General features: G+C 36.0%; 8 protein-coding genes, 1 long non-coding RNA gene and 1 pseudogene across 14 annotated transcripts; 3 read left to right on the forward strand and 7 right to left on the reverse strand.

The window, feature by feature from the left end:
• Positions 1-9,189: 9,189 nt before the first annotated feature.
• Positions 9,190-13,287, reverse strand: LOC132599379 (protein HIGH CHLOROPHYLL FLUORESCENCE PHENOTYPE 244, chloroplastic). The gene is made up of 8 exons (XM_060312720.1): positions 13,077-13,287; positions 12,499-12,737; positions 12,175-12,273; positions 11,816-12,010; positions 11,119-11,211; positions 10,948-11,043; positions 10,395-10,535; positions 9,190-9,558 (listed from the first exon to the last, which is right to left on the reverse strand). Exons 1-8 carry the CDS (start codon positions 13,189-13,191, stop codon positions 9,382-9,384), a joined length of 1,155 nt encoding a protein of 384 aa, XP_060168703.1. The 5' UTR covers positions 13,192-13,287; the 3' UTR covers positions 9,190-9,381.
• A 2,707-nt stretch (positions 13,288-15,994) lies between these two features.
• On the reverse strand, positions 15,995-19,032 carry LOC132600288 (uncharacterized). Its single transcript, XR_009567178.1, has 3 exons — positions 18,568-19,032; positions 17,420-17,467; positions 15,995-16,337 (listed from the first exon to the last, which is right to left on the reverse strand). It is a non-coding gene; the product is annotated as an uncharacterized LOC132600288 (long non-coding RNA).
• A 2,389-nt stretch (positions 19,033-21,421) lies between these two features.
• LOC132599380 (O-fucosyltransferase 6-like) lies at positions 21,422-26,292 on the reverse strand. Its single transcript, XM_060312721.1, has 10 exons — positions 25,649-26,292; positions 25,344-25,403; positions 25,181-25,271; positions 24,977-25,053; positions 24,304-24,392; positions 24,014-24,197; positions 23,249-23,430; positions 22,889-22,991; positions 22,466-22,797; positions 21,422-22,301 (listed from the first exon to the last, which is right to left on the reverse strand). The coding sequence occupies exons 1-10, from the start codon at positions 25,853-25,855 to the stop codon at positions 21,962-21,964; spliced, it is 1,665 nt and encodes a 554-aa protein (XP_060168704.1). The 5' UTR covers positions 25,856-26,292; the 3' UTR covers positions 21,422-21,961.
• Positions 26,293-33,402: 7,110 nt separating this feature from the next.
• Positions 33,403-40,330, forward strand: LOC132599382 (glycerol-3-phosphate acyltransferase 9). Its single transcript, XM_060312722.1, has 12 exons — positions 33,403-33,729; positions 33,819-33,876; positions 34,227-34,345; positions 34,606-34,705; positions 36,387-36,482; positions 36,576-36,672; positions 38,487-38,574; positions 38,647-38,743; positions 39,003-39,088; positions 39,315-39,434; positions 39,563-39,661; positions 39,908-40,330. The coding sequence occupies exons 1-12, from the start codon at positions 33,623-33,625 to the stop codon at positions 39,954-39,956; spliced, it is 1,116 nt and encodes a 371-aa protein (XP_060168705.1). The 5' UTR covers positions 33,403-33,622; the 3' UTR covers positions 39,957-40,330.
• Positions 40,331-43,169: 2,839 nt separating this feature from the next.
• Positions 43,170-46,385, forward strand: LOC132599383 (lysM domain-containing GPI-anchored protein 2). The gene is made up of 4 exons (XM_060312723.1): positions 43,170-44,015; positions 45,527-45,647; positions 45,756-45,943; positions 46,034-46,385. Exons 1-4 carry the CDS (start codon positions 43,367-43,369, stop codon positions 46,135-46,137), a joined length of 1,062 nt encoding a protein of 353 aa, XP_060168706.1. The 5' UTR covers positions 43,170-43,366; the 3' UTR covers positions 46,138-46,385.
• An 897-nt stretch (positions 46,386-47,282) lies between these two features.
• LOC132599384 (protein DETOXIFICATION 45, chloroplastic-like) lies at positions 47,283-61,791 on the forward strand. Of its 5 annotated transcripts, XM_060312726.1 has the most exons (16): positions 47,283-47,457; positions 47,692-47,872; positions 48,509-48,883; positions 49,722-49,906; positions 50,614-50,757; positions 50,900-51,066; positions 51,923-52,058; positions 52,502-52,598; positions 52,733-52,833; positions 53,003-53,166; positions 53,494-53,565; positions 53,659-53,775; positions 53,914-54,009; positions 54,098-54,219; positions 57,232-57,289; positions 61,451-61,791. In XM_060312726.1, exons 2-16 carry the CDS (start codon positions 47,715-47,717, stop codon positions 61,475-61,477), a joined length of 2,019 nt encoding a protein of 672 aa, XP_060168709.1. In that variant the 5' UTR covers positions 47,283-47,457; positions 47,692-47,714; the 3' UTR covers positions 61,478-61,791. The 5 variants fall into 5 exon arrangements, with proteins under 5 accessions (XP_060168709.1, XP_060168707.1, XP_060168710.1 ...); XM_060312724.1 differs by having other exon boundaries at positions 47,283-47,872; XM_060312727.1 differs by lacking the exon at positions 61,451-61,791 and adding an exon at positions 58,092-58,541 and having other exon boundaries at positions 47,284-47,872.
• Positions 61,792-62,217: 426 nt separating this feature from the next.
• LOC132599385 (probable flavin-containing monooxygenase 1) lies at positions 62,218-65,032 on the reverse strand. Its single transcript, XM_060312730.1, has 5 exons — positions 64,224-65,032; positions 63,609-63,846; positions 63,334-63,509; positions 62,867-63,228; positions 62,218-62,790 (listed from the first exon to the last, which is right to left on the reverse strand). Exons 1-5 carry the CDS (start codon positions 64,683-64,685, stop codon positions 62,448-62,450), a joined length of 1,581 nt encoding a protein of 526 aa, XP_060168713.1. The 5' UTR covers positions 64,686-65,032; the 3' UTR covers positions 62,218-62,447.
• Positions 65,033-71,049: 6,017 nt separating this feature from the next.
• Positions 71,050-74,230, reverse strand: LOC132599386 (probable flavin-containing monooxygenase 1). Its single transcript, XM_060312731.1, has 5 exons — positions 73,544-74,230; positions 72,641-72,878; positions 72,353-72,528; positions 71,640-72,001; positions 71,050-71,563 (listed from the first exon to the last, which is right to left on the reverse strand). The coding sequence occupies exons 1-5, from the start codon at positions 74,003-74,005 to the stop codon at positions 71,221-71,223; spliced, it is 1,581 nt and encodes a 526-aa protein (XP_060168714.1). The 5' UTR covers positions 74,006-74,230; the 3' UTR covers positions 71,050-71,220.
• Positions 74,231-76,975: 2,745 nt separating this feature from the next.
• On the reverse strand, positions 76,976-95,443 carry LOC132599387 (probable flavin-containing monooxygenase 1). Of its 2 annotated transcripts, XM_060312733.1 has the most exons (6): positions 95,069-95,443; positions 94,835-94,981; positions 78,604-78,841; positions 78,318-78,493; positions 77,597-77,958; positions 76,976-77,517 (listed from the first exon to the last, which is right to left on the reverse strand). In XM_060312733.1, exons 1-6 carry the CDS (start codon positions 95,297-95,299, stop codon positions 77,175-77,177), a joined length of 1,497 nt encoding a protein of 498 aa, XP_060168716.1. In that variant the 5' UTR covers positions 95,300-95,443; the 3' UTR covers positions 76,976-77,174. The 2 variants fall into 2 exon arrangements, with proteins under 2 accessions (XP_060168716.1, XP_060168715.1); XM_060312732.1 differs by having other exon boundaries at positions 94,835-95,443.
• A 174-nt stretch (positions 95,444-95,617) lies between these two features.
• Positions 95,618-99,576, reverse strand: LOC132599389 (probable flavin-containing monooxygenase 1; annotated as a pseudogene).
• Positions 99,577-119,589: the final 20,013 nt, after the last annotated feature.

A 119,589-nucleotide genomic window follows, 5' to 3' on the forward strand; every position in this document is an offset into this window, starting at 1 on the left:
GCTCAACCTTGCGACGGTCGGTTCATGGGTTCGAGTCTAGCCTATGTTACAATTTTGTTTTATAACTATTTCAAATTTTATTAAAGAATAATATAACGGGTTAAATTAAATTTTATAATTGAAGTTTTAAATATATTTAATTTTAAAATCAGGTAAATTCGTCAGAAAATGTGAAACTAGTTTTTTTGTTATATTTTTTTCTCACGTTTCATTAACTAATTGTATTAAATGTTGGTTCTTCCTTAGAAAATAGAATAAATACATTTTGGTCTACTACCTATACACTATAAAAAGAGTTATACATGTAGAAAATAATTTTGTGCTATGAATATAGCCTAAGATAGTATATTTGAATACTTGTATAATTCCATTATTTTGTTGAATGCTAACCAACGATTTAACTTGACCTTATCTTATGTAGAGTGATTTTTTTCCTTCTTGTAAAGTGAATTTTTCACATTTGAATTTCAATATTTAATAAAAATCTCATAAATATTGTATTTTTAATTAATTTAATATGAATTAAAATAAAACTAACATAATTAAATAAAAAAGATGATGTAATAATAAGTTAATTTGGTAACGTAAAAGAATATACTAATAAAATTGCATATATATCAATTTATTATATTATTAAAAGGTAGATAATATAATGTAGAATACAAAAGAGAATTAATATTGATCATAGATGTAATATAAGGTTAAGAATAATGAAATTCGAATATATTATTTCTTAATTAAATTAATATTTATTTAAGTCAATTGACATATTGAAGAGAATATATCACATCGATGATGGACGAGAACCCTGAGCCCCTTATAAGGCTTGAACTAGCTTTTGGGATTTGAGTTAGGCCCAATGCCTAATTTGACATTGAAGAGAATATACCACATCGGTAACGGACGAGAACCCTGGGGTCCGTATAAGGCTTGGACAATCCTGTTCCCTTTGAGCTAGGTGTTGGGGTGTGAGTTAGGCCCAATGCCTAATTTGACGTGATATCAGAGTCAATCCCAGGCCCGATCTACTGTGGGCCCCTCGAAAAAAGGGGGCAGATGCCCCTGGACCAGTGGGTCCCAAACCGATGGGGGTGAAAATGCCCCCAGTTCATGAAAGTGCACTCTCTAGACCGAACAGTGAAATCCCAAGAATGTCCGGATCTGGGCGTGAGGGGGGTGAAGAGAATATATCCCACCGGTGACACGAGAACCCTGGGCTCCTTGTAAGGCCTGAACAATCCTCCTCCCTTTGAGTTAGCTTTTGAGGTGTGAGTTAGACCCAATGTCTAATTTGACAATGTAAGAGAGCCAATTGCTTAAATTTAAAATATATAGGAACGTATATGCAAAAATGCGAGTTATAAGTTAAGTATATACTAGTAAAATGGATAGATGATGAGTATGTAAAATGCAGAAGAGTTAGTTTAACATATATATGATGTATATTATAATACTTCATAGTGTAATAAATTAATTATCATAATTCGAATTAGTAAATAAATTTTAAAAAAATAAATTTTGATAGTAGTTAAATTCTAATACATCAATTTTTTTAATTAGATTAACTAAAAGTTTTTTTTTTTAAAAACATTTAATTAGACATTCTTGCAAGTAAGAATTTTAATCCTAAGTATTTGCAATTATAAATTTAAATTAGATATAATGTATTCTAAAGAAATGTAAAGAAAAATGAACTTGAAAAATTTGAACTGCTGATTTTAGGAAGTATTGCTTCCATGGTTGAGGTTTGAAGCTTGAACCAATTTCCGTTGATATAGCTTGCCGAAGCTCGACACTGTGGGAGCGAATTCTCAAAAGTTGTCATTCCTTGTTGATCAAAATCTAGTGAAAACGTGAATATCCATTAATTGGAAGCTTGAAATCATGACGAATCAACTGAGAAAATTCAATGAAAGCCATTAAAGAAGCTTCAAAACTTGGTACAAGAAAAAGGGTTTCCGCAAATGAGATTTGTTTCAAGCGGAATTGTTGCAATAGATTGGCTATATTTAGTGGAGTTTGCACATTGTTTTTGGGTCTGATTGGTTAAGATTTGAGATGATTTTGGGCAAAATTTTGAATAAAAAAACATGAAGGAGATGAAGAACACAACTTTGAATTGAAGCTTTAGTGGCAGGTTAGAGCCGGGACTTCCGGTGAAATGGTGGTGGTGAAATTAGTGACGATGGTGGTGGCGGATATAGTGGTGCTGGTGAGATGGGGGTGGTGCTGATGAAAAAGACATAATTATTGGAGGATTTTAATTGTTAATTAGGGATTAATTAGTGTAAATATAATTAATAAAGAAAATCAAATGAATAAAGAAACGGAAAAGAATATAAAATTAAAATATAGAAAATTAGCAACGTGGCGTTGATGTGGAGCGAGAGTGTGTGACACTTCCCTTTGTGCAACTGGTTATATGTGAATCAGGGAAAACTTTTATGCTAGATGAGGCACAAGTATGCCTTGGCATGTGAGGGGATTGGTTTTTGAAATAGTAGTGTGTGGGTCCCATTCTCTATTACCCCTTTCATCCTTACTCCTTGGTGCTATTTGTTTTTTTCTTTTTCTTTTGGTTATGAAAGATTATTGGTCTATTTGTGGGCCCCTTGTCTACTTTTGCAAATGAAAAAAGTAAAAACAAAAAGAAAACATTGCATAGGACATACAATAGAAATGGAGGGAACAAGATACCATTTTTCCTCCTTTTATTTGGGATCTTTGCGGATCATGTCTAAATCAAGTAAAGTAAATTTCACCCAAAGAAAAATACACCATTGCTGATCAATTCCCTCTCAAAGAGATACCCAAAAGTAAATTACAGTTACAAGAAACTCTCTTCTAAATGTATAAATCTATGAACTTATTTCTTCTCTTTTTTTCTCTTCAAATAAATTGTATTTGTACAATCACATTCTCTTGCAAAAGTTTCAAATAAGAAAATGAAGAGCTGAATCTTCAAAGAAATTGCATGTTTGATTTACCATGGCTGGACATGTAATTTAATTTTTGAAAAAATTGGTTAGAACGGAATTTGCCATTGTTTAGTTGAGAAAGAAGAAGATGGAACATTGAGCTGAAGAAGAAAAGTCATTTACTTTTCTTTTTGGAATGAACGAGCATTAAAGAGTCTGTGATATGATTCTCATTGGCTCAAGTGCATTTATAGAGCTTATGATTTGTGGTGGAACTCAACTTAGAGTTTATGATCTTTATTGGAGCTTATTCACCACATTTAGAGCATTTCAAAGGGCCTCAAGTGTGTATTTCCACACTACACACTTGAGGATGATCGATGATGAGAGCCAAGTCTCTACAAGCTTCATAGAGGTGGAATCCTACAAGGTTTAGGAGATTGCTTGGTCGGGAGATTTAGAGCTCGAGGTCATTTCCCGCAAGACTTGGAAGATAGCTTGGAGGGCTATTTGCGTAAAGGGCTATTTGTGGAAGGAGGGTTATGCTTGTAAGAAGGCCATGCATGCAAGGTCGATTAAAAGGCCATCTATGCAAGGAGGGACGTGTTTGGCCATTGAAGGTCAATCCTTGAATTGAAGACTACACTAAGAAGACTAGCCAAACAAGGCCCTTACTTCATTAAGGGTAGCATTGTAATTGCATATTAGTTTTCTTTTCTTAACTTGTATATATAGCTTGTCTTTCATTTGATTAGGAAGACTTAGGATGAATTATTTATTGAATACTCTAAATGAGTGATTGTTTGTTTGGCTTAATAGCCTTTAGGATTTAGAATAGTTAATGGTGGATTCCATTGTTGGTTTTGAACGTTATTTCCATTGATTTCATAAAGAGTTGTTCATTTGGGGATTTTATTTGAATATCTCTTGCCTTGATTTCAAATGACTTAGGTTTTATTGATTGAATCCAATTGTAAGGGTCTAGGTTTCATATACTTAGGTTTGTTCACAGATTCATTATCATTAGGTCTAGCTTTTATCCTCTATTTCTCATCCTCTTTTTTTTTCAATTCTCATCCCAATTTCTTGTTATCCTTTAATTTCGCATTTTTGTGATTGATTTGGTCTTTCCCCCAAATCGATTCCTTATCATTTGGTATCAGAGCACGCTAAAGGGATCATTCCATTCATTCTTCAATCCTTGGTTGTTGAAAAAAAAAAAAAAGGAAAAAAATTCGAAAATAAAAAAATCCAAAATTTATTTTTTTATTTTTTTATTTTGATGTTAGATATGAGTTTGTTGGTGTGAAAAACCCTTAGAAACGAAATTTGAAGGTGTTTGGAAGAGATTTGAGGTTTCCACCATTGAAGGATCTTCAAAGCTTGAAAAAATTCAAAGTGGGTTTATTGATTGGGAGCTTAATTGGGTCTAATTACTATTGGGATTTGTTCTCCTACTCATTAGGAGTCTAGATCTACAATTTGGAGAAAAAACGAGTTGATTCGAAGTTGATTTGAAAATTGGGTGTTCTTCATGTTCTTGAAGATATTCAAATTTTCATAAGGATGAAGATGACCAAAAAGGAAGTTTGATCCACAAAACTTTCACCCAAGTTTTGGAAATTGTTTCTCTACCCCAAAAAGGAAAGATCCTAGATTGGGTGGACCCAATACATCAGCCAAATTCTGAAAATCCAGCCCAAAGTTTGAGAAAATCGTCACAGAAAACCTCGCATCGGGTTCGCTAAGCGGAAGGAAAGCGGTCCGCTTTCTCCATGCATCGCGGACCAATCGCGTGGGAAATTTTTTGGAAAATTTTCAGACCTATTGCCAATACTAAGTAGCAGTAAAAAATTTGTATCCATTTTTCCTGATATTATGCATGGATCAGGTATATCATGGCGAATTCTTCAGAAATAATTGTGTCTTCCATAATGGAATCTGATAAGTGAGATAAGTGAGATCTCGAGTAAGTGTTTACATAATCTTCTTCTGTCCAAAGAAATGATTCATCGAAATAATGAGTCACCATTGATATCGACACATCTGTTGATTTTTGCAAGGCGCGTGTTGCACAACTTCAGAGGGGTGATTATTGTGCGATCCTTCCGTGAAGTATGAGAAAAGCCTAAGTTCCTGAAAGTTCTAAAAATTTGTATAAGTGTCAAAAACGGTTTGATTCTTTCTTAACTTCTTTTCCTTGATTCTTACAACTATTTAACAACTAGTAATCGATCTTATTAGTTGCTAATTAGTTCTTGCGTCCGAATTTCATTTCGTGCCAATTTCTTTCTAGCTTTTCTCTTTTAACTTCATTGACCATTTCTTGATTCAAGTACGTTTGTTTTTGAGTCGTCCTTCTTTCATCTAAACAAGAATCTATTCTTTCACAAAGCTTGGTAACCTTGTGAAATTGATTGGATAAGCGGTTCGTGACCAACTTTGGAAGAAACTTTAGGTTGAGAGGTAAACTTGAGTGCAAATACGAGTGACGTGAGGAACTTTACTACTATTCTTATTTGTTCATTTTGTAGGTACAAGAAGACGAGTCATAAGGAGAAGGAGAGATAATGATGTCATCCATAGCTTCGGGATCTTGTGGTGACGAATTGGAGAGTTGAGAGATAAGGATGTCATCCATAGCTTCAGGATCTTGTGGTGATGAATTGGAGAGTTATGCTTCTAGCAATGAAGGGTATGACTACGATAGCGACGAAGGCTATGAGGGAGATGAAATGACTTATGGCGATAATGGCGAGCACCACTATGCTTACAATGATAGTGAAGATAATAGTGTTCATGGGTCGTATGATGGTCCATATGATCATAACCAAGATGAAGATGAACCTTCCTACTCAGGGGCTGATTATGAGCCGAGTGATTTTCATGGGTCTTATGAAGACGATGAAGGAGTAGAGGAGTTTGATAACGAGTCCTATAGTGAAGACAAGAGTTATGAAGAGTCTCATGCTACACACCATGGACATGGAGGCGACTTGAGGTACATCCCTTCCTCATACTTACATTATGAGGCAGTTGATGGAAACTTGCATGAAATGGGAAGTTGTGATGAATATGAACCTTATGGTTTTGCGCTTTGTAGTGACTATGTCTATGGAGATTATGTGGAACATGATAATTGTGAAGAATCTTCTAGAGGCTATTCACGTACATTGAATTGTGATACTTCCTATTCCAAGCGAAGTGGTGTAAATGTATGGGTTGGACCAAGTACGAGTCGCCCTAGAGAAAGTAGAGGGTATACATTTCCTACTTCAAGGAATATGATGAATCAGGCTTCTTATCCTATTACGAAGATACCATGTTCTCAATATGGTTATGATGTTGAAGGTAGGAGGAGCGAAGTATTGAAAGGTGATGGAAGTGGAAGAAATGCAAGGTCTTAAGTGAGAAATGACCTGAAGTGGCGAATTCTTGAGACAAAGGTGAATTTACTTGGTAGTGTGGGGTATGTCCTTATGTTGGATGATAGTATCTATGGAAACTACCTTGCGCCTCAAGTGGTTGAGACATTGGGTATTAAATGTGTGATGAGACGAGATCCTTACTATCAAGGAGGGAACTTTGTTGATAAGAGTGCAAGAGTGTTCTTTATCCATGACAAATACCAAGAGGAGGTTTGGTGTGATGTACTTCCACTAGACAATTGTCACTTATGTTTGGGAAACCCTTGGTTCCAAGAACATAAGGTTTCATTTGAGCAAGAATGGTGCAAGTACATAGTGAACAAACAATGGAGACCTCTCTTTCCACCCGTACTTCCTAAAGATGAAACAATTGCATGTAAATTTCGTCCTGTAGAGAGTGGTCCCGAAATCCCACAATGGGCGAAGAAGAATTTTGAAGAGATTCACCTAATGATGGAATGCTTATGCAAGGCACAACAAATGAAGGTGGAGAAGTCTAAGCCTTGTGAAGCGAAAGAGGAGAGTAAAGTGGAGGGTTCCCTTAACCCTTCCAAAAAAGTACTTGGCACTTGTCCTAACTCCTATGAAATTGAGAGAGAAAAGATTGAGAGGAGTAAGGGAGTGAAAAGTGACAACTCTAGAGAAAAGGAGAGGTTGTGAGGAGTGATGTGAGGGAGTTGTCACAACCCCGTTCTAACCCTTGTAACTTTTCTTTCTTTTCTAGTTATTTTGAGAATAGTGCAGGTATTCTTGGAAACAAGCCGAATGTTGAGCTTCAAACTTTTAAAGTTCATGAGGTAGTTGAGAGCCTCCCGAAAGAGCAAATGGACTCCCGAGTTGAAATCCGAGGTAAAGGAGATGTTGTGTGCGAACTTCAAGGTAAAATAGCTAATCTTAACACCCTAAATGATGTGACTGACCATGTTGTTGAAGTGAGTGTAAATGATAGGTTGTCCCTAATTGAGCTTAATGATTCTTTACCTTGTGTTGAGCTTAGTACTTCAATGGTTGTTGACAATGATGTTGATGTGAGTGTTCCAACACTAGTTGATCAGTTGATCCTTTTGATGACCAGGTTGATTCTTCTTGTGAGATCAATTTGTGTCCACCTAGTATTAACAGTTGTGGTTTGCATGTTAGTACATTGTCTTGTGATATGATTGCTCACACACAAGTTGATCCTATTGATGACCGGATTGACTCTTCTAGCAAGATCAATTTGAGTCCAGCTAGTGTGGGTGATTGTGTTGGTCAACTTGCTTGTATTGATAGTCCACTAATTGAGGAATCTTGTCATGTGTTTTATGAGCCTCAATTTAGTGATGAATTTATCCAAGTTGATAGTATGGAAGAAAGTGAATATGACACACCACCCTTATTTGATACATATGGAGATGAGTCCCATGGTCTTACTTTGTTGACATTTGATGAGACTCAAGATTTTGATAGTGTTGTGTCATGTGGATAGTCATGAAAATGAAAATGCTTTGAAAGGTGACATTTGTCTTTTTGAGAGTGAGATGGTATGCTTTGATTCACCATTGTTCATAGAATGTTCTCTCTTAATCTATGTCTTATTCAATGAAAACATGACTAGTGAGGATAATGTGCATAGTGGATTGAATTGTAACGATGAACTTGTAGCCACCTTTGGAGGCTATGATGGGTCTTGTGGTTAACTATGGAATGATAACACTCTTCCCTACGATGAAGATCTTCCCTTGAGGAGTTGTAATCCACTTATAGGGAGGGGAAGTGTTGAAAATGAAGGTGATGCTTGCCTACAAATTGCTAATTCCTCCTTGTATGCTCAAAATCCCAGTAGCCTAATGCATGATCTTGTTCTTGAACCTAGTAGTGAGGCTACATTTGAGGATGACATATATGAGGAAGTTGTTTTGCGTGACACCTTTTTTTACTACTTATTTTCATATAATGATGCTCATGTTTGTGTTGGGGATGCATCTTATGTTGAAAGAGGTACTTACGGAGTGGATAGTTGTGTTCTTGACCATGCTATGTGGATGTTTTTCCCTTTTGACCCCGGTGAGGCTTTATGTGACTTAGTCATGGCACTACCTACGTAATAAAAAAGGAACAAACGGATGAAATTCATGTAAGCTAAAAGAAGCAGAATTTAAAAAAAAAAAAAAAAAAACTGACTCATATTAATTGTATAGTGAATACTCGCTGATGTGGCTGTCTTTGATGTAACAAATCTTTGGCTAATTTTTGAGACAAATTTCATAAATTGTTTTTTCCATACATTACAAATGAAGGAATAATTTAGTGGAGGGTAAATGGGTCAATAATTAACTTAAAAGGGTATTTTCATAATTTAACTTTAGATATAGGAGCTTCCCACTTTTAATATTATATGATAATTAACTTTCGGTCACAAGCATATGTTGGTTTAAATCAGGCAGATGTCTCAACCGCAAATATGTAAATTTTCTTCATGATATCTTTAATAGCCTTTGAGCGTCATTTATATTGTTTACGTCCAGCAGCTAGATTTGGTGCAATAGGTTCATTGGCAATATGCACCGTTGCTTTTGACTTTCTGTGGAGATGAAAATGATGGAATGCTTGTTCACTTATTTCTATATGTTATTCTACTTTTGGTGCAGGACGAACTAACTGGAAATGACATTGTGCATGAAAAAGTTGTGGTTGAACACTGTAATATACTTGAGACGAGTTTTTAGAAAGAACACCCAAGAATACTTGATGAGCAGAAGGCGCCCATCCCACTGCAGTAAATTGCTTCGATTGTCTTGAGGTTGTTGGTAGAGGAGCTGTTCTCATAGTTATTAATCATACCCAGTTCTCAATATTCAGTAGATCGGAGAAGTAGTTCCAAAATTTCATTTGAATCAAAGTCAAGTCATTTTCTTTCTTTATCTTCTTTACAATACATGAGGAACAAACTAGGGGAAAAAAGAAGATTGGGAGTTCCAAAGGAGCAAACCTCTGCCGATGTATCCTTGTCACAGTGTATATTACTTGTACAACAACATAAACAAGTATTCCTCTCAAAAGAAAATATCTGTTTGCTTCGATTGAGCCTTAAGGTCTTTCAACTTCTTGAGTATGTTGGTGAAATAATCCTGGAGATATTTCTCCAGTGAACTGACGTCTTTTGCATCCACACCCAGAAGGTTATATGTCTCAGCCATAGGAACTGAGAAGACAGTATCACTTGTCAAAACCTGGAAATTGCCACACAGACCAATAACATTAACTTTGTCTTTTGCCATCTAACCCTCCAGCATGGGAGACATGCACTGTTTTATACACGGGTTTATCCCGTATTATTCTTTTCTATTGCTTGGTCACAGATCAGAAAGCTGTTGCAGATGAAAAAATAAAAAGAACGATATGGTCTTCACTAATAAAAAGAGAGAGTGAGGCAGTGCCTCAAGTAAATATGAGTAACTTCTCATGCAAACGAGAAAGGGAAAATATGGTCAAGGAAAATCAATCAAAACAAGCACTATACCTCAATTGTGAATGACTTTGGTATTTAAAAAAGATCAAAAGTTGTTCTTGAACATCTTATTCTGAGGATATCCACCGTTAAATATCAGCTAAAATGTCACCAAAATCTGACTGATACACCAGGCAACATTGATTCTTTTACTTGTTCCAATGGAGATTTGTCATGGAAACAAACTAACAAGCAAAACATTTCATGGCAGCTAATTTCTAAGGAATGATGCAGCAAAGGAATACAATCTGTATATATAGTTATCTATTCAAAGGGCACTGAGAATAGCACATTCTAAAATTTCATCCTCGTACATTCTCTCAACTCCTCATTTATTAAAAGGGTTACCTTTTCCCTTACCTTAAGAATAGGTTTATTTTTTGGAAAGAACATTGAAACAACTAGAAGAAAGGAAATGATGTAGTAGATATAATGAACAGCCAGAACAATAAGACAGGATTGATATTCTAGTGGCATCAGACTGCATTTGATAATGAAGAAATACTCATTAAACAAAGAAGAAAAAACACAAAATGTAAGGCTAGAAGAAATTTCAACCTCTGAAAATGCCAATCTATCAGCAACATCACTCGTCCACTCAAACAACCGAGTCAGCTGGCGTGTAAATCGCAAAACTGAGACAGGCACTGTAGTCACATTGGCATCTTGGCCAGCAAGTCTCTCGCACAATGTTATCACCTGATTCAATGAGTACTTACTTGACAAGAGGGTAATAGACATCATCCAAACAGGAGAAAAGGGAGAGAATAATAGACAGAAAAAGCAACAAAAAAAGGTATATGATCTAAGTTCAGAATAATTAGTAATGGTTTGACTATGGGAAATGGTTTTGTGATTTCGAAGATGTGGATTGACCTTTTTTTCTTATTGTCTAGTATATAGAAAAGATCTAGAGTATATTTAGCAGAAATTTGATGGCCTAACTCCTACAGAAATTTCAAAATGAACTTGGCTTTGAGGTAAGATTTTGATATTAACAGTATCTGGTGTTGCTTACCCCAATACCAGAAACAAAAAGTACCACAAATGGCTACATTGTAAGGTGCCGAAGAAACTTAATCATAATGCTTAAAATGGAGGTCTTTCTTACCTCTTGTGTTGTCCATGCCCGAGGCCCAGCAAAAGTGAGAAGCTTCCCATTAATGTTCTCATTGCGCAAAGCTATGAATGTCAAGCGAGCAATATCCTGGAAGAAATGTAGCATAGAATTATTTACTGATTACATTAAATGGACTCAAATGAAATTAAGTGGAAAAATTACTTGGGTGTCCATGTATGCTATTCGAGTGGGAGCATCAGTTCCCCATACAGACTTTTCTTCTAATATAGGCACTGCATATTGACCAATAAGGCCCTGGAGAAAATGAATTTTAAAGTAATAAGACAATAGACAAGGCAAAACGAAACATGAGAATAACACCTTATCAATTGGTTTAAAAACTATTTGTATGGGCACCTTTGTATTTTTTCCAACCGCTATGAGTTAATCAATAAGATCAAAGAGGCACTCCGTTTTAAAGTGCACAGAGGGCACACATGTGGTCATAGTGCCCTAGGTTCCCCTTCTAAGATATGTAGAGCTTGTTTGTAACTCAAACAAAGCTCTAAATTTTGTCAATAATAACAGCATAATGTGACAAGCTTCTCTGCTTCTGCATTACAAATTTCAAGTAGCAACATCTTGGTGTTTCAACTAGTATGTTGATAGGCTTTTGACACTCTAAGGTGTCCATTTACAATGCTGTAATATATAAAACCGTGATTTACACATCTTTTGAGCTTAAGAAATGCTTCCCTATTTTCATTAGGTTTACCAAAAAAATTTCATGAATCTAACTTATTGAAATACCTTTCAAGAGTTTTCAAATTCAATGATCTTTGTTTCAGCATTGTGGTTAAAATGTTCATATTTAAGGCATACTTTCACCATACCAAATAAAATAATTAGAGGATGATACCTGCATGAAGCCACATAACCGAATTACAACATGGTTCAAGCCTGAATCTCGGAGATACTTCTCTGTACAGTGTTTGATCTCCATCAGAGGAACTTCAGGATGCTTGTCGCAGTTGTGAATCGAGAAAAATATAAATTTTTGAATTCCCATGGCTTTAGCACATTGTATTAGAGCAACTTTTCCTTCCCAATCTACCTAAAATGAACGGCTAAAGCAAATAAGTTTGACAAGCCACCACAACAACAACGTAAATAAGAGAATCGAGACAGTTAAATAATCAGAGCATTTTCATTCCCATGAGAACCCTAAGTATAGTATGAATCAATTATTCACCCCTTTTCGTCATTATGGATGCTTACAGTTTTTATAGGCTCTTCCGGGCGTCCAGTAGCACAATCAATAATTGTATGGACTCCAACCAATGTTGCTGGAAGTGTTTCAGGTTTGCTTAAATCCCCCTGTCCAGAAATCAGTTTAACTAGATAATTTTCACAACATAAAAGAAAAATAAGAATGGATGTTACAAATACAGTAAGACCTCTCTATAACAACATTTCAATATAACGGCCAAGTTCTGTTTGGAACTGATTTTCATGTTATATTATATTAAATGTCCTATATAACAACTAAAATATATCGGGGACGCTGTTATAGAGAGGTTTGAGTATAGTTCACTGGCTTACATTGACAACAGTGGCGCCCCAATCACGAAGAAAATCAGCAGGAGCAGGCCTAGGCCTGACAAGACATCTAACGTCGTACCCCTCGTCCAGTGCTCTCCTAACTACTTGCCGTCCCAATGTGCCTGTGGCACCCACAACAAGAATGCTAGTCGGCCTCACTGGCGTTCCCGGAGCTAAATTCACCGCCGCTGGTGCACTCTGAGCGTTGCACACCACCTTAGGTAACGAACAATGTTTGCCTACGGGACCAGAATTCAAAATTTAAAAATAAAAATAAAAAAAAATAGTGGGTATTGTTGGAATCAATACTTTTCTAGTACCCCAAAGACTCCACTTACCTTTACTAATGGCATAATGGATAAGGGAAAGAGATCAAAATTTACCCAAAAAAAGAAAAAAGCCAACAAAATTAGTGGGTAATGATGGAATCATGTTTTGTCAAAACCCCAAAAGACTGTAAATACCTTTACTAGTGTTAATGGCATAATAATGGGTAGGGGAAAGAGAAGAAAAATACTCCAAAGAAAATGGAAAATTAGAATCAAATTTTGTTAACACCTGAAGAGACTTGTAATTACCTTTAGTAGTGGTGATGGGAGAATAGAGAGTGGTGCGCCATGAGAAGGAAGAAGAGAGCTTGCGAGAGGGAAGAGAAGGGAGATTAGTAACCTGGGCGTAGAGGGTGGACGCCATTAGAGACTCAGAGAATGGTGATTGATGCCAACTGTATAATTATAACTGATACAAGTATAGATTGGGAAAGAAGAGGCCACGTCGTCATCTTATTCTTCTTATGGATTGCAAAGAGGTATGGTTCCCTGCTTTCCACCTCAGCTTTCCCGGCTTTAAACTTTTAAAGGTCGGGACCATCTCCATCCTCAAACATTCTCTTTTTTTTTAACATGTGTCACTCTCCGTTCTTCAAAAATGTTACCACATTCGTGTTGAATTTTCTAAAGACGCAATATGCTTAGAGAATTCGGTACATACTCGTCGACGTTTTTAAAAAGTCCGAGCAACGTAGCTTTATACTACCTTCACTTTCCCTAAAGTAATACTTATCGTTCATTTTACAATTATATTTGATATTCAAAATTTATTATCCGATTAATCTAAATTTATGGTAATATTTCATTTTCTACTATGTTCATCCTAAACGTAATACTCCTCCTTATAATCACGGGTTGTGATGAGATGGTTGACATTTTAGATTGACTGCATAATTGGACATTAAAAATGATTTCCTTTTTTTCCCCTGTTATTTCAACGGAACATAACATTTGAAATGCTTTGAGATTTGGATCCATTTTTTATCGGTATCATTAGGGGTATTTATGGATCGGGTTGGTTCGGATTTTTAAATACCAAAACAAACCAAATGTGTCGGGTTTTTAAATTTATAAATCAAACCAAACCAATAAAATTCGGGTTTTTCAACTTCGGTTTTCTCAGATTATTCGGTTTTTCGGATTTTTTTCCGAAAAAATCTTCATAAAAACATATGACTTTTACTTCAACTATTTATTTAGTCTTAGTAAGATACAACTATATAACTAAGGAGTTTCTTAAGAAAATAACACAAAATGTGAGATGGGTGATGACATGGTATTAAAATATTCAACAAAAAAGATAATAAAATCGCTTAAAATAAGTATTGCTAATTAATAAGCCATAAAGAAAATGACTTTAATCTAAATACTAGGTTATGCTAAAATAAATACGGCTAATAAGTATTAATTACATGACAAAGAAAAAAATTAAGCTATGTATTTTTATGCTCTAAATCAATTATGCAAAATTAAAAAATAGATATCCAACATTACTGTCATTCCTAGTGTTAGCATTGAATTTCTTCTGTTAGCATTAGTGTTGAGTTGGTTTTGATTTGAACTTTATTTGAGTTACTAACATCCATGGCATATAAAACTTATTGATATTCAAAATTCTAAGTTCAAGCTTAAAATCTATATATAATATAAAGCTAGGCATAGACAATCCTATGTGGCACCTTTCTATAGCCTCCATTGGCATTTATCTTTTTTCTCCTTTTTTTGAATTTTTTTCATCAACTTCTCCCTTCAAATTTTATTTAAATTAAAGGCTTATTAATTCAAAATTAACTGAAATCATAGGATAAGGCTTATAAACCATCGTTATTACTACTATTGGTTAGCCTCTTCAACTATCTACAATCAGTTACAAGACAATAAGTACTCCATAATTATAATAATACCAATAAAGTCTAATTTGGAGAAAAAAAAGTAAAGGCTTATTAATATTTAATCTATATATAGTGCTAGGCAAAAGAAATATGAGGTGCACCACTCATAGGATTTTTTAAAAGACTTTATGTATTTTTAAAAATATTTTACCTTAAAATTTGTTGAATATTAAAGATGGTCTTATTTATTTATATTATACTACTTAACACTATTAATCTCTTTTCCTGAAACCTTTCCAATCTTTCCAATCCCTTCGTTGGTATACCCTTTTCCCTCCCATTAACCTCATCATTAATGCTATTCATACCATTTCCTTAAATCACTCTTTTCCTTCTTCGTTTTTTTTATATGTACTTTCTTTTACGTATTGCATCCAGTCCAGGCAAGTAACAAGCCTGCATTTTCTCTTCTTTTTCGATTATTTTATCTTACAAGTTCAGAGTGTAAATCAAACACCATCACCTTGAAGAAACGTCTGTTAATTAGAAGTTCCTCTTCCGTTGTAGAAGGAGAAGAAGATAGCATTATTAAGGTTTGCAAATGATGACAATTTTCCCTATATTCGTGGACATGTTTATTATGAAACACAAATATAATACTCGATGTAGAGGTGAAGTAACACTAACAATCTGTTTTTTTATTTTATCAGATTTTGCAAAGGGTCGGTTCCGTCAGACTTGTCCAAATAAGTAATTTTGACCTCTCTGATTTATTGGTTTCAATTTATTTTTTAAAAATTTATGTGGTTTAAATTTCCAAATTTGAGTTAGAGATTCTCGATTCATAACTTTCTTTTTATTTTTTTGCAGGACAAAATTATCATAAAGCATAAAAGCAAAGCATAGAATAGATCCTAAAAGAAAATTAAATCCTTGAAGAGGTACCTTTTTATTGATTTCTTCAAAAAACTTCCTCAACATATTCTACATAGATATGTAACTAAATAAAAAATCTTCTTTAATAAAGACAATCAGGAATCAATTATCTCTCATAGATTTACTGTAAATTTCATTACCAGTGGCTTATTAAGTGCAAAAATTATGTTCTAAGACTAAACAGGTCGGTCAAGGAGATTGACTGATCAATGGTGTCACGACCCAACCCCGTAAGCCGTGACTAGTGCCCGATCTGGGCACCCAGACACATCTATCAAATGCTATCTCAGATTTTATTAACCGCATTCCCGTATATAGCAGAAGCCGACAAGACTATATTTTAAATTTAGATAATTTCCAGAAAAATTTCGGCAGAGTTTCCTTTGTTTAACAGACTATCCAATATACCCTGCGCACAGAAAATACCAACAAAGGCCACACAGGGCCAACAAAGCAACATTTAAACATATGCGGACCGGCCGCCGCGGCGAATGGGATCGCCCAAACACAACATATACACGCATTCATACAGGAAGACCCCCAACCCACAAACATGCCCACAGACCTCTAAACAGACCGACAGAATCATATGACGGGACAGGGCCCCGTCGTACCCCTGAGTGACGTACATTTATACAATAGCAGGAGACTGTACCAAAAATATAGGCTCCGGATAAGAGAGCGCCTCAGAATAGCAGAATAAGATCCTAAGCGGGCGGATCAGCGAACCTGTCGTATGTACCTGCGCGGCATGAAAACGCAGCCCCCGAAGAAAGGGGGTCAGTACGAAATATGTACTGAATATATAAAGCCTGAAGTAGAGAAACCAAAATCATAACCGGAAACAGAACGAACAGAAAGGAATGCAAAAATCCAGAATACCAAATGCATATTTCAAAACATAAGGAATGTGTACAGAAACATATGCCATATCATGTCCGGCCCCCGCCAAGGGACTCGGTAGACAGAACGTGGTCACCCTCCCGACGCTGGTGCCACAACACATAAGGATCAGAATAGGGGGTAACCCCATAACATAGCATGTCATGTCAAATGGCCATATCGGATCATATCATATCATATCAAAATAGTGTACATGACACAGCATACTCCACAACCCATGTACACGTATACCTGCCCCCTCACCATCGAGGCACGGCGAACAATGCAGAGGAATACGCTTGACAACATATCCTGGCCCGGGCTCAGTGAAGGAAACATTGAGACATCCACGAGTGGAGTAGTGAGAAACTAATGCAATATGAGACATAATACATTTTACAAGGACTCGATGGAGTATTCCGAACAACAACCGTATTAATGAAACCGCACGATAGTCACGGTGCGTATATTTCGGATAACAAAAATAGATTATGTGATAATAGTCTTCTTGGGATCATTTCCATATTCCAAAATAATTTATAAGACTCAATAGAATAACTTAAACAAGTGTCATTTAGTAGTCAGAAGAGTAGTTAAGACGTTTCCTTTAAAACTTCTCAAAATAGGTTAAAATGCAATAAGAGTGACATCGAGCATAGTGGGCCCACCTCGGGTCAACTAAAGTGATAGGCTCAATTTACGTACATTAAGTCTATAGAGTCATCCCTGGAGATCTTCGAACAATCTCCTAACTTTCCAAGCAATTTGTGTAAACTTACCAAATTCTTTCAACAAAACGTACTTATAGGATTCAATTCTATTGAATGAAAAATGGACATTTTCAGATTGAGTTTGCTATAAACAGAATATCCCCTGAGGTTCAATTTCAAACCTAGTACATCTAGGACATGCCAAGAGAAAGAAAAGGATAGCTTTACATACCTGTCGACGACTATCCGTGAATCCCTTTTGCCTCGTTGCTCTTTTCGCCTATTTATATAAAAGTGATGTTATCGTTAGTAACTATATTTCCTAGTTCGCCACTCTATAGTTCATTCTTCTATAGGACCTACATTCCAGTCTATATATATGTTCTCACTTAAGTATTCTATTATATAGCATTTGGCAAAAATTCGGCAGCACTTCCCCTTATAGGTTCACCTATCCAAATTTCCAATTGTGTTCCTGTAGACACAGAAATACCAGCAACAATACATGGGCACACTTATACTTTCAATTCCTTCAATCCAATAAAAAAGCGACAATATGATCGTATCAACACAATTCCAACTTTAACTTTCCAATCTTTTCGCCATATAGTTCGGGACAACAACAACTATAATTCTACTTAAAATTAACTATCATGCTTGATCAAAAATAACTCCTGCTCACGGCCCAAAACAGCAACATAACATTACCATTTACAATTTCTTGTGATCAACACTTATCTATCAAGTTTACAAAAATCGCAATAACTTGCAATTGTCCAACTCCAACCAAACAACAATAACACGTTTAGCAACATTGTCTATATAACCGCAAGAGACTATATTAATAGCATACTAACTCCTACAACAGTCCATAACGACTTCAACTCCACTTTTTAACCATCGATGTCTTCATTCTTATTTTAGAACCCATGACAACAACAATCAACATTCAAACTAAATTAGCCCATCCATTTACATAAAACAGTCCACGGTTGGACTGTTTTTCCCACTTCCACATATATCATTTCTTTTACATCTTAACTCACATATTTAAAATGCAAACAATACACCACAATGTCCATAACAATCAACAACTAAAGTATCACATAAAACAGTCCATTAACTCCTTAAATCAACTCCTACACGGCTTCAACACAACCACATACAAAATTTCATAATTTTCATTCCTTTCAAACACACTACATCATTCAAACCATCCTTAATACATGTACAAGAAATTCAAACATTACTTCACATAAGCCCTTCACACGGCTAACTTTAAATTTCAACAACAACATTCAATACCAACATGCACCATTTTATACATATTCACAATGCATCCAACTCATTCTAAATGTAAAAGAAATAACCAATTCTTACTTTGGATACTTGGCTCCAATTTGTGTCTTAAATCTTTATACTTATTCTTGCTTCTCCACCTCTATCTCCTTGTCTTCTCCTTAGAATTTTTACTAAGCAACAAAACTGATTTTTTTTTTTTAAACCCCAATCTAGCCGTGAGCAGCCATGGGCACTTTTTTTTTCTTGCTCTTGCTTTGTCTACCAACAAATGACTTGAAAATGGTCATTTGCACTACATCCAATTAAATATATATATTTCCCATATTGCTACACGTATTCCCCCTTTTGATGACTCACTTTTGCACCTTGTTTTGTTAATTTCCAGATTTTGATTCCTTTTTTTTTTTTTTTTTTTATTCGGGTGGGGCCCACATGGCCCCTTAAGCTTAATTAATTAATGAAGTGATTTAAATTTTAATCCCACTTAATAATCTAATCATAGTTAATTTACCCCTAATCTCCAATAATATCTTTATACCAATAAAATTTATACACAATTTATGTTTTAATTAAAATTGAAAATTAACGATTTCTATTTCGTATCCGAAAATAATTCCGCCTTTAACTTGAGTCGATTTGCTTGCGGATAATTCGTCGTATAAATGTACGGGGTATAACAAATGGATTATGAGGAACGATCTCAGGTGGCTTTTGTTAGATGCATTTAAGTTGATGTAATGTTTGTAATTCTTTTAATTTACTTTCGTTGTTGTTCTTAAATCTTATTATGTGTTGTGGCATGTATCATGCAGTTATATATATGTAGATCGTTTTTTTTTTTTTTTGCGCCTACCTTCCGAATTTTAAATATTTGTAGTGACAATATATAAAGAATGACTATGTATTGTTTACCTCGAACGGTGGAATAATATATTGCGACACATTTAATTGAGCAAAAAAAGATAAAAAGAAGTACGGGTAAAGTTTCTTTTATCCAAATTTTAAGTCGGATAATGTATAACATAATATTGAATAGAACTTTGGTTGAGAAAGTTGATTCATGTTACTTATTATTGGTAAAAAAAGGGTCTATATTTTCTTTTGTTTTTTTGCATGTTCATTGATAGCTTTACTACATCCAGTTATTGTTATTGTATGTAACTATTTGCATAGAGTTACATATAAAAAGATATTCTTAACACTACTTCTATTTTAAGGCATTTGAGAAAGCTATCTTTATAGACGACGAGTCAGTAATTTGTGCACTTTCCATAACATATCATCAATATATTTAGTGTACTTGAAATGTAGATAGCTAATTTATGATCTTCTTATGAGATTCCACAAAGAATTATAATGAACATATTGGTATTTGTGACTTAATTCAATTATAGAGAATTCAGTTTTATGTGTGTAACAAGATTTTTTTTTTTTTACCTTTTCTATAAATTTATAACATTATTATTTCGTTAGTTTACTCATATCTTTTATACCGCGCGAAGCGCGGTTAAATTCACTAGTAATATGATAAAAGACAAAAAACTATGAAAAAATTTAGGAAATATTTACAAATTACATTACGAATAAATATTTTTATGTGTTAAATATTTTTAAAATCGAATACACGTAATGTCGGGTCGGCTTGGTTCGGTTTGACTTTTTTTAGTTAAACCAAACCAATTACGGTCGGTTTTTTTTTCAACACCAAATCAAGTCAAACCAAACCACTGGTCGAATTTTTTCTCGATTTGACTCGGTTTATCAGTTTGGTGCGGTTTGCTTTGTACACCCCTAGGTATCGGTCTGTCGGGGTCGCTGGTGGATCTTCGCATGTTGAGTTGATATACTTAAAACTGGATAACTAGACTCGTCTTTTGTGTATTTATAATTTGTCTAGGTCTTGACCTACATGGTATGGAACATAAGCAACTAATATGACATGTCAACCAGAAATCAGGTGAGAGAAAGAGGTTTTTCCTATGAGTATTACATTCTAAGGGTAGATGACTCTATAGGTAAGAGAAATTCAAAAATGACTTAGTGAGTTATTTTCATAACTTAGATGACAATCAAGGAATCAATTGTGGTGAAGAGAGCAATATTAGAAAAAGAAAAGAAAAAAAAAAGAGCAAGAAAAATGGCTTTTCTAGGAATATTGTACTAGTAGTTTTTCTCTGTTTTAATTGAGGCCTTTGCATGAATGGGAGTTGATTTGTGACTTGTGAGCACGTTAATATCGTCAAAACTCTACCAATTGAACAGTGGGAAAATGATTGGTATATTAAGCAGTTGATATACATTTATAGTATGTTTGGCCAAGCTTATTTTTCCCCCAAAAGTACTTATTTTTTCAATAAGTGCTTATTTGAAAAAAAGTGAAGTGTTTGGCCAAGCTTTTGGGAGAAAATAAGTACTTCTGGAGAGTAGCAGAAACAGTTTTTCAGATGCTAAAAAAAACAGTTTTTGCTCAAAAGCACTTTTTTGAAAAGTACTTTTGAGAAAAATACAAATAGAAGTACTTTTTAAAAGCTTGGTCAAACACTAATGACTACTCAAAAGTATTTTTTTAATTAATTGGCTAAATACAAACTGCTTTTCGCCAAAAGTGCTTTTTTGAAAAGCACTTTTAAAAAAAAAAAACTTTTTAAAATAAGCTGATTTTAGAAGTTTGGCCAAACAGGCTATTAGACTAACTAGCAATGCTGATCTAATCGAAAGAAATGCAAAGGAAAAGCTGAGTACTATATACAATTTAATTTTTCTTTTAAAATAAAGTAAAAAACTTTTAAACATGAAACACCAATTGTGATCTAAATATTGTACTAGTAGTTTTTAAATATTGTACTAGTAGTTTTTCCCTGTTTTAATTGAGGCCTTTGCATGAATGGGAGTTGACTTGTGACTTGTGAGCACGTTAATATCGTCAAAACTCTACCAATTGAACAGTGGGAAAATGATTAGTATATTAAGCAGTTGATATACATTTAGACTAACTAACAATGCTGATCTAATCGAAAGAAATGCAAAGGAATTGCTGAGTACTATATACAACTTAATTTTTCTTTTAAAATAAAGTAAAAAACTTTTAAACATGAAACGCCAACATCCTATATATTGAGCATTACCTCTCCTTTGGAGGTGTAATCAATATTCCAAGAGTTAATGCAGCATAAAGTTGTTTTTTCCTCAACTTATCCTGCTCTCTCTGTATTTAAATGCATAAAGTTTCAATGATGCGGCAGTCGATTCTCTTGCCTTAAAACTGCACCATTGACTAGCAAAACGGGAGAACCAAGCTCTTAGTTTGCACTTGGCTTTATGTACAAATTTCTGCTCCATACTGTTATCTTGTTATCAATTAATGGCAGCTGGTACTCAAAATGAGAACCTGTACCATCTGCAACAGTTCTTTAATCGGCGAAAATCTCTTCCATTTCTGGCTGTTATGTTTTAAAAATCTGCCGGAATATCTTCATTGAATTTCAAGTTCATTGATCTCCATATATTCTGTATCAGACCATTCTTGCTCTTCTTCACTGACCTGACTATCAGTTGCTTCAACCATATCTCTCCTATCACTAGTAGTAGCAGAACCGGTATCCATTTCAGAATCTGCACAAATGCATGCTGATGGATTTTCATGAAACTCTCCCCTCCCTGGCTTTACCTCCATTGGCTCTCCCATGAAACCTATTTGAGACGTTCGAACTTGTGAGGCAAACTCCTCCCATGTCATGTTATTTCGATTAAGGAATGACTTATAAAGCTTCTTAGCATTTGGACGGATAGTCGGCTTGTGATCAAAATATCTCCTGAAACACGAAAAGGATTTTTAACAAGTTGCCCTTTCCTGGAGTAACAGACTAACAGATAAAGTAACATGGTATTTGAGTAAAGAATATGGCATTTGAAGATCATTTTGTCAATGTTTTTTAAGAAGCTAGCTGATTTAGGTCGAAAAAATCAAGTAGCTTACCTTCTTCCAGCAAGAATTCTTGCCATATTACCGTTGTTATTGGACACAAATACATCACTCTCATCACAAACAATGAAATCTAACGCAGCCATCCTAGAAGAGAAGGAAGAGAATGGTGCCAATTCCTCCTTGCTGGCAATTGTTTCTTTGGAATAAAAATTTGGAAAAAGAGCCTTAAGAGGAGCCAATGTCTCCTCTCCTCCATAAATTTCTCCAGATGCCACATAAATATGAACATCATTACCAAAACCAAGTGCTCTAAGCATTAGTCCAATTTCCTCAGGAGTGAGAGGGCATTTTCCATGCCTTCGTTCCTTATCTGGGTTTCTTGTCTGCAAATTATGCCAAAGAAGCAAATATCATATTAACTACAAGTAGGGGCAATGTATGGACTAACGGATAATAAAATAGGCAGTGACTCACGTGTAACGTCTTCCACCTCTTCCGTATTTTACCTAGCTCTTTCCTTTCCTTGTCTCCTCCACCGTAATAGCATCCAGAAAATGCAAGCATATCTGGTTCAAACCTAGCACATAGTAAACAAGTTTCAGAAAGCATATTCCAACAGTAGAATATCCAACAGTACACAATCTACAATGAGAAGATCAACATTGACATCCTAAAGGCAACACCAGATTTATGCAACAAAAGTTACTTTTGTGTACAAGCAGTTCTCTGCTGTTGTTGTTTTTTGTGTTTAAAATGTCTTCTAAATAAATTCATGAACAAAGAAAAGAACATTTGCGTAAAGCATCTTTTGGCCATAAGCAATAATCAAATTACCTCAGATGTAAGGCAACAAAGTGCTTGCTTTTCATTCTTATCCTTTCAACCAATTTTCTGCCCATTTCAATAATGGGATCAGTAAACTTCAATGCATGATAATTGACTCTGCATCTCAGCTTCTGCAAATCTGTATCCAACCGATTGGAAAGCCTATAGTCAAATTTTGTTAGCTGAACGGCCTGCACCAGAGCAAAGGAAAGAGTCAAGAAAATCAGAGTCAACTAAAATATAAACGAGATAATCCAGATATGTTTAAAGGAACGATTCTAATAACACCAAAAAGCAATGAGCCAAAAACGATTCAGAAACGTAACTCTGCTAACAACAAGACGTCAAATCTACCCCTAAAACTTTTTGTTCTTCAGCGTAAATAACTTAAAGTTCATGGATAGTTCATGCAGAAATTTGGCAGGTTGCATACTCAACTACATCCACATCAAGAAGATATACCCGACTTGCAAATTGTCATGGAAATAAGGTGGAGCTTGTGTTGTATGGATAGTAAATCTATCTGTAAATTTCTTTAGCTTGAACTTTCAAATTTTAAACTACTATGACTTAGTTGTGCATTAGAGCTACGGGTGGGGAAAATACTACATTTCAGCACGAGTTTGCCACATAGATGTATAATGCAACAAGAGCAATAGAATAATAAGACGCAAAACATAGGGAATCATATGCTGTGCACAAACTTTCATGTCATGGGATGACATTATGTTCAGCTGTATCAGACAAGGAAAACATGCTCTATAAAGGACTCACATGTTTTTTCTTTAAAATAGGCAGGATGCGAGTTTCATAACACTTGGCATTGCACTTCCTTGGAACACGCGTTCTATATGGAGTTATGACTTTATCTCCGATTCTTGGAAGATCCCTAATAATTTTGACATCTTTTGAGAGGTGTGATATAAACCAGTCAACGTCAAAAATCTCAGAGAAGTTGCTGCACGAAAAAAGGAATGATTAAGTCTCATGAATTTTAGTGTACTATAACAAATAAAAAGATAGCTCAGAGAATGCCTTTGTGCATAGATTATTCCAAATAAAACCTTGAATCTTTCCAGTATGATTTCTGGTCGAGTTTTGGAACTACAAGGACGGCATTCAAGATATGAGCTGCAACAACTGCATCTACAATCTGCATCCAGCAAGAATATGATTTGAAACTCATATTTGATTTAGCAGTCTCATAAAATGTAACTGCAAATAATTAGAATTCCAACAGCAAAAAAAACCGCTAGTGGTATCTCGGATTTTATATAAACTCTTACAGTGTCCAGAAATGGACTTGCTGATTTTGATAGCACAGTTAAGCAAGACAAGTCAGTGTCAACAGAAAACTAGATCCACCACTACAAATAAAAAGACCATGAATAAGTAAATTAATTCATTAACTGTTCTGTATCTATAACCATCAAAATGATTATGTTCGTTAGTTTCTATCAGGCCAAAGGAAGGAGACTCAAAACAAGATAAACTGAGTAATGGTAAAGGCTAAAAATTGGGACACCGGACCGTTTTGGGAAATTATGGGATCAGGGAGCGGACGGACCAACATAACTCCCAATTATTCATTCATGGTAGTATTCACAAGCTACAACTCGTAATCCCTATGCAGTTGAATGTTAGATTTACTGTATATCTTAAATGCAGTGGGGTCTGGCTTGAAAATAAAATCCCTTCAATTAGGGAAATTTTGGCATGAATGAAGAAAGAATTTACCCCAGTTCTCTGTTGATTCAAGCCTCCACTAGTTGCAATCATCAAGTACCTATTGGGATGAGTATTAACCTCTGCACCTGCAAATGTTACAGACGAATATACACCAAAAGCAGTGTTACTTTTCATCAACTTTTAAGACTATATATCAAGATTCAAAAAATGCGAGGGTCAAAACCAAAAATTGTTAAAACAAAGTGCACCCACTTGGAAATTTGTTGCTGGAATCACTGCAGGAGTGGTATAATTTAGATTGCTTCGAAGTCCATATGTCTCCGCTTAAACTTCCTCCACCCATCTGCACATTCAAAATAATTCAAATAAAGAAACAATCTTACGTGGAAAAAGTCAAAACTGCAATAACGCTCACCGGTACGCGAAAGACTTGTTTTTTTTGCAGGTTCATCTGAAGCCCCGTCCCGTTATTTAACTAAATACAGTAACATAGCAGAAAAATAATCAAAATCAAAACAGACCCAAAAAGATAAAAATGATGGACTGCAGTGGCGTGGACACACGTGGTCATTTTAACACCCTTCGTCGTCCGAAAATAATACTGTGTATATATAAAATTTTAATTTTTATACATGTATATTAAATCTTGGACACTCTTAATTAACGAAATTTCTGGCTTGATATATGGAATGAATGAGAATATAATATGTATGTACATACCGAGATGGGATTGATAAGGTGATGGTGGTGGGAAGTGATGGGAGGAGAGAAAAACACAAAGAAGAAAAGAAGAGCGCCTGATAAAGCTGAGAGAAGAGGAAGAAGGCGGTGAATATGGCGGCGTCTTCTTAGTAACAGAGTGTGGAGAATGATTTGGATTATTCCAAGAAACAAAGTTTCATGGTGGTGTTCTTTTCTCTTCTTCATGTTTTTTGTATAATAATAATAATCTTGAATAGCAGAGAGAGAGAGAGAGAGAGTATATAGGTGGATAGGCTATAGGTGAGAGTTGAGTAGAAGGAGGAAGAAGAAGTTGGTATAGAGAAATAGTGGGGAGTGGCTTAGTAACAATAACAACAGCATATCAGCAGCTTCGTATGCAGCAGATATTACGTCGTTTTTTGAGTGAAAAGGACAAACAAGCACATTAATTCATTTTCCCGTATTCTGCTTTGCCCCAGCTACGGCTGTCTACCAAAAGTTTCTGTGCTCCTCCTCCTTGTAGTGAGTAGTTGTTTCCACCCACTATTCTATTTTTATACTTATAATAATACTTTTGAAGTGCGACAGTGACACGCTTAATTTCTTATGTAAATTCACATCTTGATAGTTGATAGTGATTGTTCATCTTTGTGAGATTACATATTTAGTAATATTGAATGAAAAGTATTTCTTCTTTTTTGCTAAAAAGAGAATAACGATATTTGATGTAACGACTCCAAATGATCTCATTTTCCTTCTCAATTCAAACTTTTAATTTCCTTATTTTTAAATATATGGTTTATTATAAAACGTATTTTTTTCATAATTAAGTATATGTTTTATAATGTTTTAAAATTATTTCACTCTCTCAGAAGTGATAATGACATATTGACATCTTCAACGGAACAAGTTTAAGTTGCGGTTCTAACGCTGCTGTATTTGATAATGTCTTTGATACATTGAACTTTTCAAATGTTCATTAATTAATTAGTACTAATAAAATATATCTAACATTATCTTCTCTCTGCCTCGTTTAATCCAACTTAAATCTTACTATAGATGGCAGAAATCTATGCTTCCATCACTTATTAAGTTACTTAGCATACAAATCTATGTGAAGCAAATTAAACTTGATATTAAGATTTTACAAGCAACTGCGTTCTCAATTTTAGTTCATATTTTATCATTTCACTAGGTATTGCTCTTCTTTCTTTCACCGCGTAAAAAGTTACTCGAGTGCAACTCACACCATTGTTACTGATTAGGTCATCTGGATTAATTACGGTCGCGGAGAAAGTCATTTCTATATTATAAAAGGAAAAGGTTGTACTATAGATTATTGGTCAGCGAAAGAATATACTCTCTCCGTCTCAATTTATGTGATATAATTTGATTATGCACAAAGTTTAATAAATAAAAGAGACTTTTGAATCTTGTGGTTTAAAACAAACCAAAGATATTTGTGTAGTAATAAATCACCTCGTTAAGCGTAAAAGGTACTCCCTCCGTTCACTTTTACTTATCCACTTTTGATAATGCACACTTCTTAAGAAATAATAAATGAAGTGCATAATTTACCAATGCACCCATATTAATTAGTGCATATTTTTATTGGATTTGAAAAATGATTTGAAGTAAGTATTTAATACTATGGGTAAAACAGGAAAAAAAAAATTGTCGTCTTGATATGCTAAAAGTGACAAGTAAAAATGAAAATTTATTTTTGAACTACTGGACAAGTAAAAGTGAACGGAAGGAGTAAAATTTAAAGTGAAATTATTGTCAAATAAGGAAATGTATCATTCTTTTTTTTTACAGACTAAAAAGGAAAGTTCATCATATAAATTGGGACATATAGAGTATAGACATATAGAGTCATGAAATTAAATGAACTTGAATGCTGAAGGAATAAGACAAATGATTCGTATTGTCAATTCAAATTATAAGTATAGATTGACGCATAATCGTTTGATATATATCGTCTAGAATTATGGTGATGTTTGACATTAAATCCCACACGATAATGTCACTATATAAATTTGAAGATGTGAGATGCTTCGACGTAAACACCTTTTGCTTTGGTTAAGTTTGTCGGACAAGAATTCAAGCAAGATCTTTGTAAAAGCCATATAAAAGGTGTCTCGTTCTTCTATGGAGCCAGGGAAATGCACGTGAGCCACTGTTCTTGTAATTTTGTTTATTGCAAGCTGTAACAGATTAATTAAAGAGTGTTTATAGATTAATTAATTCGTTCTAACTCAAATAGCATTTAATCTTTTTTCTTTTCTTTTCAAATTCATAGTGCATTTATGCTTGGCACGATTTCTGAGTTTAGTTATTTAATCTTGTAACTACCAGTTCGCTTGACTGGACATTTCCGTTCATCACTTTCAGAGTCTAGATTAGTTAAAATGTTAACTAGTACTTATTTTTATTAATTTTGGAGTCTGGATCAGCTTGAATACATCTCAATTATTTTCACGGATACTTACCTACTACTCCCTTCGTTCCTTTTTAAGTTTCATGGTTATTAAAATAACTGGTAAAAAATACCAGTAATTTTAGATAATCAAGAAAGAATTAGTTAATCTTTTCGCCTTTACACTTACTCTATTTTTATAGTGAAAGCAAAAGTAGGAGGGAATAAATTGAGTTTAACGAACACATAAAATAATTTAATTAAATTTTCTTAATTAATACTCCCTCAGGATAGAAAATAGTGTCCACTTACCCGGTATTTTTTTGTTAAAAAAGAGTGCTCACTTACTAAATCAAGAAACAATTAAGCTTATTTTTTCAAAATTGTCCTTATTAAGTATAAGTGCTCAATACCTATTTAATTAGGGTAGATTAGTCAAATTACTTATTTTTGCCTAGAAGTTCGTATTTTTTAAGGCCTGTGCAAATGACTAAGTGAACACTCTTTTTTATTCAGGGTGCAGAAAACTCAAATATGGCAGGTTAAAGGAATCTAATCCAGTAATTTTGTCTATCAAAGGTACGTTACTGCTAGGAGTAATTAATAGGGACTAGCTGGTCAAAAGTCAAAATAACCGAATTAGTAACGGCAAAGGAAGCGGTCAACAAGCAAAATTATGATGTATATGCTCACCTTGGGAAATACTAAAAATAGAAGGAATAAATAACTATAGAGATAAAAAATAAAAACAAAATAAATAAATTATAGAGACATGATAGTTTTGTTGAGGTTCGTTGGGCTGACGTGTCCTATATGTATAATTTGGATTAGGTATTTCAGAAGATGTTAAGATGGGATGGTGTGTGCTAATTAAGTAATGATTAAGATCTTAGGTTGCACCTAGCTAATTATGCAGCCCCACATTGACAACTTAAAGCCACATCTGCAATCATGTAAACTACTACTGGCTAAGGACTAGTCGTAATCCGAGATTCAGATTAGTCAGAACACATTAAGATACTAATCAACTTGTCTTGTACAAGGCAGGGTTTGAGCTGTTTTTTTGTGGGAATCATGTTTTGGTCTGCCAATATTATAGTACAATTGAACATGTTAGATTTCCCTTTAAATAATAATTTCATTTGATGATGGGGTTTGGTGAATATGTGTTGAGGCCGTTGAAATTCTATCATCCAATCACAAGTTGGAAAAAGGAAATGTAATCAACAGAAACATTGATGTCCGTTGCTAGCTATAGAAAATATAGGGTATAGAATTCATTTCATTAATAATAAAAAAAAATCACTTATTATGAAACAGACTATTTAAAGTGTTCAATTAAGAATGTGTATAAATTAAAAAAATTACTTATTATGAAACAGAAGAAGTATTCCTGAGTCGATTAATTGCTTCACACTGAAGTCAACACTAATGAATGGAGAAGGAGATTATTTATGGGAAGTAACAATTTGATGTGATGAATTACCTACCTACAAGTTGGTATCTTTACCATCACTGAAGGTATTAATAAATGGGGTTGATAGGAAATTTTATCAACCATCGATCGAGTGTTTACTTATAAAATAGAATAGTCTACGGGGCAAGCTGATTTTCTACTTTTATCCGTAGCATTAAAGACGCATGCACAAAAAGAATTCATTTCTTCGTCCTAATATATGTAACCATTTGACTTGAAACAAAGTTCAACAAAAACAAGCAATACTTTTAAAATCTGTGGTCTAAAATAAAATAAATCTTAGACATTTGTGTGTCTATAAATAATTTCATTAAGATTAAAAGGAGAATTTTAAAATTAAATTGTTCTAATTATAGAAATGTGACATTTTTTTTGACTTACTAATAAATTTTGGTGGTCAGAAATACTAGATTTGGTCGTAACTACTCGATTGATATAGATAACACACAATTAATCTCCAGTTACTCATGAGGTGATGGGACGTGTGGTACTTAGTTTAATGATGATGAAGAGATTGTTAAGTATGCGAACAAAGTTCCACGTTGAAAGCTAAAATGAAAAGTAAGTTGTATATAAGGGTAACAATACTCTTAATGGTGTGCGACCTTTGAAGTAATTGCACGGGTTGCCCTTCAAATGGTCTGGTTTTTAACTTTTGCCCTTCAAATGAGTTGGTCTTTAATTCTTGCTTTCAAAATTGAACTTATGCCTATAAGGGCATAAGTTACGCATCTCTAAGAGTCATGACAGCATGCGTAAGTTATGTTCCTATAGCTTATAGGCATAAGTTTGATTTTAAGGGGCAAAAATAAAAGACCAACCCATTTGAAGGCAAAAATTAAAGACCACCACAAAATAGGAAAAAGTGCAAATCACCCGTGACCTTTTGAAAAAATCGTGCGAGCATAGCTCAAACAAATAATATTATATCATGTTAATTGTATTTTTGAGCTGCTTTAATCTGCCAATCTACTCTAACCACTTACTAAGGGGTAAAATCTAATGTACTTTTATTTTCTATCAAAATATTATTAATAACTTATTAATGCAGAGTCACCACACTCTAGGACATTTCAAAATTTGAACACTTTCCCAATCTTGAGTTGCCTGCAACTCCAACGCTGAAGATAGTAATGTCGGTCCTTTAATCCTTGTAAATGACTAGTATTTTATTGGTTAATTTTGTATTTTTAACGAAGGAGCCTCTGCCTCTGGATTCTGCTTGTCTTTAAGATTCACTCGAACTAATAGTAGCAAGTTAAAAATTGTGGAGTATAGGTGAAAAATGTACTCCAAATTGGCGACTTACTCATTTGTTTAACTTCATCCAATATTTTTGAACGAGTAACGGACAATTTTATAATAAATGCCCAAAGACAACATACAAAAACAGAAACATCATCACGTGAATCTGATTATTTTTTTTATTACTTCTTTACTGAAACAAGAAGCTCTGCACCTGAAACAATCCATTAATTAATCAGATGATTACAAGGATCAAGTGCAAGTACTTAACATCGACTTTTGCTGCTTGGTGTCTCTCAATTGCCTTAGTCCGTAAGCCGAGGTGAAATAAGGATTTCGATTTAGTCGATGCAACATACGATTGCATTCAATACTTATTTGTGACGTTTTATATCGATTTATCGCGCATAAATATATAGTAATATTTTGTATAGAAACTTATTTTGTTTATACAAATATTTTAAGTCTATATCTGCTTCTTTCATTAGAAAAATAATCAAGTCTTGAAAAGGGTGCCATGCAATGTATTATACACAAAGCGGACTGCATTTTTTGTTGATTCATCCACAAGTTTTTAGGATCCTCCAAGAACTTCTTACAATTTGTAGTCCATGAAAACAATATGATACAGTTTAAGGAGAACACTTTTTTGGAGTTGACTTAAAGTTTCAAGTCAAAGCCCATTCCACCTTGAGCCCATATAATTCAATAACCTATCCTGTTGGAGTTGGATCCTCGTCAACTGTGAAGCCCAAGATATGACCTGGGCCTCTCGGAGCGGCTCGCTCCTCATAGAGTAACATAATTTAGGCGTAATTCTGATTGCATGTTTGTGTACAGCAGGAAAAAAAAAGGTAAATTCTCTATACTCAATGGAGTTTTAGAAGGTTTCAATAATTTCACTTTCGATTTTATATAATCTATATCTATCTGAAGTACACTATTGTGTTGAATTTATTTGCAAAATGTACTTGATGCAACATCTACATCTAGGACTAGACACAGTAGGATTGAAACGCCATGATGCATAACGATTTTAAGGGCCAAAACTTCTTATAATTGAGTAGTTGGTTAATATACGGGAAAAAAAGAGTAGTTGGTTAATATGAAAATTCACTTTATATTATGCTCTAATAATTGCTTAATATTTAGAAGTTAAAATCCATTAAAATTTGATTATTAAACCTTTTCTCATTTGAATTACGCAGCTAAAATTTAGGACTTTGAAATCAACTAAAATTTTAATTATTAATTACCCCTTATTTGGTTTATATCATATATAACATATATAGAATAAAAAAAAGTTAGTAACCCACGGAAATACATTCTGAATTTTGGAATAGTTTATGGTAACATTTTGCTAGCTATGCATCAATGGCAATAACTAATGATTTCTTGCTTTGTTTTAGTGGGGTGGATTGACATCCATGTATCGATCATGTTGAGTTTTTTTCCCATCATTCCTTCTATGCAATTTTGGTTATATTAATTCTTTTCTAAAGCAAAAAAAAAAAAAAAAAAAAAAAGAAGGAAGAAAGAAAGATGAGAACCCAGTACTTTGTTTGGTGTGATAGCCATAATTTTAATGGGCATCACCCTAAAAGGTTTGATAGCATAGAGGATACACATGCTATACAAATCTAAAAAGAGACAACAATTGAGTTCTTCTACCTCGCAAGACCTTGGCTATTAGTAGTATATAACAGAGTTGAAGGCAGCGAAAGGTTAAGAGTTTTTATTTTATTTTCATAATCGTTGAGATTTTTGTTTGAAGTTTGTTATTACTTTTTACTTTAAACAGAATTTAATTTAATTATAGCTATAAAGCATTATTAGGTTAGATATATAAAGCACAACATTCGGGTCAATAACATTATTTTGTCATTTAAATGAATGTTGCATCTATTTTGACGTTCATTGCTATTTTATAATAATTTTGCTGTTTCATATAAAATTTAGGGAAAAGGTCCAAATACATGTGTAAATATACCCCCGTCCTTATAAAATAGTGATAATATACCCTTTTTGCTGCCGATTTTTTTTATAAATTATTTAGTTATTTTTTAATTAAAAAAATACCACGAGGCTTTAAAAAAAGTCTACCCATTTTGTTTGAGTAGACATATTTTTCTAAAGCCACATGATAATTTTTTTTTCTGGTGGGTCAGGTCTGGTTCATTAAAAAAATGGATAGATTATTTTTTTAAAAGCAACAGAGATATTTCTTTAAACGAATCAGATCCGTCCCACTAGAAAAAAATTACCATGTGGCATTAGAAAAATATGTCTAGTAAAATAAATAAGTAGACTTTTTTTTAAAGCCACATGGCATTTTTTAATTTAAAAATAAGTTAAATGATTTTTTTTAAAATAAATCCGTTAGCGAAAAGGGTATATTTATACTATTTGTATAAGGGCAGGGGTATATTTACACCATTTTGTAACGGCAAGAGTATATATACACTACTTTTTTTAACGAGATATATCAGCTCTAAGTTAGAAAATTGAGGGGTATACTTGCGGCTTTGCCCTAAAATTTGCATAATTTATAGACAGGCTAAGGCTAAAACTAGTAGTATTTCTAAAACAAAGCCTTGTGTTTGTTTACACAACTAACCCAAACAAAATTCCAACTCCAGGCGGGCCTTATGATTTTATTTGGGAAATTGAGAGAATTCAATATTTGTGATTTTTAATTTGAGAAAGAATAGAACGGGAAAGAGAGTTGACAGGTGGCAGGAAAGGCTTTGGATTGCGTGAGAGGGGAAGTTGTCGAAGCTGTTAAAATAAGGAAGTCCGTCCTCGATACGTTCGATATATCGGGATTGTTTTTTGTATTACTATTCAAAGGATGAATAAGCTAAAATCATCGAGCTCAGAATTGGACTTGGATCGACCCAATCTGGAAGACTATCTTCCAACTGGATCCATCCCTGAACCCCATGGCAAGCTTCGCCTGTAAACCCCTCTTCCTTCCCTTTTTCTTTCCTTATTCACGTCTTAATTCCAACTTTTCATTTTTTCTTCTTCTTCTTCCCCTTTTGCAGGCGTGATTTGCTTGATATTTCTCCCACCCTAACTGAAGCTGCTGGTGCCATTGTTGACGTCAGTTTCTTTTTCTTTCTGTTTTTTTTTATCACCTGTTAATTGTACTAATCTTACAGCGGACCCATGACTGCATATGTTAATTGGCCTCTACTTCTTTTGCATTTTTTCAAAGACTTGGTTTTGGAGCTTGCCCTTTAATAGTTTACATATATACCTATCTGTTTTACTTTCTCATCGCGTGTCAATTGTGTAATGACTTGTGACTGAAATATTGCCAATTCTTGCACTACCAAAAGCAGCTGGACCTCTACGTCGTTTCGATTTTGTCAAAAACTTTCTTTGGAGCTTGCCCTTTCAGTTTGAGGAAGTTTAATGTATCCATTCTATTTTTTTTTTTTTTTTTGCAGGATTCTTTCACCCGATGCTTCAAGTCAAATCCACCAGAACCTTGGAACTGGAACATTTATTTGTTTCCTTTATGGTGCTTGGGGGTTGTTGTTAGATATGGGATTCTTTTCCCTATAAGGTTTATCCTCTTTCGTTTCTTTTATTTTTCCTCATTTGGGTCGTAATCATAAACTAACTTTGTACCTACTATGGCCATGATAATTTCACTTCCTCTATATATAGAAGATGGAAGAATGGAATTCTATACACTCCCTTAATGAATAGGGACTCCCTAGATTAAGATGTTTATCATTATCAGTTGTGGATCTACTGCAACAGTCGTCCACTATCCCATCGAAAGCTCACTTTTGCCTTCCTTTGTTTCTAATGCAATTGCAGAGTTATTGTCTTGACAATAGGATGGATAATATTCCTCTCTTGCTATATCCCGGTGCATTTCCTACTGAAAGGGCATGATAAGTTCAGGAAAAAGCTAGAGGTATGTATCTCTCTTGCTATCCAGTTTACTTAAATTTTATTTTTCATTTGCTTTTGTTAAGGACTGAGCTTTGTTTGGCATTTGCTCGCGATATATATGATAATGTTTACCTTTATCCTTAGCCTTACTGTGGAGAAAATTATATTCATCTTATAAGGAACTCGTGACGTTGAGACTCACTTAGTGAAAAGGAACTTCCTGGATTAAGAAAGAATTTCCTTCGTAATTAACCAATTAGCTTAAGCTGAACTGTGCATAGAAAATGAACTGCCTGCTCAAAGAATTATGGTTATAGCTAACTAGAGAGTCCATAGGCTGCAATGTTGTTCAGCACTCTATCTGGTGAAATACTGAACAATTGGGTTCAAACAAGAGCAGGCACACTATACGAGGAAACCGGGTTTAGTTCATACTTCATAATACTTTGGCAAATTATAGCAGATATTGATACTGAAACTGGTTTTGGAGAGAGCTTCACAGTCATATACTGGTCTGTACAATTTGTTAAAGCTGCTTTATTTACGCTCCACTATTGCTCAAGATAATGGAAAAACTAGTTCTTTTAACTTGGCATATGGATAGAAGTTACTGAAACTTGTGCTATAAAATTTCCCAAGAAATAGGAATATGTTCCAAAACAAACAATTGAAGCAAGCATGGGTCGAGCTTGTCGCACGGGGCTTGCCTAGTGCTGGTTATCTCTTTTGTGTGGTATGTGGGCTATTGCACAAGAGCGGGGTTTACCCTGTGCGCACCCGAAGGGTAGCGGCTGCGGGTTCCCTTGTCATAAAACAAACAAACAAACAATTGAAGCAAGCATGGGATTTCAGTGCACGAACAGAAATTACTACAGCTGCAGACATTAGGAAATGCAATTAGCAATGGAACACTTCATCCTATTGATAGCTTTAGAAGTTGTCATTGTGTCTGGACCAGGTTTCTGCAACATTTGTGTATATGTTCAAGTGTGATCTTCGATAAAAAATTGGTAGAGCACATTGAAATATCACATGAGGAATCTGCCACATCTGTTTATTTCATTAGCTTTTTCAAAGAAAAATAGTTATTGAAGATATTCAGATATACTATGCTCATAGTTCTTTTTTCTTCAGCTGAAGCTTCTGTCTTTTTTTTCTTTGTTTCTTTCTTCTTTTTTTAGTCCACCAAATGACTTTGTTTTTTCCTTTTCCTTAGTAGCCGGTTAACATTCAAACAAAAACCATCCAAGACAATGCGACAGAGAAACTATCCCTAATTAGAAAACTAATTCTCGGTATTTAATGGCATCGTGTCTTATGGGATACTATCCCTAAAATTTAGCAATTATGATGGAAACAAACCAAACCAGTACTCAAATATATAATTAAAAAACTACAGTATCAAAAAAGACATTGAAATCGAAACAAGAATATTCAAATAGGAAATACAATATTCAGATCAGTATTCAACAGGATATTCAAATCAACTTGAGTCAGCCGCCGGCTACCAACAACGTCCTGACCCCCATCCATTTTTTGGGCCCACCTGAGTAGGATAGATTGGCAATACATGTGGAATTGTCTATTATGAATTTTGATGTCTAGACTTGTTTATGTTGCACGTTTGTTATTCTCTTGAAGAGTATCTATAGTTCTATACATACTAAGGTTTCTGGCATCCTTGCCTTGGTTAATTTTCTTAGAGGTGTCTAGTGGAGCTGATATGCAGTTTCTTTGTTGCATCTTGGACTGGGGTTGTCAAATACCACGGCCCACGGCCTAGCATACGACCTAAGCAGGTACGTCTGGTTGTTTGCTGCTATAAATGAAATCACACACGTGAACCATCTTCTCTGATACATCTAAAATCGCCCTATGCATTTTATTGACAGGTTTTTGTGGCAAATCACACATCTATGATTGATTTTATTGTCTTAGAGCAGATGACTGCATTTGCAGTGATCATGCAGAAGCATCCTGGATGGGTCGGTAAGATTTCTAAAGCATTTGCATTGTTTGCTCATTAATTTTGTGTCTCTGTCAAAAGTTGCCGAGCTTTAGTACGAAGATATGTATATTAACGGCTAAACCTAAATATACCCTCTTGTGACATATCTGAAGTTAAGGCTTAATAACACCTCAACTGTTTAACTTTCAAGTTTTTGAATTATTAGAACCTATAATTCAGGTAATGATTCAGGAACAGGGTGTTGGATAGGAACTTTGCAGATGTTATTACGATAACTGCAGTAGCTAATTAGCAAATATCTGGTGCAGAGTGAGTGCATTGATCTGAATTAGAGTTGAACTTGGTTTACTTTACTAGTCAAAATATATATGGAAGGTAAATATTGAAGCTTAGGGTAACTATAAGTTGGCTGTGTAGACCCTCTTAACTTCTTGTCATGCTACCTAGACTTTATATACATATATATATATATATATAAAGGGATTCTTCTTAGGTAGAAATCGTGCGGATGTTGTTCTGCTAACTGCATAGCTAATTGCAAAAATTCGGTGCAAAGTGCAAACTAAGTGCATTTGATGTGGAAGGCAATTATTGAAGCTTAAAGTAACTATCCAAACCTTCTAATTGTTGTTGTGCTATTTGGCTTTCAATCAACAAAACAAGATCTTAAAAAAAATAGTAGGAATTGTTTATGGTTACAAGAGTTTAGCTTGATTAACTCCAGGCTATTTTGTATCGCTACCTTCTCTCCTTATGTAACAACCCAGCCCGCTAGTGATATTGTCCGCTATGGCTTTAAAACGCGTCACTAGGAGTTAAGGCATGCTTACTTATGCACACCTCTCCTGTGTTTTTTCCGATGTGGGACTTTTCTCCTAAGCTGGGGTGTCACACCTTACCTCTTCACTGGGCAAGCAAATCTTGCTAGAATCTTGTTCATGCAGAATTCAAAACCTTGTTTGTACTAGTCTAGAAAAGATCAAAATTGCTACCTTCTTTCCTTACCTCTCTTTCACTGGGCTGCAAACTTGTCTCTGTACAACTGCAAGGATAAATTTATGAAGGATAGCAAAGGAATTTTCACTGTAAACTCAGCATACAAAGACCTGAATGTCTCAAGTTTTCAAGAAGAGGGATGGCCATGGAAGATGATATGGAAGACAAAAGTACCTTATAAAGTGAACTGTTTTAATTGGCTGTTGGCAAAAGAGGCAGTGCTGACTCATGAAAACCTGAACAAAAGAGGTTTTCACTTATGTTCTAAATGTTTTTTGTGTGGGGATCGTAATAAAACAATCAGTCATCTTTTCTTGCACTGCAAATGGACAGACCAGCTGTGGAAGATGTTTATCAACCTGAGGAAGATCAGATGGGTGAAGCCTGGGAGCATAGAAGGAGTGTTATAAGTGCTGGAACAGGGATGGGAATGTAACAAGAAAAGAGGAGAGATGGAAGATTGTCCCATCATGTATCTGGTGGACTGTTTGGAAAGGGAGGAACCAGAGATGTTTTGAGAACAAGCAGAACAATTTACAGAAGTTAAAGATGAATTGTCTAGCTCTTTTTTATTTTTGGTGTAAACAGGAAATTTTAGGTCAGACAGAAGATATTTTTGATGTGTTAGATCTCTTGTAAGAATAGAAAACAATAGAGATCAATGCTGTAAATGTAACATTTTGGAGGGGGACTACATATTTTGATGTAGTACACCTGGGGATATATAGATTAACTGTTACAAGTCTCAAAAAAAAAAAAAAAAAAGTAATTTATGAAGTGATCTTTTATGTCTCCACTTACGTATATCAATATCTCATTATATATAATAGTTTTGCAGGACTACTGCAGAGCACTATTTTAGAAGGTGTTGGATGTATCTGGTTCAACCGCTCAGAAGCGAAGGATCGTGAAATTGTAGCACGGAAGTACGTGATGTCAGAAGAATCATTCTAGACATTTCATTCTGCTCTGTTTTTCTTACAGATTTTAATTTTCAGGTTGAGGGAACATGTTGAAGGGGCTGATAACAACCCTCTTCTTATATTCCCTGAGGGTACTTGTGTAAATAACCACTACTCTGTCATGTTCAAAAAGGTAATCCCAATGAATTCATTCATTTATACAATTTTAAAGAGTTGAGCTATCCTTGACCCAAATTATTGGTCTTTTGAGTACTCCCCCTTCAATACTGAGTTCTTTCTTGTGAGTAATTGGTTAAAGAAAAACTGAAAAGTACATTTTATGATGTTTCTGGTGTTCAGTATTATTTTAGCATCTTTTTGTTAATGTGGGTTTTCCAATTGTTTAAGCTAATGGTTTTGATGCTCTATTCTTTTTCATGCATGATGAATAGGGAGCATTTGAACTTGGCTGCACTGTTTGTCCTGTTGCAATCAAGTACAACAAAATTTTTGTTGACGCCTTTTGGAATAGTAGAAAGTAAGGTTTTCTTAACCCCAAATTGCTTATCTGGTTTATTTGTTGGTATTCATTTCGTTATAATCTTTCTTCTCTCCTTTTTTTTTGTTGGTTTGCTAATTAAAGGTTTTCTTAATGCCAAATTGCTTATCTGGTTTATTTGTTGGTATTCATTTCGTTATAATCTTTCTTCTCTCCTGTTTTTTGTTTGCTAATTTGAAGTTTGCCTTTCTTATATTAATTGCAGACAGTCCTTCACAATGCACCTCTTGCAGCTCATGACATCTTGGGCTGTTGTCTGTGATGTTTGGTACCTGGAGCCTCAGAACATAAGACCTGGGGAGTCTCCAATCGAGTTTGCAGAGAGGTAAAATTTCCATTCTGAAAAGCAGTAACTACTGTTTTAACAGAGGCATTTATCTTATCAGATGTTAGATATCAATTTTTCGACAGTACTCGTATTTAAGGAAATCCTTACCAATTTTCTCTTTTCAGGGTGAGGGACATCATTTCTGTTAGAGCAGGTCTAAAAATGGTTCCTTGGGATGGATATTTGAAATACTCTCGTCCTAGCCCCAAGCATCGAGAGAGGAAGTATGTTTGCTATATTGCTCCCTCCCCTCCCTCCTCCCAGCAGTATAGACTTAATGTGCTGTTCACGATTACTTTGATTTCTTGTAGTGACAGAGCTGATCCTTTACCTGCTAGTTTCCTGCCATATATTGTTTTCTTGATCATTTTGCATGTGCATTATTATATATGCGGATGATGGTAGCTATGCTGATCATTTAGAGGATTATGATAGATTGAAGTCACGGTTTGTCTGTTTTGTATCTCCAGGCAACAGAGTTTTGCGGAATCAGTGTTGCGTCGCCTGGAAGAGAAGTAGAAAATTGGATATATGCTTTGTCTCCATGTGCACTTTGCTTTGAGTTTAATTTTATTCTCAAGTTTATATTTCCTGTGGCCTATAGCCGTTCAATTTGGAATAGTTGTCATGCTATTCCTCTCAACTCGACATTTTGTCCTTCATCACTTTCTTTAGCCGTAGTTAAGAGAATGTTAGTACAAAATGGCAGCAATTGCCTGTGAAGCGCTTCACTTATTCTTATAGAGTTTTAACTTGGGATGTCCACGCAATATACATGTTTCTTGAGGCTGTTCAAAGAATTAAACTTTCAGTTTCTTTTTTATTCTTGTGCACACTACAGAAGCTATGTATGGGTGTGGAGGAGTTGTTTAATGGATGTAGGGACTCTGATATTTTGTCGTTTTTCAAATTTGAACGGTTAGCATGATGGCTAAGAATCATGTTTTTTTAATCAGGTAATTTTGGGAATGGCAGAAGAATTATGTTTGGATGGATATCTTTTACTTTTATATTCTTTTTTTGTGTGAGAGAGAGATAGATGACTGTTCACACATCCGATGAGCCATTATATTGGCATATTACCTTATGCCAGGATCTTTAAAAAATAAATATATTACTCGTAAGTATATGAATGAGAGGCTTATGAGCTAGTGGAAGTGGGGTTTTATTACTGCAGTAGGTCCCTTCAATTGCTCACTTGGTGTGATCTTAACGGTCATTGAAATTGGTAAACCTTCAAGATCGCTGTTTAAATATAGGTGAGTTTTCATTTGCGTAAATTTTGGGCAAAATTATTCAATACCTGGTGGGAGTCAGCAGGTGAATAAATAGGTTCTTCCAATGGGTTGAGGTCTTCTGCACGTGGCTTTCCCAGTCATTGTCGTTGCCTCCACGTTAGGGAAATTAATTGTTGGCTGCAGAATTGAAGCTACACGGGTTTTAAAGTATAAAAGACAAGGGAATCCGAGAAGAAATTAAAAAGAGTTATCTGAATTAATGTGGCCTTAAGTGTTTGTTTGTTTTTGGCGAAGTTTAATGATTCTTTTTGGTGGGACTATGTTTATTTAATTTGGCTAAGTTTGAACCCAAAGGCAGTCTCTGTCTCGTCTGTGTAAATTGTAAGTAGTTTTAAGGTGTGTTATGCTAGAGCTATGCTGAGCAACAAGTGCTGCAGCCTTTACATTACAAAGGAATTTCTTACAAATTCCAAAGACTTAAAAAACATTAATCTGCTTGAGGACAACACTATTGTGGACAGAGGTTGTCGGCTGGTCAAGGTTTTTTTTTTTTTTTTTTTTTTTTTGGGCCGGTCTTTAATTTTTGCCATTCAAATTGGTGGTCTTTAAATTTTATTCCTCGCCTAACACCTCAAGGTTGTGGGTTCGAATCCCAGCTAAGTTAAAAAAAAAAAATCGCAAGGCAGATTTTCGCTAGGCAGACTTTGCATGAGGCTGAATTTTGCAAATCTGCCCAACAAAAAGACAGAATTTGAGCTGCACAAGCAGAATTTCTATCTTAAGGCAGAATTTGCACGGGTAGAATTTAAAGACCACCATTTTAAGGGGTAAAAATTAAAGACCACCTCCGGCGAAGGGCAATCCTGCAAATTGCCCCCAAGTTTTCACATATATTTGGCCTCTAATAATTATGGTATATTCCTTCAATTCTCATGATAATTCCAACCTCTTTTGTCTCTGTAAATGTTTGATGTTGATCTTTACTCAACCCTGTATCTTTTTTCTTAGTGTGTATTTCCTTTTTCTCCCCTAAAAGTTGTTACAAATAAACTTCAATTTTTTCTGTATCTGCCTCGTGACGTGAGACAAGTATCAACATATTTTTTCTCAAGCATCATGAACAAGTCTTAGTGGTTATAAATTTACGGACAGATGCTTTTCATCAGTTATAGAATAGAATATGGTATGAAATCTTTGATACCATATGAACTTTTTGGCTTACAGCCAGAGGGAAAAATTTAAATCTTGCCGCACACGGAGAACTTTGGGGACCCTATTGGACTATTCATCTTTTAGAAATTTCATTTTCACGTGAAGGTGGGGGCGTGGGGCTCGTGTTACGTTTTCTTAAGGTATATTAGTAGAACATAGAAATAGAGCGTCCACTCCCCTGTCACTATCAAAGAAGGATTAAAATGCATCATTATTATGTTAAAAGGGTGGTGGGCTTGATTGATATTTCCTGTTTTCCCATTTGAATATCTTACGTTACTTTAGTTATATTCAACTGTTTTGGGCTGTTTGATAATTAATTCCTTCTTCCCATTGTAGTTGAATTAGTATATTGGTGATGGTCACTAGATTAATTTAGATGGAAAAAATTTGAAATGATAGTTGGAATAGAGAATTAGATCGAGTTATGAAATGATGACACATTAAATTTGAAATAATTAATTTTCTAAACGGATCAAAATAGAGAACATGCGAAGTAAAATGAAACGTATGGAGTACCTAATTATTGTGATTGAAAAACGGATTTAATGTTGTGAAACTATTCAGTCCATAGTAATTTATCAAAGTCCTGCCCTCGAATGAGGATGACCATGACCGAAAACTATTAAATCTAATATTTTAAAGTTGAAATGCATCCTTCGTGGCATATAACTTCTAACTAATGTAAAGATTAAGATGTGCAATTAAAGATTTTAGTATAAAGAAAGTCAACGTATTGAGTCTGAATTTTCCACATCGGAAGGATCGAAAAAGTGTCGAAGAGGTTCTGAATTCTAATTCCATCAAGAATGAATTTGTGTTGAATATTCTCGTTGCTAATATCTTCTAAATTGATGTGTAACAAAGAATGCTAATTTGCAGTAGCATTTAAATACGTCAACATCTCTGTTGACCCACCCCCAACAAAAGAAAGAAAAAAAGAAGAAGAAGAAGAGGAGGAAAAACGCTGTTGGACTTAAATGTATTAATCTTTTATGTTTAAATTTATATAGCATCATTCGAATTTTGAAATTTTTACATTTCGATCCTTAATTTAAACTTGGGATTTCTAAGTTAGTGAAATAAAGTTTACTCCTATATATTAGAAAAATATATAAAAAATATTATAAGTCCTAGAATTAAAGTTTTAAATTATTTAAAGACATACGAAAAAAAACGTATTATAAGTCATATAATTAAAAAAATGTAAAATCGCTTAGTCCGAAATCCAACAGGTGCCACGTAAGTATATGGGCAGTCTGGACAAAGACTAAACTATTCTCAGTTTCAGTGCTTTCCGTCTCCACTTTGTTCATGCAATAACTGTTTTCCTTTTTCATGTTCAGACCCTCTTCTTAGTACCCATTAAATTAATTTCCTTACCCTCCGCTCTCTGTAACGCCACAATTTTGTAACTCCCAAAAAACCATTCTCTGCTATTTTTCCTCTCCATCAGGTTTCAGACACAGAGGGAAAAAAATGGTTTCTTTTCCTACTCTTGCTTCCCTGTTATGCCTTGTTTTGCTACCCACCATTTCATCTCCAGCAACAGCTTCCTTTACTTGCACCTCCCCTGGAACTTGTGACGCCATTATTGACTACACTTTACCCAACGCCACCTCTTTTAACGCCCTTAAAAAACTCTTCAACCTCAAGAACCTCCGTTCCCTTCTTGGCGTTAACAACCTTCCTGTTGACATCCCTCCTAATCAGGAACTCCCTGCTAATCACACCATTAAAATCCCTTTCCCTTGTCTCTGTAGAAACGGTACCGGAATAGCCAACAAACGGCCAACTTACACCGTTATCGCCGGCGACTTCTTATCGCATATTGTTTCCGATATCTTTGGCGGTTTATTTACCGTTCAGGAACTTCAGGCGGTTAATAATATATCTAACCCGGATTTGATACAACCTGGAGATAAATTGTGGATCCCACTGCCTTGTAGTTGTGATGATGTGGAAGGTGAAAAGGTTGTTCATTATGGTCGTTTGGTGACAGCTGGCAGCACCATTGATGATATTGCTCAGCAGTACAATGTTTCCCAGGATACCCTTTTGAGATTGAATCGTTTAGCAAGTCCTAGAGAACTTTTAGCTGGTTCTGTTCTTGATGTTCCGCTTAAAGGTACTTCATTTTTTTACTGCTGTTGTGTTTTGGTTTGTTGATTTCCTGAACTTTAGTTGTTGTGATTTGGGGGAAAGTTGCAGAAAGTAAGAATTTGCCAGCCTGGCACTCAATTGGGGGAAAAGGTGAAGGTGGGATTAGCAATGTTTTTAAACACTGATTTAAGCATGATTAGATTTTCAAAAGTGCACTATTTTGCTTTGAGGTATATTACTTCTACTACTGTACTATTTAGTATTTACTTGCTAAACCTAAAGGTGCAAACTTTGTTTATTTAGTATAAATAAAGTTTGCACCTTGAAGGCTTGTTTGAGTTTCGGGGTTGTGATTGCATATTTTACTAGTGTTTAATTGCTCTTGGTTGATTTTGATTTCTGACTACTTCCTGCCTTTGACAATCCCTAATGTACCAATTAATTGAGTCTGGGCTAATTGTGAGGACTCAAAACTCCGAACAACTAGCAATGTTGAATTGACACTAGTGGGTTCATCTTCTACTATATATACAAAATAAAGAATTTTGACCCTGTAACCTAGGCTTTATATGCTCAAACTCTGGAGTTCAAGAGTCCAGTGGGCCGTTATACTTACAGAGCATATGTCAATTAAATGATCAAGTATATGATGAATGGAATAAACTAGTCGTTGGTTTTATTAGTTAAAACATGTTGTTTTCATTTTTTTTAACTAAAAATGTTTGTTTTCATTTTTTTACAACTATTAAAATGTGTGTTTTTATATACTTCAAGTAATCAATCCTACCTTGTAAGAAACAGAGAAACCAAATCCATTAGTTGTTAGTAGCTGACCTTTTTTTTCCCCAACGGTTAGTAGTTAACTTTTACCTTACATCTGTTTATTTTCATCCATTTAACCCCTCTACAGCATAGAAAAAATGGGTTACCCTATTGGGCATCAAAGGGTGTGGCTTAGTGGTCAATGAAGTGGGACTGATCGCGGGAGATCAGGGTTCAAAATCCTAGGAAAGACGAAAAAATTATGTGATTTCTTCCCATCTGCCTAGGCCTTAGCAAGCTGGCGGACACCACTGATATAAAGAAATGATGTGTTGCCTTATTGGCTTGTTAAAGGCCTGTGTTCATTAGAAATTTCTTTTACGCTTCCAGTAATTTCTTTCTTGCTAAATTGATTCTTTTATCAGTATCCTTTCCCACGACAGAAAAACTTCAATGCCCTTAAGGCATGCCAAACATTGGTCTCCCAAGAAGCTACTTAATGCATGGATTGGAAGACACTTCCCTTGTGGCACACCTTGTAGTTTCTTCTCTTTCCGGATCAGTGATATCTGCTAAATTAAAGACCATGAGAAAATGATAAGTGAAGATTGATGATCAAGATTGCTAAATCTAGTTCTGCAAATCATTCATTAACCATATTTGAAATTTTCATATCTTCTTGCTGGTTGTTACATAGATAACCAATAGTAGCACTTTTCAACTCCTTTTGGCTTATGCCATGATTACTAAAATTCTCAAGTGTTTGATTTGCAGCTTGTCAATCAATGGTGAGCAATACTTCACTGGACTATCCTTTGCTTGTCCCAAATGACACGTACATCTTCACTGCTGCCAATTGTGTAAAGTGCAAGTGTGATGCTGCGAACAACTGGGCGTAAGTTGCTGAACTGATCATGTTGATTTGTACTTCTGTTACAGCTTGACTCTCAATATAACCTAATGTTGTTGCATCTTACGCCGTTTTTCTGCCTTGCTTGCTCAGCTTGCAATGCCAACCATCCCAGATAAAGTCATCTCTTTGGAAGACATGCCCCTCTATGCAGTGCCAAGGTTTAGATAACTTCTACATTGGGAATGTCACGTCTTCAGATTGTAATTCCACAGCTTGCACTTATGCTGGTTACAGCAACCAGACCATTTTTACAGCAAGCACTCCGTTAACTTGCCCTGGTAAGTTTATACAGTTCCTAATTTGTCCGTGACACACTAAAATTGGTTGATTTTATGCGCTAAACTAAGACATGTTTGTTGTTGGTACAGCGGATGGCAATAGTGCTTCTGGATTGAGGACATGGACATGGAGATGGAATATCATCCTGGCTGCTATTCATCTAGTGTTGCTATCTGCTTCGTATTTGAGATAACTCCATGGTTATAGGAAACTCCACATGGTGATGTCTGTAAAAGGGTGTAGTTTTCTTAGCTTATAGTAGTAGCATTTATGCTGGTGAAGTGATGGGAGAAATCTTCAGTTCATCCACGAACATGATTTAGACAACCTTTCTTCTTTTCCCACTTTAGACATGGTACTTTTGTCATTTTGTCAGTCTTCAGGATTTATAACTGTTAAATTTGACGTTTCATTTTGTGAATGAATGCCACGTTGGTTTGATTTGTCCTTGTAGTTTTAAATGATTTGGTTGATCATAGTAGGAAGAATTTTTATGGTCAAGTGTCTCTTATATTTTTCAGTCCCGATGTGATGATAAATCACCTTCAGCTGAACAAAGCTTCTAGCTTGGTTGGATTGGCTTATTTCAGGAGCTTTTAAATAAAATAGCTTTTTTATAGTGTTTGGATAAAATAAAAAAATTATTTTAAATACTTAACTTTTTTTAAATCATAAGTTATAAGTTCATCCAGCCATACTCACATGTTGATTCAATGATTAGTGATTACTGCTTGAATCTTTCGTTTCTGAAAGTTGAATTGGACATTTTGAACTACGTGGCTTTTGCACGCATAAATATTCAAAGGCTGAAGATATGGTATTAAAAGAAAATGTGATCCTTATAGATAGAGCATATACACTATGAATTAAGTACCTTTTATATCCAACCAATTGCTAAGAGCCCTTTGGATTGGCTTATAAGGGTTAAATCAGCTTATAAGTCATTTTTAACTTATACGAGTGTTTGATAAAAATACAAAACAGCTTAAATTAAATTAAAAAAATGCTTAAAATAAGCTAAAATCAAAAAGTTACTCAACCCAACTTATCAATTTTGCCCTTTTATCCTTTATATTTTTCTATTAATTTCAATACTACCCTTATTTCTAAAAACTTTTAAGCACTTTTATCTAAGCACGTAATTACTTATTTATAAAATAAATTTCAATACTTAAAAATATTTTAAGCACTTATACTTAAAAGCCATTTTTTTCAGCCGATCCAAACGGACTCTAAATACATTACCTGGAAAAATTACTCCAAGTATGATGAGTTCCCTTTACTTTAAAACTGAAAAAATGGTTTTACTAATGACTCCACTAGAAGTAGTAGTATTATTTTTTATTTTAAAAGGTTTCCCAGGTCAAAATGTTTGAGGTCGGCTAGGCAGAAGTAGGAATGTTAATGGCCACCTAGCCAAGCTTGGTTTTACCGACTCTGTTTCTTCTTTTGTTCTCTTTGTAGTCCCATCCTCTATAATCCCCGAAGCCTCACCGCTCTGGCAACCCGCTAGGTATGACATTCAATTTCGTTTCTTTTACACGCACAGATAACCTCATCACTGCCTTCACCATACAACCTGAATTTCCCCCCTTTACTTGTATTCAACCTGCTCTAAACTCTTTCTTCATAGTGCCCCCTTTCTTTTTTAAGTGGATTATACCCATTGCTCTGAGTGAGTGGTAGAATTACGAGTGTTTGTTGGGGTTTCGGTTTGCCTATTGTTTCTCTGTTTCTTTTGTGACAGAATTTTAAGGAATATAAGGTTGCATGTTGCATTTTGCTGAAGATATCATCCTAGTTTACAATTCATCAAAACGAAAAGTTTCCACCTTACATTATCAAAATTCAAAGATATCATCCTTGTTTGCAAAAATAAAGAAAGCAAGATACCATCTTGCTTGGAGTTTTACCCTGTGTAGCTTCAGGTATCAACTGCTTTTCCATGTTCTTCGAACTGTACAATTAGCCCTGTTCTAGGAAACCAATATACTGTTTTTTCTCATTCTGTTGCAGTGTTACTATTGTTAGGTTGTACAATTTTTCATCATCTTTTCACATCCACCCCTCCTCTCCCCCAAACTAAACAAAAAAGAGCCGATTTCAGGATTAACAATTGGAAATTCTGTTTTCATAGATCACAACCCATGTTGCCCCGAATAGAGCATAGAATACAACAACAACATACCCAATATAATCCCACCAGGTGGGGTCTGGGGAAGGTAGAGTGTACGCAGATTTTACCCCAAGGTAGGGAGGCTTTTTTCGATAGACCCTCGGCTCAAGAGAAGGAAATAGAGCATAGAATGGCAATAAAAAATAAAAGAGAAGAAAGACGGAATTATAGATATCTCCACACGTGTTTAAGCCATACAAACCAGACCTTATGTAAAAACACACAAAAGAAGCAAAGAAAACAAGACGCTAAGTTGTTGCGTCTCGTTTCTCAGAAATTGTTTTTTCCCTGTTCTTTATGTTATTTCCTCTCTTCAGTTGTTGTATTCTGATATATTCGTTCTTAATTTTCTGTCTGACTATCAGGTCCTTCTACTTTGATTATGAAGTGAGGGACACCAGGTTATAAAAATGGCATCTGCACAATTGACCACTAAGGCGATGTATAATGGGTTTACTGAATTGGAAGTGAAAGAGGAAATTTCCAAAATCTGCTCATTGAGATACGCACATCGCCGTTGTAATTCCTTTGCAAGAATCACTCAGAATAGCTTGAAGTATGTTTACGGTAGCAACAATTGTTCTTTATCTATTGGAAAAAGCAAAAGATTTTTATCTTCACCTGTCATTTGCCCAAGGAAGCCGAAATCTTTAAGGTTCCGTAGTATGTTCAGTTCAGAGAGTGGTGTAGAAGCTTCTGATTTGGAGGATGCCACTGTTGTAAACGGAATTGATAATCTCTCAAGCTCAAGTGGAGAAGTTTTGTAAGTCCCCAGTCCCACTTAAATTTTCTGGATTTTTTTTTTTTTTTTTTTTTTGTGAGAGTCAGTAGTTGGCTTAATTTCCTGGGTTTGAATATGAAACAACAACAACATACCTAGTATAATCCCACAAGTGTGGTCTGGGAAAGGTAGAGTATACGCAGACCTATCCCTACCTTGGGAGGTAGAGAGGCTGTTTCCCATAGATCCTCAGGTCAAGAAGGTTTGGGAATGAAACATTGAAGTTATATAGCCTTCACAATTTTTGTCTCTGGATTACTCATTTTTTGTAAGTAATTATTACGGAGGTTAGTTTCATTAATGAAACTCAGAGATCTTACTGACTCTAGTATGTATTCTAAACTTTCAATATGCCATAATGTGGACCAGATCCATTTTTCTTTATTCCATGTCTGCCAAAGGGTGGGGCAAAGGTGGGGAGGGAAGGGGTTTTATAATTTATTATCTACTCTGATATTTACATGTTAATTGCCTTTATGGATTTTACGGCTAGCTATAATATATATTGAGTTATGTGGTTAAATCTTGAACAAAATGGCTGCACTACTGATTTGCCTTTTTTATAGTTTTCAAGTCAGTTTAAGTTGTTGCTCCTCATTGTTTTGGTGACATCATGATCATAAGTTGTTGCTCCTCATTGTTTTGGGGACATCATGATCATAAGTTGTTGCTCCTCATTGTTTCGGTGACATCATGATCATACTTTTATTATTTACTTCTGTTTGAACTGGCAAGTATTCTCACAAGCATGAAGCTATTTTACCCTTCACATCCCTTTTCTGATCTAGTTTCTTTTTTCTCTTCTTTTTGTCGGTTTCAGTGAGTTGAATGAGACTGTTCCCATTATAAAAAATCTCGAAAATGACTCAGTAGAGGCTCCTACAAGTTCATCTCAATCTGAGGATGTCAGGCGGGAACTTGTGATGCTGACTTTGCCAGCAATAGCTGGACAGGCCATTGACCCTTTAACACAATTAATGGAGACTGCTTATATTGGCCACCTGGGTAAGGTGCAACGTTTGCACATTCAGCATTTTTATATAACTCTTTAATTGAATTTTACAATCTCCTGAGATCACAGATGAACAACCTTCTATTTCGGGGGTTGAGGGAGGGAACTTATGTTAACGATTAATTCATCGATGGTGGTAGTTCATCAAATGAGGATCAGTAGTTTCTGTAGCGCGTAGTCATGTTTTAGGCATAATGATTATGCTTGGACCGATTTAACATATATAACTTAGCTATTTTTGTTGGGGCTACCAACATACTTTTGTTTCTATACTCTTTAAAATGTGTGCCATCCTTCAGGTTGTGACACTAAAGAAAATAATGTTTCCTTTGCTGTTTCCCTACTTAAATAGTTTAGATGTTTTTTGTTGTGTATTATCTGAGTTTCGTACCCTTTGCTCTTCAATTACTAATGGTGACGTTTATCTGTCAAAATTATTTTTCCTTCTCTTTTCATTTCTTGATAGGACGGGTGGGGGGAGTGCTTTCTTTTAATGTTCTTTTCCTCTATATGTGTTCTTTAAAAGAACTTGAATTTCTTCATTATGTCCGGTGAAGATGGACTTGGTTTTTCTGTGGATTTCTTCCCCTTTTCCTTTTCGAGGGGTACTACCATGAGGGGCTGGAGGGAGTGTTGGCTTTTTATGTTTTCTTCTGTACTGTTACTGTTTTGAAACTTGGGAGTTACTTTCGTCTTACAGGTTCAGTGGAGTTGGCTTCAGCTGGTGTCTCCATATCAGTTTTTAACATTATATCAAAGCTATTTAATATTCCTCTACTCAGTGTTGCTACATCTTTTGTGGCCGAAGACATTGCTAAGAATGCGCGCAAAGTCTACCTGTCAGGTAGATGTCGTGTTTACTTTTTGTCATTCATTGTGTTATAATTGCTTAGGTATTCAACTGACTTAGAGTTAATTTTCCTACAAAAAGCTTTAGGACTCGTGCTCTGACTTTTATTATTCACATCTGTCTATATGTTGTGCAGAGGAGGCAGAAGGCACTAATGGTAGACTTTTCACTGGGATAGCAGAAAGGCATCAGTTTTCTTCTGTGTCTACGGCATTACTTTTAGCAGTTGGCATCGGCATCATTGAAGCTTTGGCTTTGGCGTTGGGATCTGGATTACTTCTTAGTTTGATGGGCATATCACCTGTATGATGGCATATATATTTTGTCGCTTCCCTATCTTTCATCTGAGTTCTGTCTTTGATGCTTGCTTTCATTTGTACGATTTAGATCTTTAGCGCATAGGTGCACATAATATTCTGAATAAGGAAAAAGGTTTAAATAAGGCTCACAAGAGACCTTTTTCGTACTGGCTAATTTATAACTCATATAGCTTTTATCTCTATTTGCCCGTGACTAAATTTGTTTGCTTTCGCTGACTATTGTTTAATTTACTTTTTCCTCTTTTTTTGAGAGGGCTGTGCTCGTTAATTGGAAAGCAGAAGTTAAATGAGAGGGAAACCTTCATGAAATTGGTAGCATGCACAATTTGGGTGCAGATTGTAGTTGCAATCATTAGGCCCGGCTGCAACTTCAATATCAATGTGTAATTTGATGATGTCTACTAATAATCCGATAGTGTGAAGTAATAATATTTAATTCCATCTCAAGGAACATAAAACCTATTTGGTTCGACTAAGTTGTGTTGTCTCAGTTTTTCATTTTAGTAATTCATGTTTGCAACCTGAGGGGATTGAGTTGTTTTTTGTTATTTGGCTAATTTTACTTAGTATAAAACAGTTGCGCTTCTAGACAAAGGAAGACAGATTTCTTCTTAGGATAACTAGATTCCCGTATGGTTTAATTGGAGGAGAAAAATTCCTGATGACTTCTAAGGCGAGGTTTGGTTAGGAAAGTGGGAAGACAGTTATTTGTGGCTTCATAGAATATTTCATCACAATTCTCTTCTCGTGTTCATGCAGGCCCCTTAAACACACAGCGTTGTGTACTTGCATAAAGACGTTCCTAAGTGTTTTTACTAAGAAAATTCTTTTGTTTATAGACTTCACCTATGAGAGTTCCAGCCAAACGATTTCTTGCTCTGCGTGCTCTTGGTGCTCCTGCATTTGTCGTTTCCTTGGCCCTTCAAGGCATATTCCGTGGATTTAAGGATACAAAGACTCCAGTCGTCTGTCTAGGCAAGTTTTGAATCCCTGCTTGTTTAGGTGATAATTTTACTTGCCCAAGATCCTTTCTGCTGGTTTCATTTATGCAGTTGTGACTTGTAAATTCCAACATTTGGGTATCCTCACTTTGTGGCAGGCAATGTGCCATAACCTTCTGGTTAACTTGTGACGCCTTTGTCATGTAATACATATATCCTCTCCTCTTATCACTGTATTTTCAACTCTAAGTTGTTTATTTGCACTTGAATTTGTTCACCATTTGGATTATCCTCTCCTCTCCTCTCCTCTTATCACTGTATTATTCAACTCACTCAAAATATGTTTTTCCTCACCTTCTTAAAGTTGTTTATCAATGCAATTAGATGTAATTTACAGTGCAATTCTTTGTTGTTCCTAGATATGTTAAGGGAGCTAAGGTCGAACTGCTGTAATAATGTAGCATATTATTTGTGCAGGCATTGGAAACTTTGCAGCTATATTTTTGTTTCCCTTATTTATGTACTATTTCGGCTTGGGTGTGTCTGGAGCTGCCATATCCACTGTCATTTCACAGTATGTACTTCTCTCTGGTCTCTTTCTAATCGTATTTGCTTTTCTTGTCTGCTCTCTTATACTTTTGTTTTTTTAAATATCAATTCTCTGTATCTTGATGTGAATGAATTACTTATAAGCTTCAATTTTTCTAGATACCTAGTGGCCTTTTCTATGATGTGGTACTTAAATCGGCGAGTAAAGATATTACCTCCAAGATTTGAAGAGCTGCAATTCGGTGGCTATTTAAAATCTGGTCAGTGTTTATTCTTGATATGCGTATTCCAAGATTTCTCCTATTTGAAATACAAGCTCACCTTTGTACTTGTACCTCAAAAATCTCTCGATGCTTGTTGTGTTTCATGTCCGTATACTTCTCATGGCAGTTAAAGAATTCATCTAATTTTGTATTTGTGCTGCCTTAGGTGGGTTTCTCATTGGAAGAACTCTTTCTGTCCTTTTCACAATGACACTTGCTACATCAATGGCTGCCCGCCAAGGTTCTGTAGCGATGGCTGCTCACCAGATATGCTTACAAGTTTGGCTAGCTGTCTCCCTCCTCACTGATGCACTGGCTGCATCGGCACAGGTAAATTTATTTAAATGAAATTTCTTTTATCACGCCTTAAATTGTTCCAGTTCTCCTCGTAACTTCTTTTTTCTCGTGTACTTCCTGCAACAGAACCTTCTGTCTTAATGTGCATGTATATTGGTCCCCTGTGCTTACGTCAATTCTTTTTCTTGTTTATGGTGTGTGCATCATGTTCAAATTGGCAGCAACTTCTGGTGTTGATCGAAGCTTTCAAATGACATATATCAGATGATATATTATAGGATTTGACCAGTAATAGTTGTTGCCATGCATCTTGTCACTCTTTTATCAATTTGATGCAACTACTCCTTACTTTGTTTTCAGGTGTTGATTGCTAGTAATTTATCAAAAGGTGATTACGTGATAGCAACCGAAATTACACACTATGTGCTAAAGGTTTGTGCTTCCCTTCTTTTTTGTGCCGTTGAGCTCTGCAAGTTGTGAGGCGCTCTACACTAATTAATATCGGTTTGGATCCATAATTTGCAGATAGGGCTACTTGCAGGTGTTTTTTTGGCTGCTGCATTAGGTGTTTCTTTTGGCGCTTTATCTACTTTATTTACCAAGGATGCAGAAGTGCTAGGTGTGGTTAGTACAGGTTTATTGGTATGTCTCTATACAGAGTATTTGATTAAATTTGTCAGTGATTTAACAATGAGTAAGATGTTCGTATCTTTGAATGGTTCTCTGAAGAGTGAGGTTATTGCTAAGAAACTAAAGTTTGAAACTGTAAAATTGCTGCAGTTTGTCAGTGCCAGTCAACCAATAAATGCTCTTGCATTTATTTTTGATGGCCTCCATTATGGTGTTTCAGACTTCGCTTATGCAGCTCATTCCATGGTAAGCTTGTAGTGCATTATGATATCAATACTTTCCAAGTATATATTTTCACACCCGTAAATTCCCACTCTCCTTCTTCGGCATACAGATGCTGGTGGGGGCAATATCATCTGGATTTCTGCTTTTTGCTCCGAGACTTCTTGGTCTTCCTGGTGTTTGGTTGGGCTTGACCCTCTTCATGGGATTACGCATGATGGCTGGTGTTATCAGGTAACGGATATCCTCCATCTTCCTCGTTTTTGCATGCAAACTAAAACTGTACTTGTGGATTTAAGTATGTGGTTCCATGTTTTTCCTGGGCAAGATTCTTCTGATGCTCTGTGTACCGTTCCTTGTTTGTGTACTTAGAGGTATTTTCCATTGATTTAGCAATAAACGTTGTTGATTTCAATTGCAAGCTGGAGGTTTTTAATGACTTAATGCATGCAGCAACAACAACAACCCAGTGTAATCTCACAAAGTGGGGTCTGGGGAGGGTAGGATGTACGCAGACCTTACCTCAACTTTTTTGGGGTAGAGAGGCTGTTTCTGATAGACCATCGGGTGAAAAAGAGACAAGTCAATGCAGGCAGCAAAATATCAAGATAGAAAATAAATGGAGCAACACATAGTAATACACACATAAGGCTAATGCTCTACGTGATACCTAGATACCACTACTAAGAAAAGGAGAAAAGGAGATGGAAAGGCTAGCCCACACCTCTCGCACACACAACGCGACAAAACTCAACGACCTACTAACCTTCTCTCCTAATCTTCTTATCTAATGTCATATCCCCAGTTAGCTGAAGCTGTGCCATGTCCTATCTAATTACCTCCCCCAGTTCTTCTTCGGCATACCTTTACCTCTCCTAACTTCTGCGACGGCCAATCTCTCACACCTCCTAACTGGTGCATCCTCACTCCTCTTCACATTCCTGAACTATCTCAGTCTTGCTTCTCTCATCTTGTTCGCCACGGAGGCCACTCCGACCTTATCTCGTATAACTTCATTTCTAATCATATCTCTCCTAGTATGACCACACATCCATCTGAGCATCCTCATCTCCGTTACCTTTATCTTTTGAAAGTGAGCGTTCTTGACTGGCCAGCATTCTGCCCCATACAATAATGCTGGTCTAACCACCACTCTGTATAACCTACCTTTCAGCCTAGGCGGCACTTTCTTATCGCAAAGCACCTCGGCGGTGAGCCTCCATTTCATCTACCCTGCTCCAATACGGTGTACAACATCATCGTCAATCTCCCCTTTCCCTTGTATTATGGACCCAAAATACTTAAAGCTTCTTTGTGCCTCGATCTTCACTTTCACATTTGTCTCCTGCGTCACGTCACTGAACTTGCACTCCATGTATTCCATCTTAGTCCTGCTTAACCCTGAAACCTTTAAATTCTAAGGTCGTTCTCCAAAATTCCAGCCTATCGTTAACTCCACTACGCATCTCGTTAATCAAAACTATATCTTCTGCAAACAACATACACCATGACACCTCCTCTTGAATATGTCGTGTCAATTCATCCATCACTAAGGCAAATAGAAACAAATAGAAACGGGCTAAGGGCTATCCCTGGTGCAACCCCATCACGATCGAAAAGTGTTCTGAATCCTCTCACTGTCCTAACCCGGGTCTTGACACCCTCGTACATGTCCTTAATTGCCCTGATGTAGGTCACAGGCACACCTCTAGACTCTAGGCATCTCCAAAGGACCTCTCGAGGGACTTTTATCATATGCCTTCTCCAGGTCGATGAACACCATGTGTAAGTCTCTCTTTTTATCCCTATACTGCTCAACCAATTTCCTAACAAGATGAATAGCTTCTATAGTCGATCGCCCCGGCATGAATCCGAACTGGTTCTCGGATATCGACACATCCTTCCTCATCCTCATCTCGACCACCTTCTCCCAGACTTTCATAGTGTGGCTTAGCAGCTTGATTCCCCTTATAGTTATTGCAATTCTGTATATCGCCATTGTTCTTGTACAACGGAACCATTGTACTATGCCTCCAATTCTCCGGCATCCTAGCCGTCCTAAATATGACATTAAACAACCTAGTCAGCCACTCCATACCTGCCTCCCCTGCGCTCTTTCAAAAGTCTACCGGGATCTCATCTGGCCCAGTCGCTCTTCCCCTCCTCATCTTACGGATAGCCCCCCCTAACCTCTGCACTCTTTATGCACCTACAATACCCAAAATCTCTACGACTCTCGGAATGCTCTAATTCCTCTAGCACGATATTCCTGTCCCCTTCTTCGTTCAAGAGCTTATGGAAGTACGTTTGCCATCTCCCATCTCCGTTTAATGTGTGCCTCATCGACCAACATTGCTTCATTCTCGTCCTTGATGCACTTCACCTGGTCCCAGATTGTGAGACTTCCTCTCTCTCGTCTTGGCGAGCCCATACAACTTCCTATCCCTGCATTTGCACTCGAGCTCTTTATACAAGTGCTCAAAAGCTGGTGTTCTAGCCGCCGTGACCGCTAGCTTTGCTGCCTTATACCTCTCCTTATTCCTTCTCTTGTCCTCTTCATCGACGCTTTCCACTAGCACCGCATACCCAACCTTCTTGACTTCTACTTCTCCTTGGACCTCTCCATTCCACCACCAATCCCCTTTACATCCACCAGAGTTTCCCCTCGAGACCTCTAGCTTCGGCTGTCCTACTTCTCCCTCATCTCCTGAGCTTTGGCCTCAGTTAGACTTCCCCATCTAATCTTTAGCCGGTCATAAGCAACCCTCTTCGTCTTCTTTATCTTGATCTCTAGGTCAATAATCACGAGCTTATGTTGGGTTGTTAAATATGCATGCATGTTACAAGAATTCTAGATGCGCAGTGCTTGTGTTCAGGGGCGAATTTGTGTACTAATTTTGGGGCACATGAACACATAGTCTCTCCATAAAACTAGTTATTTTATGTATATATTTTCTAAAATAGGTATAATATTATCTGCTAGAACTCATGCTACAAGAAAGCTAAATGGTGCACTTGGTTGAAGGTTGAGTTATTTTCTTAGAGGACTAGGGATCGATTCCCACATAATACATATTCTTCTTTTAATTTTTCGTAGTTTTGGTAGTGAACCCATGTTCTAGAAATCCTAGATTCGCCTTTGTTGTGTTAGTGTTTTAGTAGTTTGAATAAGTAATTTGAATAACTGGAAATTTCAAATAACCAGTTATATACTTATATGACATGCTTTATGACTTTTGTGTTCAGGTTATTGTCAAATAAAGGTCCTTGGTGGTTTCTTCATTGTGACACAAATGAAGCTAAGGTTAGTAGATTTCTCATATCATAGGTATAGCAACTAAGTTTTCCTTAAAAGTTTTGATGGAACTTTATTCCCCGCGTAATAAATTCCTACATTATTGTCCCTGCATGACAATCGCTGTAAGAAAAAAGTTGCATAACGAATCAATCAGGACCAACCTGAAGATACTCCCTCCGGTCCATAATAAGTGTCCTTTTGGCTTTTTTATTTTGGTCCAAAATAAGTGTTTTATATAATCAAGAAGATATTAATCGTTTTCTTCCAAATTTATCCCTATTTACTTAAGTGAGTTTTTATGTAATCAAGAAACTTTATTATATAAGTACTATTTAGTTAAGGGTAAGTCAAAAGATTTTTTCTTTTCTAAGGAGTCGGTATTTGCTTAAGAGGTGTGTGAAAGGCCAAAAGGACACTTATTATGGACCGAAGGGAGCATAAGATAACCTTGCTTTTGGATGAATTGAACCTAGAACCTTGAAGTCATAGGAACGTCAGACAATTGGCTTATCTGATGAAGCTTTGAAGTGGTGGTCTGCAATTTTGGTACAAAAGCAGTGAATAACCGAATACTTTGGTATATTCAAGTAAAGCAATAAGATGCTTGTAATTTACTGGGACAAAGCTACATTGTCATTTTTGAACTACAGAATGCACATCATTACCCATTGGCTTTTTTTTATTTTTTTTATTTTAGATTTACCTTGTGTCTCTGATTATCAATTCGAAATTCTTAATACAGTCTAGTGTGCAGTTCACAAATGTTATTATCTGTTCATTAATTATCTTATTCCGCATTCTCTTTCAGGTTATTGGTTGAGTGGGTTAGATTTCTGGCCTTCCTTGAAACTTATGAAACCGTTAACTAGCTTTCTTGGATGTTATTTTTCTTCTCTGAAAATATGAGCCTCTTTTTTCCACGGGTACTCGCTCGCTTAGTTAGTCTCTTCCTTTTTCTTCCACAAGTTCTTTTTTGGGGTTTGGGGTTGGGGTTGGGGTTGGGGGTGGGGGGTTGCGGTGGATATTCAATGATTCATCATGACTGCAATAATGCCTTGTGGCTTGCTCTGGCCAATGTACACATGTTGGAACAAATGTATATATTTACTTATTGACTTTACTTCCCTATGTACATATATTAGGAAATTTTATATACCTTGTAACTTTTTGCTTTTAGTGGAATTTTATAATGTTCGGCGTCTTGGTTAACAAGTCAGTTTGCCAGAACGGAAAGGAAATAAAAAAGTTAATTAGTATCCATTGAATATACTATCGCCCCAACCCCATCTTCATTCCTTGAATTTCTTGATGTCAATCAATCCCTAGTGGTATTGGAAAACTTGGCGTGCACTAAATACATGTTGAATATCCTTTTTATGACTTGCTATTAGCAAAAGAATTTGGACGTATACAATGAGTTTTGTAATGTTTGGGTATGTGTATTAGCCTACCTGCAGATTTCTATACCCAGCTTATCATAGTGAAGCCTCAGCTGTGAGATGATCACTGTTGTATCATCATTTTACCTTAGTTTTTTAAAGTGCAACACAGTATGAGTGAATGTAAAGCATTTCTTTAGATTTCACCGGCAACTCCCACCATTTGTGTATGATATGAGTAATATGTAAATTCTGAATGTCTATCCCAACTGGCCTACAAAAATGCTTCCAAATAATTTGTGCATCAGTGGCATGCAGAAAAACATGTGATGTATTTTCAATTTCTGGATTTTGACAACAAAAACACCTTGAAGGAAATTGAATTCCCCAGGTTTGAAGCTTGTCATCAAGAGGCAACTTGAATTTCCAGAATCTCCACATAAAAAATGAAATCTTGATAGGAAGCCCCTTAATCCACATCTTTTATACAATGCACTGGGTTCCCTCCTTTGTTTCAATAATTGAAATGCTGATCCCACTGAGAATTTTCCTCTAGCTTCCATTTTCCAGTAAGCTCTATCCACCTCTTTGTGCTCAGCTGGAGGTGTAATATTTTTCAGAATGTGATTTGCCAGATCTTCGGGTAATATTTCCTTTAGCATATTCACCTTTCACTGTCCATCCTCTGCTGGTTCTTTAACTAGAATCACAGTTGGGTCCCACTCAAACTCTGGGGGAATAATATGATAAAGGGCTCCCAGTCCTGTCCAATTATCCATCCAAAAGTATGAGTTTCCTTGCTGAACTCTCCACCAAATCTCCTGCTCAATCTCCTCTCTAGCTTTGAGCATTTTTTTTCCATACATATGTACCAGTATTCTTCTAAGGTGCAATTACTGCATGAAATTTCTTCAAGTATTTATTACTCATAAACATTCTCCACAATGACTATTTGGTCCTCATATTCCACCATAATTTTGCGAATAAAGCCTTGGAAACATCTTGTAGCTACAATAAATTTAAGCCACGGCCTAATGTGCGTGCTTTAATAATTACTCTTCTTTCATATCCATATCAATTGCTTTACACCGATGCTATAATGGGCTATATCGGCTGCAAACTAGATGTGTGTACTGTATAGTTATACAAAACGGATACATTATCTATATACCGATAATACAATGGGCTACATCGGCTGCAAACTAGATGTGTGAACCGTACATATGAGTTATTTCCCCAATTCCTATTCCTAGCAGACAGGAGGTATGGGCCTTGTGTTACACCTCGTAGTTTGGATGTTGAGTCTCGTAGGTGTCAACTGTTTAATTGTGAACACTGAAGTGATATGCGCCTATTTTACGGATATAAGGGTTTAAGACCATGTGTGAGAAGTATCGGAAGGATTGGAAGTCAAATGGTCGAGATGGAAAATTGGGCGAACTGGGCAGAATTGCCCTTCGCGTTCGCGAAGGTTAATTATTAAGTCGGTTCCACCGACTTTGACCCCCTATATAAAGGGTAAAACCCTTCTTTTTTCATCATTTATTCCCCAAAAAACTCAGAAATCAGATGAGGGTGTGAGGATATCATAAATTGAGTGATTTTCAAGTGGCCGAATATTAGTTTAGGTTCGGATAGCGCGTAGTTGTGATTTGTAGTATTGTTTTGCGGTGGATTCGGTTTGGATTCTAGGAGAACACTGAAGATATTGCTGTCCTAGTAAGAATAAGGTATAAATCTCTCCCTATTGATATCACTTTAGGCTTATTTACGGAGATAGATCGATTAAATGGTTGTATAATAAAGTAGTTAGTTGAGAAATCGGATGAACATCATATGGGACGTTTTATGGAGTATTTTAGTATCGATGATGATGTTGTGATATTAGTGTTGTTGTTGTTGTTGGTTGTTGGTACTGTGATTTCGGGCTAGGGGTATAAACAGAGGAGATGTTGCCCGAATTTCGGCAGATTCTAAATAGATTTCATTTGAAGGCTTGAGGTAAGTATGTGAAGATAAGCCTAACAATGGTGTGAATATTCTTGAATGTAGATTGTGAGCCTGGAAGAATAAGCGTAAGTAGTTAAGAAGGCCAAAAGGTATGTTAAGGCTTTCCCTTTCTTTCTTTTTGGCATGATCCTATGACATGAGCGAACAACGAGTAATCGAGTCTCCATATCGTTCTACTCTTAGAAGTACTAGGAGTATCTCAGTTCTTGATGATCCTATACCCCTTGTTATGATTGTCCCTTTTGTTCGTGGGTCCTGAATTTTGTGTCATGATAATGTTAGTTCATATTTATGCATTGCGTTCATGTACATATATGCATATTGACCCGTGACCAGAAGGCGTTATATACGCGTATATTTTATATATATATATATATATATATATATATGGGGAAACGGCGAAGCGTTATATACGCATTACCACCTGATCAGCTGGTGCACAGTGATGATGATTATGATGCCCGAAGGGGCCTATATGGGATATGGATTGGGCCATACGTGCCTCGACACTATGACCTATGTATATCATACGCCCTCAGAGGCATTTTCAGTAAGCAAAGATATACAGATATATTCAAATAGTCAGACATATAGATGCATTCATACAGATATGTTCAAATAATCAGACTTACAGATGCATTCAGTTAGTCAGTTTAGCTTACGAGTTTCAGATTGTCTTCACGACTCCTATGTGTATGTTACTCTTATGCCTTACATATTCGGTACATTATCCGTACTGAATCCCCTATTGTTCGGGGGGCTACGTTCATGCCCGCAGGTACAGATAGACAGAGAGGTGATCTAGCTCAGTAGAGCCTCTTCCCAGCTGTTGTTGGTGCGCTCCACTCGATCCGGAGTTGCCGTCTGTTTTGGTATGTTATGTTTAGATGTATATATACACGGGTACGGTGAGGCCCTGTCCCGTCCTTTCTACAGTTTGGTACTCCAGTAGAGGTCTATAGACAGATGTGTAAAGTTGACGAGATGTAGCCATGTCGGCTTCCATCCTTTTGTGGTACAGCGTATGTAGCAGCCTTGTTGGCTTGCACTATTATTTTTTGTATAAATACATATATGCTTATAAGGACAGATGATTGATAGTCCTTAAAGTTATCCTGATATGAGTTAGCATGGTTCAGCTATGAGTCTTATGGACCACTCACTTGTCCAGTAAGGTACGGGTATGAGAGTAAGGGTGTTGGGTCAGTAGTGGCCAGGCACTCGTCACGACTCAGCGGATGGGTCGTGACACCTTGCCACTGGATAACACTGTCGTACTCTGGAACTTGTAAGCTGTATACGCAATTAATTGATCCAGAACCTGGTGGTCTTAATTAAAACCCATTTAAACTGGGCCTAGAAATTGAACTTGGAACGTACCTATCCCTATTTACCTTAGTTGTTTATTAAGAAAGAAAAATTATCAAAAGAATCTTGATACTTCTTTAATCAATCCTATAACATTTCAACAATTACTACATTCAATTCAAATAAACCAAATTTGCGAGCAAATGAAAATATTATTTTGAATTTGCATCACTAATATGGAAAAACTAGAAGTAGTATTTTATTCTTTATTTAGAGCTTTATTTTAATAATATTGATATTATTTTACAAAACCTCTATTACATGACTCAGCATATTGATGCAATGGATGTGCCGAAAAGCTAGACAAACACATGAGTAGCATGAATGAAAAACGTTAAGAAACAAAATAAACATATATAGGAAAGGAGGCTTCATTTCTTGAGGGGAGGTCTTGGAGCTCTTTTATATTAGCCAACGTAATCCATTGGTCCATAAGGTTCAAAACACTCAGCAAAAAGACCCTTTTTCCTTTTCGGGTTCCATCCCATGTCCTTGCAGAGTTGGTCATTGTGCCAAATGTGCAATGCACCGATGCATGATCTCCTGTAATACTTCAAATATGAATATCTCTTCTTGTACGTATCCCATTCTGCAATGTTTTTCTCCATGACCTTGATGCTGGGCAGCTTAAACTTCCCATCTAGAAGCTCTACCAGCCATCGACACCTTATTTCTGATGTGTATAGATTAGCTATGCTTTCTGAGAATCCAATTACTGCCAGTTGTGGAATTCGGGGATGAACGCATTCCCTGATAAATATAATTATTTTTACATGAGATATGTAATCCTTGTGCATACTCACAATACTATTCACTTATTACTCACCTATAGAGAGGAACTGCAGAATCATCTGAGCCTGCTATAAATTCCTGATAGTTTGGTGATTCAAATATGCATTTGAGCTTATCAATTCCGTTGAAGCCAGTAGCGAGTATGACTAAGTCAGATTTTATTGGTTCAGCCTGACCCTCGACCACGATACCTTCCTTCGAGAATCCAAACTTCTCTGCTTTCTTGATGAGCTTTATACTTCCTTCCTCAACTCTGTTGTAAAAGCCCTCAGGCACTGTAGAAATTAAACACGCACTCAGTTCATTTAAGAAACTATGCTCTGGCACCATTCCGTGTTTTGAAAGCTTGAGCTTGTATTTTATATGGCTTTCCACAAATTTTGAGAAGGCCCACCTCTGTACAATTTGAGTGAAATCGATTAGGACAGTATGCGTGTACCACAACAGCCATTTAATTGGAGTACTCATTTTCACTTTAGTCAGTATGATAACAGCAATTACCAGAGGTGACAGAATTGTAGCCATCAGATACAAAAGAAGGCCTTCACCGGGTTTATGCACCATAAGTTCTGAGAATCTATTAAAATAGAGTTTTGCCATAGGGAATCCCCACGGGAAATAATCAGGAACGTTCCAATGCGGTGTCCTAATTACTACTTTGCACGGACGTTCAACCCCTGAAAAATTAATTATATTAATTGTTTGTTATAAATTACACAAACAATAAATATGCAGAATCAATTGAAGATCACAAGTATCATGCTGTTACAACTAACCATTAACCGTAGAGCACTCCATGGCAATGTCCATTCCTGATTTCTGGAACCCAACGACGGCTACTTGTTTTCCTTTGACAAAGTTGGCTGCAGTTTTGGAGTCCATTTTGGAATAATCCATTGAATGGATTACTTTGCCTTGTAAAGCGTCAGGGCCTTTGTTTGGGGGGAATTCAGGGATGTTGGGAACTTGGCTGAATCTTCCCACGCAAACTACTACAAAATCAACTTGGTATACCTACATGCAAGTTCAACCAACCAGGAGGACATATGACATAGTATGAGTTATCCATTAGGAGCGCTCGACTGATGGAGGAAGAGAAAGAAAAGTCAATTTCTGAAAGATCTTCACCAAGCTAGTGAGAGCTGAATTTTATGAGGGAATACTTTCGTGATATATAAGTTAGAAAGAGAGGAAAGCACAATGAAACGGAGAACAGAAAGGAATTGTATTTAAAGCAAAAGAAGAGTAAATATTGGGAGAAAAAACGTTCTCTATCCAACTTCCCACTTCTATTTCTAATTTTAGCAACTTTAAATTCATTAGATGAAAGTTGAAAACGTTATCTCCAAAAGTTGGAATTTTCCTTTTTGGTAGGGTGGTTGATTAATTACCTGTGTGGAGAGGGTTCGAGTGTCCTGTACGGTGACGTTCCACTTCCCTTTATTGCTAAAAGCCTCACCGGTTCCGCCCCACAAATTCCGTTCTCCACTAATTGAGTCGCCACCTTCATAGCTGATGCTCAACACTTTGTTGTTAAACTGAATGTGGCGTAGCAAATCAAAGTGACGAGCATACGATTCAATGTACTCCAGCACTGTTTGCTGGTCAGGAAACATTTCAGTTACCGAATCGGGCCAGGGAAAATCAGAGAACTGGTAAAACGGTTTTGGTGTTTGGATCTTAGTGCTCCCAATGGTTTTAGTCCAAACACCTCCAATGCTACTCTCGGACTCGAATACAATTGAATCAAAACCTTTAGAAATGCTGTATTTGCAGGCTAAGAGGCCGCTGATTCCTGCTCCAATTATTGCTATTATCTGCTTCTTTCTGTTCTCTCTGTGATTAGTTGCCATTATTACTGCAACAGTACTCTCTTAGTCTCTCCTTATTTTCTGCAATGTGATGATGATGGGGTTGAATGATTGATACGTAGAGAGCTTGAATTGCCCTCTATATAAATAGCTAATGACAAAGGATCAAGATGAGATAGTTTGATTTTTAGCAAAATACATCAAAACACCCCTAAACTATACACAAAATGTCGATATCACACCTAAACTATACAAGCGACCTATTACATACCTTAACATCTTAAAAGTGAATTTAAGACCACCTACAAGATATTATACCATTTTCACAGCGTGTGAAAATTAAAATAAATTTTATTATTTATAATAGATACATATTATATATAATATTTAATTTTATAAAGTTGTCCTACACTATGCTTGAGTTCTCCATTTCACCCCCCACCACCCCCTACCCCGCGCCCCACCCCGACCCCCGACTCCCAAGCCTTTCATGCTTCACTGCTGCAACCACTCCTCGTCCTCTCGTCCTCTCCTCCCCCACCCTTCCTTTCTTCTTCATCCCTACTCCTTTTCTTGTTGCATAACCACCATGGCAGTGAAGAAATTGCACGCACTGCCCTTCAGGGTTTGGTGGTGTTGGTGAAATGAAGAAAAAGGATTTGGGGGTGTAGGGTGGCGTAAAGGTGGGGGAGAAGGGAGGGCGGGGCGACAGTGACGGTGGTGGTGGTTTGAAGCTGGAAGAGATGGGGGTGGCGTGGGGTGGGGTTGTAGGGGTGGGGGGCAGTGGTGGTGGAGGAATAATTTAAAAAAAAAATTATTTTAATTTTGACTCCATTTCTTTCCAAGTTGAACTTGGGAGTTTTACGTCCATCAAAAATGGATTTGATCCATCTGATATCCCGTATGGCATATTTGAAGTAACCACAGTAATATTGATATACTCCATTTCTGCAAATTCATTTTGTCCTTGGTGATTGTGCAATTTGAAGGGCAGTTCGTGTAATTTCTTCATTATTGTTAAAAGTCCATTTGAAGGGCAATTCGTGCAATGTGAATGGGACGAATTTGAGGAGGAATTGGATAATTTGTTCCTCAATTCAATTTTTCCGGTGGGGTGATGGTGGGTGTTGCTTGGGCTGGTTGGAGAAATCATTGGGTGGTTTTTGAAGAAGAAGAAATGGGTTATATTTCAGATTTTTTGTTTGTGAATTTGAAATGAAGGAGGTGGCGTGAAGGTGGAGAAGAAGAGGGAGCAGGGTGATGTGGAGGTGGACGGCGGCAGTGGGGGGCAGGGGGGGCGTGGAGGAGAAGAGGAAGATGAAGAAGATGAAGAAAAGGGGGCGGGGCAGGGTGGGGGTATATTTAGCAAAAGAAAAACATAAAAAAATTAAAAAAAAATAACAAAACTCGCCTATTTTTTAATTATAATTTTTTTTTTGTGTCAGATTAGTTTCTGGGGTATTAAATTCACTTTTTAGATGTTAAAGTGTGTAATAGGTCGCATGCATAATTTGAGTGTAAATTTAATATTTTGAGTATAATTTAAATATCATTTAATGTATTTTATCTTGATTTTTTGCATGGCTTATTTGATCTTATGGTGCCTGTTTGGCCGGCACTATAAGATTAAATAAGCTAATGACAAAGGATCAAGGTGAGATAGTTTGATTTTTTGCGTAAAAAGTTGGATTTTTTTGCATAAATAAGCTTATAGTGCTTGCTTGGCCGGCCTAAAAAGTCAAAAGTGTTTTTCCTTTTCAAAAATATGTTCAGTATTTTAGAAAACTGAGCCGTTTGGCCAAATCTTTCACGGAAATAAGCCTTTTTATTAGTACTCGTCCCACCTACATTAGGGAATTTACTGGATATGTTAGTTATATTAGTACTCATCTCAAAATAAGTGTTATCATGACAAAAATAATTTGTCCTAAAATATGTGTCATCTTAGAAATTCAAGATAAAATTGATCAAGTATAAATTATTGCAAAATATCTACAAAGGTCTTTTTCAAACTGATTACCAAAACACAAATTGCTATTCTCCTAACGTTCTTTTTGGAAAAACATTGTAGCTCAAAAAGCACTTCTTAAATTAAGCAAATTTTAAAAATTTGACTAAACAAGCTACTCCCTCCATTCTAATATAAATGTAATTTCTGACATATTTTTATGGTCCAAAATGAATGAATTTTTTGAAGTCCAAAATGTGCTCCCTCCTTTTCAATTTTATGTGAACCTATTTCCTTAATCTGTGCAAAAAAGAAAGGCAAAAAACATATATGTACATAGTAAGAGGGTATATTTACATAACATGACGATACTTTTCAGTTTACAAAATATATCAATAGATTTGTTATAAAATCTATACGAATCAGGTAAATTAAAAAGAAGCAAATAAAACACATTAAATAAGGTTAGGAAATTGATTTTCTTATTTTATCCACTTTTCTCTCTCCATTCAAAATTAATAGATATTGATCCCTGATTTTCTGCAACTTTTGCCTCCTTATTTCATTCACTTTTTTCTCCCCATTCAAAATTAAGAGATATTGTTCCCTAATTTTCTCCAACTTTTACTCAAAAAGTTCATTCTAATTTGTAATTTTTATGTACAAAGTTCATACACTAGAAAACATATATGTATAATTTTTGTATGCCATATGTATAATTGTATGAATTCGTTGCAATTTTTATATATGAAATATGCATAAAAATTGTATGTGTATTTTGATTATGATAAAGGACATATAAATGGTATAAAATCTAATCAAAGTATGTATAAATTTTGAAAAAATATGTATGATAAATTTGTAATTGATACAAATCAGATTCCATACAAAGTTCATACACCAGAAAATAAATATGTATAAATTTTTGTATGCAACATCTATAACTGTATAAATTCGTTATAATTTTTATGTATGAAATATATATAAAAGTTGTATGTATATTTTGATCATGACAAAGTACATATAAATTGTATAAAATCTTATCAAAGTATGTATAGATTATGAGAAAGTATATATGTATAATAAGTTTTATGATTGATACAAACCAGATTCTATACACATCAATTTTCAACATTTTTAAGACTAATTCATATTGAATTTATTCGCATTTCATACACACTGTGTCGCATATATCTAAAAAATGATATATAGCAGATTGCATACACATTTCATACATATATTAGTTTTCAATATTTTTGAAGACTACAGTTTATATAAATTATACAAATTTCAAACACAAAATGATCACACATATCTCAAAACGATACAAACCAATATTTATATACTCCTCGATTTCAATTTATGTTAATCCATTTGACTAGGCACGACATTTAAGAAAGAGTGGAGACTTTTGAAACTTGTGGTTCAAAATAAGTCTTGAATATTTGTGTGGTTGTAAATCATTTCATAATGTGAGTTTGTTTCCAAATTAGGAAAGAGGTCATCTATTTTGACACAGACTAAAATGGAAATAGGTTCACATAAATTAAAACAGAGGGAGTACAATTAATGCACAGGTCAGTAATCAAAAATACGTTGTAATATTGGTTTGAAAATTTATACTAGGAGATAAGATGAATTTTAGGTCTGAAAATGGTGTCTATCACAGAGAGAGAGAGAGAGAGAGAGGAGAGAGAGAGAAATCTTTTAAAAAGAAGAAAAAGAAGAAGAAGAAGAAGAAGAAGAAAAAGAAATTGATTGGTAACTATCCTAAAATTAAGTCCACATACAAAATCAGATTCTCTTCCATCAAAAAAGCCTAAAATTGTGGGTATCCCATTAAGCTCAAATCTAGTATACTTTGTAATTTTATCGGTATGTTTTATAAATAGCGAAAAGTATTCTTATGTTTTGTAATATAGAGTCTTAAGTAGTATTATTAGGTCATTTTGTGAAAAAAGAATGATTTCTTTATATATTTGGAAACAATTTACCTTTATACAATGATTTATAGCCACACAAAGTATATGCCACACACTTAACACCACAAGTTTAAAAGTCTTCTCTTCTTTATTAAAATTCGTGTCCAATCAAATGAGTTCGCATAAATTGAAACAGAGCATTAGTTAATTTTTTCCAAAATTATCCTTTTCTTTAATGGGGTTTTCAACTATCTAGGAGTATATAATTTAAGAGGGAGTATTTTTCAAGACATGAAATGCACTGATTGCAAAAGAATAATATTGATAAATTATCATTTGAGTAATATATTTATTAATTAACTTTCTTAAAGGGCGTGCCACCCAAAAATTCAGTTATTTTGAAATAGAGAAAGTAGTACCATTTAATTAATGTCTAGACATGAAAAAAATCAGGGGGAGAACTATTTTATTGTTATAAACTGCTTGTACATATTGTCCGCTTTGGCGCACCTCACGGCTTTAAAACGCGTATACAAGTGGAGGGTCTTCTGGCCCCAGTCCACAACAGAGGTTTCGAGCATCGTGCTGATAACGTGTTATTATTTTTTTTTTACTCCAGACGTTATCAGCACGATGCTCGAAACCTCTGTTGTGGACTGGGGCCAGAAGACCCTCCACTAGTATACGCGTTTTAAAGCCGTGAGGTGCGCCAAAGCGGACAATATGTACTAGCAGTTTATAACATTTATGATATATTAGTTCATGTTTTAGATTGTACGTTGTATATCTTATTTTTAGTATAATGAACTAAATATCTAATAAAAAAAATCTTTCCATTATTAATCTTCCTATTAAAACGTCTGACTAATTTTGTTTCTAAACGGAACGACACCTAATATTATTAAATCATTGTTAGAGCCTAACATGGTAGGGTAGGTTCCAATTATTACCAAATTTCAATAATAATCACCACTGGATACTTAAAGTGAAGGATTACATTTCTTAATCAGAACATAGATTCACATCAAGATTACGTTTGGAAAACGGTAACAGAGACTTAACATAGTAATCACAGCTAAGGTTGTCTTGATACGTCCAAAGTCGAGACGAGGACGGGTCCAAAACTGGAAAATATCGCCCATAGATTGACATTGTACCAATTAGAAATATTATTTTCACATGAAAATAGGTAGTAAACAAAATACCAGACATCTTTATTAGATCATTTCTTCTAATCCAATTAATGTTGGCCATCGGAATTTATTTAACATCGCCCAATACCATGCTGGTCTTACTATACCCATATGCGCTGGATCACTCAATTGAGCGTCCAAATGCATCGTGGTGTAGCCTATAAGATATAAGTCTACAACCCTTAGGATTAGAATATTTATCTAGTGGAAGAATTTTGCCAAGTTTCCACTTCCTTTTATTGCTACTCGGAGACCTTTGTTCCCCTCTAAATAGGGGTGTTCTCAGTTGAGCAAATACAAGTGACAGATTCAAATATGGACAGTATGAGGTGGAAAACAGTCTACGAGAGGAAAAAAAAAAATAGAGAGTGGGTGTTGTAGTTGTTGGGAAATATACCAAAAAGACAAAAAATATATGAAGAAGGAACACAAAGATGAAGGTTTGATAATATGAACAATGAACACAGGATTGAAGGATTGAAATACGTGCGAAACGCTTTCCTAAAAATGATATTTGTTCTCTCTCCTCTGCGAGATTGCTATGGGATTGTACGCAAATAGTTTTGGTGGATACGACAAGCCTTTGAATTCTGCACTAAGCAAATAGCGAAGAAATTCATCTAGGAAAGCAAGAATTCTCAACTTGATCTTTTGGAATTGGAGAAAAAAGAGTATTTTGCAGTGAATTTTGAAAAGACTCTGGTAAAAGTTTTCATTAGAAATCAGGAAGAAATTGTACTTAAATAGAACTGATGTAACCAAAGAATGAAACGACACACACTCTCTTTCAAAAGACCCTTTTCTTTTAAAAATATTTAATTTATTTTAAACAAAAGTCCAATAGTAATGATGTAGAAATCAAAAGAAAATTCCTTTTGGAGAGTTTTACTCGAAACTATCTAGTGTATAATTCTTTATTATAGTGGATTACTTTAATTACTGTATCTTGGTTTTCCATTTTGTTGTTGTTAATTACTTTAAATATTATTTATGTGTGCTACTTTGCCCTTTCTTTTTTCTTTCTTCAACGGATCATAAGAAATCTATCTTAGAGCCAAAACAATAACTAGCGTTTCCAACTATAAACCAGTCTGCAGATGCTAATTTACCCAAAAGTGTTGCTCTTTTTATAACTTTTCGTGCGCACAAGGCACAAACTATCTCAATGGAACCGGTTATCTCCTTCAATTAGTACCCCACCAAGGCTTGTAGAACTGAAAATAAATCAAATAGTAATATTTTTTGTTTCTGCTAGGACGTATTTACTCACTTCATTCGAGGCTTGACTGCAATAATTTTAAGCCCTGGCCAAATGTGCTTGCTCTAATAATTACTCCTTCATATCCATACCAAATTTAGATTGACCAGAAAGCAAAAGGAAGACATTCCTTTTGGAAGAACAGTAAAACAAATTTAAAATGCAAGCCTAATTGTTCAAGGTCCACTAAAAGATAACATGGGAAAAGAGGGTTCAATCTTGAAAGTGAGATGGGAGGTTTTGGAGTTCTTTTATATTAGGCGGCGTAATCCATTGGTCCATAAGGTTCGAACCACTCGGCCAAGAGACCTTTTTTCCTTTTAGGGTTCCATCCCATGTCCTTGCAGAGTTGGTCATTGTGCCAAATGTGCAATGCAGCTATAGATGGTCTCATGCAGTACTTCCTATAAGAATATCTCTTCTTGTATTTATCCCATTCTGCTGTGTCTTTTACCATGATCTTGATGCTAGGTAGCTTAAATTTTCCATCAAGAAGCTCTGCCAGCCACCGGCACCTTATTTCCGATGTGTATAGATTAGCTATGCTTTCTGAGAATCCAATTACTGCCAGTTGTGGAATCCGGGGATGAATGCATTCCCTGATAAATATAATTATTTCACATGAGATATTAATTCTGTTGCCTTCTCACAATATACTATTCACTTATTACTCACCTATAGAGGGTAACTGCAGAATCATCTGAGCCTGCTATGAATTCCTGATATTTTGGTGATTCAAAAATGTGTTTGAGCTTATCAATTCCTTTGAAGCCAGTAGCGAGTATGACTAAGTCCGATTTTATTGGTTCAGCCTGACCCTTGAGCATGATACCTTCTTTAGAGAATCCAAAAATCTCTGCTTTCTTGGTGAGCTTAATACTTCCTACCTCAACTCTGTTGTACAACCCCTCCGGCACTATAGCAAATGAACAGGAAGTCAAATCGTTTAAGAAACTGTGCTCTGGCACCATTCCATGTTTTGCAAGCCTGTTTTTGTGTTTTATATAACTTTCTACAAATTTTGAGAAGGCCCACCTCTGTAAAATATGAGTGAAATTATTAGTACTGCATGTTAGTTTTGTGATAGGAAGAGTAAAAATCCGACTAGCTAGTAATTTGAACATATTGTTGTTACACTAAAATATGAGTAGTAACGTTAAAACAACTTATCTAACCTTGGGATGGATTGTGATAACTCGTGAAACAGTAGTAGTAGTAACTTTATTAAAATATGTCTCTTTTTGTTGTTTCAGCTGCAACTATATTTATTTTTCTTGTTTTCTCACTTACCTCAAAAAGAGATTTCTTAGTTTAGGATGAATATAACTAAATCGTTGCTGAGTCTTTTAATGAATTTAATTAGTCAGGATCGAAAAAAATTAAATTACCAATGGTGAAAGAGTTGTGGCGAGGAGACTTAGAAGGCGGCCTTCACCGGGTTTATGCACCGTAAGTTCGGAGAATCGACTTAAATAGAGTTTTGCCAAAGAGAATCCCCAAGGGAAATAATCAGGAAGGTTCCAATGCGGTGTCCTGATTACTACTGTGCATGGAAGTTCAACCCCTGCAACATTGATTTGTACAAAAAGCGGCAGCCCAAGAATGAAGCTGATGTTTATAAACAAACAATAAAGAGATAGAATTAATGGAATAAGATCACAAGTAGCAGTACTTACCATTAACCGTTGAGCACTCCATGGCAACGTCCATTCCTGATCTATTGAATCCAATGATGGCTACTTGTTTTCCTTTGACAAAGTTGGCTGCAGTTTTGGGGTCCATTTTGGAATAGTCCATTGAATGGATAACTTTGCCTTGTAAAGCGTCAGGGCCTCTGTTTGGGGGGAATTCAGGGATGTTGGGAACTTGGGTGAATCTTCCCACGCAAACTACTACAAAATCAACTTGGAATACCTACATGCAAGTTCAACCAACCATGAGGATATATGACATATGAGTTATCAATTAGGAGAGCTCGACTGATGGAGGAAGAGAAAGAAAAGTCAATTTCCGAAAGATCTTCACCGAGCTAGTGAGAGCTGAATTTTACGAGGGAATACTTTCCTTGATCTTGCACATGGAAAACTCAAGTAAGTCGCCAAGAAATGGAGTTATCAACTCAAGATGAGCACCAAATAGAGAAGATAAAGAACAAGTGGGCATTGACTTATGTTATTAGGAGAAAAGTTGTGATATATAAGTTGAAAGAGAGGAAAGCACAATGAAACAGAGAACAAAAAGGAAGTGTATTTAAAGCAAAAGAAGAGTAAATACAGGGAGAAAAAACGTTCTCTATCCAACTTCCCACTTCTATTTCTAATTTTAGCAACTTTAAATCCTTTAGATGAAAGTTGAAAACGTTATCCCCATAAAATACTAGAGTAGTTAAAAAAAAAAAAATACCCTTATAGTAGTACTACAAATTCGTTTTAGATCAATCACTAACAACTGGTACTTTCAGAGAGCTTTTATTAAATTTCAGGTCATCAAATTAAAATATTGAAATTGAACATGCAAAGAATTGCGAGAACGTCGACATTTTGGAATTTTCCTTTTTGGTAGGGTGGTTGATTAGTTACCTGTGTGGAGAGGGTTCGAGTGTCTTGTACGGTGACGTTCCACTTCCCTTTATTGCTAAAAGCCTCACCGGTTCCGCCCCACAAATTCCATTCTCCACTAATTGAGTCGCCACCTTCATAGCTGATGCTCAACACTTTGTTGTTAAACTGGATATGGCGTAGCAAATCAAAGTGACGAGCATAAGATTCAATGTACTCCAGCACTGTTTGCTGGTCAGGAAACACTTCAGTTACCGAATCAGGCCAGGGAAAATCAGAGAACTGGTAAAACGATTTTGGTGTTTGCAGCTTAGTCCTGCCAATGGTTTTAGTCCAAACACCTCCAATGCTACTCTCGGACTCGAATACAATTGAATCAAAACCTTTAGAAATGCTGTATTTGCAGGCTAAGAGGCCGCTGATTCCTGCTCCAATTATTGCTATTATCTGCTTCTTTCTGCTCTCTCTGTGATTAGTTGCCATTATTACTGCACCAGTACTCTCTTAGTCTCTCCTTTTTTTCTGTAATGTGAAGATTATGGGGTTGAATGATTGATGGATAGAGGGAATGAATTGCCCTCTTTATAAATAGCTAATGACAAGGATCAAGGTGTGATAGTTTGATTTCTTGCTTGATTGGCCAGCCTAAAATGCCAAAAGTGCTTTTCCTTTCCGAAAGATGTTCAGTATTTCAGAAAACCGAGCCGTTTGGCCAAATCTTTCATGGAAATAAGTCTTTTAATTAGTACTCGTCCCAAAATAAGTGTTATCATCACAAAAAACAAAAAAAAAAAAAAAAAAAAAAAAAATTGTCCTAAAATATGCGCCATCTAAGAAATTCAAGGCAAAAATTGGCAAATTTTCCAACTATACCCTTACAATTAAAAAAGTAATCCTTTTTAATATTGATCAATTCTGAAAATACATTTATTAAATAGGATAATTCAGTAAATTTCACATTGTATTTATTGATTTCTTTATTAGTGTGATTTTTGATATAGTAACACTTATTTTGGGAAGTAGGGAGTAGTAGAGTTATTTTACAAAAGGTAAAAAGGGTACGTTTTTTTTTCTTTTCAGAAGGTCTTTTGGAGCTTGGCCAAGTACAAATTACTGCAAAATATCTACAAAAGTCTTTTTCAAATTGATTACCAAAACACAAATTGCTATTCTCCTAACGTTCTTTTTGGAAAAACATTGCTGCTCAAAAAACATTTCTTAAAATAAGTAAATTTTAAAAACTTAGACCAAACAAGCTACTCCATCCATTCTAATATAAATGAATTACTGGCACTTTTTTATGGCCCTTTTGGTCTTTCTCATTTCTAAGAAAAATGCTGACAAAATTTTGAAGATATATGTCCGTTCACATTCTTTTGATTGCACTGTCTTTACGTACACAATTGAGAAGTAAGTCACATTTATGAATTAATTAAAATGTATATTGTTTAAAAGTGTCTTTATTTTCATAAAAAAAAGAGGGTATAACAAATTTGAAAATATTTTATATGACCGCGCAAAGCGTGAGAAGATTACTAGTTTAATTAATTAATGGGTTAAGGGTAAAAAAACATACCTCAAATATCACATTTTTTTGAGTTTTCTACCTAAACTATCACGAACTAGTTTGAAAAACACACATCAACTATCACTTGTTCACTTTTCTTACCTGAACTATCACCAACTAGTTTGCAAAACATAACTCATCTATCAGTTTTGAGGTGTGTTTTGTAAACTAGTTCGTAATAATTTAACTAGTTTGTACTTTCAAACTCGTGCATAACTAGGTGACTCCTTGTATAAATAAGTTATACACCAACTGTTGTATTATGTTATATCAGATGAAACATGGAATAAAAATACTTATAAATTAGTTGTACACGAATAAAATATTCAAAAGACAAAACTATCCTTGATCTTAAGTTTATCAAATCCATTCGATCAACATACGGAAATAAAGAACAAGATTACAGATTATTCCCAATATATACTCACACACTCTCAAATCCCTATGTCCTTTGTATGAATAAAATAGTGGGTTTTCTTATCTTTTTTGCATTACAGCCCATTACTTTTTCTCTAAATGAAACGAGAAGGGACATAGTTAATTGATTGGCGCCTAACGTGGCAGGTAGGTTCAAATTATTACCAAAAATTTAAATGCACTAATTAATCAGAATACTTATCCTCTATCAGTGGCTCAGGCCAAGTTCCGTTCGCTGATATTTTTACACGTGATTGATTTTTTGGTTTGGTAGAATGAAATATCAGTGTCAAAATCATAAGAGTCGCATCAGAGGAAATCACGGGACTGTACTTCTTTCTATTTCACTTCTCTCTATTTTCTTCAAATTTTACCTTAAATTAAAAACACATGACATACGTTAGAATTAATGGATAAGATTTAATTGACTAAAACAAGACTTTAACCATAGTTCATATAATTAATAACTTATCCATTAATATATTAAAATATTTTTCTCTCTTTACCTATTTTACTTTTCCTACCCAATAAAATATCTTTTCTAATTTACCCGATTATCTTTGCCACTTAATTTTTTTCCCCAATAGACCCATTATTCAATTGGTGATATTTTTCATTTTTTTAATTGTGATGCTTACTAATTCACATAATATAGACCCTATTATTCAATTGATAATTGTATATTTCTGAAAAAATTGTCCATATTGCAAAAAATATCACCATGAAAGAGTTTTCATGATCGAAAAAAAAGATGAAATATTAAAATAGGAAGGGAGAGAAAATACTTTAATATATTTATGAATAAGTTATTAATTATATGAACTATGATTAGACTTTATTTTAATCAATTAAATCTTAGTTATTAATTTTAATTAATGTCATATGTCTCTAATCTAAGATAAAATTTGAAGAAAATTGAGAGAAGAAAAATGTAACTCGAAGGAATCCAATCCGAAAATACGTTTGTGAAACGGTTATGTAGTACTGATAGCTACGGTTCTCTAGACAAGGACAGGGCCAACTGGAAAATATTGCCCATATATTGATTTACACTAATTACTCTACAAATATTTTTTAATTATATAATATCAATACTCCCTCTGTTCTATGTTATATAAGGGTATCTGACTTAGCATGAAATTTAAAAAATAAAGGAGAACTTTTAAAATTTATGATTTAAAATAAATCATAGAAATAGAAATCTGTGCGTACAGAAACCATCTCATTAAGGGTAAAAAGGAAAATTTAAAGTTGAATTATTATTAAATATAGAAATGTATCATTCTTTTTTTAAAACAGATTGAAAAGGAAAATGTGTCATATAAATTGAGAACGAGTAACATATTTTGTAAGTGAACAAAATATGACAGAGATCATTTCCAACTGCGTTTTGCGGTAGCCTATAACATGTAAGGCTTCAACTCCTTTAGGATTAGATATTTATTTATTGTTTTCTATTATACAAAATCGAAATCAATTCACTTCAACTCAAATTAAGAATCAAATCGTTTTAATGGCGAGTCCTTACCTATTTGATACAAATAATATATAATCATGTGCCAATTTGTTTGATCTTATCGTTCAAGGTCCAGTAAAAGAAAAATAGGAAAAAGAGGCTTCATTCTTGAAATTGAAATGAGAGGTTTTGGAGCTCTTTTATACTCCGTATTAGCCGGTGTAATCCATTGGTCCATAGGGTTCGAACCACTCAGTCCAAAGACCCTTTTTCCTCTTAGGATTCCAGCCCATGTCCTCGCAGAGTTGGTCATTGTGCCAAATGTGCAATGCAGCTATAGATGATCTCCTGTAGTACTTCCTACAAGAATATCTCTTCTTGTATTTATCCCATTCTGCTGTGTCTTTTTCCATAATCTTGATGCTAGGTAGCTTAAAATTTCCATCAAGAAGCTCTGCCAGCCATCGACACCTTATTTCCGAGGTGTATAGATTTACTAAGCTTTCTGAGAATCCAATTATTGCCAGTTGTGGAATTCGAGGATGGATACATTCCCTGATAAATATGAGTATTAATTTCACATGAGATGTATAGTTCTGGTGCATGCTTGCAAAAGTATTCTTTTATTACTCACCTATAGAGGGGAGCTGCAGAATCATCTGAGCCGGCTATGAATTCCTGATATTTTGTTGATTCAAAAATGTGTTTGAGCTTATCAATTCCCTTGAAGCCAGTAGCGAATATGACTAAGTCGGATTTTATTGGTTCAGCCTGACCCTTGAGCATGATACCTTCTTTAGAGAATCCAAAAATCTCTACTTTCTTGGTGAGCTTGATACTTCCTTCCTCAACTCTGTCGTACAAGCCCTCCGGCACTATAGCAAGTGAACAGGAAGTCAAATCATTTAAGAAGCTGTGCTCTGGCACCATTCCATGTTTTGCAAGCCTGTTTTTGCATTTTATATAACTTTCTACAAATTTTGAGAAGGCCCACCTCTGTAAAATATGAGTGAAATTATTAGTACTGCACGTTAGTTTTGTGAGAGGAAGAGTAGAAATCCGACTAGCTGGTAATTTGAACATATTGTTGTTACACCAAGCATATAGTAGTAACTTTAAAATGACTTATCATAACTTTGGGATGGATTGTGATAACCTGTGAAAGGATAGTAGTAGTAACTTTATCAAACGTGTCGCGTTTTGTTGTTTCTGCTGCAACTATATTTATTTTTCTTGTTTTCTCACTTACCTCAAAAAGAGATTTCTTAGTTTAAGATGAATGAGATATAGAGTATAACTAAATCATTGCTGAGTCTTTTAATGAGTTTAATTAGTCCGGAAAGAAAATAAGTTACCAATGGTGAAAGAGTTGTGGCGAGGAGACTTAGAAGAAGGCCTTCACCGGGTTTATGCACCGTAAGTTCGGAGAATCGACATAAATAGAGTTTTGCCAGAGAGAATCCCCATGGGAAATAATCAGGAAGGTTCCAATGCGGTGTCCTGATTACTACTGTGCATGGACGTTCAACCCCTGCAACATTAATTAGTACAAAAAGCAGCAGGCCAAGTCAAGCTGATGTTTATAAACAAACAATAAAATCGTAGAATTAATGGAATAAGATCACAAGTAGCAGTACTTACCATTAACCGTTGAGCACTCCATGGCAATGTCCATTCCTGATTTCTGGAATCCAACAACGGCTACTTGTTTTCCTTTAACGAAATTGGTTGCAGTTTCGGAGTCCATTTTGGAATAGTCCATTGAATGGATTACTTCACCCTCAAAAGCTTCGGGGCCTCTGTTTGCAGGAAATTGAGGTATGTGTGGAACCTGGCTGAACCTTCCTACGCAAACTACTACAAAATCAACTTGGTATGTCTGCATACAAAATTAATACTCCTTAACATATGTCCTTTGTTTCCACTTTTATAATAATATAGATACAAATATACTTCAAATTTGCATAAACTAATACTCCATCTGTCCAGTTTATGTGGCACACTTTCCGTTTTAGTATGTCTCAAAAAGAATGTTGCATTTCTATTTTTAGAAACAATTTAGTTTTATGAGATGATTTCTAACCACCCAGATATTTAAGGTTTGTTTTGGACGATAGATTTCAAAAGTCTTTCTATATTTCTTAAATTTCTTGCCAAGTCAAATGATACCATATAAATTTGGACGGAGGGAGTAATATATCTCTAAGAGAACTACATATTTACTTGTCTAAATAGGAAAGATAAGTAACTGTAGAAGTTTTAAGGAAAGCAATCTCTCAAGTCTTGAATTAAAAAACAGTGACCTTGACCACGTCAACCATGATTAAGTGAATATGGGGTCTAATTAGAATCAATAAAGTTTGGAGAAATTTCAGAAATATACAATTTTCTCACTTATATTGTAAAAAAATAGTCCAAAACTTATATTGCAAAGCTTTAGCCCAAAAACACCTTTATACAGTGTTATACACTTATATACATAAGACAGGTACATTATGTATATAGGTGTTTGAAGGCGTATTATATATAGGTATATACATTAAAAATTATAATTATATAATATTATACTAAAAATTATAATTATACAATATTATACCTGAAAATACGCACGTATACATATTTATACACAATTATACAAATATTGTATAATGTGTAGGTATATACACTAAAAAATATAATTATACAATATTATAAACACTTATACACGGTCTTTGCTTTCTCTTTTTTTTCCGAGAAAAAACAAACTAAATAAAACTGATTGTTTCTAATATGGTGAAATACGGATGGATCTGGAAAACCCAATAGACACCATATATGTAAATAATATGGAAGATTTGTAAGATACGACGGTTTACGGCAGAGATGTGGTGGTTCACGGCGGCGAAAAAACGGGAAAGAAATGAGAAAAATGAGAGGATTGTTTACCCCGTATTCGGATAATCAATTAAATTTGTAAATGGGTATAGGATACGTGCTTTGTTCTTGATGTGTGTTGGATAAAGAAAGTAAATATTTGAGAGCACCTTAGTAAAACGGCTAAAGATGATAGTTGGCTAGTAACACAAATGTCTGTGTATAACGTATGATACTTGATGGATGGAATGCAATAACAACAATAACGGGTGGCCTTGGCCGAATCAAATAATGAGAGAGATTGTATATATGAATTCTTCTATTACAAGTGTTCTTGGAAAGTAAAAGGAGTCAACCCCCCCAAAGGAGGGGGATATGCCCTATTTATAGTGACACTCTCATGGTTCTCCTACAATATGAGTTAATAAAATAATGACAACAAGGACTGTTCTGCACAGATTTGGTGGGATTGGACTGACGGCGCCGCCTGACACACGCAAGGTAGGTAGTTGACTATGGCAGGACGCAACTGGCGCGTGGCCCGCATACACCGGTCACACGGACCAATGGCTACTCGGACTAACGGCCACGAATGCTCGGGTCATCGGGCTTGGATGTTCTAACGATGTCGAAGGCAGACCTGTCGGTGCTCATGCCCAGCTCCGGTTCAAGCATTACCCCGGTCTAGGGCGAACGATATCGCCACCCCATTCCCATTCCTTGCTCCGGCTTCGTTCCTCCGGTTTGTCTCGTATCCGATATTTACCGTATACAAATAGCCCCCACACTCCCCGGATCTCCGATCTATCGGAGTAACGGGGAGTGGATAAGTTCCTAAACCGGTGGCTCTCTCATCCCGACTTTACCTTCGTATTTTGGTGGGAACGAGCGCGTAACGCATGCCCTTTTATCGGCCACGTGTCTCAACCCTGGTGGTCCACTTCTGTCAACCGCCTTTTTCACGTCATTTCGAGTCGCTTCACATTAATGATGGGGCACGTGGCGCCATCTGATTGGTCGTCCTCGGTAACCGTTTCTCTCCCAACATGCCTATATAAGGCCTTCTACCCCTTCACTTTACCATTTTCACGTTTTGCATCCTCTTCAACCCTACTTCAATTCTGCGTTTTTTCTACTTGCTCCACACACAACCAACTTCATATCTGGTCTCCCTATTGATTTGTTGCTTCATATTGTGTGCACAAGAGTCAACCTTGTCACCGCTGCTGTCGAGTATCCTTTGTTCGAGCATTGCTGTTTCAACTTTGCCTTTTACCGAACCATCAGTTCCTTCGTACTTCTTAAATTTCTCTCTTCGGCCTTCTTTCTTTCCTATTTTCAGGATGTCCGACTCAACTTCCCAGGATGCCCCATTGGTATCGTCCCCGGGAGCCGAGCCTGCGTCCCCGGTTAAATTCGAGCCCACGGCATCGGATATCATACCGGCTAAATTTAATTTCAACAAAGACCTTGAGGTCGAAAAGCCTTCCTCCGTTTCAAACAGGGGATTCGACGTGAGGCGGTATCCCTCATCCATCACCGAGGAGAAGCTTGACATAGTCCGGGCCGATTGCGGGTGGGACACTCATCCTGTTCGGGTCTTCACCCCCGGACCTGATGAATCCGTTACCGACCATCGTGAAGGGTTTTTATACGTTTACACATACCCCTTCACTCTCAAACTCGACCCTCCGATGGATCCGGTCATTCTCGATATGTGCCGCATCTACGGCGTTACGCTGGCCCATATTGGCCCAAATGTTTGGAGGGTCGTAGCGTGTCTCCGGTCATTGGCCAACAACGCCGAGAAGGAGTTCACACTAGCCCATCTGATACGCCTATACTCCCCGAGGCTGTTCCGGGGTGGCGTAATGAAACTGGCCAAGCGCAGCCAGAATCCGTTCTTTGCGAAAATGGACGAAGACAGAGACCGGGGATGGTTGGAGCGATTCGTCCGGGTGAAGACCGAGGACACAATTCCAGCCGAGCATATGCCTTTCCCGGAGAAATGGAATAACAAGCGTAAGTCCCAAGCCTCGAATAATTGCTTTGGTATTGCTTTGTCAAATTTTGATTCTTCCTTCTCACTGTTTCTCCTTTACTTTTGTCAGCCAATGGGTACGTTCCTCCGGTCATCCGGAATCTGAATGACTGGGTCACAGTGCTTCTCGCCCAGCATCCCTATGACGACCGGACATGGGCCCACTTGTCCCGTGGCCGATGGATCGCCCAAAATCACGGTAGCCCTCTATTCTTATTCTGCCGCATTCTCCTTTACTCATTTCGTCCTCTGATTTCTGCTAACATCTTATCTTTTCAGGTTTGCCTAAGGGCTCGGTAGCCCCCAGGTCGGAATCGAGGACCGGCCCTCCAGCATCGGCGCCCGAATTTGACACAGCGGGTTCTTCCCGTGTCCTCTCCGATGCTGCAAAAAGAAAGCGGCCCTCCGAAAAGGAGCAGACGCCGAAAAGGAAGAAGGCAAGGAGTGTTGCTCGCCCTTCGAAGGAAGAGGCAGAGCCTGATATCATTGTTCGGAGAGTCGGCTCCGTTCCCACCGTGGCTTCAATACCGGAGGAGGCGGTCTCCGTTCCGCCCCTTCCTTCCATTGGCGAAGGCCTCTTGGTTCCTGCTCCACATCCAGGTGTGGAAGAAATACTTTCACCAGCTCCTCTTCGGTCGATTGACTTTGTCGATATTTCAGGTGAAACTTCTTCGGAAGATGCTCCTCTTCAAAGAAAAAGGTCCGGGGAAGCGGTTGCTGTTGAAGCCGATAAAAGGACCGAACCAGTACCGGAGAGCGAAGCCCCCACAGGCGCGCGTCCGTCTCCCGAGCACGAGCCTGCTGCAACTGTGGAGCCCTCGGCCTTTGCTGAATTTATTGAGGCTGCTCCAAGTTCATCTACCCCGGCTACGCGGGTGGATGACTTTGATGATATGTTCTCGAGCACCCCCCCCCCCCCCCCGGCTACCGGAGAAGCAGCGGGCTTTGGTCATCTCCCTATTCCTCGGGCCACAAGGCCGGCCAACCGGATCTCCGAGTCAGGGGCCAGGGACAGCTTGGTAAACATCTTCCCGGCCCCGAGCGTGGAGCCAAGGAGAACCAGATCGGCCGTAGTCACCGTGCCCGAGGACTGCAGCTTTCTGTCGCGCCCGGTGGGCGTAGCGAGCTATTTACGGCCCCTTATTTCTGACTCGGACAAGCGCAAAATGACCGGGATCACTTGACAGTGCCTCATTAACGAGGGTATGCATGCAAGTAACCGGGTAAGCTCTTCTGTCATCCTTGTACAGTTTATCTATGGATTTTATCCTCACTTCGCCTAAGTCTTCTGACTTGTTTTACCTGTAGAGTGTGGTGTTGGTTAATGAAGCCTTCATCCGTGCCCAACATGAGATAGATGATCTTCGAGGCCAACTGGATGCCCAAGGCCGAGAAACGGAGAAATACCGGCATCTCCTTCAGGAGAAGGAGAAAGAGTTGAATCGGGCGGCCGTGCTGGCCAACCTTCGTCCAGAGCTCAATGCGGCTAAGGACGAAAACCGTCGTTTGAAGAGCGAGCTGGCCGCTATGACCGACTATAACCGGAGCCTTGAGGCTGAAAAGATCGGCCTTAGCCGGGATAAAGCCCAATTTTCTTCGAGGCTAGATGAGCTGGAGACCACGGTTTCCCGACTCCGAGGGGAGCTGGACTCGGTGAATGCTGATGCAACAACCCTGGCCGAGAGGAACCGGCGGCTTGAGTCCGAGGCTGCCTTGTCCGACGAGCGCAGGAGGGTGTTTGAAGAGAAAGCCGAGGAGCGATCTCAGATATGCCAAGGCTTAAGAACCGAGCTCGAGGAGGCGGCTATTGTCAACGATGCCCTTAAGGCCGAGCTGGACGCAGCTACTGGTAGGATAAGTGTCCTTGAGGGGGACCGGGCTGATCTGAGAGCAAAACTGGCCAAGGCTGAGGCCGACTTGGAAGAAACATGGCGAAGCGTTGAGGCGGTCGAGGATCATACTGCTATTGTTGCTGAGTATGAGAAGTGGAAGTCTCGGCGGATCACCCTCGAGCAAGCCGAGCATGGTCTCTCGGATCTCCCGGCCCTGATACTCGAGGCCAAGAGGATGGAGGAAGAAGCCGATCGTGCCCTCGGGTCCGAGTCAGACGACTCCAAGCGAACTGAGTCCGAGCATTCAACCACCTCTAGTCATGCCGGATAGTATAGGGCTGGTGCCTTGCTTTTTGCTTTTTACCTTTGTAGGACTTTGTTTTTTTTTTATGTAAGGGACATCCGTTGTATAAATAAAAAGTGCATTTTTCTTGCTTCTTCGTTTGAATGTTTGTTTACTGCTTTTGCTATAGCTGTTGATCCGTTCTAGGACCGGCCGACTCATAGTCGTTAATTCATCGTGCCCGCCGGTTTTATCCGATATTTTGGGGCCGGTGGCTTGCCAAATTTTGGCTTGGATCATAGTGATCTCGTTGCCTTTGTCGAATTTCGACCAAGGTACCCGGCGTAGGGTATGCGAATGAGACAGCGTCGAGATACGACGGTTATCGACTGGGCAAAGTATATTTAACCGAGAGTTGTTTTCCCAACTTTTGGTAACTTGTGTTTGCAAAAATGTTTGCATATATGAGAATTTTAACTCTTTCTTGCTTAGCCGTAGCAAACGTAAAATTGGACACGATTCATTGTGATAGTTTGGTCCTTACATCGGAGGCTATGGCCGGTGGCCGGGCCTTAGTTTTGCCGTAGCAAATGTTGAATGGGACACGATTCATTATGATCGTTTGGTCCTTACATCGGAGGCTATGGCCGGTGGCCGGGCCTTAGTTTTGCCGTAGCAAATGTTGAATGGGACACGATTCATTATGATCGTTTGGTCCTTACATCGGAGGCTATGGCCGGTGGCCGGGCCTTAGTTTTGTCGTAGCAAATGTTGAGTTTCTCCGTTTGTTGAAATCGGTGTCATCTTTGGTGTGGCATAGTACTCCCCTAGCACTTATCTGATCTCCAAGGTCGGGTGAGTGTTATTATGTCCCCAATCGGAGGGTGCGACACCGGGTATTCGGGTACTTGCCCTTCATATTCGTTAAGTAACACGTTGTACTCGTTGCCTCGTTAAAAACCTTGTCAGAAAACCCATTTTGGGACAAAACCGTACTAAGGAAAAGAGTGCAACACGTGTTTTCAGATCTGGGTTCTAATTTTGTCCCACTCTTGCCTTCCTGCAAAAAAGAGAAAAGTTAACGAGAGAATACGGGGGGACCATACCTTAGCAGTAGTATCTCTTTAGGTGGGCCACGTTCCAGTTATTACGCAGACGATGCCCGTCCATGGACTCCAACTGATACGACCCTTTGCCCGTTATACCGGTTATCTTGTACGGGCCTTCCCAGTTCGGAGCCAGCTTTCCCTCGTTGGGGTTCTTGGTGTGCAAGGTAACTTTTCGAAGTACTAAATCCCCAACTTGGAAATGCCGAAAGTTGGCTCTTCGGTTGTAATATCTCTCCATCCTCTGTTTTTGGGCCGCTATGCGGACCGACGCTCTTTCGCGCAGTTCATCTGCGAGGTCGAGCTTCACGGCCATGGCCTCCCCGTTTGAATCTTCGGTGGTATACCTGAAACGGAGGGTCGGTTCGCCAACCTCCACGGGGATGAGGGCTTCAGCTCCGTAAACCAATGAGAACGAGGTTTCCCCCGTGCTCGACTTGGATGTGGTTCTCTAAGCCCACAACACCTCCGGGAGTATCTCCCTCCAATGGTGCTTCGATGCTTCAAGTCTCTTCCTCAGATTTTGGATTATTGTTTTATTCGTTGATTCTGCTTGTCCGTTTGCACACGGGTGATACGGGGTTGACACGATTTGTTTGATCTTCAACCCCTCGAGGAAACTGTTGACCTTGCTACCCACGAACTGGGGCCATTATCACAGGTTATCTCGGAGGGGACGCCGAAACGGCAGATGATGTGGTCCCATATGAAGTCGATGACCTCCTTCTCCCTTATCTTTTCGAAGGCCTACGCTTCAACCCACTTAGAAAAATAGTCAGTCATAAACAAAATGAAACGGGCCTTACCTGTGCCCGGGATAACGGACCCACAATGTCCATTCCCCACTTCATGAAAGGCCAAGGTGAGATTACCGAATGCAGCAACTCCCCGGGCTGGTGAATCATCGGAGCATGTTTCTGACACCCGTCACATTTTCGGACAAAACTTTTCGTGTCCTCGTCCATCCGGTTCCAGTAATAACCGGCCCTGACAATTTTTCGAACCAAAGCCTCTGCACCGGAGTGGTTGCCGCAGGTTCCCTCGTGTACCTCTCTTATCACGTATTCCGTTTCACGGGGGCCCAAACACTTGGCCAGAGGACCGAGGAAAGAGCGTCGATACAGTTGGCCGTCCACCAAGCAAAAGCGGGCAGCCTTGGTCCGTAGCGATCGTGACTCCTTCAGGTCATTTGGGAGCTTACCATCACGCAAGTAGTCGATGTACTTGTTGCGCCAATCCCAGGTCAAGCCCATTGTATATATTTCAACGTGCTCGGTTTCTATGGCCGTGTTCGATAAGTGCACCGTTGCCCCGAGGTCGATTTCCTCCCCCCTGACCGAGGATCCCAAGTTTGCTAATGCATCGACTTCGCTGTTCTGCTCCCTTGGTACATGCTGCATGGTCCATTCTTTGAATTGATGAAGTACCACTTGGGTTTTTTCGAGGTATCGCTGCATCCGTTCATCCTTTACCTCGAATACGCCGTTCACCTGGTTCACGACCAAAAGCGAGTCGCACTTTGCTTCGGCTCCCATGCTCCGAGCTAATTCCAAACCTGCAATCATAGCCTCATACTCGGCTTCATTGTTAGTCAGTCTAGCAGTTCTAACGGACTGTCGGATGACCTCCCCGGCCGGGGTCCTAAGGACAATCCCGAGTCCGGAACCTCTAAGATTCGAGGCCCCGTCCGTATGTAGAGACCAAACGCCCGTGATCTTTCCCGAGGTCAGCAAAAGTTCCTTCTCAATCTCGGGGACCATGGCCGGGGTAAAGTCTGCCACAAAATCGGCCAAGATTTGGGATTTGATGGTTGTTCGAGGTTTGTACTCGATATCGTAACCGCTAATTTCTACAGCCCATTTTGTTAATCTACCGGATAACTCAGGTTTATGCATGATGTTTTTTAAAGGGTAAGTGGTTATTACACATATGGGGTGGCATTGAAAAAATGGTTTGAGCTTTCTGGAAGCGCTTATCAATGCTAATGCCAGCTTTTCCAAATGGGGATAACGGGTCTCTGCATCCCCCAAAGTTCTACTTACATAATAGATAGGGAATTGCGTACCTGATTCTTCTCGGACCAAAACGCTGCTTACCGCCATTTCGGAGACTGCTAGGTAGAGAAAAAGCGGCTCATCGGCCTATGGTGTGTGCAGTAACGGGGGGCTAGACAGATACTTCTTCAACTCCCTTAGGGCTTCTTGGCACTCCGGTGTCCAATCGAAGTCGTTCTTCTTTCTGAGCAAAGAGAAGAAACGGTGACTCTTGTCCGAGGACCTCGAAATGAAGCGACTCAGCGCCGCTATCCGCCCGGTGAGCTTCTGTACCCCCTTTATGTAGTTCACGACCTCGATGACCTTGATTTTGTCCGGGTTGATTTCAATTCCCCGGTTTGACACCATGAACCCCATAAATTTACCGGACCTTACGCCGAAGGCACACTTCTCCGGGTTGAGTTTCATGTTGTATCTGCGGAGTACATCGAAGGTTTCCTACAAATGCTTTAAATGATCCTCTATTTCCAGGGACTTGACAACCATATCGTCAACATAAACCTCTATTGTTTTCCCTATTTGTTCTTCGAACATCCCATTAACTAGGCGTTGGTAAGTTGCACCGGCATTTTTTAATCCGAAAGGCATGACGTTATAACAGTAAGTCCCATAACGGGTGATGAAGGATGTTTTCTCTTGATCCTCCGGGTGCATCCAGATTTGGTTGTACCCGGAGTAAGCATCGAGAAAACTTAACATTTCATGTCCGGCCGTCGCATCGATCATTCTGTCGATGTGAGGCAATGGAAATGAATCCGTCGGGCATGCCTTGTTTAAATCCTTATAATCGACACACATTCGAAGTTTATTACCTTTTTTGGGCACCACCACCACGTTAGCAAGCCAATCTGGGTATTTCACCTCCCGGATGGAGCCTATATTCAAAAGCTTTGTTACATCGTCTTTCACGAAGGCGTGTTTTTGCTCTGACATAGGCCTTCTTTTTTGCTTTACCGGTTGAAATTTTTCGTCCAAGCTGAGTTTGTGTGACGCTATTTCCGGTGATATACCTGTCATGTCTATATGCGACCATGCAAAGCAATCGGCGTTAGCTTGAAGAAATTCAATTAATTTACGCCTGAGCTCCGGGGTAAGCCCCGTGCCCAGGTATACCTTTCTGTCCAGTAAGAACTCGAACAAAATGATCTGCTCCAGCTCCTCCACGGTTGACTTGGTCACGTCCGAGTCAACCGGCATGACGAAGGATCTGGGCATCCCGAAGTCATCCTCTTCATGTACTGGATCCGGTCCAGTGCACTTTAGTTGCTATTGGGGGACCTGCCCTCCGGTTGTACCCTTCTCTTCCTGAGCCGGCTTCCCGGGCCGGGGAGCTGCCTCGTCTACTGTGAACATTTCCTTTGCTGCGGGCTGCTCGCCCCGGATGGTTTTCACCCCCTCCGGAGTGGGGAATTTCAGCAACTGATGCAGTGTTGAGGGAACTGCCTTCATGCTATGTATCCAAGGTCTGCCCAATAACGCATTATATTTCATGTCCCCTTCGATCATATAGAACATTGTTTGCTGAATGGTGCCATCCACGTTAACGGGCAACGAGATCTCTCCCTTCGTGGTTTCGCTAGCCATATTGAACCCGCTGAGTACCCGAGCTATCGGCACAATCCTATCGAGCAACCTTAGCTGTTCGACCACTCTCCATCGAATGATGTTGGCCGAGCTACCTGGGTCAACCAAAATACGTCTAACCTTAGTTTTAAAGACAAGTACAGAAATTACCAGTACATCGTTGTGCGGCTGAACGATGCCTTCCGCGTCTTCGTCATCGAAGAAAATAGAGCCCCTGGTCGAATGGTCTCGGATGCGTTTTTCATGAACAATGGAGACCTTTGTCCGTTTCATTACCGGTCCCCGAGGGACGTCAATAGCCCCAACTATCATGTTGATCGTATGCTGGTGTTCGACCGGTTCGACCCTTCGATGAGCTTCCCGCTCTTTATAGTGATTTTTGGCTCGCTCGCTCAATAGATCTCGAAGGTGGTCGTTTTTTAATAACCGGGCTACCTTTTCTCTCAACTGGCGGCAATCCTCAGTTTTGTGACCATGGGTTCCGTGATACTCACACACCATGCTAGGATCCCGCTGTCCCGGGTCTGACCTCAGTGGTTTCGGCCATCGCACATCTGGTACTCGGCCGATGGCCGATACAAGGCCCGAGGTATTGACGTTGAAGTTGTACTCCGAAATCTTCGGTGGACCCCTATGGTTGACGGAACTTCCGACGTCGCTCCTGAACGAGAGTCCCCGACTGTTTGACGGGCGCTCGACCCGCTTGCTACCTCGACCGGAGAGGTGGTTTGGGCTCTCCCTTGACCCTTCCGACCTGAAGTTTGGTCTCTCCGGGTGGGAGTATGGCCGAAACCTTTCTTTTGATGATTCAGACTTCATTTCATAACCCTTCCTCGACTTCTCGAAACCTCTATCCACTTTTAACTTCACCGGGGAGAGCTCGAACTGATCATCCTCTACCCGAATCTTCGATTCAAACCGATTATGGACATCGGCCCATGTCACGGCCTCGTATTCCAGCAAATTTTCCTTCAAATTGGCCGAGGCAACTGAACTTAGCATGTTGAGCCCTTTTGTGAAAGCTTGTGCGGCCCATTCTTCTGGCACCGGGGGTAGTTCCATTTGTTCCCTCTGGAACCTGGTGACGAACTCCCGTAGTAGCTCATCGTCCCTTTGAGTTATCCGGAAGATATCGGCCTTACGGGCCTGCACCTTTATGGCACCGGCATGTGCCTTTACGAAGGCGTCGGCGAGCATTTCGAAAGAAGTGATCGAGTGCTCGGGTAGATGGTCATACCACGTCAACGCTCCCTTCGACCGAGTTTCCCCAAAAATTTTCAGCAATACCGACTCGATCTCATCTTCTTCCATATCATTGCTTTTATGGCAAAAGTATATGAGGTCACGTGCTCGTGCGGGTCCGTGGTGCCGTCATACTTCTGTATGTCGGGCATTTGGAACCTCTTCGGGATCAATTTCGGGGCCGCACTCGGTGGAAAAGGCCTTTGGATGTACCTTTTCGAATTCGGCCCCTTCAGTAAAGGTGGAGCCCCCGATATCTGGTCCACCCGAGAATTGTATGTCTCGACCCTCTTTTCGGTCGAATCCACCCGTTTCGCCAAAGTCTCGAGCATCTTTAGGACCTCAGTCGAGGAGCCGGCTCCGGAGCCGTCGCTCTCAACCATTCGTACTTCGTTTCTTCCGGTTCCGACTGTACCCTTTGCCTTTACCGGCCCTGCTTCACCCTTTCCGCTCTGCAGTTGGGCAATTGCTAATCCTTGCTCGGCGATTGTCGCCCTCTGCTCCTGCAGCATTTCAAAAATTAAACCTAAGTTAATGCCGTCGTTTGGCGCGTCCGGTTCTCTCCGGCCCCTATCCCGGGATAACGTAACAGAATGGTGAGTGTTGAGAGGATCGGTGGCCGGTAGGGCGGCGTTCTCTTGATCTACGGTATTTTGCTGGTTGAGTCCTTCCCTTGAATCAACGGGGTTCGGATCAACGGGGTTCGGCAATGCCCGCAGTCCGCTCCCTTCGTTTTCCGCCACGATCTCGGTATTATTGACATGACCGGATTGTTCAACGTCAGCCATTCGGACCGTTTTCACAGAGATGGGTAGGGACGCTTTTGGTTTTGATGAATATGGTAGAAATCAAGGCCAAAGACCACTATTATCCTAGCCCCACGGTGGGCGCTAAACTGTTTACCCCGGATTCGGATAATCAATTAAATTTGTAAATGGGTATAGGATACGTGCTTTGTTCTTGATGTGTGTTGGATAAAGAAAGTAAATATTTGATAGCACCTTAGTAAAACGGCTAAAGATGATAGTTGGCTAGTAACACAAATGTCTGTGTATAACGTATGATACTTGATGGATGGAATGCAATAACAACAATAACGGGTGGCCTTGGCCGAATCAAATAATGAGAGAGATTGTATATATGAATTCTTCTATTACAAGTGTTCTTGGAAAGTAAAAGGGGCCAACCCCCCCCCCCCCCCCCCCCACCCCACCCCAAAGGAGGGGGATATGCCCTATTTATAGTGACACTCTCATGGTTCTCCTACAATATGAGTTAATAAAATAATGACAACAAGGATTGTTCTGCACGGATTTGGTGGGATTGGACTGACGGCGCCGCCTGACACACGCAAGGTAGGTAGTTGACTATGGCAGGACGCTACTGGCGCGTGGCCCGCATACACCGGTCACACGGACCAACGGCTACTCGGACTAACGGCCACGAATGCTCGGGTCATCGGGCTTGGATGTTCTAACGATGTCGAAGGCAGACCTGTCGGTGCTCATGCCCAGCTCCGGTTCAAGAATTACCCCGGTCTAGGGTGAACGATATCGCCACCCCATTCCCATTCCTTGCTCCGGCTTCGTTCCTCCAGTTTGTCTCGTATCTGGTATTTACCGTATACAAGGATAAAGGTGGTGGTTAGAGACTCTGAAGTCTGTATTTTCAGTTCTCGCTTTTTCAGGCAGTGAGTATGAGTGAGTTTGGATTCGAAAAGCTTCGATGATACGTCGACGGCGGCAAAGAGAGGAGGCAAAGAGAGAAAGTGATAGAGAGAAAAGTTTGGATATTTTTTATAAGATTTAAAAAAGTGAGTCAATTTTGATAGCATTATTATTCTAATTAACTCATAAAATTTTGGGAATATATATTAAATATCTAGTTTTTAAATGAATCCATACATAACCACTTTTCATATTAGGGCTCGTTTGGTACGACAGATAAGGAATACATACATAATCTCGGGATTAAATTTGAGATGAGTTAATCCCACATTTGGTTTGATTGGAATAAAATCGTCGTATAACTAATCCCAAATTTATAGTAATATTCTTTTTATCCTATAGGAGTATAGAGATGGAATAACTAATCCTAGAATAAGTAATCTTGGGATAACTTGTATACAACCAAACGACCCCTTAAAGTTTAAATCCCTCTGTCTTCATCAATCTTCTTTTTCCTTTTCTCTTTTCTTCTTTCTCTTCTTCTATTTTCACCACTTGTTGTTGCTGCTACTGCAAATTCTTCTTCTTCGCGTTCTTCTTTGTTTTCTTCACCTTCAATTTTCTTCTTTTTCTTAATCTACAGGTTGTTTTTGGGTTCGCCGTGAAAATTTGTGGAAAGTTTTCTTTTGAGTCCGTTGAGAAGATTTTGCAGTAAATCCAACAACTTCGGTAAGTTGTTGCAACAACATTGATAGTTATTACTTGAGTCAAATATATATCCTCAAATGAAAGACTCAAAAAGATTTCCTGTGAGAGATGACAACCGGATAAGTAAGGCTCTTAGGGCTCATTTGGTTGGGAAATAACTTATCCCGGGATAACTAATTTCGGGATAAGTTATTTCGAATTTTTATTCCAACCAAACATAGGATAAGAAGGCACTAAAATTTTATCCCGGGACTATTTTTGCTTATCCTTCACACCAAACATCCCTTACATATTAACCATTTTCTTTTGCTTCCTTAATTCTTTTATATGAAACAATTTCTAATCATGAAAGTTAACCTATCAGCCAAAAAAGAAAAACTACCTAGAATTTATTTGTTATCCAAACATTTGCACTATGGGTAAGGGTGTTAACCGGTTGGAACCGGAACCGGTTATGGAACCGGTTAGGAAACCGGCCGGTTCCGGTTCCAAAACCGGAACCGCCTAACCGGTTCCGGTTTAACCGGTTCCGGTTTACCGGTTTTAAACCTCAAACCGGAACCGGTCCGGTTTGGAGTGATTAAAATCTATTTTTTTTTTGTTTTTTGTATTATATATATATATTATAGTATTTATTTGTATATTGTAGCTATATTTTCATATGTTATACAACTTTATAATTAAAGTTTAAATATTTACTGACTAACAGCCTAACAGCAAGTCAGCAATACAGAATAGTGCTTTTCGTATACATATATATGTATAACTTACATATACTTATATATATGTATAACTTAATATACTATATATACTTACATATATGTATAACTTAATATATATACTATATATATATATACATATCTACTATATATACTATATATACTTTATACATACTTATATATATGTACTATATACTATATATACATATGTACTATATATCTATATATACTTATATATATGTATATACTTAATATATATGTACTATATACTCTATATACTTATGTATATGTATAACTTAATATATATACTATATGTATAACTTAATATATATACTATATATACATATCTACTATATATACTATATATACTTAATATATATACTATATATATTTATATACTATATATACTTATATATGTGTATAACTTAATATATATATATACTTATATATGTGTATAACTTAATATATATACTTATATATATGTACTATATACTATATATACTTACTTATATACTTTAGTTTTTTTTTTTTTTTAATTTTTTACCGGTTTAACCGGTTTAACCGGTTCCGGTTTCCAAAATATTGGAACCGGACCGGTAAACCATTAAACGGTTAACCGGAACCGGTTAACCGGTGCTACCGGTTCCGGTTCCGGTTCCGGTTTAACCGGTCCGGTTACCGGTTAAAACCGGTAAGACCAAACCGGTTACCACCCTTAACTATGGGTATGGGCCAATAAATGTAGTTACCAGCACAAGATGAGCACTACAGAGAGAGAACAATTAAGCATTGTGTTATAAGGAGAAAAACCACAAAATATAAGTTGGAAGTCAATTATAAAACAGAGAGCAAAAAGGAAACTGTTACACGTTTCATTTAAAGCGACAGAAGAGTAAAAATTAGCTTGGTTGGCCAAATTTCTGAAGTTTATTTATTTTTGAAAAATATTTATTGTTTGAAGTATTTTTTTTTAAAAAGGTACTATCTTTTGTCCGTAAAAACCAAAAAAAATAATCACTTTTTCTGAAATTTTGAAGTTAGAGTTGTGTTTGGCCATAGTTTTTGAAATTATAATTTTTGGTGAAATATAGTTGTAAAAAAGTGAAAAAAGTGATTTTTTTTAAAAAAACACCTAATAGTCAAGTACGAAACCCGCAAAAAAGTGGTTGGTGATAGTTTAGGTAGAAAATGCAAACACTGATAGCCAAGTATGAAACTCGAAAAAAGTGATACTTGAGGTGTGTTTTTTATCATGACCTCAAGATAAAACAAACTAGATAAGAAAAAGAGAAGTCCAAAACAAACCAGACATATATTGTAATTTAATTACATTAGCTAAGATTTTAAAGGCTCGTTCGGTTTTACGACAAGTTATACTGGGATTAGTTATTTACGATTAATTAGATATGTTGGAATTAGTTATCCTGATATTATTTTTTATTGACTATTTGGTTTGTTGTATAATTCTAAGAAATTGCTTGTTTACAAAAATAACCTCCACCTTATTTAATAGAAAATGCATTTGAGGGACCTCGAGGGTATTTTTGTTATTTTTATTTTTTTATTTAGAATAACTAAAATCTTGACACTATTATTCTACCATTTGGGATAACTTATATTAATACTATTTCTAATCCTAATATAACTTATTCCAAAACTATTTATGCTTGTCCGTACCAACCTGACCCTCAAAGCTTTTCATTTGGACGCTGACTATGGTGAAATCGAAAAATTTCGAATATCAATGAGAAATTTCAGAAACGATTAAGGAAGATAAACATACCTGTGTGGAGAGGGCTCGAGTGTCCTGTACATCGACGCTCCACTTCCCTTTATTGCCAAAAGCCTCGCCGGTTCCGCCCCACAAATTCCATTCTCCACTTATTGTGTCGCCATCTCCATAGCTTAGGCTCAACACTTTGTGTTTAAACTGAATGTGACGGAGCAAATCAAAGTGATTAGCGTACGATTCAATGTAATCCAGCACAGCTTGTTGGTCAGGAAACAGCTCGGTTACCGAATCGGGCCACGGAAAATCAGTGAACTGGTAAGCGGATTTTGGTGTCTGCAGCAGAGTGCTCTCAATGGTCTTAGTCCACACACCCCCAACGCTACTCTCCGACTCGAACACAATTGGATCAAATCCTTTGGAAATTGCGTATTTGCATGCCAAGAGGCCGCTGATTCCAGCTCCAATTATTGCTATTACCTGCTTCTTTCTGTTTTCTCTTTGGTCAAAATTTGTCATTGTTACTGCAACACTCTCTCCTTTTTTCCTGTAATGTGAAGATGATGGGATCCAATAACGATTGATTGCTAGAGGGCTTGAATTGCCCTCTGTATAAATAGCTAATAATAGGGGTTAAGATGAGATGATTTGATTTCTTGCATATCGGCCTAATGCTTAATGCCTAATAATGAATACAGCACGGGGAGAAAGTGTTTTAAGGTATATTATATGTTCTGAATTGTACAATCGTATATTTTATACGTCAGCATTACAATTTCTATATGTTGATTGTTACATTAATTATTAGTCTCCGTATTACAATATCTGTCAGCATTACAATTTCTATATTGTTGATTGTTACATTAATTATTAGTCTCCGTTATTAAATAATTGTTGGCGTGTAACATGGTAGAGTAGGTTCCAATGATTACCAAATTTCTATGCTAATAATCAGGACTGCTTACTTAAGGGTGAGTGATTGCATTCCTTAATCAGAACGCTTCATCCTCCATAACTGGTTCATGCCAAAGTTCCGTTCGCTGATACTTTTACATCACTCCGTTGCAAGTGATTGATTTTTCATTTCGGTAGAATGAAATATCAGTGTCAAAATTAGGGTGCGAAAGTCAACCCCAACCAATCCAGTGATTCAACGGGTTGAGTCACAACCTGTTTGTAGAGTTGACCCCACGCGTTGAATTTAAAATGATTCATCAAACAATCAAAGTTAAAACGGATTGAAGTAGTTTAATCCGTTGGGCCAAAACTAACGAATCATAGAAATTTGCGTGGCCAGAACTCATTTCATTAAGAGTAAAAAGATATATTTAAAGTTAAATATATCTTTAAATAGATACTTTTTCACAGGGGGGGCTCTTTTGTATTAGTCGGCGTAATCCATTGGTCCATACGGTTCGAACCACTCAGCCAAAAGACCCTTTTTCCTTTTAGGGTTCCATCCCATGTCCGTGCAGAGTTGGTCATTGTGCCAAATGTGGAACGCGGCAGCGCATGATCTCTTGTAGTACTTCAAATAGGAATCTTTCTTCTTGTATTTATCCCATTCTGCTTTGTCTTTCACCATCACCTTAATGCTTGGTAGCTTAATTTTTTCATTAAGAAGCTCCGCCACTCATCGACACCTTATTTCCGAGGTGTAGAGATTTGATACGCTTTCTAAGAATCCAATTATTGCCAGCTGTGGAATCCGGGGATGAATGCATTCCCTGATAATAATCCGTAATATCATTATTTCCACATGCGATGTATAGTTCAGATGCAGATGCTTGCAAAAATATTCTTTTATTACTCACCTATAGAGGAGAACTGAAGATTCATCTGAGTCTGTTATGAATTCCTGATATTTTGGCGATTCAAATATGTGTTTGAGCTTATCAATTCCCTTGAAGCCTGTGGCGAGTATGACTAAGTTGGATTTTATTGATTCAGCTTGACTCTTGAGCATGATACCTTCTTTAGAGAATCCAAGTATCTCTGCTTTCTTGATGAGCTTGATACTTCCTTCCTCAACTCTGTCGTAGAAACCCTCCGGCACCGTATATAGAAAATGAACAGGAACTCATATCATTTAAGAAGCTATGCTCTGGCACCATTCCATGTTTTGCAAGCCTGTGTTTATGTTTTATATGGCTTTCCACAAATTTTGAGAAGGCCCACCTCTGTAAAATATGTGAAGTCGGACTGCATGTTAGTTTTGTGAGAGGAGAAGTAGAAAGCAGAGATGTAATTTTGAACATTTGGTTGTAACTTTAACATATGGGTAGTAACTTTAGAACGGCTTGTTGTACTTTTGGGATGGATTGTAATCATTTGAGAAGGAATAGTATTAATTATTTTATTGAAAAATGTACCTCTGTTATTTGTTTCCCTTCATACCAAAAACACCCATATATTATTATCTTTTAATGATGAGGAAAGAAAATAAATTACCAATGGTGAAAGAGTTGTGGCAAGGAGACTTAGAAGAAGGCCTTCACCGGGTTTATGCACCGTAAGTTCAGAGAATCGATTTAAGTAGAGATATCCCAAAGAGAGTCCCCATGGGAAATGATCAGGAAGGTTCCAATGCAGTGTCCTGATTACTACTGTGCATGGATATTTAATCCCTGCAACATTAATTAATTAGTACAAACAGCAGAAGCCCAAGAATCAACTGATGTTTATAAACAAACAATTATAAGGAGGTAGAACATAATGGAAGATCACAACTAGCTAGCAGTACTTAATTACCATTAACCGTTGAGCACTCCATGGCAATGTCCATTCCTGATTTCTGGAATCCAACGATGACTCCATTTTTTCCTTTGACAACGTTGGCTGAGGTTTTGGGGTCCATTTTGGAATAGTCCATTGAATGGATTACTTCACCCTCAAAAGCTTCGGGGCCATTGTTTGGAGGGAATTCAGGGATGTTTGGAACCTGGCTGAACCTTCCCACGCCAGCTACTACAAAATCAACTTGGTATATCTGCATGCAAAAATTAGTACTACTTCGGAGTAGCCTTTGTTTCCACTTTTATAATAATAAAGATATACATATATATAGAATTCGCATTAACTAATTGTCACACCTCTTTTTTCCCACAAAAACAAGATTTATATGTCAAGTTTAAAAGGGGTTTTCGAATGGAAAGTGACAAAAAAATGTTTCGAAAAGGAATTTTATTTAGAGAAAAAGAGTCGCTACTTGACAATGGGTTTCGGTGTGCCAAGTCACCTTAAAATAGTTATCCCTTTTAAGAACGGGTTTGACTCTAAAACTGATCAGCGACAGAGATTCCAGTTAAGGAATTCTATTGACCGAGGGGAAGGTGTGAGGCATCCCTCGAGTCCTGTGATTTTAGCACGGTCGCTTTAATTAACTCGTATTGGCTTGAATTAGAAAACTCAAAGAGGTAAACTCAAACGATCACAAGAGCACGAGCACAAGAAAAGTTCAAAAATAAAGTCTGAATTATTACAACGCCAAAATAAAAGAAAATTGCGATAAAATAAATCTATACTATCCTATGCTAACCTATTCTAAGCTATCCCCGACATCCCGGGGTCTTTTCCACGAGCGGCCACCATTTTTACATTTTTTGTTTTCTTCGTGAACATCCCACCCGGGAATGAATACATGAGATTGAAAATGAGTAAAAGCACACAAGCAATTAATTCGACTTAAAGTTTGCCTACCCAATCCCAATAAAATGAAAGCAAAGCGGACTAATCATGTGAAGCCCAAACTTCTTCCTATTTTTATTTATTTATTTATTTATTTATTTATTAACCCCACGACCCACTAACCAACATCACCTATTATTAGTTTAGCCCCAGCTGTCACTTACAATTTATCCCATTCAACAGACTTGAATTAAGTCACCAATTAACATGTTAATTTTAGGTAATAATTACTTAACACTTCTAGCAAGAAATTAAACTAAAATCAGTAGAGCATGCTCAAGAATAAAACGTCATTCGCACATCAACGTCCCATTTTAAAACACCAAAATCATGTATTTAATCAGGTATAAAGTGAGAAATGGACCTTCCTCACCTCACCGGAAATTCAATCGAACCAAGACCTTTAAAACACGAACAGACCATATGACGTTTTCAAGCTCATCCACACAACAGGAAAGACGACAGTTTTGGGTTGTATAAAAAATGGTGGTGAGCTTGTGTAGTTTAGAATGGTGTTCTTGGCTGTATTTTAATGGGGTTTTGGTGCTGGTTTAAAATGGGGTTTAGGCATCTGTTTGGTGACTTTTTGTTGTTTTTTTTTTTTTCTTTTTTCGTGGTGGTTCGATGGTGGTTTTAAGAAGAAAAACAAGTGGGGTCACGGTGGTTAAAGGGTGGTGACGATGGTGGAAGGTTATAGGGTGGTGACGGGTGTTGATTGATGGAACAGTGGAGATGAGGAGATTTGGTGGTTTAATGGTGGAGAAAAGGGTTTGGAGTGGTGGTTTCAGGTGAACCAAATATGAAGAAGAAGATTGATTTTTTTTTTTTTTTTTTTTTTGCTTTGGGGCCTCTGTACGTCACTCTCTCTCTCTCTTCTTTTCTGTGTGTGTATTGTGATATCTATATTCTTTCCCTATGCAAATTGATGGACCCCACTTTTACTCTTTTTTTCGCTTTTTCTTTTTTCGTGTGGGTCCCCCCCTTAATTTTTTATATCCAAAATGATTTTACTTTGTCTATAAAATTATTCCTTTTCCCCTCTATGTATGTATGTGCCTTTTTTATATATAATAACTAGATGGCTTATGTCCGTGCTGCGCACGGGTCCAACACTTCGTATTATAGTGTATCTATGTATATATAGTTATGTTTAAATAGTGATATAACGTTGTAATTTATGCTCCGTATCTAAAACTTTATTTTATTCGTGTTTGCTACGAAAATTTATTAATACTTTTTAAAACAGAAGACTTGTTTAAAAGAAAACTATTTTCTTCTGTTTGAGATAAAATAATAGCAATATTTAAGCATCAGTTGATACTTTCAATTTTAATTCGATTAATTTAAAAGTGTAAAATACTTATTATTTTTATCAAATTTTGATTTGAATAATTCTAATTCAAATTATTAAATTAATTTTACATGTTTGAAACGAAACAAAGTAGAAATTAACTTTCTATTTAAACGAAGAAATGCTATTTTTTAATTTTTGGTAAATATTATCGGTTTAACTCATTTTACTTGTCATGTTGTCTTTTGCATGGGTTTTTAAGGAAACGTGAATTAGAATTATAATTTGACTAATTTACCTTATTTATTATTTGATCTCCATTTGATATTAATCTCTTTTCACATTTATTAGAGTAAGGAAAAAATGAAAAAGTAATTAAATTCTATCTTATTTTAATATATAAATATTTTAAGTATGTTGTTGTACAATAATTTCATTTGCTCCCACTAATGGGTTGATACGCATGTGGCAATGAGTCCATCATTATTGATTTAATTGTTTAATTTTCTAAGCACTTTTTTTTTAACATTGTTTGTTTTTTTAATATGGGATTCATTTTTTTATTATTATTAATATTGCTTGATTTTGTTAATATGGGGTCCATTTTTTTTTCCCGTGAGTTTGGATGTGGAGGATTTCACTTTTTTTTTTTTTAAATACTGGTTGGTGTTTAATATAGGGCCATGAAGAACTTCTATTTTTTAATTTTTAGTAAATATTTTTTGTTTAACTCATTTTACTTGTCATGTTATTTTTTACATAGTTTTTTAAGAAAACGTCAATTAGAATTATAATTTCACTAATTTAGCTTATTAATTATTTGACCTCCATTTAATATTATTTTTTCTTTTATGACATTAATTTCTTTTCACATTTATTAGAGTAAGGAAAAAATGAAAAAGTATTTAAATTCTATCTTATTTTAATATATAAGTATTTTAAGTATGTTGTTGTACAATAATTTCATTTGCTCCCACTAATGGGTTGATACGCATGTGGCAATGAGTCCATTATTATTGATTTAATTGTTTGATTTTGTAAGCATTTGTTTTTTAAAATTGTTTCTTTTATTAATATGGGATTCACTTTATTTTTTTTAATATTGCTTGATTCTGTTAATATGGCGTCCACTTTTTTTTTCCCGTGAGTTTGGATGTGATGGGTCCCACTTTTTTTCTTTTTTTTTAATACTGGTTGGTGTTTAATATGGGGCCTACAATTTTTTTTAACATTATTTTTTTTTAATATGGGATTCACTTTTTTTTTTAATATTGCTTAATTTTGTTAATATGGGGTTCACTTTATTTTTTTCCCGTGAGCTTGGATGTGTTGGGTTCCACTTTTTTTTTTTAATACTGGTTGGTGTTTAATATGGGGCCCACAATTTTTTTTTTAATATTAGTCGTTGTTTAATATATATGGGGCCCACAATTTTTTTTTGCTTGATTATGTTAATATGGGGTCCACTTTTTTTTCCCGTGAGTTTGGATTTCACTTTTTTTTTTTAATACTGATTGGTGTTTAATATGGGCCCACAATTATTTTTTTAACATTATTTGTTTTTTTAATATGGGATTCACTTTTTTTTTTAATATTGCTTGATTTTGTTAATATGGGGTCCACTTTTTTTCCCATGAGTTTGGATGTGGTGCGTTCCTCTTTTTTTTTTTTAATACTGGTTGGTGTTTAATATGGGGCCCACAATTTAAAAAAAAAATATTAGTTGTTGTTTAATATATATGGGGTCCACAATTTTATTTTTTACAATTTTGTTTTTGCATGTGGTGGGTTTCACTTTTTTTTTTTTTTTTTAATACTGGTTGGTGTTTAATATGGGCGCATAATTTTTTTTTTTTAACATTGTTTGTTTTTTTAATATGGGATTCACTTTTTTTTAATATTGCTTGAATTTGTTAATATGGGATTCACTTTTATTTTCCCGTGAGTTTGGATGTGGTGGGTTCCACTTTTTGTTTTTTAATACTTGTTGGTGTTTAATATGGGGCCCACAATTTTTTTAAAATATTAGTTATTGTTTAATATATATGTGGTCCACAATTTTTTTTTTATAATTTTTTTTATGGGCCAGTTTAATATGGGGCCCAAAAGTTTTTTTTAACATTGTTTATTTTTTTTAATATGTGATTCACTTTGTTTTTAATATTGCTTGATTTTGTTAATATGGGGTCCACTTTTTTTCCCGTGAGTTTGGAGGTGGTGGGTTCCATTTTTTTTTTAATATTGGTTGGTGTTTAATATAGGGCCCGTATTTTTTTTTTTAATATTAGTTGTTGTTTAATATATATGGGGCCCACAATTTTTTTTGCTTGATTTTGTTAATATGGGGTCCACTTTTTTTTCCCCGTGAGTTTGGATGTGGTGGGTTTCACTTTTTTTCTTCTCTTTTTTTTTTAATACTGGTTGGTGTTTAATTTGGCCTCACAATTTTTTTTAACATTATTTATTTTTTTAATATGGGATTCACTTTTTTTTTAATATTGCTTGATTTTGTTATGGGTTCCACTTTTTTTTTTTAATACTGGTTGGTGTTTAATATGGGGCCCACAATTTTTTTAAAATATGGGATTCACTTTTTTTTTTAATATTGCTTGATTTTGTTAATATGGGGTCCACTTTTTTTTCCCGTGATTTTGAATGTGGTGGGTTCCACTTTTTTTTAAAATATTAGCTGTTGTTTAATATATATGGGGTCTACAATTTTTAATTTTTTTTTATAATTTTAATATGAGGCCCAAAAGTTTTTTTATGGGGCCCGTCAACGGACGACGAAGATGGCCCCAACTCGTGCTTCTAATAAGTAGTAATATATATATATATATATATATATATATATATATATATATATATATATATATATATATATATATATAAGATAAAACTGGACCCCCTATTTCCTCTTTTTGTGTATATATTAAATTACGGGAACCACAAAAATAAAATTCCCCTCCAATTGTCACGTGTTCTATCCCTTCTTTTTTTTTTTAAATCTGTTTTTCTTTCTTGTGTCTTTTTGTGTGATGTGTGCGTGAATTGTGGAGTTTGTTATAAATGATAAGATGGTATCTTGGACATGTGGTAAATTTACATTGGGCTCTTTTTTTTTTTAATTATTTTAATAAAAATTTAAATATACTTATAGCATATTAGTCACCTAATTTTAGACTAAAAAAAATACAAACTTGTACATTTAAATGCAGTTAAAAAAAAGACAAGAATATTCTTTTTGAAAATTTTCTCTTTTTCTTAAGTATGGCTCTACTTTTGTATTATTATTTTTTATCTTCACAACAAAACAACTAAAATGAGATAAAATTCGAAATAGCAAGATTAAGCCAAAAAGAAATATTTAATGTTAAAAATCATGTAAAACAACTTGGGGAGGGTAAAAAATTACGTGTCTACGCTAATAATATCTCTAAGAGACCTACATATTTACTTGTGCTTTTGGCATGAAGTATAATTGCACACTTAAACTATCAGTAGTCTTAATTAGCCTCTGAACTTGACTATTTGAGTGTGGAACGTTCCACATACCTGCGTGGAGAGGGTTTGAGTGTCCTGTACATTGACGTTCCACTAAACCCGTCAACCGGTCCGGTTTTATCGGTTCAAACCGGTAACCGGACCGGTAAAACCGGAACCGGTTGAACCGGTTTACCGGTTCCGGTTAACCGTATATTTTCTAACGGTCCGGTTTCAAATTTTTTGAAACCGGAACCAGTTAAACCGGTAAAATCGGAATCGGAACCGGTTAACCGGTAAATCGGTGAAATTTTTTTTTTAAAAAAAATAGTTTGTAGCCGTTGCGGCTTGGGCCCAAATTGGACCGTTGGGCAACAGTCCATTTGCAAAAATGGCCGTTGCCAAACGGTCCCCAACTCTTTTTAACCCATCCCCCACCCTTATATAAACCCCTCTCTATTTTTATTTTAATCCACACCAATTCACTCTTCTCTTTCTCTCAAATCTCAATCTCTCAATTATAGTTACTTTGCAACAATTAGCCACTTTAAATTTCTCTCAAATAAATATTATAAAGTCTTATTATAGTTTCAATTATTAATTTTGCAATTATAATATTGTTTGTGGAGTTAGTGATTTTGCAACAATCCGAAGTAGCTTTGGTGGATTTGCAATTATAGCCGCCTTCACTTTGTTGGAAATTAGTCCGGCAATTTGGTACCTTCGTTCCAACTCTATCTTTATTTTTCGCAATTTAATTTTCGCAATTTAATTCTAGCAATTTAATTTGTTGCAATTCATTTTGTTGTGATTTATTTGAGTGTGATTTAAATTAATTCTATTTAATAATGGCGAAGAGATTTAGACGTGGTGCCGGTAGTAGTGGTATTGTTAGGCGTGGGCTTAATGAGAAAACATTTGTGGAAGAAACACCTAATTTAGGTATTGATATTGGTGGAAATAATCCACTTTTAGGTCATGAGTCAATGCAACAACATTATACCGACACTTTTAATGAAATTGATGATGATGATGATGAAACACAACCCCCCGAAAATCCCATAGGAGATACATGTCATGCACAATCACATACACAAGACAAACTGCCTAGAACTCGTAAGTCAACCGCTAAAATTTGGAAATTTATGACTAAGGATAGGGAAAGCCAAACAGCTAAATGTACTTTATGTGGACAAATATTTACTTTTAAGCAAGAAATTAGTAAGGATGGTGGAACGGGTACACTAAATGGTCATATGAGAAAGAAACATATGGATGTTTGGGGAGAGCAAACGGGTTCAAATGTGGGGGTATTCAAATGACAATAGACCCACGAACAGGTAAACATTTTAAGTATGACAAGAAAAAAGAGCGTGTAGAAATAGCTAAAATGGTAGCTTATGATTTTTTACCATTTTCCTTTCCTTCGGGTTTGGGGTTTGTTACTTACATTCAACGTTGTTATAATCCGTTATTTGAGGGTATTCCTAGAAGTACTTGTAGAGCGGATGTTATAGATTTGTATAAAAAATATAGATTTTATTTGCGCCATGTATTTAATTCTTTAAATTGTAATGTTTCTCTTACCGCTGATTTGGGTCTTAGTCTTAACAAGTTAGATTTTTTTGCTATTACATGTCATTGGGTTGATGACAACTGAGTTATGCAAAAAAGAATTATAGCTTTTTTATATGATGAAGGAAAAGGTCGTCATGATGGAAAAAATTTAGCGGATTCAATGTCTACTATTATGAGATTTTTTAACATTTATAGAAAAACACTTTGTATTGCTTTAGATAATGCTTCTAATAATACAAAGGCGATTGGTCTTTTAAAAAGAGAACTAAACTCTCCGCTAAGAAATATTTTTCATGTAAGATGTAGTTGTCACATTTTAAACTTAATTGTTAAAGATGGTCTTGTGCGTTTTGATGATTCTATTCAAAAAGTACGAGATGCGGTTGCGTTTCTTTTTTGTAATGCTAATAGGGGAAGAATTAGAGATTTTAAGAATGCTTGTGTGGAAAATAACCTTAGACCTAGAAAAATTCAAGTAGAAATTGAGACTAAGTAGAACTACACTTACATTATGCTACAACAAGCATACGAGTATAGGATTCTCATACAACAAGTTCACAATAAATATAATATTAATAATGATGATTGGTTAAATTTTACGGATTGGGAAGATGTTAAGGAATGTGTTGAACTCTTAGAAAACTTTTATAATGCAACTCTTGCTTTTTCTAGACAATTTTATCCCACGGTAACCGAAATTTTAGCCTACTTAGCGGAAATAGCTAGAGTTTTACAAGAGTATAAATATAAACCCGGTTATCAAGCGGCTATTTTTGATATGACAACAAAATTTAAGAAGTATTTTTTTTCCATCCCAACTTTATTTATATTGGGTTCTCTTTTAAATCCTTGTTTAAAAGTGTCTTATACTAAAGCATTGGTTGGTCAAATTTATACATTTTTAGAAATTGAAGAGGGAGTTCAACCATCTTTAGCTGAAGCCGAAACCGCTATTGATGACGAGTTTAGAAAAATTTTTACTCATTATTCTAATTTGGAAGAACATGCTACACTCGTTGCTCCACACCCTATTACTTCTCAAAGTAGCAAAAAGGGCTTGTCGGGTTTAAAAGTTTTACATTCACATCCAACTCCTTCTTGTAATGCAAACTTTGATGAATATCACTTTCATTTGATGCAGCCAAATGTGGATATCAAGGAACTAGATAAGTTGGACGTCTTAGCATGGTGGAAGAAATACAAGGCAAGTCATCCGATACTCTCAAGAATGGCTCGAGATATCCTTACGGTTCAAGTATCAACCGTGGCTTCGGAGAGTGCATTTAGCCAGGGAAGACAACAAATTGGAGACCATAGACACTCATTATCCGTCTTTAGCTTGCAAGTACTAGTGTGCATTCGCGATTGGATTAGATCGGAGTGACGCAACCAAAACTTAGAAGCGGAGGAAGGCGAAGAGGAAGAGATTGAAGATTTGATAGCAAGTGGACCGGACCAAATGGAAGACTTTGAAGATATCTCCATGGCCGAATATGATATGGTTGAAATTAACCAAATAATTGAGAATTGGTGATTTTATTATTCTACTATTTCTTTGCAATCATGTATTATTTGCAAGTTAAAAAAAACTACAACTTGCAAATAAATGTTATCCAAGAATGAATAAAATATATGACTCATTGAGCTTTCTTCTATTTACTTGTGTTCATATTTTTACTTATATTAAGTTAGGAATATACCTAAAATATACTAAGAACATACTTATAATATACATGATACATCTACTTAAATTAAAAACTAGAAAGTTATATACTTGAAAAATAACTAAAATATACTAAGAATATACTTATAATATATATTATACATATAACTTAAACATATATATATATATATATATATATATATATATATAAGTTATATAACCTAAGTATATTGATATATATAAGTATATTCTTACTATATTTTAGGTATATGTAGTATAACTTAAGCATATAACTTAATATATATATACACGTATATGCTGTATTGCTGACTTGCTATTAGCCCGTTAGTCAGTAAATATATAAACTTTACTTATAAACTTATATAACATATGTAAATGTACCTACAATATACTAATAAGTACTATAATATATATATATATATATATATATAAAAGGTAAATATACCTACAATATACTAATAAATACTATAATATATATATACTATATAAAAAACAAAAAAAAAACAGAGGTTTTGGACGTTTTGAACCGGACCGGTTCCGGTTTCGAATTTCTAACCGGTAAACCGGAACTGGTTAAATCGAAACCGGTGGCAGGTTCCGGTTTTTAGACCGGAAACCGGCCGGTTTTATAACCGGTTGCCGGTTCGGTTCCGGTTCAAACCGGTTGACACCGTTCCACTTCCCTTTATTGCCAAAAGCATCACTAGTTTCGCCCCACAAATTCCATTCGCCACTAATTGGGTCTCCACCTTCATAGCTGAGGCTCAACACTTTGCTATGAAACTGAATGTGGCGGAGCAAATCAAAGTGACGAGCATACGATTCAATGTACTCCAGCACTGTTTGCTGGTCAGGAAACATTTCAGTTACCGAATATATTATAGTATACATATAATTTATATTAAGGATATATAGTATACATAAAATATATTTGGAATATACATAGTATATATATATGTTTAAGTTATACTTATATGCTATATATTATAAGTATATTCCAAATATATTTTTATATATATATATATATGTTTAAGTTATACTTATATGCTATATATTATAAGTATATTCCAAATACATTTTATGTATACTATATATTCTTAATATATATTATATGTATACTTAATATATATTATATGTATACTATACTTATATATATATACTATAAGTATAACTTAAACTATAGCTCCTGCCAGCATTATTACAACTTTAAAATCTTTAAAATTCCACTCACTACTAATAAAAAGTAAGGCACGATATTAATAAACTTGCTAGAATAAGTCCGAACACAAAAACTCAAGTCAAATAGGTATAAGTTGAGATCCAAAAATCTTAAAATATAAAAATATGAGCATACTTTGAATATAAAAGCGATGAATTCTCTCTTGCTCCATTTTTTTTATCTTTTTCATTGTTCACTTTTCGAGACTTAAACCCATAAATTCTCACGAGCTAGCGGCCGTTGGGCAATCTAGGGCTTCGATTGATTTTGCTTTTATCAAGTGAAAGAGAAGCCAATTGCTGAAGAAGGGTATGGAAAGTTTGGAAAGGGTATGCGGCTATGGAGGGATTTAGGTTTGAGTTTTCAGTTGGGCCAATTGGCCTTTAATTTACGTTTCTACCACTCCTATAAAGTAACGGAAGTATATAACATAGAAAATTACCTAATGCAGAGTAATAATAATTAATGTTTGATTTACTTTAAATACATGAAAAAAGTCAACTTTTTATTTGGAATAAATATTATTCCAAAATATGTATTCCTTTATAATTATTTTTTAGTCCGATATTCAAATTTTATTAAATATATTTACAAGTTTATCTCAATTGTATTTGAAATTTAAAACAATTGTTTCATAAAAATTATGATATACTAGTTAGTATTCTTAAATCCTCATAGATTAATCATATTAAATTATTTACTTTTTTAAAAGTAAATCATAATAATATCAAAAAAAGTGTTATAAAATAAAAACAAAAAATCATTTGTTAGATTCAGTATATAATTTAATTTATGAAATTAATAAGATAGTACACGACCATCACAATGTAATTGGTAAAATACTATAGTTGTTATTAATTAGATATAATTATATTATCTTTGTAAAAATTTGTTGGAACTTACATCTAGTACTTATTTAATAAGAATTATATTATAATTATTTTTCCTATGGACTTAGATATCAACCATATTAAATTATTAATTTCTATTTTCTTTACATATTATTATATGTATATTTTTTAGCTTTCTTTTACTTCTTTATATACAAATTGTTTATATACAAATTCTATAATAAAACTAACGTGTATAACAAAGAAAATTACCTAGTGAAAATAATGATAAATATTATAGAATTTACTCTAAGTAAATAGAAAAAGTCAACTATACGTATGACATAAATATTATTCTAAATTTTTAATTCCTTTATAGCTTTTTTCGTCTTCTATGAAATTGTTGATTTTGTTATATATTCCCCTATTTTAATTTTATTAAATTCTTAATTTATAGTGTTTAGATAAATTTCTGATAATTATTAAGATAGTATTAGATCAATCATGAATACTCTTATACTAATTTAAAATGAATATAATTACCCATCTACATAGATAAGCACATGCACAAAGTCGTTTAAGTCTATTTTATTGTCAGGTTCATATTTAATTAAATATAACTACAAGTTATATAAATTGTATTTGAAAATTACAAACAATATTTTACTTAATATGAATTATGACATACTAGTTAGTTTTCTTATACACTCATATATTAACCATATTAAATTATTTATTTTTTAAAAATAAATCTTAAAATATTGAAAAAGTGTTAGTATAAACTATCAAATAATTGTCACAATAAATAAAAGATTATTCAATACAAAAATCATATTAAATTTTCATTTGTTAGATTCACGGTATAATTTAATTTATGATAATTTATAAGATAGTTCATGACCATTAGAGTGTAATTGGTAAAAGATTATTGTTAAGAGTTAGATATAGTTTATTGTTTTTCAAAGTGGAGCTTACAACTAATACTTAATTGATAAGACTTATAATATTATTAGTTTTACTATTATTTAGATATCAACCGTATTATTCTAAAATATGAATTCCTTTATAGCTTTTTTCATCGTCTCTATTGTTAATTTTGGTATACACTCCCTTATTTTAATTTTGTTGAATTCTTAATTTATGTTGTTTAGTTAAATTGATGGTAATTATTAAAACAACATTAGATCATAGCATGAATAATTTTTATACTAATTTAAAATTAATATAATTACCAATATATGTAGATAAATACATGCACATAGTTGTTTAAGTCTATTTTATAACCAAATATTCATATTTAATTAAATATAATTACAAGTTTGTCCAAATTGTATTTGAAACTTACAAACAATATTTTATTTAATATGAATTATGATATACTAGTTAGTTTTCTTATACACTCATATAGTAACCATGTTAAATTATTTACTTTTTTGAAATAAATCTTAATAACATTGAAAAAGTGTTATAAACTATCTAATAATAGTCACAAGAAATACAAGAGTATTCATTATACAAATCATATTAAATTATCATTATTTAGATTCATAATTTAATTTATGATAGCTAATTATATAATTGGTAAAATAAGAAATTACTCTAAGCTCTTATATGAAAATAATAAAATAAAATAAAATAAAAGTAATATTGTTAGACCAATTCTCATCATGATTTTCGTAACCGATGCAAAATTATTTATCTTTTGTAGCTACAAAATTTTGGTTAAAGTATTTCAATGATAGCCTCATGTATATATAAAACTTATGGTTAACTATGAAAGTTTATTGTCGTTGACACTCTAAATTTATAGTTATTCATTTTGTCATGACTAATAGTTGTAATTATTAAGCAAACTATTTTCACTTTTATCTCAAATATATCTTAAAGATAAAATATTCATTTAGCCACTAGATTTTGTTTTGAATATTTTAATGTGGCTAAAATATTATTATTACTACTGTAAATTTTAAATCGTGGTAAAAAATAATGATTAGCTACGGAAATTTTAGCATAACAATGACCCTGTGGCTATTTAATTTCTTCATGACAAACTATTGTAGCTATTAGTAGACTATTGCCACAGATGTTAGTACTCGAAGCAAAAATATTTATTTAGCTACAATATTTTGTTTAAAATAACTTTTTATGGCTAAAAGGTTACTATTGCTACAACAAATTTCAATTTGTGGCAAAAACTAATGATTAGCTACGAAATTTTATTATACCAAAAACTTTGTAGCTATATCATTTAACTATTGCCACACTTGTTTATAATTTGAAGCAAAAATATTTACTTAGCTACGACATTTAGTTTCAAATAATTTATTGTGGCTAAAAGGTTATTATTGCTACACTAACTTCTATCGCGTGGCAAAAACGTATGATCAGCTACAAAACTTTATCGTAGCAATAAAGTTTTAGCAATTTAGGTAATTATTGTCACGATTGTTAGCAATTATAGAAAAAATGAGGAATTAGCTTTGTCAATTTAATTTTTGTGGCTAAAATATTTTTACGAATTTGTAGATAGCCATGGAATTTAAATTTTTGTAGCTATTATTAGCTATTAGCCACAATTTTTGAATTCATAGCTAAAATTTCGTAGCTATACATGCATTATGTTGTAGTGACCACTACTACTACCGGCACCACGTCTAAATCTCTTTGCCATTATTAAATAGAATTAATTTAAATCACAATCAAATAAATCACAAGAAAATAAATTGCTATAATTAAATTGCGTAAATTAAATTGTGAAAAATAAAGATAGAGTTGGAACGAAGGTACCAAATTGCCGAATTAATTTCCAACAAAGTGAAGGCGGCTAGAATTGCAAATCCACCAAAGCTACTTCGTATTGTTGCAAAATCACTAAATCCACCAACAATATTATAATTGCAAAATTAATAATTGAAACTATAATAAGACTTTATAATATTTATTTGAGAGAAATTTAAAGTGGCTAATTATTGCAAAGTAGCTATACATGCATTATGTTGTAGTGACCACTACTACTACCGGCACCACGTCTAAATCTCTTTGCCATTATTAAATAGAATTAATTTAAGTCACAATCAAATAAATCACAAGAAAATAAATTGCAACAAATTAAATTGCTAGAATTAAATTGTGAAAAATAAAGATAGAGTTGGAACGAAGGTACCAAATTGCCGAATTAATTTCCAACAAAGTGAAGGCGGCTAGAATTGCAAATCCACCAAAGCTACTTCGTATTGTTGCAAAATCACTAACTCCACCAACAATATTATAATTGCAAAATTAATAATTGAAACTATAATAAGACTTTATAATATTTATTTGAGAGAAATTTAAAGTGGCTAATTATTGCAAAGTAACTGATACGCCCAAATTACACCTTTGATATCAGGAGTAAGCGGTCGTTGTCAAATATAGAACCCAACAAGGTTGGGGTCGAATCCCACAGAGAATACGATGAAGAAGAATACCTAATAAGTGTAACACCCGACTGTTAGTCTATATTTTCAGGGGAAGGGAAATATAATAAAAGTTTGATTGTAGTTTGTTCATTACAAACTGAGAATGGTTATAGAATGTAAACAATTGGTAAATGGGACTAAGGTTGTGGTTCAAATGGAAAGTAATACGATTGGGTATCAATTCAACTTATTTATATGCCTAGGTGCGTTAAGCCAAGGGTTACATGATTCTTGCCAAAAGTTTTCCAACCAAATCAACAAATTTCATCCTAGGCTTTTCCAAGCCCTAGAATGTTTCCTTTAAGAGAACTCCCATGTAGTCTCAACTAGCTTTCCTATTCCTAACTCAAGCTATTAGACGGATTTATGACCCAAATTGTTGCTATTAACTCTTTTCCTAACCTCTACTTTCTTTTCCAAGCAAAGTAATGGTATTAAGGCACAAGTAATGTTGTACACCATCACAAGACATTAATGCTTGAAGAGTTAATAGAAATCACCACTAGCATATAAATGTAGTATGAATATGAAACTCAATCACATAACTAACACATTTGATCCCACAACCTTAGTTGGAGGATTAGCTACTAATATTCATTAAAGATAAAACAATCAAGTACAATGTATGCATAAATCTTACAGAGGTGTTGGATGGAGAAGATAACAAAAGCCAAAAGAATCTCTTAAATACTTCACCAACCAACAATAAATGAACTCCACACGAAGTGATGCTAAAAACTGCAGAATAAAATGAATCCAAAACCCTAGAAAATCTATTTATAGCATGTCCTGTCACGACCCAACCCCGTGGGCCGTGGCTAGCGCCCGATCTGGGCACCCAAACACATCTATTAAATGCTATCTCAAATTTTATTAAACGCACCCAAGTATATAGCAGAAGCCGACAGGGCTATATTTCAAATTTAGATAATTTCCAAAAAAAATTCGGCAGAGTTTCCTTTGTTTTACGGACTATCCAATATAACCCTGCGCACAGAAAATACCAACAAAGGCCACACAGGGCCAACAAAGCAACATATAACCATATGCGGACCGGCCGTCGCGGCGAATGGGATCGCCCAAACACAACATATACACGCATCCATACAGAATGACCCCAACCCACAAACATGTCCACAGACCTCTAAACAGACCGACAGAATCATATGACGGGACAAGGCCCCGTCGTACCCCTGAATGACGTACATATATACAATAGCAGGAGACTGTACCAAAATACAATAGAGGAGCGTGAGGAGGGAGACGAAGGAGGAGAGAGAAGCGGGAAAGAGAGAGGGGAAGGGGTGTGCGGCGGTGATGATGAAGAAGGGAAAGAGAGTGAGGGTTTAGGGTAAAAGAATAAGGGGGTGGGCTGGACCGGTTCGGGTAATGGGCCGGTCCGGATGGAAATAGTAGTGGGCTGATCTGTTGAGATATGGGCTGGTCTAATTAATTAAAGTATGGGCTGGTTGGGTTGAAAAATATTGTGTTTGTATTTTGGGCCATTAATTTGGCTGAAAAAATATTAGTCCTTCTTCCTTTATTTAATTATTATTTGGGCTTCTCATTTAATAACTAGTACAATATATAATATGTGAGGATAATTAATAATTAATGTGTAGAAAAAAATAAGGGTTTTACAAAGTGTTGTCTTATAATTAATTTAATGAGTCCAAACCCGAAAAATGAAACGATGACGAACATTTAAAATTTGTGATAAAGTAATGCTCATAATGTTGAAAATAAAAGTAGCGAAAATAATAGTAGTGAAAATAAAGCATTTAGCTCGTCAGTAAAACTAAACGCCCGAGTGAATAAAATTAAATAAAGGAGGGACAAAATTCTGTGTCAACAGCATGTTGCACCAAATTATCGCATGTGTGACATCTTCAGTCGTCTGTTGAGCAGCATGTGCGACACCATATGCGACTCGCATGTGGTGTCGCATGTGGTGTCACACATGGTTTCTTCTTTAGCCTCTTTCTGTCAGCAGATGCTGCATCACATGCGATTCGCATGTAGCACATGCGACTCGCATGTGATGCCTTTGTTCAGTTCAGCTGGCTTTTTGCTTCATTTTCCTTCATTTTGCTTCAAGTTACTTCCGGCACATGTTATTCTACAAATTGTCACAAAAACACGAGAAACGACATCAAAAGTACTTGGGGATGTGCAAAAGACTAAGTAGTTGGTGTCGAATATCGCGTAATTTCACGACTCATCAGTAACTATAATTGAGAGATTGAGATTTGAGAGAAAGAGAAGAGTGAATTGGTGTGGATTAAAATGAAAATGAAGAAGGGTTTATATAGGGGTGGGGGATGGGTTAAAGTGTTAAAAAAAAAGTTTGGGGGGTTGGGGGGGGGGGGGGGGGGGGGAATTGAGTTTATGATCGTTTGGCAACGGCCATTTTTGCAAATGGACCGTTGCCAACGGTCCAATAACGGACACAGCAGCCCAGCAACGACTATATTATAAAAAAAAAAAAAGAAAACACCGGTTTAACCGGTCCGGTTCCGGTTTCAAAAAAATCAAAACCGGACCGGTAAGAAATAGACGGTTAACCGGTTCTACCGGTTCCGATTTTACCGGTCCGGATACTGATTTGAACCGGTTAAACCGGACCGGTTGACACGTTTAGGGAAAAGTGACAAGCTCAAAATGTTTAAATGGTGAACCTTTTCTTGTTTTTTTCTTTTTTTTTGCTGAGGTACCTTTTGTTGTTAAATCCCACTCTAAAGTACCTTTCGTTGTTTTCTCAAAAAGTTTCTCATTTCTACTTTGTTTAATTTCTTTTAACTCTTTTCTCTAAAGATAAAAAATTCCAAATTTCTTTCTTCATACATTTTTCATTAAAGCGACTTTCATCGATACTGCTAAAGACTGCACCAAGTAACGCACACTCCAGGAAAAAGGAAAGTTGAAAGAAGGAGAAAAATGCTTCTTAATCTAAAAATGATATTGGAGGGTAAAAAGGTGCTATTCACTCGTTCCTCTAGATTGATTGTATTTCAGAAATCAGAAGCAATATTATGCAGAACCAAGTAGGACGAATGTAATAAATCTTCAGCGCAATTTTTCTATAGAATCTACAATGACAGAAATTCAAGATGTTAATAATATGATGTGAGAAATGGTATACAATAAAGATGCATGGCTTTGTTAAGCAAGGGCATTAAAAAGGCAGTCCCAAGATTTTAATTAGCTGTAGAATACTAGTGTATATACTCATCCGCTTTGAGACTTTTGGTCTAGCTTATTGTATTATGTGCAGAATTTTGCCACTGAGATGGTATTGGATCACGCAGTAGGGTTTACAATCAGCAAGTTGCTGCCTCAGGTCCAGGCACTTCAATTTTCACACTTAATACTTCACTAGTTTTGGTTGCATGTGTGTCCCATGTAAATTAGAGTAGACTATTTGAAGGATAAAGCTTATATAAATGCGTGTACGAGTAATAGAAAATCTAACCGTAAAAATTACAAGTTTAGTGTAAAGAATAGTCAGGCTCTTTGTTTGACTTAATTATCGGTCAATAGGTGGATCAACTGAAAAATGAAACTATATAATTTTGTTAGTCGTCATGCACGATATGTAATGAGTTAATTATTTGTGTTATTAGGTGAAAGCATGTGATAGGGTTGTATCATACTTAAGACTCTTTATATATTCCACTTCAACGTCTTGGTTGCTCTATCATGATCAGAACTTTTGTCGTGGACATTGATATCCCTCTTTAAAGTGCAACGTACAATTGGCCATGCGAGCACACATGTTGGGACAGATACAGGTCAACATTGGAAATTTATTTATTGTCATTGCAGAGCAAAGAAAAACTTGAAACTGCATATGAACGAATTTAAAAGGGTAATTTTGAGGAGTGGAAGTTGAATTCGCGAAAGAAATACACTCTTGATCGCACAATGGACACTCAAAAATTCTATTGAACTTCTAATTCAACCCTTATGTAATTAAAATATTATTATTTAATTAGATATGTAATTAAGTTTTGATTTATTGTAGGTGCGGAATGGTAAACTAATTTTCCAGGTAGGAGCTTCCTACTTTTAATTTAATATGATGATTTGGCCAAGTTTGTTTTCTTATAAATAGGGGTTCGAGAAATTCACATATAGCCTGTGTGAGGTAGAAAACAATATGTGAGGAAAAGTAAAGAGTGAGTTAAGAAACAAAAAAAGGTAGTATTTGTTATAAATACGTCGTATTATGAATGTCCATTCAAATACATAGTCAACTGGATAAGCTTACAATCAAGCAGGCAGCTTGCAAGTAACTCAAGCAGGTAGCTTGCAAGTAGCTCAAGCAGGCAGCTTGCCAGCAGCTTGCCAGCAGCTTCATGAAGAGCCTCGCAACAACTTCCTTTCTTCTATACATAGGAAGTCAATTCAGTTCATTTGTACATCAATTGAAAGAGCAATAAAATCTCTCTCTCTCTCTCTCTCTCTCTCTCTCTCTCTCTCCCCCCAGCTTCTTTGGCTATATCTTTTGTTGCCGTGTACTTTTAATATTATTTTATAACACGTTATCAGCACGAGACTCTGCCATCTGAGCAAATACTTTGAAAGCCTCGAAAGTATGACTTTATTTTTTCTCAATTAATGGTAAATCTTCTAAATTGAGTTTGTTGTCCCTGATATAGCGGGAAAAACCTCGTCTTGGGTGCTTGATGGTGAAATCTATCTTGATGTGTTGGGTATGGCAGTCACCATCAAAGAGAAAAATCAGGCATCAGATCAAGACTGTGCCAAAGCAATGATATTACTTCGCCCTTTGATGAGGCTTGAAATTGAAATATCTCACTGTTAAAGATCCTCTTATGTTGTGGAATAGTTTGAATGATAAATATGACTACATGAAGATGGTCATTCTTCCACAAGCACGTTTTGATTGGATCTGAAGGAACCTATTCGGTTCAGGACCATTTATGCCTCAAAATTGTTCCTGAACAACAATAATGTTAAGAGGGATTATGATGTTATTTCATATTTCTTAATGGCTAAATGAGAATTTGCAAGAAATATATGATCACCAGAAGTAACAATATTTCTTATGCATTGTTGTGGCTACAATTAAAGTTGGGTTAGAGAAAAAATTTGTACATCATATGTATGCCTCGATTTGATGCTAAAGTAGCAATATCTCAAAAGGAGTTTCTAAGCTATCACGATTTGATAATTGATACGCTTAAGACACGTTCAAATGATTGTGTTCTATTCCTGAAGAATGAGAACTTTCGATAACAGTTATAAATATATATCTATCCCCTGAAGTGAATGTAATAATATTTAGTAAAACTTATCAATACAGACGTGCACTTGGTTGTGAAGATATCACAACCCACCTCCAGAAGAGGTAGAATATTTGAGAAGAAATATACTGAATATTTTATGCTTTTCCCCTGAAGTAGTAAGGTTCTGAAATTTACTCCTGAAGTAGTAAATACTCTGCAGTTTACTCCAGAAGTAGTAAAACGCTACAACTTACTCTAGAAGTAGTAAGACTCTGAATTCCACTCTGAACTAGTAGAACTCTTCAAATCTACTCCTAAAGTAGTAGATATTTAAAATTGAAGTCTCTCGAAGAAGTTTTATATGATAGCACCATTTATCTTAGATCGTAATTGTTACGATTGGAAAAAAATTTATAGTAAACCTAAAGTTTACTATCGAGAAAAATGGGGTTATCATATTGAGACTACAAATGATTGGAAGATTGAATATCTCCAAGTTATCGGGTAAGAAATATGTATGTGAAAAGTTACCCGAGCATGATGGGCTCACATGCCACAATAAACAGAAGTTTATTGACATAAAATCTCGTGCAATAGTAAAGCAGAATTTTACTAAATCAAATAGCACTCGTTATGGTAAATTTGAAGTTTACTAGTACATATAATTTTATCAGTTGACATGACCGTTTTGGCCGTCCTGATTTGAATCTGATGTGTTAATTGAGTATTCAAAATATATTGAAGAACTAGAAGATTCTTCAAGAATTTGTTTGTGTTGCTTGTTCTCATGATAAGTTGATTATACCAGCTAATGTTGGGACTGAATCCCCTAAATTCTGGAAAATATAAAAGGTGAATGTGAGCCCCTTCACATGCTATGTGATGTCTTAAATAGACGCATCTATGAGACAATCATATGTATGTTTATTGTCAGCTGGCAGTTTGACATTTACAAAGTTGCTCGTTTAAAATAATTTAGTTGGAAGCACAATTTTCAGAACATGTAATCAAGTCAATTCATCTTGATAATGCTGGTTTATATCTAAGTTGGTTTGGCATTGGATGCCTCCATTATATAGCTAAACCATTGCTTATGAGAACAGAGGTTTAGGTATTGGTCTGAGATATAATATATTGCATATAACGACACTTGTATGCTTCAGATCAATGAATTATGATAAATTCTTCCCTCAAAATTGGTTCCGGGTCAGGAACTAGATATTTCTATCTTATAGCTTTTAATGTGCGGTATATGATTAATTGATATACCATAATGCACACAGATGGATTTCCCAAAGAATATGAGGACATGTGTTAGTTTTTCTAACATAAAAGGGGGAGAATATGCAGCTAAGAAATATATTGTGAATTATCATCAGTATGATCCTAAGATAATTCAAGTCAAATGCTAGAAGCATTTGCTGACCCAACTATTTCATATTTCATCTGCAAAATTCTCCTAATGTCCTTGAAGGACAGAGTCTACAGCATGCATGGAGCATAGTAGACCAATCGGTTCCAAATGTAATAATCCTTGTAAAAAAGGAGGAGCAAATGATCAAAATGAATCATGTTTTAATCATAATAAGAAGGCAATGTGCTCTTGAAGAGCCTACGACATAACACTTCATGAAACCTTATGGGAGGTTCAAGTACGAAGTGATGAGAACTCAGTAAGTTATGTCGAATTGCAAACCGATACAAAATGATGTCTGGTCGACGATATCTTTGATACAATATGACGTGCAATATTGTATAAGGTTGTGAGGATCTGAATTATACGTCTCTTAAAGCATATTGAAGTAGAAATAATTACCAAGTGAAATGATGCATCTTGGTAAGCGTAAACTTTATTGGACTTGCAGTCTAGACATTACAAGTTCTTGGGGAACTTGATCGTAGTCCTTATATGGATTAAATCAGGTAAGGTGAATGTGATTTAATCACCTTAGTGGATATTGATTGACGAAGAGTACACGAATGACCTTGTTTACCCTTGTCTCTTTATGATAATCAGAATCTTTCATATTGTTGAGCAAGTAGATGACTTGAATATTATTGCAGCTCTTGAAGAGTTTCCAAAAGCAGTAGATGATCTAAAAGAAGTTGAAATGAGAATTTAGATTGATCCTGAAGTACCATATAATTGTGCAATTGATGCATTTATTTTTCTTGCTATAATTGTAAGCACGATAAAATTTCTCTCCTACATAGAGATATTGAAATAAGGCCAATTGCATACTGCAAATGAAACTTCTAACATGAATGTGTTTATTTTAACACTAGCGAACTATGCCCATGCGATGCACGGGACCCAACATGATTAA

Source organism: Lycium barbarum, chromosome 6 (assembly GCF_019175385.1).
Source record: "Lycium barbarum isolate Lr01 chromosome 6, ASM1917538v2, whole genome shotgun sequence".
Classification (NCBI taxonomy): Eukaryota; Viridiplantae; Streptophyta; class Magnoliopsida; order Solanales; family Solanaceae; genus Lycium; species Lycium barbarum.

What these genes read in the sequence shown, in the direction of transcription:
- LOC132599384 (XM_060312724.1), top strand. Translation starts at nt 47,715, where the DNA reads ATGTTGCATTTTGCTGAAGATATCATCCTAGTTTACAATTCATCAAAA. An exon ending in GCGCAAAGTCTACCTGTCAG is followed by an intron (nt 50,758 to 50,899) that starts GTAGATGTCGTG and finishes TATGTTGTGCAG; the next exon opens with AGGAGGCAGAAGGCACTAAT. An exon ending in CTTATGCAGCTCATTCCATG is followed by an intron (nt 54,010 to 54,097) that starts GTAAGCTTGTAG and finishes TTCGGCATACAG; the next exon opens with ATGCTGGTGGGGGCAATATC.
- LOC132599382 (XM_060312722.1), top strand. Translation starts at nt 33,623, where the DNA reads ATGAATAAGCTAAAATCATCGAGCTCAGAATTGGACTTGGATCGACCC. An exon ending in AGTTCAGGAAAAAGCTAGAG is followed by an intron (nt 34,706 to 36,386) that starts GTATGTATCTCT and finishes TAATTTTCTTAG; the next exon opens with AGGTGTCTAGTGGAGCTGAT. An exon ending in GAAGCATCCTGGATGGGTCG is followed by an intron (nt 36,673 to 38,486) that starts GTAAGATTTCTA and finishes ATAGTTTTGCAG; the next exon opens with GACTACTGCAGAGCACTATT.
- LOC132599380 (XM_060312721.1), bottom strand. Translation starts at nt 25,855, where the DNA reads ATGAAGAAGAGAAAAGAACACCACCATGAAACTTTGTTTCTTGGAATA. An exon ending in ACCTTATCAATCCCATCTCG is followed by an intron (nt 25,404 to 25,648) that starts GTATGTACATAC and finishes TACTGTATTTAG; the next exon opens with TTAAATAACGGGACGGGGCT. An exon ending in TCATACTGGAAAGATTCAAG is followed by an intron (nt 24,198 to 24,303) that starts GTTTTATTTGGA and finishes TTTTTCGTGCAG; the next exon opens with CAACTTCTCTGAGATTTTTG.
- LOC132599383 (XM_060312723.1), top strand. Translation starts at nt 43,367, where the DNA reads ATGGTTTCTTTTCCTACTCTTGCTTCCCTGTTATGCCTTGTTTTGCTA. An exon ending in TCTTGATGTTCCGCTTAAAG is followed by an intron (nt 44,016 to 45,526) that starts GTACTTCATTTT and finishes TTTGATTTGCAG; the next exon opens with CTTGTCAATCAATGGTGAGC. An exon ending in CACTCCGTTAACTTGCCCTG is followed by an intron (nt 45,944 to 46,033) that starts GTAAGTTTATAC and finishes TTGTTGGTACAG; the next exon opens with CGGATGGCAATAGTGCTTCT.
- LOC132599386 (XM_060312731.1), bottom strand. Translation starts at nt 74,005, where the DNA reads ATGGCAACTAATCACAGAGAGAGCAGAAAGAAGCAGATAATAGCAATA. An exon ending in GGAGTGCTCAACGGTTAATG is followed by an intron (nt 72,529 to 72,640) that starts GTAAGTACTGCT and finishes TCAATGTTGCAG; the next exon opens with GGGTTGAACTTCCATGCACA. An exon ending in CCACAACTCTTTCACCATTG is followed by an intron (nt 72,002 to 72,352) that starts GTAATTTAATTT and finishes CATATTTTACAG; the next exon opens with AGGTGGGCCTTCTCAAAATT.
- LOC132599387 (XM_060312732.1), bottom strand. Translation starts at nt 95,299, where the DNA reads ATGACAAATTTTGACCAAAGAGAAAACAGAAAGAAGCAGGTAATAGCA. An exon ending in CTCGAGCCCTCTCCACACAG is followed by an intron (nt 78,842 to 94,834) that starts GTATGTTTATCT and finishes TTTTGTATGCAG; the next exon opens with ACATACCAAGTTGATTTTGT. An exon ending in GGAGTGCTCAACGGTTAATG is followed by an intron (nt 78,494 to 78,603) that starts GTAAGTACTGCT and finishes TTAATGTTGCAG; the next exon opens with GGGTTGAACGTCCATGCACA.
- LOC132599385 (XM_060312730.1), bottom strand. Translation starts at nt 64,685, where the DNA reads ATGGCAACTAATCACAGAGAGAACAGAAAGAAGCAGATAATAGCAATA. An exon ending in CTCGAACCCTCTCCACACAG is followed by an intron (nt 63,847 to 64,223) that starts GTAATTAATCAA and finishes ACTTGCATGTAG; the next exon opens with GTATACCAAGTTGATTTTGT. An exon ending in TCTGCAGTTCCTCTCTATAG is followed by an intron (nt 62,791 to 62,866) that starts GTGAGTAATAAG and finishes TATATTTATCAG; the next exon opens with GGAATGCGTTCATCCCCGAA.
- LOC132599379 (XM_060312720.1), bottom strand. Translation starts at nt 13,191, where the DNA reads ATGGCGTCCACCCTCTACGCCCAGGTTACTAATCTCCCTTCTCTTCCC. An exon ending in TCCCATCACCACTACTAAAG is followed by an intron (nt 12,738 to 13,076) that starts GTAATTACAAGT and finishes CTGGTCCCGTAG; the next exon opens with GCAAACATTGTTCGTTACCT. An exon ending in CGGAAGAGCCTATAAAAACT is followed by an intron (nt 12,011 to 12,174) that starts GTAAGCATCCAT and finishes CGTTCATTTTAG; the next exon opens with GTAGATTGGGAAGGAAAAGT.